Source organism: Sinocyclocheilus grahami, unplaced genomic scaffold (assembly GCF_001515645.1).
Source record: "Sinocyclocheilus grahami isolate Dianchi unplaced genomic scaffold, SAMN03320097.WGS_v1.1 scaffold63.1, whole genome shotgun sequence".
Lineage (NCBI taxonomy): Eukaryota > Metazoa > Chordata > Actinopteri > Cypriniformes > Cyprinidae > Sinocyclocheilus > Sinocyclocheilus grahami.
Window position 1 is genome coordinate 683,110 of NW_015505242.1, and position 109,517 is coordinate 792,626.

The following is a 109,517-nucleotide window of genomic DNA, read 5'->3' on the forward strand; positions in this document are numbered from 1 at the left end:
AAAACGTGGACTCTTATTTGCCTTTGAAAAGCCCAGGATCATTGCCCTGCCTTAGCTTCTTATGTCAGGTGCTGATGTCTGTTGAAAGCATCTCTGCATGGAAATCAATGCAACAAGAGCCATGAGGGACCATGACAATAAAACCTCCGGAGACCATAAACTGTCAGAAGTCCAGGGATTCTGGGTATTTTTATCCGTTTATCCCGGTTCCATGAATAATGGAATGTAGTAAAGTGAACTTTTATATCATGTTCCAGAAGGTAGGCCAGTTCTTAGGTCATAACCAAGCACTCTCCACATTGAGCTCTCTTGATTATTATAATGAGAAAACATGGGGCATCCATAATCAGGTGATTGGTTGTTGTCTGTTGCACTCTTCATGTCTGCTTTATTACCACAATTAATTATTCATGAAGATGCATAGTCATGTATCATATTTAATTACTGCACTCTATATCATATTTGTCTAAACAGCATCTGTTATCAGGGTGCATCAGTAACATGTTTAAAAATCATGGCGGTGTGTAATGAGCATTAGTGGAAATGATTTAGTAATTAAGATAATCACTACGCACAATTAACTGACTGCTCATGTTTGTTAGTTTTGTTTGTTTGCTTTATGTTGCCTGCCATGAATGGAATCAACACCAGGGCTGATAAAACAAACATACTCTTCAACTTCAACTGGGTTGTCAGGGTTTTTCAGGCCAGTGGCTGTATTGTTCTATAGTGCTGACAGCAAGCATGGCCTGTAGTTAATGAAGCTATGAATATTCATATTGTGGAGTTAATGAGGTAAAATGGGATTTGGGTGTCTGAACGCACGAACAGAACATATCTGTTTAACAGACAAACATGAAGAGATATACATGTAGACCGTTCAAAAACACAAGCCTTTGTTACACCATCAAAAGGGAAGGCCTCCAAAACCTCAAATGCAGTGTGACTACGCTCTCATCTAGTTATAGAACTCAAATTCTGTTTGAAGATTTGTTTTTGAAACTGAGTTTTAAAAAATACAAAAAGTAAAAATAAACATGGCATGACAGAAGAAAATTAGGACATCGCTGCACAAATTTTATGTGGATTTGGACCACCTCAGTTGTGAGCTTTTTTTGAGTGTGGCCAACTCTAGGGTTTTGTGTTGAATCAGGGGAAATGGGATCATTTCATTTTGAAATTCTAAACACTTTACTGAGACTTCACTAAAAAGACACTTCAAATTTTTAAATTGTGCTCTGAAAACAAGGAGGTCTATAATAACATGAAAAAAAGACTTTTCATGAATATCAATGGCAGTTGCTTGGCTGGGGCAGGTTTGTGGTTCAAAAACTGGGTCACTGACAAATAAGAATGTCTTCAATGCCAATGTCAGGAATTATTAATTTATAAATATCATTAAGTGTTGGGGGTGTCATGCTACATGACACTGTACACCCTGAACTACCCATGTCTTGTCATAAAAAGGTAAAATTATCTGATATTTTAATCTTATTGACCTTGGGTGTCTATGATATAATCTCTTGTTTTACGTTTTTACATTTACATTTATGCATTTAGCAGACACTTTTAGCCAGAGTGACTTACAAAAGAGGAACAATCATTGTACAGTAGTAGGCTACACAATGCCAGATTTATTAGGTCACATTTACATTTTAGGTCTTCATGCCCAATTGCGATTTGTTGACTATATCCGTTGTTGTTGTATTTATTTTTTTTGATGACCAGCTTGCATTTCCTTTTACGGTAAAAGTGACCTATATCCGATATCTGCATTTACACTATACTGTACACTTGGCAAAACAACCCAAGGAAGACATACTGACCCGGAAACAGGGTTGCCAGGTGTGCAGAACAAAACCAGCCAAATTGCTAATCAAAACAGCCCAAAAAGAGCCCAATCACACGTGAGTCACATGTGATTTTTCCGTGGTTTTCCCCTCTGTCAGGGGTACTCTCCGTCAAAATCGCATTCTGGGGGAGGGAGAGAGATCACTTTAACCCGCGGCAACAGTGTAAGAGTACGACCTGCACTGAGGGGAATATCCGATTTACTTTCATGGCAGACGCAAATGCAGGTATCTGAGTCATATCAAATTTTTTTCCAAATATAAAAGAGGCTTGAAACCTATTGGGGAATATCAGAATCCATGTGCTTCTTTCCTGCTTACACATGGGTCATATCTGATCTATGCCACATGGGAGGAAAAAAACGGAATTGGGTCATTTGAACCATGTAATGTAAATGTGGCCTTAGACAACTTGATTAGGAAACCAGCTAGAGAAGAGATGAAATGCAGAGGAAAATTGTATGTGTGTGTGTGTATGTATATGTTTGTACGCACTGGTTTAAGAGTGCTTGCGGAAGGGGTGTGTCTGTTATGGCCTTAGCAGGTCAGTTGGACCATCATTTCACCATCAGTGAGGAACAGAGAGGGTGAAAGTTCTGGAGAGTGACCTTTTGCCTCATTGTGAGGGAACAACAAGGCATCATTCATTCAGTGACCTGAGCTGGATGGAGCATACATTTGTAGTAGTGAGTTGAGGTAGGGGGGAGCTTTTTCAGTGGTAGTCCTGAAAGCAAGTGTCAAAACTTTAAATTTGATTCCGGCCACAACTGGGAGCCAGTGGAGTGAGATCAGGAGGGGTGTGACGTGTGTTCTCTTTGGCTGATTGAAGACTATACATGCTGCCACGTTCTGGATCATCTGCAAATCTTAGTCGTGCTGATCAGAAGGCCTGCCAGTAGAGCATTGCAGTAGTCCAGTCTTGAAATTAGAATTGCTTGGACGAGTAGCTGTGCTGTGTATTCTGACAAAAAGGGTTTTTCTTAATATCGCAGGGCGCAATCCTGCATGACCAGACCTTTGTTGAGATGTGGATGGATAAGCTCAGCTGGTTGTCAAACACTACACCCAGGTTCCTTATTCCTGAATGTTTATTCCTGAATATTAAATATATTTACAAAACAATAACAAAAATCCCTTCCATTACTATTGTTTTAAGACAACAACAACAACAAAATAATTCAATAAAAAAATCCTGAAATATATAAAAAAGTTTAAAAAAAAATAAAAATAACCTAAAATATTTTTTTTTAAATCTACCATGTTCACATATTTATAATTTCATGTGATTTAATGTGTTTTTAAAACTGCTCTCTGTAAAATAAATACAATACAACTACAAATAATCAGGATTAAATTACATTTTATCAGTACAGGTATTTGTGTTTCCATGGTAACCATCTTTTTGACTTTTGATCATTATAGCTACAGAAATGCTGCTAGTGACGCTGTAAATTAAGAATTATTATTATTTTAAAGAAATTGTATTATTCCTTTTTACTCCTTATTTTATTATTTAATTATATATTTCGTTCTTCTTTTTTAACTAAACTACATGGCAAAGATGCTGATGCTGATTAAGATCTAGATTTTTTTGTGCATGTTCTTCCCTAAATATTTTTCTGCTTAGTCACTCCAAATAGTTACTGCTCAACTGTAGATTCATACATAAACATAAATAAAACAGTAGAAAAAGATAAATGTCAAGTTTTATAAGAGTAAGAGCAGTCATGAGTGAGGCTTAGTGCATACTTTATGAAGGTACACTTGGTGTGAGTCTGTGTTAACATAACCAGTGAGTCAGTTTTTGAGGTTATCCCATAACTGAGGCACAGGGATGCAGATGTCTCATGAGTTGAAAAGAACACATTTTGTGAGAAGCCACACATAGTCGATCTGAGAAGCTGTATTGAGGGTTATGGTTTGATTACAGCTTGTTTGTAACAGCAGCTGAAGCAATTCAATTGTAAAGCTAAAACTGTATCTAGAATTAAATTTTTGATGTCTGGTGGTCATAGATGATTGGTACTAAAAAACACAGCAGACCATGTCCAACACAACCTGCAGTGGATAATCTCTTTTATATGTATTGCATAAGCATAATACAGTATAAACTATTGCTTCTTTTTCATAAGGGCGTCATTTTAAATTACCCTTTTTTTTGAGAAATGATGGATTGTATTGTTGTAGATTTCACATCAGACAATCAGAAAACACCTTTGTGTTCTTCCAATGTGGTTGAAGAATGAAGACAACAGCTGTAAAACTGGTCTTTCCTCACATATTTGTTAACCTTAACAAAACAGTAATTTATACAGCAAATTATCGACAGTATAATTTAAAGTTGTGCTATAGATGTGTGGTGGCACTCAGCTGGGTTAGGACTCATGGGTCAAGAGCTTTCCAAGAATCCTTTAATGACGCATACATACTAGGCTGCTATTGATTTCCATCAAAGAGCTCAAAATTAATAAATAATAATAATAATAATTCCTTACATTTATATAGCGCTTTTCTTTACATAGAAGGGGGGATCTCCTGAACCACCACCAGTGGTTGTAAGAGAGATATCTTCTCAGGTACCCACTTTCTTTGATATTCCTGCAATGCTTTGTTCCATAAATAAACACTTTTTTTAAGTGCATGTTTTCAGTTTATGTAGGCTGCAAATGATGTACTTTGGGAATTTGAGTTTGGGTCTATCCTTCTTTCCCTATTACTGAATATTCTTCAAACGTACAATGTTTTTAGACAGAATATTTTGGTTCTGGATGCTGTTTGTTGGGTTAGGTCCTGTGGGACAGGCTTGAGCTGGTTGCCAGTCCGAGAACCAATGCCATATTCACTGCACAAGACCTAAAGGTCAGAAATGCCATTCATTTCTCACTCTGTTTGAGTACAAGTCCATGTGCAAAGACCAGAGAAGCATTCACAGCTCAAGAGGAATCTTGATGAACTTATAATAAAGCTTAGTGATGGCAATTGGCTACACATCGTCCCTGACTTTGAGTCGCTATCATGATGGCAGCAGCACAACGGTGTAAAGGCTGCAATTAAGGAGCGATTATTCATAATGCAGATTGTGGTTTCAAGGGTAAGGTAATGAATGTCAAAAGTTTAACACTACAAGCTTTCACAGAGTGGCTGTGAACTTGTTCAAACAAAGAGTCTTTGATCGTTCACTCAGACTTTAAATATAAACGGTTGCATTTTACAAAGTCTTGCAGTTCTACCAATTATGCTTGTGCTGCAGACAATAGAGAACCTGCTCTTAGATAATAGCTTATATTTGGTTTTAGGGAGTTTGGTTAATAGCAATGAATACTTTACTCTCTGAATCACTTTCTGCTGTTTTACTCTGAAGCAAAATATAAAGGGATTCTAATTACAAAAAACAGTTATAGGTCAAGTGCTTGAATTAAGTGTTTGCTTTTGCAAGATATGTGTGATGTTTTGCATGTTGTGTGTGTTTTGTGTTTTTTTTGTAGTTTTGAGAAATGGAGCCATAGTTTCAAAAACTGTGTGTAAGCATTTAAAAAACTGTAAATACTACTATTATAAAATATTATTTATTTAATAATAATATTTAGAGATGCACCGATTGCAATTTTCTTGGCCGATTCCGATTCCCGATTTTTTTGTTAGTGTGATCTGCCGATACCAATTTTTGCCGATTCCGATTTTCTTTCTAAGAACTATAATTGACAGCATATACAAACAAAATTCTACTTTTCTTCAACGCAAAGTTTTATTTTCATAAAAAAACAAGTATAAAGTCAATAAATGCAATAAAATAAAGAGAGCTATGAAACAAAGTTTTTCAGGTTAAGTAGGATTTTATTCAGGTAAGAAATACTACATAAATTAAAGTAATCAAATGTAAAATAACACATCCATAATTTCTGTAGTCTTCATTGTAAAAATTAAATACAGATTAATGCTTACCATTAAAGTTATAAAATGTATTCAGTCAAGAGCAGAAAGTGATTTTCTTTGTCTTTTGTTCTTTGATTAACATGACAGACAGCAGCAGGAATATTGGACTGCGGTCCCTTTAAGAGTTTATCCACAGACCCAAATGACTTAACTGACTAATAGCTACGCAAATTACCATAGGAATTAGTCATTTATGTGTAATATATTTTACCATAAGATGCATTTGAGTAATGTATTGTGTGTGTGGTGTTAGGATGGCACACTATATTAAATTAGCAAATTAATATAGATAAAACACAGAATAAAAAAATGCATGCTACAAATCCATAATGCATGTAATTTAAATGAATACCTGTAACTGATTGATAAAACTAATTTGGTAGTCACTTTACAATACAGTATGAAAAGAATGATTACGGAAATGAGCAAGGAAATCATGTACATTTGTCTCATTTGTGGTAAGCTAGCTAGCCAGCAAGAATAAACAACTATTAATTCTATTAATCATGTTTCCCAGTCAAACGCTGAAATTTGAGTAACGCTTGGTGAGTAAAGTTACCTGTTGAGAATTAACTATCATCCCTCCTGAGGAGTCGGCATCTCTTTTCTGGAGGCTTCTCATAACCGAGGAAAAGAGTAGGGTATGGGTTGTCCTCTTTCGGTTTTTTTCCCACAAAGTGAAAAGAGCATATGTAAAGCGTTTTGGGGGGATTCTTTAAGTTCAGGTTTTTGAGCCAGTTTCGCTTAGCTTCATTTTCTATAGGAAGGTGATGAAAACTGTACCTTCTCTAGCAAGTGCATTCCACTCTAACTTTAGGTTTGGGTATATAGCACTGTTCTTTAAGCCACAAATTAAGCTTTGTCTGGTTATAAGTGCATCCATGGACAGCACAGGTTGTTCCAGAGCTTTGTAATGCCATTTTAATACATTCCCGCCTGAAAAACAAACCATTCACCATCGGCGCAACTCAGTCAACGCTGCTACTACTTCCGGCGGAAGTTATACCCATAATCGTTTTTACAGCAGCGCCCCCAGGAAAAAGTTGGATAGTGCCTGTTTACACCTGGTCATTTCATGCGTTTTCGCTGATCGAATATCTATCTGATTTGTTAAAACGTTTCCATTTACACTTGGCCACATAAATGTGTCGTCGCAAAACGGTTATAAACCCGATCTTCAATTCCCGCGCTATATTTAAATTTAACGTCAACGAGTTCACGTCTACGAAATCAAAAGATAAGCGCTGCATTTTATTAATCATCAGCTCATTTCAAGATGAAAGACAGTTTACGCGTCGGCTTGCTGACGAGATACTCAGCTACTCGTCCGCAGCGATGCGTGTTGCATTAGCGCTCGAATGAGTTTCGGAGGGCATTTACACCTGGTTTTTTTTTACGATCGGATAGCTATCCGATCAGAAAAAAACGCATGAAGTGACCAGGTGTAAACAGGCCCATGCTACACAACATGGGTTCTCTTTCTCAAGTATTTAACGTTCCAAAACTGACTGTGTTTAACTGGATACTCGCCAAGACAGGCATTTTGAAATAATTTTGTATGTATTTGAACGTGTTAGTGCAGTTAGCCACTCATTTTGGTATTTGTGGCTCACAAGCTGTTTGAGACTGAGTGCGGCTTGTGTGCGCTCCACTAATATTGATCAGTTCTGGTGCGCGCGCTTTTGGTGTAAGTGCGAAACCTGTGGGAATGACTAAAATAATGCACAATACAAGCATTTAACCGGAGCGAATGAGACTGAGAATGAGAATGTGTGAGAGAGAAGGGGTCGTCGGAGAAAAGAGAGCGAGAATGCGCGGCTGACGTTATTGCCTGTGCTGCTGGTAACAAAACGGATTGGCTCGGAATCGGAAAGAAGTGAGACTTAGCAGATCGATCGGTGCATCTCTAATAATATTTAATAAACAACAACAGCCAACATAAAAGTTGCTAGGCAATTCAGTCAAAAGTACAAAGGCAGCGCTCTGATATACAGCATTAAAGTTATATAAAAAATAATGTTATGAGATTTTGCCCTCAGCCAAAACTATTTGCTCTTGAACAATAATAGTTTAATGAGACCAAAGACTGCCAGTTATATTTACCCAAAACAAATTATATCTCATGTTTCTCACATTTAACCTCTATAGAGACAGTCTCGGTCTCAGACGTCACGCCCACAGACCGTTGACTGAATGTCTGATGCATATGGCACACAAAATTAGAAACACTTCAGGAGTTTCAAAGTCGTCATCTGATTGGTTGAATTATACAGCACATGTGTATCGCGTTCTTTACCGTTCCACCTGGAAACAAAGATGCCTTGTCGCCAAACCCCCTCATGTTAAAAGAAAGCTGTCGTGTTTACAACTGTGACAATGAACGCTTATCAGGATCTACTAAGCCGGATTTTCAAAAGAATGTGAAATATGTAAAGTTTGCGGCATAGTCTCTTTAAAATATGTCCAAAAGTTTTACACACCAGTCTGTTATTGTGGGGACATTTCCACACCCTAAACATGACGCAGCACAAAACGAAACGTGATTGGATGCTTTACCGGTCAGTCATATGGCCTTTTGGGCGGTCCTTGGCCATTCTGATATACAGCATTAAAGTTATATAAAAAATAATGTTATGAGATTTTGCCCTCAGCCAAAACTATTTGCTCTTGAACAATAATAGTTTAATGAGACCAAAGACTGCCAGTTATATTTACCCAAAACAAATTATATCTCATGTTTCTCACATTTAACCTCTATAGAGACAGTCTCGGTCTCAGACGTCACGCCCACAGACCGTTGACTGAATGTCTGATGCATATGGCACACAAAATTAGAAACACTTCAGGAGTTTCAAAGTCGTCATCTGATTGGTTGAATTATACAGCACATGTGTATCGCGTTCTTTACCGTTCCACCTGGAAACAAAGATGCCTTGTCGCCAAACCCCCTCATGTTAAAAGAAAGCTGTCGTGTTTACAACTGTGACAATGAACGCTTATCAGGATCTACTAAGCCGGATTTTCAAAAGAATGTGAAATATGTAAAGTTTGCGGCATAGTCTCTTTAAAATATGTCCAAAAGTTTTACACACCAGTCTGTTATTGTGGGGACATTTCCACACCCTAAACATGACGCAGCACAAAACGAAACGTGATTGGATGCTTTACCGGTCAGTCATATGGCCTTTTGGGCGGTCCTTGGCCATTCAAAGCAGCCAAGGTTCCCAGACCTTCTGCCATCAGTCTGAAGGTCTGGCTACACGAGACTATAGAGACACCAGAGCCAGCGGCAAATTCCAGAAGAACTGGCCAAGGTAAGGCTGCTCTCGCCGGGTTGCACCGAATGGCCACTGACACCCTGGAGCTCATATCTCCAAATATGTCGAAGCAAATTTTCAAATAGGCATAATCTTTATTAACAAAACGCATATTTGAAGTCTAAACTACATTCCGTGACAAAAATCAAGCTTTAGCGTTAGTTCTGGCAGGTCACGTGAGTCAAGCTTGCATCAGCTGATTCTCAGCTGATCACATCTACCTATAGGAATACGACACCTATCGCGGCATTCCTATATAAGCTGTATTCAGTATTATTCAGCAGCTTTTCAGCTTGTTTCGGAGCAAATTAAGCATCGCCGCTCGAGTGTATCGGTAATGTGCTTGATACTTAACTTGTATGTAGATTTTGCTACTAAAGGTGTTATTAAATGCTAACGAAGAGTTATTATATGCTGTTGTTATAGTCTTTTTAATTAGATGCTGAAGCTTTTAGGCAAGGTAGAATGTGATCTCTGATCCGGTATTACTTATAAAATTATAGTGGATTTGTGCATCTGCCATGACACTCGCTGTGAGAAATACTGCAAGAGGAATGACAATATTTCCATTACTTTTCTTGAAAATGGTATACAATATTAAAAAAACTAATGCAACGAATACAACGAGTACATTTTTTAATTTAAACAACAACAACAACAACTTTGTACGTGTTTCAACCTAGATTTTTTTTATCCTTTTCTTTATTGTGGGCATATTGTTTCAACTAAAAGTAAGCTATTTGTAGCTTGATACCCCAACCAAAGGCAGACGGATAGTGTTTGGGAAACCTGTTTGAAAACAGTAATTTTCCTGCAATTATGTTTGGTGATGCTTGTGACACTAAAAAAGCAGACTTCACCTTACCGTAACCAGTACAGGGCAACTGCATGATCCTTTCTCGGGGAGATGGAGAGGGTTATTGGTGAAGTGGATGCAGAAGCACTCGAGTAGCAAATTGTTCAATTAAGAGGGCTTGCTGTCGTGTCAGGACTTTGAACCAGCAACCCAAATAGCAATTGGCAGAAATCTATTCCTGTCTGAAACATCACATCATAGGCAGAATCAGAGGAACATTTGTAGGAAACCAAGTGGGACTTATCAAGCGTATGCTGGAAAGATGAACTCAAAGCCAACTGTGCCTGCTTGCACTCCCTGCTTTGTCTACAAACTCCACAATCAATGAAAAGCACCCACATGCATACACAGAAGCAATTTTACCCTCTCACGGTCACATCCAAGGAGGACACCATGCAAGGAGGTGTTATCGCTAAGCAATGATCTGCCACATTTTGAGTTACGTAAACCTATTGGACACAGTATGTGAGAAATGGATCATCAGTAAATCTTTCTGGATGATTCTTCAGAGACTGGTTCTAGTACATTAATGCATAGACATCCACCACAGTAGCACATTTAAAGCTGACAGCAGGAAATTGCAAAGTTAATATCAGCAAAGGTGTGCAATAAGTGCAAAGGAGACATTTAAATGCTCCTATATCTTTCAAACATTTTAAAATTGAAGAGTATACAGAAGAAATGTCCATACACTTTTTTATTTAACAGTCTTGTGCGCTGCATTGTAATAATAGAAAAGCAATATCTTTGCCATGTTGGCAAGGGAATTTCATGGGCATAAATCTTTCATACTGGTCATGAAATGGGATTAAATTTTTTAGGTCAGCTGGTACAAAATAGCTGTTTAGGTAAATCACTAATGCCCATATAGAAGTATAGAAAATTGGTCACGCAAGCACCACAGGTGTATAGGTACATTCTGTATTTATTAGTGTTCTACTGCTGAAGTCAGGGCAGTCCACTGAACCATTTGTGGAAAAGTTATGGAAACTTGCACAATTGATGGTGTGTAAATATATCTTATAGTGCCAGCAACAGCTCAATTTTGCATAAAGTACCTTCATAAATTATGCACTTAGCCTCACTCATGACTGCTCTTACTCTTATAAAACTTGACATTATATCTTTTTCTACTATTTTATTTATGTTTATGTTTATGCTAAAACTTTATGAACCAAAAGCACAAGAAGCAAAATCTTCTTTCCTCTGACTTCTAGATGGTTCATCCAATCCTCAGCAAGTCATGGCTCAGATCATTGTTAGACTATGCTGGCAAAATGTTATGAAGTTGATAACAAATTCGACAGCGAGTAAGCTGAAGTGGACATAGGGCTGTATTTCCATAATACTTTGTCATATTGAGATAAAACTTCTGGTACATTTCATCACAAACATTAGAAGACTGGAGACCTTCAGTGCAGCGAATCCATACAGCCATTGGTGTATTGTTATGAAAATTTATATTTTTCATCACCACCATACCCTGAAGCAGCTTGAGACATTTGGAGATTATCTAGAGGACAAAACATGTTAATATATGCTTCGTTTGATATAGTTGGCATATCAAACTTGCCATGGATTGCCCTGTGACAAATTCACAATTTTGATTTATTGCGTAAACTGCCAATTGCTTCTAGGCTGTTCGCCCAATTGGAATGAAACCACTGAAAAAAATAACCTGGGTGGCCGACTTCTTCAGTAATGAAGGGAAAATGTCTAAATTTTGGTTCTAAGTGCCAAAGGAACATACAGTAGGAGAAAGCACGGAGTGTTGCTGTCTTTATGTAAATGGAAGCAGATATTTTCACCATTTTTAACATATATCTAATAGATCAATTTGAGGACACAAAAGTAGTGGGGCTTGGCAACCTGCTGGTGCTATACCAGGGAAAAACATGAAATTGTCTCTATCTCTGGATTTCAGTTCACTTCAAAATTGGCATGCAGTGCCTTGTCTGTTATTTGCCATTAATGTACATGAAGACAGTTGTGTTTCTTAAGAAACATGACCACCATTGGCTGATCACAGTTTAGCAGTTATTAGAAAAAGTTAACAAAGGCCAATCAGAACAAAATGTGGTGGATATATTTGACTCTTGGGCTGAAAAAAAAATTAAAAAGCTCAGCAGCCAGGTGACGCTATCATTTTTCATACACATACAGTAAATGGTTTTATATAATCTTTTATATAACATTTTTCACAGAAGCTCAAGGATCTGAGTCTGTAACACTGAAACGCTTTGACGTCTTGAAGATGAAACTTCATATAAAGCCTACAATCATCCAATAATGGTAGGCATATCACATATAAATTTCATCACCAGAATGATATGTTCAACCATTTTTGCTATTAGTGTGCTTGGCCCTGTGATAGCTGCTTGCAGCTATGTAATTAAAATATTTTGTTAAAATATTTTTGAGAATGGAATTTTAATTGAATGGAGTTTTAATATTTGCATATTTCAGACAAACAGCACAGGTGATTGTCATTCAGAGCATCATACATCTGATGAGATGAGACGATGAGATGACCTGTCATAAATTTTCATCTGGGTGATTTTATGTTTAGGAATATTTCACATATGAATCACATCATGGAGTTTAGGTGTAAAAAATATTTTAAGTATCCTATTAAGATAAACTTGTTTATGGAAGTCAATATCTGTCTCAAAACTGACTATTTGTTTATTCGCATTTCTCATAATCACTATTCATCTTTATACTTTCATTTCTTGTAATTTTGACTTTCTCATAAATTTCACTGCTCATAATTGCTACTTTCTTACAGTGTGACTATCTCACAGTGTAACTTTATCTCACAGTTACCTATTTCGTTTTTTTTATGCTGAGGCAGAAATGGACTAGTTCTAGTTCGTGAAATTCTCATATCACGTATATCAGTGAGGGTCGGAAAATTAGTCTTACAATCAGTTTTAATCCATGAATGTTGAGGTTACTTTTAGTTATTGGCCAACTGTTGAGTAACCAAATTTTTTTATTCTCCAAAGCCACTTTTTACTCTCATTTGTTGTGTGGTGAATGATCATTTTGGACTGTGTTTGGAGGTTTTCATAAGTAGCAGGCTATTCATGTAACTACAAGAAATCAATCCCACATGAAACATAAAACAGGTGAAATTGTGGACCAGTGACTCAGGCCTCCTGCTGTTCAGTTTGGATGTTGAATGATGTAGGTTTTTGGTTTTTAAACGGCTGGTGGCTGCGACAGTGCAATGCAATCATATGGTTTATTGTTCGCTTGTGGGTCTGAGAGAGGAATAGGGCAGGAGGATAAATTCACATCACTCAGGTTTCTGCTTCACTGAACTCCCATCTGTTATCACCACAGGGTAAGAAGATGGCAAAACAGACATTTCTTGGGATAGTGGCAAAGAAAAGAGAGAGAAACTGAAGAGCCTGGTTGAGATGATTGAGTGCAAGCCATAACTCTTTCTGCCATAATAATCGCTAAAGTATGTCTGAGTGGCATCTTTGCATTGATTTATTTTCCTGCAAAAGTTTTGGTATAAGATTATGAGTGTTGTTGCTGTTTTATCTCTTAGTGTCTGGCAAGCTTTCAGACCAGGACCAACAAATGTCAGAACAGTTTCTATCTGCAGGTGACCTTTCATAACCACTTCAACAGCCATTAAAGCCATTATTTCATACAATTGTTACATGGCATGACACATATTGTATTACATACTGCCTGTTTTGCATAAAAAATTATCATTGTGACTTTGTATCTCACAATTTAGGCTTTTTTCCTCACAATTCTGAAAAAAATGTCAGAATACTGTTTACTGTTAACTTAAATTTGCAACAAAAAAGCAGATAAATGTGGGGAAATTATATCAGAATTTAAGATAAATAGCGCAAAAAAAAAAAAAGACTGAACTAAAGATGTTAAAGCAAGAAGTGCTAAAATCACTCCCATTGCCTGTTTTTGCTCTTTACCTGCACTTTCTGTCTGTTTCTTCACTCTCTGGAGCCTGCAGATAGTACATCTCATTGCCTGCAATTTGTAATGACTAGAGCTCACAGTGTGTGACATAAGAAACCCAAGAGCAGCATTATGAGAACAAAACAGACAAAAGTAATAAAATAAATGACAATCCCAAAACGGAGAAAACTAGAACTCCCAATTGAGCTGTGTTGAGTTACAAGTTACATTCAACACTTGACATGAGGGGTAATTATATGAAATGACTAAACATGGAACCTGGAAACAATCAGGGAGGAATCATAAACATAAATATGAGAAGACAATACAACTAAACTTAAAAACAAAGGTCCTGATGTAAACAGAATAAGATACATGAAAACATCAAACATCATTACACAATAGTTGCTGACTGTTGTATTGTTGAGGATTTGATAATAAATGTTGATTTGACTAATGAAGCATGAAACACCACTTTTAAATATGTTATGTGTATTTCAGTCTTTGTGTGTGTGTGTGTGTGTGTGTGTGCGCGCGTTTTTGTGACAAATGAGGACATAAATTTGTATAATGACAAAGGTATGACATAGGTATTACAAGGAGAAGGTGACTGTTCAGGGCAGTACCCCATGTCCCCACTTTTCAAAACGCTTATAAATCACACAGAATGGAGTGTATTGAAAATCTGAAAATGCACAAAGTTTCCTGTAAGGGGTAGGTTTAGGGGTAGGGTTGGTGTAGGGCAATAGAATATACGGTCTGTACAGTATAAAAACCATTACGCCTATGGGATGTCCCCACTTTTCACAAAAACAAACCTGCGTGTGTGTGTGTGTGTGTGTGTGTGTGAGAAAGACTGAGAGAGAGAGAGAGAGAGAGAAGAAAATGTAAATATGATTTAAAATTAATGAAAGAGTATTCTGTTGAGCTGCAGAGCTGCAGAAATATAATCTTAATCTGTGACTCCTATAATGCTTAGTGGATAACCGCGTTTTTGTGACAAATGAGGACATAAATTTGTATAATGACAAAGGTATGACATAGGTATTACAAGGAGAAGGTGACTGTTCAGGACAGTACCCCATGTCCCCACTTTTCAAAACGCTTATAAATCACACAGAATGGAGTGTATTGAAAATCTGAAAATGCACAAAGTTTCCTGTAAGGGGTAGGTTTAGGGGTAGGGTTGGTGTAGGGCAATAGAATATACGGTCTGTACAGTATAAAAACCATTACGCCTATGGGATGTCCCCACTTTTCACAAAAACAAACCTGCGTGTGTGTGTGTGTGTGTGTGTGTGTGTGTGAGAAAGACTGAGAGAGAGAGAGAGAGAGAGAGAGAGAGAAGAAAATGTAAATATGATTTAAAATTAATGAAAGAGTATTCTGTTGAGCTGCAGAAAATCTTTAATATAATCTTAATCTGTGACTCCTATAATGCTTAGTGGATAACTTTTCTGATGACACACGTTTTCACATCCTATGCACACATGCAGCCACACACACATACCAGTAGTTCAGTACAGTAAAACACAAACTTTTATTTGATACTGCCCCAATAAAAGCAAACAGTGCAGATTAAACCATAACTCAGTTTACATATTTATATACTGTGACATGATATGGGTGTAACAGACAAAATTATGTTTGTAGAGCAGGTAAATCTTATAGAAAGTTAAGATAAACAACAAAAAGGACTCCAGATCACCAGTACTAGGCACTAGGAAGAGATTAAATTCTTAAAACCTAGATCTATAATCCATTCGATTCACTCAGCACAGCAGCATTATCAGACATTTATAATGAGTTGGGTGTTTTTCAAAACTCATTTAAACGAACTGCACTGGCTAATGATAATGAAATGCTCTAGTAGAGCAGGAGAGAAATGTAGGTGTAATTATTTATGTGTTTTTCGCTTCCTGCTTTCGAAGCATACATTAAGATAAGGGGAAATTAAATGCCAATATTTGAAGTAGGCATTAATTTAAGCACTTGTGAAAGCTAAAATTGTTATCCCACAACTAGGATGCGACGTCCAAGGGATGATGCTTTTAAGCGTTTTGTTTATGATGATGGAATAAATTGGCACAGATATACTCCACACAGACACACGTCAAAGGATCAAACCCCAAATACAAACTAATTCATATGCAAAACAGCTAGCGTTGTGAGTTTAACTTCTTATTTTCCATGTTTCATTCTTTCTTTTGAAAGGGTAACCCCGCCGAGAATAGGTTTCGCTCAGCTATTTATAGAAGACTATGATGAAAACGCTCAGGGCAAAAAATATTTTCTTCTATCTCTATGTTCCACTAATACTGCTCTGATTGCACTAACCGCTGTCTGACGAGAGACGTGATTGTGATCTGCCTTCCTGTGTGGCCCTATAAAGACCAGAGGCTTTGGTGTTTTATCACCCCCTGTCTCGTATCATTTCCCTGAAGCTCCACTCACACTGCCAGAGACAGATACACGAAGGAAACAAGAAGACGAGTGAAGAAACTGGGACTGCAGCTAATGATCTTCCACAGTTTAAATGGCATCATTAGCAATGCAATGTGATGCAATTTTCTGACACCCTGCTGCCCGATTCCTCTGTGGAGAACAAATCGATTTTAACCTGACAGACAGACTGAGGCTTTTTGTACTGCACTAAGAGTTAGATCCATAACAACTCAAGAAATAGACTGGAGTCGAGGTGTAATGTGTGCTGGCTGGATTCAACCAAGCTGCAATGGTGAAGTCAGCTATTCGATGCAGTTATCATTCCAGCTGCCGCAGAGAGATAACTTCACAAAACAGTTGGAAATGCTGTTGCATTCAGTGATACATATTAAAAATTACTCCACCAAAAATTAAATAACATTCTGTCAAACTGATGAATATAGCCAAGGAATGAGTGTTAGCTCACAAGTTTATAATAATTTTGTAATTTAAATGATTAAATATACTATAATTTTACTCGAGCGCAAAATGAATTGCTGTGGACTGTAGGCCAGTGCTAAAATAATAAAACAATATATTGACTTCTAAAGATGCCTTTTCTTTGCAAAAATAATGTATTTGGATTATCCCCATTGAGTATATTAATAATATGATTAACTGATCTGTATTTATTAGTAATTATAGTTTACAGCAACAATAGGCATTATAAGTATTTTATTATTATTATTATTTACTCTTATTTTTATTAATAGTAGCATTATTTATGGCATTTAAAGTTTAATTTATTGGTACACCCGATATATCCCATCCCATCAAATATACTCAAAATACAATTATGAATATGAGTGTGGTAAATAATAATAAGAAGTAGAAGAAGAAGAAGTAGACAACGAACTGTATATCAGTCAACAAAGCTCTACACAAAATATCACAACCTATAAAGTGATTCTGAGGAAAATACATTTATAATGCTGTCTCAGATAAGAAGCATTAAATGAATAAAATGTCCATTATGAGTCATGCATTTATATAGAGATCTGTTGTCTCTCTTTGTTGTAATGATTATCAGTCTGATGTGTTTTTAAATGACAAGCTGAGGCAGAACAATGAGACAGAATCCTATTAGCAGACTGTTTTAATGGACTTCTTGTTTATGAGGCGTCTGATGCAAATGAAGAGAAGCTGTTAAATGAGGTTGCTCTAGGCGGATCTTTAGCAGGATCAGACAGGAGAGAGTCTCATTATAAGACATTCTGTCTGATTTACGGCTGTCTGCCCATCGGCTAACACCAGCTCACCCCGTGCATTGCTGATTATTTACATCTGTGTTATATGTCTGCCCATGTGAATTTATATGCAAGCGTGACTGCTCATATGCACAAGTGCTGCTTGATTGGGTGCTCTTTTTGGACACTATGGGAGGCCATTACAGACATGAGGATGTGATTATAATCATAGAGTCTGTTTTAAATCTTGATATGATGCATTCAGGGCTGCTCAACTTTGGCATGCATGAAAACAAAACTATCAGCTTTGTTTCCCCCCCTGTTAATACTGGACAAAATGCTGAAAGTATGCACATAGTTACATGAGGGACCACTTCTGCTTTCTCTTGATTGATTGGTTACTTAAGCCATGTGATAAATAATAGATGTACTTGACAATGCGTCTGGGAGTGTGGTTTAGCAAAAATACTGAGTACATTTTAAAACTGTAAATCAATGAAATATACTGTCATGAATCCGGTCCATGGACTTCCGTTCAATCGCCACCAGAGGTCACTCTTCCGTTACACTGACTCTCACACTACATAAACTGTTGCATGTCATCCCGGACTACATATCCCATCATCCATTGCACTGATTGCACACAGCTGTAACCAATCTCACACTCACTATATTACACCCACTCAGATCCTTTTCAAACTGCCAGTATTGTTTAGCGTGTTTCACTGCTATAGCTGATAGCTACTTTACGGAGCCGGCTTAGTTTTCCTAGCCTTATCTTAGTCTTGCCTAATCTGTTTTCTCATGTTCTGATCTTTGCCTTGTACCTGGATTATTTCTCTAGTGTCGCCCTGTTGGATTACGTTCGCCATCGATTGACCCTCGCTTGTTTACTGGACTGCTGTTGTTTTGTCTTTTATATACCTGTTTGCCATTGCCTGACCCTCGCCTGTTTTGACCATGCCCTTAATAAAGCTTGCAAATGGATCCGTACGTCTCACATCTGGTTTGCCCCGTAACATATACCTTGTATATTGAAATATACTAAAATATAATTATATTTATAATTATAATATAGTAAATGTTTGCCCCATAACATATACCTTGTATATTGAAATATACTAAAATATAATTATATTTATAATTATAATATAGTAAAAATATAATTTTACTACATGCAATTTAGTCTCAATGGCTGTCCTCCAACAAACAAAACCAATCAAATAATTTCCCAGTCGCCTGTAGAAACTATTAAACTGCTCTTCTTTAGTCACTTATTTGTCATATTAAAGTTTAATGTTTAATTGGTGTGACATTTAAAGCATAGTTCATCCCAATATAAAAATGTTATGTTATAGGATCCTGACAGTATAAATCACAGTCCACTTTTCTTGTATGGATTTTTTCCAATTATTTTTTAATTGATTACTGGATTACTAGGAACTTTAACAGTCAGCTCTGCTAACAGCCAGCCCATATACAGTAATAGTTGATTTAAAACCTACCAACATAATTTGCATGTCTATATTTGTTAAAAGAAAATATTAATTTGTCTTAATATTTTTTCCCCTTAATTTATTTCAGTTGTCTGCTTTTTTGTTTTAGTATTGGCTAGTGGCATATAATTTATTAGACTGTACATCTGCAGCTGAATTGTGCATTACCACAGCTTTGGTCACTATATGCAAGCAAAGTTTGTACAGCACAAAATGTTCCACACATTTTTTTGTCAAGATTCATTTTGACCCCACATCTTAAATCTTTATTCTGTTGAAAATGAGGAATCTTGTGGCAGACATGTATCTGGTAAAGAGGAATTGTTGAGTAGGAGTTCTCATTTTGTTTGTGTGTGATATAACAAGAGGCAATTTGAAGTTTTGCTGATGATTCACTGTGGCTGTGTATAAGTGTAGATCATGTTATAGAGCAGCAATTTTCTCTACGTAGTATCTGCTCTCCATTCCAGTGATATAACAAAAAATATACATCCACAGACTTTCAGCTGGCAAAAAAAAAAAATGGTTCTCATTGACTTCCATTGTATTTCTCATCCATACAGTGGAAGCAAATGGGAACGAAAACTGTTAAGTTACAAATATTCTTCAAAATATCTTCTTTTGTGTTCCACAGAAGAAAGAAAATCATACGTATTTGGAATGACATGAGGGTGAATAAATGATGAAAGAATTTTTATTTTTGGGTGAACTGTCACTTTAACACCAACAAGTAACAAACTCCCAACATTTTTAAAAGTAAACTATTTCACATTTTACTTCCTCTCATGTTGACTTTATTCGCACACCCCACATATCCAAATATTCACCCCTGGATGACAACCAATAAACCTTATTTTTCAATGCAGACATAAGCTATATCATGTAAAAGTGAAAGGCTTACAATTCAATAACAAAGTGCAGTAAATGGAAATATATATATATATATATATATTTGAGCTACAAAGCTATGTGTTTATGATTTCTAAAATACATTAAAATTATATGATAACAACAAATATTAGAATGAAGATATTGTAATATCAGAAGTCAGAAAGAGCTGCACATACAAGGAATTTGTTCTGGTGACAGAAGCTTCCAGTAAACAGAGACAAGAACAACACACAGATCATAAAAAATAAAGATATATGAATAAAATACACATATGTATATATAAATGTACAACAAAATTGTTTGTAGAGGTGTGCTATAGATGGAATAGAATCAGATGTAGGGATGGACTAAGATGTGTGGTGCCAAATAAATATAAGTGGTAATATTGCACATATTTTTATTGCAAAATGGGGAGATCAGGCAGCATAATGGACTATTTTTGTACAGCTAAAATAACTGGAAGTCGCTGCCATAAGAAGCCTTGCACATTCAAGCTAAACATGGCTGTGCTTGCTCTTAAAGGGGTCATATGATGCTGCTAAAAAGAACATTATTTTGTGCATTTGGTGTAATGAAATGTGTTTATGTGGTTTAAGGTTCAAAAAACACATTATTTTCCACATACTGTACATTATTGTTTCTCCTCTATGCCCCGCCTTTCTGAAACGCGTCGATTTTTCTTGTTCTGGTGACAGAAGCTTCCAGTAAACAGAGACAAGAACAACACACAGATCATAAAAAATAAAGATATATGAATAAAATACACATATGTATATATAAATGTACAACAAAATTGTTTGTACAGGTGTGCTATAGATGGAATAGAATCAGATGTAGGGATGGACTAAGATGTGTGGTGCCAAATAAATATAAGTGGTAATATTGCACATATTTTTATTGCAAAATGGGGAGATCAGGTAGCATAATGGACTATTTTTGTACAGCTAAAATAACTGGAAGTCGCTGCCATAAGAAGCCCTGCACATTCAAGCTAAACATGGCTGTGCTTGCTCTTAAAGGGGTCATATGATGCTGCTAAAAAGAACATTATTTTGTGCATTTGGTGTAATGAAATGTGTTTATGTGGTTTAAGGTTCAAAAAACACATTATTTTCCACATACTGTACATTATTGTTTCTCCTCTATGCCCCGCCTTTCTGAAACGCGTCGATTTTTACAAAGCTCATCGGTCTGAAAAAGCGAGGTGTGCTCTGATTGGCCAGCTATCCAGTGTGTTGTGATTGGCCGAATTCCTCAAGCTGTGACGGAAATGTTACTTCCCTTACCATATTGTGATGCCTGCGGCAACCACATGCGACGACCCCGGGCTGGACTCCGCTTCGTCGACGGTGAAAGCCGATCCGGCGATCGACAGCGCGAAGTTGAAGTATTTCCTCAGCGACCAGCACGGATCATCTCCAGGCATGACGAAGCGGATATCGTCCTCTTTTGGAAGGCCAAACAAAGTAGTTTCGCTTTCACAACGAAGCACACAGCGCCTTCACGACATGGCGGCGGCGGCAACAATACTACAGCGAGAATAAAAGTTACACCTTCTTTGCGTGAACATTTGGGCGGCGTTATGCAAATCTTCCCACATCGTGACGTAGATATGTGGGGGCATGTTAGAACGAGCAGTTTTAGGTAGGCGTGGCTGACTCTTAACTTTTATAAAGAATATCTCTTTGGATTTGAGACTTTAGTCTTTGCAACTTTACAGATCTTCTTTATGCACCAAGAGCTTGTAACACTCCAAAGAGAAAGGAAACATTGAAATCGTATCATATGACCCCTTTAAGTTCAAAAACAAGGTGGATAATATACTGCTGATTGTTTTTTGTATATCAGCATACTCCTGTCTAGATAGACATCTTTTACTTTTGCTTCTTACTGCTCACATTATGAGCGCTGCTTTTTTAAGACACTCAAGAAGCCCAATTGGACGGCCCCTGAGCTCTCCTTTTGTTTCACAGAAGAAAGAAACTACAGGAGGTTAGCAAATAATAACAAAATGTCATTTTTGAATGAACAACTTTCAACAGTTGATTTTATATAGTCATTGATGGGTCTTTACGCTGCGCGGTCCCTTTAAGGCAGACAGCACGTCGTACATTCCTATGAAAAAAGCGGCGTTTTAAATGCCCGGTTGACGTCATTAAACTTTTTAAGCGGCTGGAGTGCGCGCGGAGGGGAAGGCAGGCACACACGAGCTCGCTTTTCCAGCCATTCTCTGCAGATGCGACTGGACGGGCTCCGGTTTTCTGGGAATAAATACAAAATCAACATTCCTTGTAAGAGAACTACCGTTTCTTTAAATAGATTATTATTGCGGTAAATACATGGTTTATGTTGTGCCCTTTTATTATAGGCATGTTTCAACGATAACAGAGGCATAAAAATTGTTTGCTTGAGTGTGAATCTGTTGCATGCTGTGTTTACGCGTTACATGTATTCTATAACTATACTGCTGTTTTACTTGTGTTATAGATAACAAAGGGAAACAGTCACAATTAAATGGGCTTTTCCGATGTTTTTTGTTCTAAAACATTTTCATTTACTGTATAAGTAGAATGGCAGGTGTATTAGTGAAACTCGTGCATGCGCGTGCATATTTGATCGCCGTGTTGTAAAGTTAGTTCTGTTGTTCAGTTCATACGGCTTAACTGTTCCGTGGTTTCAGCACTGTTTTGCTGTGCATTAGCCTAATGCATTGACCCAGAGCTCAGCCACGGACCCCAGCAGTCACACTGACAGAATAATGTTCATAATGATATTGCTGACTCCGTGTCCCTCTACGTTTGCTGCCCTTAACAGAGGAAAACGAGAGAACAGGATAATGACATTCTGACATTTTCAGGCAAGCTGCTGGTGTTGTGCTTTAATAACTGAGGCTGCCAGACTCTTTCCACAGACTGTAAATCCATTTGCTTGTGAGAAGGATTTCAATCAAGTGTGAACTTGCTAAATAAATGCACCTTCATGCTCCTCATATAATTTTATTTCGAAATGACATTTCATGATTAAAACAGCTATAAAGAATTGTTCATGCTTTGTTCAAATTAAAGTCTGCAAATTTACAAACCCTATATTACTTAGTTTTTTTCTGTGGAACTCAAAGGAGATGTTTTGAAAAATGTCCAAGGCAAGCAGCTCCTTTCCATAAAACCAAAGCATTCCAGTGCCTCCCAATCTCCGTAAAGCACAATAAAAGCAGTTCATATAGTTCATGTCCAGTATTTCTAGACTTCTGAAGCCATACCATACAGTAACTTTGTATGCAGAACAGATGGGAAGTCCTAATTACCTGACATCTATCCCTGTTACATCTCTCAGATCTCATTCGCACCTCCATATTTTTAAACCTTAAGCATCATGATCAGTCAAGAGACAAATTAATGACGTTAAGCATTTGATATTAACATTCACATTTTATGACGGCTTTCACATTGATCCAGAGAGACATGCTACCACTGAAGTGCCATTTCAAGCACATACAGTACACTCTTTAAACTAAAGGTGCTTCACGATGCCATAGAAGAACCTTTTTGTCTAAATGGTTCCATAAAGAACTTTTAACATCTGAAGAACCTTTCTGTTTCACAAAAGGTTCTTTGGGGTGAAAGAAGGTTCTTCAGATTATAAAAAGGTAAGAAAGAGATGGTTCTTTAAAGAACCTTTGACTGAATGGTTCTTTGTGGAACCAAAAATGGCTCTTCTATGGCATCGCTTGAAGAACCTTTTGAAGCACCTTTATTTTTAAGAGTGTATGTTTATTTTAAATAACGGATTATGCATGATTTAAACTTATTTCAGGTGCCATCAAAACTCCATCTGGGGAACATTGAGAGTATTTAGATCATAAAAAGGTTAAACCGATAGGGTTATGCAATTCCAGGGAGGAATAAAATCATAACTCTATCAATAAAAGGCATAATGGCTTCGGAACAGATGGAATGCAACTACTACTTTTATGGTACTCTTTTGAGCATGATAGCTACACGTCATTTGCAGTTTGTCTTGTTTTTTGTTTCACTGAAAATAGAAAATCATATGGCTTTCAAACACCTTAAGGCTGAATAAATTAAAATATTTCTTTCATTTGCTAAGATCGTTCGCGTTCGTGAGGATGAATATATTTTTGTCATAATTCTTGAAGAGCCATGTGTCATTTACTTAGACAAGACATTTACATAAGGCTTTGAATGCATTTTAATGGAATGATTAACAGGACCAGGGAAAATCATTTCTAAATAACACTGATCTGCAGGTGTTATTCAATCAAACTATTAATAAAATGTCACAAATTGCATAATCTTCAGATTACACCAGTCTCATATTTCTTGAACATGAGATTATTTTATTCTAAGTGAAGTTAGTAAAACGCATGAGCCATGTCAGAATCACATGCTACAAAGTCTATTTCTACCAAAACTGATGCTGTAATGTAATGACAACATGATCCACGCCGGGTAATAGGAGATAAGCATATGTGAAATCCTTCTTTGGAACTTTGCCATGTTCAGCAGGATTTATAATGTACTCAGGATCATTGCTGTCAATAATGGATTAGACTTGCTTTATTTGATGATTTGACACAATAAAATAGGCCTAGTCTTATGCTGGAGTGGTCTGGTTCCAATGAGGGATTGGAATACTTGGGATCTGTTCTTGTCTGGGTCATGTGGAATTGGGTTTTGCCATGGGATTTGGACTCTAGAGGGGTTATAGATTGGAAGACAGGTGTGATGGCCTTCACAGAATGTTTTCCCAGTGGAAACTTTATTGCCTTTGTCTTAGGAGAATTTATATGAACACTGGCTGCTGATTACTTCCTGATGTTACAGGCCAAAAGGAAGCAAAGCACACACATTTTGCATATTCTAGGAGCCTCTTCAGCCTCTTCAGTAAGATTGATTTTATGAGTATGCAGTCAATAAATAAGGTACAGGAATAATTTAAGAAAGATGTCTCTAGTCAAGTCAAGTCACCTTTATTTAAATAGTGCTTTATACAATACAGATTGTGTCAAAGCAGCTTTACAGTATTAAACAGGAAAATAGAGTGTTGATAATGCAAGAGGACAATAGCAAACACTCAATTTTTCAGTTAAAGTCAGTTCATCATTGACTCAGTGATGTCATCGTGCAGCTCAGTCTCTATAAGTCAACCGTTTTATGTTGATTTTCCCTAAAATCACTGTGGTGCTATCTAAACTTTGCAGTGTTTCCTGCACCTTTCTGAATCTTTAGCACAACAGCAAAAAAATAGTTGTGAGTCTGATTTAATGTTATAAATTTAGTGTATTTTACAAAATGAACTGAACTAAACCCTTCAAAGCAGTTACTGAAAACAAACTGACTCACTGAAGTCAGTACCATTACAAGCTACATTTACATGCAACCAAATAATATGTTTATAATAGGCTTTATGGCTCAGTCGGATTGAAAAACAATCATATACGCACCTCAATTAACCATAAAAATATTGCCATCAATGACAGATGAGGCAGGGAGTGTTCATCAAACCTTTTGTATAATCATTATTTTTGCCCATTGTGTTTGGCAATGCTACTGACTCAGAAATTTAGCTTTAATCAGTGATTTAGATGGGAGCTCTTCAACAAAACTTTACTGTGACAGTAAAAATTAGTGATAATAACTAACTAGACGAAAAGTGATTAGACAGCTTTTCACTCTCACACTCATTCAGTTTTAATAAAGTACACCTCAAATGAGACATAATTTGAATAACAAATAAGATGCAATGTTTTTGTCTAGAGAAATCTGATCCTCTATATTTTTCCTAGATTTGGTTTGTTTTACTTTGACATTAGGTACTTAGTGCACAGGGAAGTATTATTCATCGTGTTTGCCAGCAAGTTTTACCCTAAGCAAATTAGCAACGTGTCTTTAGTTGCTCGATAGAAACCTATACCAAGGAATACTAATGTAGTAAAAGTTGAGCGTTATTTCCCTGGGAAGTACAGCTTTTATCACCACACATTTTGCAACTTGCATGCAAATTGAAAGTATGAAAATATTTCAAAAGATGGCACACAAATTCAATCTAAACAGATGTTTCTGACATGATGATCTGCAGAAGCATACAAATTACCGTACACATTATAAACTCTGCTCTTGTTCTCCAGACATTGATTAGTAACTCAGAAAATCTATCTGTCTCTTAGCTGTAATTGCCAACAACACTTTTGCATTCACAAACAGCATTCGACATACACACAATAGAAACGAACATGTACAACACAAAGACTGAATGCTGAGAGGGTCCATACCCCTCTCATTCAAAACATCCAGACAGAAATAATCACTCAACGGCATCTGATGCTTCATTTCCTGCCAGTGAATCAACATCTGACTGCGTGTCTACGTGCTGTCTCTTCCAAATTAGATTAGTTTTTTTTAGCTTTAAATTGTAATTGACTGGAGCAGGTGCTGCATGAGTCTAATGGTTGTCCATTTGAATTCACTGAAGCATAGAAACCAATAAATTCCTGTTTAAACTAACAATGTGAATTTTGAGTAAAGCAACAGTTTTCAAGCCTTTGTATGAGGAACAGGCCCATGCCTGATAATACAGCACACAAATTCTATGATCCTTTACAAATCTGCCCTCAGCGTGGTGCTGTATCGATCTAAAAATAAATGAGTAAACAAGTTATGACCGATTCTTCATTTTTATTTGACTGCTTAATGACATTTTGTTATCAGGAATGTTAGTATTGAGTCATTAGGATAGTGCAATGTGACTCATTTACCCCCACAGTCATTATAATAATACAAGAGATCATGTGTGACTGTCAATATGAATGTAACTATAATTATAAGTGTGAAGTGGGGTGCTGGGCAAAAAAACCTCCAAATGAAATTGCAAAACAGGTTTCCAGAACACTTTCTCATCTGTCATTGGCCGGAAAAGCAAATAGTCTCGGCCCAAACTAGCCAATGTTGCTATGTTGGCCTAGTCAGGATTCTCAAACAAGCAGTGCCTTAGTCTCTTTGTAATTTTTCAAGGAATTTGACCTACGAATGCCCTACTTATAGTTAAACTGGAATGGGATAAAGTATTTTAACAAAGAAAAAAAATACACATTTAAGTTTAAAAGAGAGATCCGTTTCAAATGATTCTGATTTGTTTTCACTTCTTGACTATACTCATAAAATCATCCTTAAACTTTAAGAGGCTAAAGAGGTTTTTTAGAATATGCAAAAGTGTGTACTTTGCAGACAGCATCTTTATTCCCTTTTCGACGTCACTTTTAATCTTTATCAACAGCATCATGGCATCTTCCAGCCCAGCCCAGCCATCTTCCGTGGTATTATGTTGATTTCCTCACCCTGATGTTGTTCCAAATTTTTATGACTACCTTTCTTCAATGGCACACTAAAGGAGAAGTATTGAACAATGTACTAATTACTCTTTTTAATTGTTGAATGGAGGACTGTGGCTGTCAAACTCCTAAATGACAAAAGGCACTACATAGTTGTCTTCAAAGTAGTCCACATGACCTGTGTATTGTATTCTAAGCCTTCTCAAGCTAAACGATAGCTTTGTCTGAGGAATGTCTTGTGTCGCATGGCTGATCATGATGTTGCAAGAGTATCAAATTAACTTTTTTACTCAACAAGCCAATTTGGCTACCATTGTTTGGACTACTAAAGAAAACGTTATAAAGTTACCTGTCATTCAGAACCTAATGTAGCCAAAACAAAATAAATATTTAATGATTTACAATGAATACTGTACAAATAAAAGAGTAGTGCCATAATCCTTCTTATCGCAAAATTCATTGTGACTTTAATTATAAAAGAGCATTTTGTTGCAAACTCCAAATACAGCCAAAATGAATACTAAAAATAAACGTTTGATGGTAAACATGCTTATGCTTACCGCATATGGTGTCAAATCACTCCAATAATGAAAATCATGCATGATAATATCATCTCATGCCCTTTCATTCACTACTGTATACTGTACTGATGGCAAGTGATTCTCATTAAAAAGCAATGTGATTTCCCAGGGTTTGGCCTACAAAAACATCATCCCTGTAGCACTCTACTGGCTGGTGAGTTGGCTAGTGATTTCAGAATACTTCAGTATATAGTGCATAAATCATATTAACTAGTGTTATAGTGCTTTTTTGTTATTTTGAAGCTCGACAGACCTAGTTCACATTTACTTTCCCTATGGAAAAAACTGGCCAGTTCATTAATATTTGTGTTCCAAGTGAGAAAGAGAAAGTCATAAGGGTTTGGAATGATAGTAGTAAATGATTTTAATGTGTAATGAACTAATCCATTTATTGTTTTCCTCATGCATTCATATATTTATTTATTTTCAGAAACAGGCAGAGTCTGTTATGAGAATAATATGAATCATTGTATATTCACTCATCATTTTGGTAATGATTTGGGAGAGCACTACTGTGGTTTTTATGTACATGCTGATTAATTGCCTTGTTATGATTGTTTAGCTGAAGACACAGAGATGCTGTGAGGATTAGTTTAATTGCTTGAATGAAAAAGTCATTTGGATGTGATTCACACATCTGAATGAGGGAAAAGAGACCAATTTCATTACATCCCATTGTGCCTCAAGTGGTCTGAAGGACCTGTCATTTTCCGTCTTTAGTTTTCTGTTTTCTGTGACCGATCCTATGACCGATCACACTGGAGTGAACAGCTGGTATGGGCTGGATGATTTCATGCATTTATTCTTCAGGAGGATGTGTTATGCCCCACCGTGAATTTACAGTTATTTTGAGCGGTAGATTTACAATATTGTGAGTGTGTTCCAGAAATGTCCCCAGTTCTATCATAGGGCTGTCGTTATAGCACTATAATTCTGTCAAAGACTATGTGAAAGTAAGTTCAAAGCTCATGGTCACAACAAAATGTACATGATTTATAAACTGCCTTGTCTTCAGTGCAAATAAAGCATTTTGACACTCATGAACCCTCATGAAATTGTTGTATTGGCCTTCTGATGGCTAAATGTTACCTGAATAAACATGATATATTACACAGTTGTGTTATTTTTGATAATGCTTCTTAACCAAGATCTTGAAGAAAACATTTATTTTATCTGTGTGTATTAAAGGGATAGTTCACCCAAAAATGAAATAGCTCATGGTCACAACAAAATGTACATGATTTATAAACTGCCTTGTCTTCAGTGCAAATAAAGCATTTTGACACTCATTAACCCTCATGAAATTGTTGTATTGGCCTTCTGATGGCTAAATGTTACCTGAATAAACATGATATATTACACAGTTGTGTTATTTTTGATAATGCTTCTTAACCAAGATCTTGAAGAAACATTTATTTTATCTGTGTGTATTAAAGGGATAGTTCACCCAAAAATGAAAGTTCTGTAATTAATTTCACACCCTCTTGTCGTTCCAATCCCGTAAGAGCTTTGTTCAACTTGGGAACACAAATTAATATTTATTTGATGAAATCCGAGAGCTGATTCTGACCCTGCATAGACAGCAACAGAACTACCACTTTTGTGTGCAAAGGAAACAAAAACAACAAGTTTATTCAACAATAATTTTCTTCTGCGTCAGTCTCCGCCACCATTCACGAGAGTACCATGACACATTCCTCTGCTTGAAAACAAGCCGCAGCGTGTTCTATGTCAGAATGCCAGCTCCAGCGTCAGCATGATCACACGCATGCGTCATGGTACTCTCGTGAATGGTGGCGGAGCCGGAGACTTACCGGAAGAGAAGAAATTGTTGAATAAAGTCGATATTTTTGTTTTATTTGAGCACAAAAAGTATTCTCGTAGCTTCATAAAATTACAACCACTGATGTCACATGGACTATTTTAACGATGTCCTTACTATGTTTCTGGGCCCTAAATGTGGTAGTTGCGTTGTTGTCTATGGAGGGTCTGAAGACTCGGATTTCAAAAATATCTTAATTTGTGTTCCGAAGATGAACGAATGTCTTACTGGGTTTGGAACGACATGAGGGTAAGTAATTAATGACAGAATTTTAATTTTTAGGTGAACTATCCCTTTAATTAACAAATTTTCCCCTCAGTAAATTGGCAGAAATCCTTCTTTGAAGCTTTGTTACTATAGCATTGGTATATATTAAGAAGATATCAGTATATAGCAGCTCAAGGCACTGGGAATAAAATGGTCTTTTTTGATGGTGATGGGTTAGTAGACAGATAGTAGATTAGCTTCTAAAAGCATTAGGGACAATGAAAACAAAAGTATAATTTTGACACTATACACAAATCCTTTTTGTTTTTCAAATCTGATGTTTATGTATTCACTGTCTGCACTGTCATTTTGCAAGTGAAATCTGATCCGTTTGTTCAGTCAATATATGGTGTATGTACATGGGTTGCTAATAACAACGACAAGAGATTTTTTCATAAAACAACTGAGAGTCAGTTTGGAAAGAGGAGGAAGTCTGGGAATGTGTCCCTGTAGTCTGATATGACATTTCACTGCATTGCTGAACTCCTGAGCGGCAGTGTTTTACACATATTCATGTTTACTGCACTCTTAAAAATAAAGGTGCTTCAAAAGGTTCTTCAAGCGATGCCATAGAAGAACCATTTTTGGTTCCACAAAGAACCATTCAGTCAAAGGTTCTTTAAAGAACCATCTCTTTCTTACCTTTTTGTAATCTGAAGAACCTTCTTTTGCCACGAAGAACCTTTTGTGAAACAGAAAGGTTCTTCAGATGTTAAAGGTACTTTATGGAACCATTTAGACAAAAAGGTTCTTCTATGGCATCGTGAAGCACCTTTATTTTTAAGAGTGTGTGTTCAAAACTGTTAACTCATTCGCTACTCACTAGGCAGTGAACATCATATAGTTCGCTAAGGAAAGAGTGAGCAAAAATAAGTTAGTGTATTTGGACTAGGGCATGAATAATTGATTAAAAAAACTCTGTTACAATTTATCTACTTCAAGTAATTAAAAAATACTAGACGTTGCACATTTCAGGTCATAAACGGTTACATTATGTGCATTATGTGTATACCATAAGATGTGTTATTTTTATAATATCTAAACATTATTGCCACATGTCTTCTAACAAAGAATTTTTCATTCTTTAAAATGCAAAGCATAAAATGTTGTTGTTCACTTAAGTCTATTTTTAATATTTGTTTATTTTTATTTTTATAAGTATTGCCTGATTATTTGATTAGGCTAATTGACAAAATAATTAACCAGTTTCTTAGTTACCAAAATAGTTGATGGTTCTAATTTGGACACAGCCTTGACAATATTGTGCACTGTTATGTGATGATTTTGCTGTTATTTTTTTATTTATTTGATTACTGTTTATATTACCAAAAACTAAATGGATTTGCATCAAAGTATTCCCAAAAAAAAAAAAAAAATTATATTTTCTGAACAAAGCCTTAAGAGTTCTAAAAATAGTCCATCAAAGGAAGTATGAGAATTTACTGTCAAACTAAATCCAGATCGGTGTAGAAGTGGTATTAAATTAAGTCTGACAAAGAGCTAACATGGTGAGTTTTTTAAAAATTAGAGGTGCTTTGGAGGAACACAAGCTGGGCGAGATGAAAGGCATATGGTATTGTTGCTTGAGAATGTGCGCAGGAAGAGACTGAGGGAGACCTGTGTCCACCCTGAGACTTCCTGGGAGTGTCTCTCTGGGTGTGGTCCAAATAACATTGTACACTTTGCCAGCAAAGTCTATTTTGCTCTTGGAGACGCCCATAACCTCCTTTAGAATGCACTCATTTCCTCTCAAGGAGAAAACAGGAAGCATAACGCTCTGGTTACTAAAGTAACCTTGGTTCCCTGAGATAAGAGAACAAGCGTTGCGTTGACATGCTTTGGGGAAACTGTTCACGTTTGTGTATCTGCACAAACCAATGGAGCTCTAGCCCGCCGAAAGGGGAGGAGCCTACTGCTATATAAGACGGCTCAGAGTGCCATTTCATCAGAATCTTTCGAATGACGTGACAGTCATTGATTCGCGTGCAGCCTTATAGCACAGCAACTTTCGCAACTCATTACCTTATCTCAGGGAGCCAAGGTTACATTACTGTAGTAACCGGAGTGTTTCCTGAGATAAGGGAATGAGTGTTGCGTCTCATTGCGCTATGGGGAACGCATTCAATAGAGCATTGCTATAAGCAAGTGCAGAACGAAGCGCCCTGCGAGCCCAGCCATGAAGCATTCTACTGAGGATTCCTGTAGGCATGAGCCAAAAATTATACCTTAATGAACTTAATGACCTGGTAGTTCTTGCCGACTGACCTGCCAGCCACGAGATAATGATTCACAGCGTTAGCTGCCACATAGATTTTGAGCGTGAAGGGGGTGTGCCCCTTATCCAACAGCTCTTGTAGAAAGGTTAGCATGTGGGACACATTACAAGAGGATGGGTCCAAGCTCCATGCTGTACACCAGTCAGAGAAGACTGACCATTTAAGGGCATAAAGGTGTCTTGTAGATGGGGTATTCACCACACTTGCGGGGAGCTGCAAAGGCTCCCATCGAGGGGCCAAACATGAATGCTCCACAACTCTGGCCGGGGTTGCCAAATCATGCCCTTCGTTTGCGAGAGCAGGTTCTTCCTCAATGTTATTGGCCAAGGGGCTGCCGATAGCAGCTGGATCAACTCAGGGAACCATATCTGATTCCTCTAGAGTGGGGCCCCAGAGGACTGAGCATATGACTTCCCTGACATGTCTGATGACTTGAGGAAGCAGGGCAATCGGGGGTAAGGCGTATAGGCGAGCGCTGGGCCAATTGTGGGCCAGGGCATCTCGCTGTCTCGAGAAATAAATTGGGCAGTGAGAGTTGTCTTCTGAGACAAAGAGGTCTACCTCTACCCTCCAAAAGACAGACCAAATAATTTGAACCATTTGTGGATGTAATCTCCATTCTCCTGGAAATACATTGTCTCTGGACAGCATGTCTGCCCCTTGGTTAAGTCTGCCTGGCACATCAACTGCTCTTAGTGAGAGGAGTTTGCCCTGTGCCCATAACAGGAGGCGTCAAGCCAACCTGTGAAGGGAGCATGACCTAAGACCATCTTGGTGATTGATGTAGGCTACCATCATCACGTTGTCCGAGCGGACCAGCACATGGTGCCCCTTTAAGGCTGGCAGGAAGGTTTTTAGGGCCAGAAAAACCACCATCATCTCGAGGCAGTTGATGTGTAATCACTGCTCCAGGTTTGACCAGAAGCAGAACGCCGGTCTGCCCTTGTACAGAGCTCCCCAATCCAAGTTGGAGGCATCTGTCGTAGCTACCTTCTTTTTGGAGAACCCATTTGAAACAGGTGTGAAGTTTTCCAAGGGGCCACGGCTCTGATGCAGCGGTGGGTTACCCCTGGGTTAGCCCCAGAGAAATCACAGAGGAGGCGGCCGACATGAGGCTGAGCATCCTCTGGAAAGCCCTTAGGGGACATGAAGTCCCTAATTTGAGTGACGCCACTAGCCACTGAATAGTCAGGGAGTGTTCCGATGTAATCCATGCCCGCATTTGGGCGACAATAATTGTCCCCAGAAAGACTACTCGCTGTCTGGAAGACAAAAAACTTTTGACTAGATTGATTTTCAACCCAAGGCGCTCTAGGTGGCTGAGCAGCAGCGACCTGTGAGCAATGAGTTCCCATTCTGATCTGGCTAAAACCAGCCAATCGTTGAGGTAGTTCAGAATTTAGATTCCCATCTGTCTCAGAGGGTAAAGAGCTGCGTCTATGCACTTCATGAAAGTGCGTGGGGCCAGAGACAGTCTGAATGGCATGACTGTGTACTGATAGGCTACTCCCTTGAATGCGAATTTTAAGAACAGTCTGTTATGGGGGCTATCTGGATGTGAAAGTAAGGATCTTTCAGATCCACTGACAAAAACCAGTCCTTGCGAGGATCTGCTTCAAAGTTAACATCTTGAACGGCCATCTCATAAGCGAACGGTTCAGTCTGAGATCAAGAATGGGTCCGCCCTTTTTTTTTGGTAATGAGGCAGTAGCAGCTGTAAAAACCTGACTCACTGTTTCCACGACTCCTTTTGCAAGCAAAGTTTGTACTGCTGTACTTTGCCTGCTGTATCCTCTTTCTTCAGCGCCGTAAAAACAGTGGTGAGAGCGGTAGATGTAGAGCAATTAACACAGGCCGAGTAGGGGGCACGCCACGTTCTGGTGAGCTCTTCGTGAACTGCCGGCAGGAATGGAGCAGGCCGATGGTTGCAGGACTGTTGACGCCATCCCTTCAGGTACCACTCATCAAGGAGGCCATGTGCAGGCTCTTCTGTAGCCGACCAAGCCAGGCCGAAATCCTCCACAGCCTTTGTCAGAACGCAGATCAGCTCTCTGTCCATGCTGGGCTGTGTTGATTGCATCAGGGGAGGGGTTTCAGGCTCTTCAACAGAATACTCCCACTCTTCATCGTCTGACACGTCAATGACATGGAGTCATCAGCCGCGATCTGGCCTTTTGCAGCCGACAAGGGGCGTTGATCCTTCTCCTAGGGGAGAGAGGAAATGGGAGAGCAGAGTAGGGAGGACCGCCTTCATGAAAGAAGGCGATCTGCAAGCGGAGAAGGGCGAGAGCACACAGTCTCAGTGAGCACAGCCTCTGCGTGGCAGGCGACGCAGGAGCCACGCTCGCGGAAATTTGCGTAGATATTTGCTCTTTCAAGCGCCAGATGGCCACAGGGGAAAGCTTCTCGCGTCTTTCTCTGCCAGGGCTCCTTCTATGGTGGCAAGCAGCAGGCTGAGCAGAGCTTCTTCGGCTTCTTGATTGCAGAGTCAGCGAAGTGATGATCTCGTCGCTGAAGGAGAACAATTCTGATGAAATGGTGCTCTGAGCCGACTTATATAGCGGTTGGCTTCTCCCTTTTCTGCGGGTTAGAGCGCCATTGGTTTGTGCAGCTACACAAAACTTGAACAAATCAGGCTTCAGTATCAGAGTAAACAGGAGTTTCCCAATAGCGTGTTAACGCAATGGGGGAGACCGTTCGAAAGGGCACTCTGGGGATAAGGAGAAGTGGAATCTTAGGCTTAGATTAGCAAAACAAAAATCCCTCTCAGCATTTCGGGTATCGTGGCATATATTTTGCATTGCTGTTGTTGAGGCAACTGTCACATGTCTTTACTGGGTCAATTTTTCCTTTGAGTACTGTAGGGTATTACTCATCATGTTCAGGCATAATGCCAGTCAATCTGATTAAATCTAACGATTTTGGAAGTACTTTTTGTGTGATATGTATCAAGATTAGTCCATTAATAGACTGTGGGCTTTTGGTAAGGTCCCTTTAAGGTTAAATCAGACCTTTACTCTTCTGTCTGATTGAAGACTTTAGGTTTGCAGCACAGTACAGTGATTTACAAGCCAGGGTTCAGTCCAAGTGAACCTACCACTATGTTTTGACTGTTGACATTCTGTTCAAGTTCAAGGCAATTCAAATAAGAGTTATGAGCTGCAATGTGTTCAACTTCGGTGTTGAAATCATTAATAATGCATTGTTTAGGATTTGTAATGAAATGTATAGCTGTTTTTTCATACATTTCTAATTTTCAGATGCAGGAGTTTGCCTGTCAGTGTATGAGATTGAGATGTAAATCCTGAACAGTGCAGCAAGTTGCACGTCTTTTGGGGTTTCCCGGTTTCCATTCATATTTCTCTGGTGTAGTTTGTGTTTCCATTATATGAGTAATCAATATTCAGACAGAGTGTTATCTTATGCTTTGAGAGAAAGAAGCAGACAGAGACAGAATGCTATGAGGTGAACAGTAAATGTGAAATGGAAAAGCAGGGAAAAGAAGACCGTCAATGTGATATTATGGGAAAAATGTGGAGATAAAGAGCCAGCTGTGGAGTGAATCCATCATACAATAGACTATTATGAAAATGTAATGGTTGCCTTTAGATAGCAGGTGAAATGATCTGCATAATGTGCACTTTTCAGCTCTGAGTTACGTTATTCTATCTGGATTTTTTATTTCTTGGAATATTTGAAGGCAAACAAGTTTTCCATCCACAATCAAAGATCATATACATATAAAAGAACAGATGCATAGCCTTGCATGGCCCCTCATTCATTACCATTGTTTGATGAAACTAGCTATGTTTTCTATACAACTATGACATTTGTTATTATGACACATGCTGTAGTAACCTAAAGATGTTTAAAAATACAACTGGCAGTCTTACAGGGATATTTAACCCAAAATTATAATTTTGTCATCATTTACTCACACTCCTATAATTCCAAACATGATTTAGTTTCTTCTGCAGAACTTATGAGAGGATATTTTTAGAAATATTTATGTGTCCGTTTTGTTCATACAATGGAAGTCAATGGTAAACAAAACTGTTTGCTTACCAACATCTTTTTTTTTTGCATTCTGGGATCACCCATTTGAGCCTTCAGTTGCCAGATCACATGTTTAACTACTATGCCACATTACCAAAACAATGAAGCACTCTAAACTCTGCAGACTAACTAATAATCCAGGTATATTCGCCCATAGAGAAGCACATTCTAGTCTGCACTGTACATTCCAGTGCTTGCTGCCTTTGTTTATGTAACCACTGGTGTGTTTAGTCAATAATGACTTAGACATATTGTAACTCTCAGGTTTTTTTTCCAACCCTAATCCATTGAACAGCCCACAGGGTGACTTTACAGGTGTTTTGTATTACCTGGGCATGGAAGAGGTGTCTTATCTCTCCTGTACCAGACCTGCTCTAGAGAGAAAGAGCCATAAATATATCTCTACCCTCTGTTTAGCTGGCCCATTCACCATTGTCTATCAAGACTCCCCAGTTAGTTTAATCATGGAGTTTTATTGTCCGTATTCATAATCAAGTCTATGTAGTACTCCGTTTGTTAGGTACATGTGCTTTTGTCACACAGAAGCTTGGTTGTTGTGTTTGGTTTTTGTTGACTGCACAGCTTTCTTTTCTTCCCTCCGGGTCTTCTCTGAATTGGGGCCAAAGAGGATCTGGTCTGGATTCTGGAAGACATTCTAATTTACTGGTGGCATACTTACCCCTCAAACAAATGCTTGCCCTGGGTATATCTGCATTAGGCAGGACTAAAGCAGAGGCTTTATGGCAGTGTCTAAATAAAAGCTGTTGCTTTTGATGTGAGCTGTGAAGCACTTGAGCTGGCTTGGTTCATTGTCATTATGTCCTTTCCCCTGCTTTATATGTGCCAAAATGTTTATGTGTGTGTGCTTGTGCATTAGACAGCCCTTTATGTGGCTGGCAAATGCTCTGGTCTCTATTTGGCATTGACTTCACAGCCTGCCTTTGTTTCTTACCCAGTAATGCAACTTTTATGTGGACAAAAATGCATTGGTTGGACAGAATATCTTGCACACTATTAAGAAATGATGTCTGCTTTGGATTATATGAATTATACAGTAACCCTCATTAAGTGCAAAATCAAACCAGCATCGTTCACGAAAACATGATTAAAAAGCTACATGATGCATTAAGATCATTTATGAACCGGTATCCACATGGCTGTTGGGTTGACATGAATAGGTGTGCTGCACAAACTAAGATGGATGGATATAATTTTAAACCTATTAGTTTCCACTCCCCCTCCCCAAAACCCAACCCCTCCAGAAAATCACAACAACAGTTGGCACTGCTCATTTTAAACCCTTACAGCACATCTCATTTCTGCATGTTGCATATTTGCATGTACAAGCACAGTTGTACACTTTTGTGTCCATATGAAGCATTTTGATTTCATTTTACTGAATCAGTTCATTCAGATGATTCATTTACTACAAAAAAGGATTCACTAATTCATTTGAGAACCTACCGACCACCTTGGAATTTTATTTTAAATAAAATTGAATATTTAATTGAATTTGACTGTTCATAATAGTATAAAAAATACAGTATATAAAGTGTTTATATACAATTCAAAATAGTTGTGAATAATATATTTGTGGATTAAAAAGTTTAAGTTTAATTGGCAGGGTCATCTGCTGAATGTAAAACTAATTTCTGTCGGTCTGTTTTCACTAGAATGACAGCACTTGTTCTTTCCCACTTTTGAACAAGTGATGAAAAGATGAAAGGAGAAAATAATGAATTCTTATTCAGATATGTTTGGCACTTATACTGTGACTGTTACTAATCATTGCTTATAGCAATTTCTTAAAATACTGCATAATTATTACTTGATGAGGCGGCACCATTGTAAGCCATTGATAGCCAGTTTAAAAATGATAAAAGTATCTTGAAATGAGATAAGTACCTTTGAAAGTATTGCATATATGCATAAATATTTTCTTTTTGCCAAGAATTGTTTTTGAGCAACTTTTATCAAGTAAATGTAAAAAAAAATTATCAAGTAGAAGCTCTTTGATATGCTGCAAAAATGTTTTGTTTAGTTTTTTTTTTTTTTTTACACTGGTGGTTTTTTCTAAAAAAAAAAAAAAGGTATCTTAAGTTGTTAAACTTTTTAACATTACAATTAAATTGTAATTTGACAAGCTAGAGTGATGTGACAGACAGGCACGTGCTGTACTTTACCGTTTGTGCTGGTTATAGCTGAGATGTGCCAGGTATTAGCATGGCCTTTCCAGGCCACCTTTTATCTGCTGTCTGGGCTTATTTTTGGAACCCTTTATTATTCAAGATTCTAAATAATAAATGATCGCCATTTGCTTTTTTTTTTATGTAATGATGGCATTGTTGCCAAGTGGATGGCAGCATGTGCAGAGACATTTGTTGCTGTTATTGTTTGTTTCTTGCCCTGAGTCACATTCTAGCATGGCATCTTTTAAGTGCATTCCAGGACTAATGGAAATTCATGATAACGTATATTCACAATTTTTTTCCACAGATACAACATTTTGAATATTACAATGATTTTAATTCACTTTTACTTAGCCATTAAAAAGCATGTTATTAGTCCTGTCTTATCTCGCAAGTATGTTAAGAAAGAGATCTTTTGAAAGTCTTTTTTAAATGCATCAGTAGCAAAAATAAAATTCTCTCATTATTTACCCTCATGTGGTTCTAAACCCTGACTAACCTGAATTCTGAGATTTTCAGTGATTTTTTTTTGTCCATACAGTGAAAGTCAAAGGTAACAAAACTGTTTAGTTACCAACATTCTTCAAAATATCTTCTTTCATGTTCTACAGAAAAAAGAAACACACAAGTTTGGAATGATGCGAGTTAGCAGTACATTTTTAGTAGTAGATTTTTTACAGTTTTATATGTTTATCTTTAGCACACTCATTTACAGGGACAATGTATTTTAAGGGATTATATGCTCTGTTTAGTGTTCTGTTCTAGAAATGCAGTTCTTTGAGCTCTATTTTTTTTAAATGTATATAATATATGCACCTCAATCTAGTTGATTAATCATAAAACAACTGTATCTTGTGGTGAGAGAAATGGTTCAGAATATCAACAGTGCTGAAAATGAGCTTATATGTGCATATAAATGGATTTTCAGAAGACTTCTGTTGCTTGGACATGCGCTGTTATTTATTCCCTCCCTCGGTAAAGAGACAATATTACACTGGTATTAGCACTATTCAGAATGTAATTGTTTCTCAGTGGAACTGTGAAAAAAATATATTTGCATGGCTCCTTCGTGATGAAACTCATGGGGGATGAGGGAGGTTTTTCATACAGGCAATGACAAATAAACACTGCAGCTAAATATGGTTGTAAATCTTCTTGTAAATGTTAATCATATTCTATATAAGAATTGTATAGTGGTTTACAATAGAAAATGCCAGATGGTAATACATCTCCTTTTGTTAATATCCCAAAACATTGCTATGGTTATCAATATGTCAATGATCACAGGTTTGGTACTTCTGTACAATAGAGTTACAATAATGTTAACCTAGGGAAATCATGCCCATATTTAAAGGCGGTTACTCACAAAACTTTGCACTTTTGCATTCATTTCAGTGTCAAATGATTTGACAGCAGCCTTAGGCCAAAATCCTCAATGTAAACTCAGAGATGATGATTCAGTTGGGAACAAATTACCACACAATGCAATGCTGTTCAAATTTCTGATATGCAATAAAATCACAAACTAGCTGAGCAAATTCACATCCCAATGTAAAACATTTACTGCCCAAATAGGGCTGCAGACTCATAAAGGTAAACTTGTATTTTGTATACTTGTATCAGTCCTGTATCTTTGCATCTGTATTCCTGCCCTTCATTTCTATTTAAGCATCCTTTACTTTATTGATAATGTATTGCAAAGAACAATTGTAGAATGTCTACACTAGTCAATGTGAAGTCCGATACACCCCTTATTTACTTGCTGTAAATGTGTCTCCTTTAGAGAACCTCAGTACATCTCGTTATTTGATGTTCCTTTGCTTAATAAAAACCAGCAGTTATTCCTTCGGCTGGCGTGTTTAGCTCAATCAACTTTGACGGGACCACTTGAACATCAGATTCATCAGTTTGCTTTTGCTTTCTCCTGCTGCCTCTTGCTCATTCAAATTTATTTGGCGAAAAAAAAGCCAAATGGCTGAAATTGCTTTAGTCTGTCCTTGAGCTGCTTTACTGCTGCACATAGAGAAGAGGAAAACGGCCCCTCAGAAATCAATGCCTGACAGTAAAATATGGGCATATTTTAAGTGACTGGAGAAGTTGCAGCATTTCACCAGGGGAAGTCCTTATCATGCAGAAACAGCCATGAAGATTAGAGGTAAATTATAAAAAAAAAAGAAGGATTTAACACATGCTCCAAGTCACCAGCTAAGATTTATGAACCTACTTCATTATTCCAGGGTGCTTTGTCTTGTCGAGTGTAGGCACTGCCCATGAGACCTGAGCAACGCTGACGTGCCTCTTGGTGTGTGTTCGATTATACACTTGGACCCTAGAAACGTGCCAGTATGGCTCTGATCAGTTCATTAGGACTACAAGTGTCACTTTCTGAATATAAGTCAAGTTTGCTAAGTATGCTCCTTACCAATCATGTCCTCTCCTTCATATAACAAAGCCTTCATATTCTGCATGCCACGTCCAAAGGCAGATTTCAACCTTGCAAACTACAAGGATGGATTGCACCCTGAAAAGCTTCTGTCTGTACAAAGAGTTTGCATTTCATTAAGACTATTTGAGATTACCTTTTCTGAAGGATTTAACACATGCTCCATGTCACCAGCTAAGATTTATGAACCTACTTCATTATTCCAGGGTGCTTTGTCTTGTCGAGTGTAGGCACTGCCCATGAGACCTGAGCAACGCTGACGTGCCTCTTGGTGTGTGTTCGATTATACACTTGGACCCTAGAAACGTGCCAGTATGACTCTGATCAGTTCATTAGGACTACAAGTGTCACTTTCTGAATATAAGTCAAGTTTGCTAAGTATGCTCCTTACCAATCATGTCCTCTCCTTCATATAACAAAGCCTTCATATTCTGCATGCCACGTCCAAAGGCAGATTTCAACCTTGCAAACTACAAGGATGGATTGCACCCTGAAAAGCTTCTGTCTGTACAAAGAGTTTGCATTTCATTAAGACTATTTGAGATTACCTTTTCTGTGTTTCTGCCAATACAGCAGGACATCTCGCTGCATATTCAACTTATCCAGAATTATCCCGTCTGCTGGGTTACACCCTAATTGGCTTTCTTAACAGTCCTGATAATGAGATTATATGCTTCATGGAGCAGTGCATCCCTTTTGGTCTCCATATCTGCAATGTAAAACTCCTTTTTCGGATTTATTAATAGTTTGGTAGCAACTAAATGTTAGAGCCAAACTATGCATACACACAGATGGCTATTGACTTGTTTTTTCTTTACTAGGCATACAACTCATGGGTTGTGTTTGTCTTTTTCTATTAAATAGGTAATTTAGGACATCTGGTTTAGATGAAGCTATTTAAGCGTATACAGTAACCTAGCTGCAGTGACTACAAACACTTTCCATCCTGGTCTAGGGTGTTTTATATACATTTAAATGCTGGTTGACCAGCACTGCTGCTGTTTACCAAGAAAACGTAGATGGGGAAACTCATTAACTGAAAAAATCCAGAAAAGTCTTGGTTAAGCTTCTTAAGAAAGCCTGGCACAGACTCCAGCAGCATCCAAAATATGGATTCAACATGGATGTGAGAGCCTGCATTGATTTTTGCTTGTCTATCTGCTAGGGGAACATTTTTCTGAGTGATGACCAGACCTTCCTCAAGGTGCTCTGGATGACCCCTCTCTTCTCTTTTTTGTAGTACTGGTTCTCTGGAAGCTTGCAGTGGATCGGTCACTGTAAGAATATATGCGTGACTGATTGATAGCAATCTCCTTTTTTGCTTAATAGAGCTGCAGGTCATGCATTTTTGAGGCGATGCAGAAAAAATAGTTTGTCCTCTGTCTTGAAGGAGAAAACCTGTAGTGATAAATGATAGATTTTTACATTTTAGCTTTATAAGGTTATTAATATACTTATTAATCTGGTCATTTTATAGTCAAAATCTTGTCAAAATTTATTTTTGACTTTGCTCAACATGTACAGTGCTCTGGAAAGTAGCCAATAGGCAGTGGCAATGTTTTATTATTAATAAATAATAAGATACATTTACTTTGTATAGTACTTTTAGGGGGGGGGGGGGAAGTAGAAGAAAAAAAACAATAAAAGAACAAACACATGCTAAAGACTCAGCATAACAATGGAGGCCCAGTCAGAGTGATGGAAAGGATCAGCATGCGTGTGATCCATCAGTCAAGCAAAATGTACAGTGGGGAAAAAAAGTATTTAGTCAGCCACCAATTGTGCAAGTTCTCCCACTTAAAAAGATGAGAGAGGCCTGTAATTTTCATCATAGGTATACCTCAACTATGAGAGACAAAATGAGAAAAAAAAAATCCAGAAAATCACATTGTAGGATTTTAAAGAATTTATTTGCAAATTATGGTGGAAAATAAGTATTTGGTCAATAACAAAATTTCATCTCAATACTTTGTTAAATACCGTTTGTTTGTAATGACAGAGGTCAAACGTTTTCTGTAAGTCTTCACAAGGTTTTCACACACTGTTGCTGGTATTTTGGCCCATTCCTCCATGCAGATCTCCTCTAGAGCAGTAATGTTTTGGGGCTGTCACTGGGCAACACGGATTTTCAACTCCCTCCAAAGATTTTCTATGGGGTTGAGATCTAGAGACTGGCTAGGCCACTCCAGGACCTTGAAATACTTCTTACGAAGCCACTCCTTCGTTGCCCAGGCGGTGTGTTTGGGATCATTGTCATGCTCAAAGACCCAGCCACGTTTCATCTTCAATGCCCTTGCTGATGGAAGGAGGTTTACACTCAAAATCTCACGATACATGGCCCCATTCATTCTTTAATAGACAGAACTGTACTGTATGTCTATTCATCACACACAGGCAGAGTTTGGGGTTTGCCTGGGGTGTTGCAAGTTAATAGTAATTTAGCTTCCGTCATATACAAGCCATCATCCATTTGCAAGCGTACCATCCCTGCAGAGATTACGAATAATCAGCATATAATGTATGAAAAGACTGAACAAGTGCACCCCATTAAAACTCCATGAAGATTCAAGACATCAGGCTCTCCCGGTCAAGATCTGATCCCTGTCAGTTAGTGGCATGTGCATTTATGTGTGCACACCATTTCACTTTGGTCCTTGGAAATCACTACACTTATTTCCAGCCCCATTTAAAATCTGCAGCTAAATGTGATTTGATGTGTATCCTGAAATGGAAGATGATTGGAATGAGATTGCTTCTTGTGCTCCCCGTTACCCATCTCACTGAATCGCAGGCCGTCTCAGTGATCAGCCGTAAAACAGTGATTCTGTCCTAATTCCCTTGCATATCAATGGTGGAGTTCCCTTTAAAATCTTAAATGATTCCCTTTGAGATAAATTATTATTGACTTGTTTACCTTACAGTATCCTGAAATGGAAGATGATTGGAATGAGATTGCTTCTTGTGCTCCCCGTTACCCATCTCTCGTTTCACACCTCAACTTTAAATGACTTTGTCAAGAGTGTTTTTCAGTTTCAGTCCACTGAGCTGTAAGTCTCTGCATAAGGACTATAATTAAAACCATTATTTTTACATTTGTCACATCATTTGTAAATATATAAAATCATCTTAAAGCCTTATCCTTCATTGATAACACATATTTCCAATTTGTCAAAAAGCTAGTGTAACACTTGGCTGAGACACTCGTATAACATCGGATATAAAAGTACATTTTAAAGGGCTTGAATTGAGTGTTAAGGTCTTGTAAAGAAAGCTAATTCTCCTTTGCTGAAGAAATGGATTTCTCCTGAATTATTTTATATATATCTTGTGTAAGTCTGGTACACTTGCTAAAAATACTGTGGTGAATGGACTGAATAATCTTTAATGGTAAGTTCCATTGTTTGTGTGTAGGCTCACGGCTTTTCAAACATTAATCCTAACATTTAAATTAGGCATGAAAGTAAAATTCACCATATTTATTTTTACAAAGTGCATCTTTTTTATTTTATTGTGAACGATTTTAATTTTGTTTTATTTTGTCATCATAATTTTGATTAAAATATCTATTTTCCAGAGAAACAGCATTTGTTTGCTTAAAGTGCCATTTATTTTAAAGAAAATTAATTTTTCTAGATGTCACTTTGTCTTACATCAAATGTTTTTATACAGACTAATTTCTCTCTCATATCTGCTGGTGTTTCACATCTCAACAATGATTTTATCAAGTGTGCCCAGATTTGACAATCAAAAATTAGAGATTTCAGTTTAAACTCTCATCCTCGTCTCCTCACCAGTGCACTGCAGTGTTGTGCCTATTTTTATTTATTTTTTACTAACCTTGCAGGCTTGCTTTTAAAGGGGCTCTGCCTGAAGACCTTGATTAGCTGGTTCAGGTGTGTTAAATTAGGGCTGGAGCTACACCCTCCAGGAACAGGACTGGACACCCCTGACTTAGAGAGAGATATCTTACACATTTATATAAAATGTATGTAAAATATAAAATGAGTTCTGAAGAGTTTTCTCTATAGACATAAAATAAATACGGGGGCTTTCACAGTGGTGCGCACCCAGGTTTGTTTGGTGTCACAGTTCGATTCGTTTGGATAATGTGAAAGGTTAACTGGTTCGGACCAGGCAATCAAACCAAGTGTAAAAGCACCCTAAATAATTAAGGCCATTCATTTTGGAGTTTCTCTTTTTTTAATGTGTTGCCTTTAAACCTCTGAACTTGGAAAGGTTACCATGCTTCACGTCCTCTCTGCCTCGTGTCAAAGTTATGAGATTTTATGTGTCATTTTAAGACATAGGCTGTCATGGTCAGTCAAGGGGCCTTACATCCTTGTGTCTCATTAAACTAATCATTCCTTAAATGCATGAGTGGCCTCTTTAATGTATCACTTCATGCATATTATTAGCATGTTGCTCTTCCCTCTCATTTTTTCTAAGATCACATAATTTTTTCACTTTCACCCTAAATGGAAGACTGTCAGAACTGAAAGATTAAGCATCACTTCAAGCAGAAAACTCAGGCTTAGCCACTTTCCTGAATGCAAGCTGTCAAATTGGCCCTCTCTCTTCCCCACATTCTATTTCCGTTATTTTCTCATTCTTCCATTCCCTTCTCTGAGGATGATTTTTGATTGACGGGCTGAAGTGCTGGCGCAAGATGAAGTATTTTGAGCTAAGGGTCTTTTGCCCTGCAGTTTAGATAGAGAGCATAGCTTTCACTTTGATAAAAGGAACTGATGTGTTTCCCTGTTGTTCAGGGTTTCATAGAAGCCACTTGACTCCTGCTCCTGTCATTGAGCGATCGAGCCAAACATGGCACACACAGTATACTGCACTAATTGGCTAGGAGGGTCTAGTTGTAGCAAACTCTCCCTGCAGTTAAGTGTCTTGCTCTAGGGTGCAAATAAAATTGCAGGTTTATAATCTCAGTAACTCATTAATTGCTGGATCACCTGGGCTTGAATCTACAACCTCCACAGGACATAGTTCTGCCATAGTCACCAAGGGGCACTAAGTTCTTCACTTGTGATTAACTTTTAAATTGGTAATCGTTTGCCTGTATTTGTGTGTACTTACTCACAGTGTAAAGCCGTGATCACAGTAAACTGTTCCCTCTATTAACTTTCATTATGCATGCAAACACTGGAGACATAAACCGCAAGCTTGTGTGGATAAGTGTTGCATTCTGCAATGTAAAAAAAGTTAAAGTTTGTTGAACTCTGACCTGTGAATTTGTATGACGACTAATAATGGATCTGCAGTAAACATCACAGATGGACCTCTTGGGTGAATTCAAAGAACACAAACTTAAAGCTGCAGGTTTGCAGTGTTGCTGGCATATAATTTATTATTGTTTAATTATGATTTATTATTTATTCTAAACAAAAGCTTGACATGTTATCCAGGTTTGTTGCAGTCAAAGTAAAATTTACTAAAATAATAGTGCTACATAACTTTGTTCATGTTCCCCTCTGAATTTTTCATTGTCTGTGCGGATTTAAATTGGGTAACACTTTAGATTAGGGAACACATATTCACTTTTAACTGTTAAGAGTTTTCCCACAATAAACCCTTAATTTGCTTCTTATTGATAGTAATTAAGGTAGTTGTTTAGGTATGGGGTAGGGTTAAGGGACCTATGGTCATGCAGAATAAGGCATTAATATGTGCTTTATAAGTACTAATAAACAGGCAATATGCTAGTAATATGCATGCTAGAAAGCAACTAGTTAATAGTGTTACCTAATCTAAAGTATTACCTTAAAGTGTAATATTTATTGTAAATATAGACTATATGTCTTTTTTTACTTTTGTTACTGACTAAATCAAAAACCATTTGTCAAGAACATTTCATCAGATTAGTACTGCTTTTTCACAATCAATCTATTTCTCTGTGTTTTTTCTTCAGGTGGCTTCTCATTGGAGTCCTTCCTCAGCTTACAAGCGCTTGTCAAACTCTCCAGAATGAACAGGGCATTTAACAGGAGAAAGGGTAAGGGAATAGAGTTGATGGGCATTTAACAGGAGAAAGGGTAAGGGAATAGAGTTGATGTTCCTGCAATGTCAGCTGTCAATATGCCAACAAGCCTGACTGATTGATGAAGACAAATGTTCATTTATGCCAGCTGCTTGTACTACAGAATTCACTGTTACATTAAATTGACCTGAAACCAAAGTCTTTGAAGAACATGTTAGCTAAATGTTTTTCATTTGATAGCTAATTAAGTTTTTGGTAACACTTTACTTGAAGGGGTGTGCATAAGACTGACATGGCACCTTCATAATCATGACATGACACATGTCATGAATATGAAGGAGGTTTTATGCATGTTTATGACAACTGTCATTAAGTGTCATTCGCTCAGTTATGTCATTTTTAATGTAAATATGACATTATTTGACCTAACCCTAACCTAACCCTACCCCTACCCTTACCTCTAACCATAGCCCATAACAAAGACATCTCAAACAATGTCATCTTTGCATTAAAAATTACATAACTGAGTGAATGACACTTAATGACAGTTGTCATAAACATGCATAAAAACCCTTCATATTCATGACATGTGTTATGCCATGATTATGTAGGTGTCATGTCATGATTATGAAGGTGTCATGTCAGTCTTATGCACACCCCTTCAAGTAAAGTGTAACCAAGTTTTTTAGCTGCACCATAAGGGACGCAGTTCCTAGAGGTTTTAGCTCCCTGTAAAAACAATGACTTATTTTGTTTCAATACATTTTCTTCGGGGAAGTAATGACTTCCAGGCCTGAATTAAAGCTTGCTGAAATGGGACACACACTCAAGTTTCACCCCCACACATCAGGTTTTCAATGCTTCATTTCTGGCACTCATTTCTGCACTTCGTTTCCAATTCCAAACCTCCCCTATACACGCATTTTGCCTAATTTGAATAGACCTGCGGACAGACCTGGATTCATAGGTGACACAGGTGAGCCTACTTCACACAGAAAGTGTGCCTTCTAGGCTAATGTTTTATTAATGGCGATGACAGAAGAGCCTCTGGGCTTGCTTGTGTGTTCACAGCCCATATTTGGCGAGTTTATCTCCAGCCACAGACACTGCAGTAGTAGGTTGCTTTGAATATTTCATAGCTCTCAATTGGGATTCACTCTTTGCCTGAAATTATTGTTAAGTCCAAACAGACACTTTTGCACACGATTCTCTTTTTCAGAAGATGATAATGCTGCTTAACAAACTAGAAATTATGTGAGACCTCACATTCATTGACCTTTATAGTCAGCAAGGGACACTTTACTGTGTGTAAACAGTTCTGCTGAATGCACAGTGTTAATCAAAAAAGGTTCAAAAGGAATATTAAAGATTTTAGGCAAAAATAGAAATACTGTATGAGTTCGAATGATTCATGCGTCTGCATTACATACATATTCTGAACCTGTTAAAGAATGTATCCATGGTTACATAAAAAAATTCCTGCAGTTCAGTCGGAAAGCTAAGTTTGGACTCATATTATAGAACAAAACATAAGTTTGAAAATTGCAATTCTAAAAACCATTGTAAAAGTTAACCTAGAATGTGTTTCATTGCATTCTTAGGTGATTATGTGATTGAAAGACTGGTGACATTATAACATGATATATTCTGACATTAATTAATTTAAATCAAATCAGAATTTAACTGAATCGGGAGTTTCTGAATGAGAACTGAATTAGGAAATCTGTGGCTGTTACATAAAGTAATTAAACATTTCCAAAAAAAAAATAAGACTTGCTTTAAATTTTGAAAATGTTTCGTATGTAATTTGATGTAAATTAATTTTTTTATATTGTAACAACAAAAAGCTCATATTATTTTTTTTAAGTCCTTGTAGAAAGCTCTTAGTTGGTTTAAACTGGTTTAAATCTCCCTGACTGAACAAAACCCCCTGAATAAAACTCTCAAATCAGACCTGGCTGTCAGGATCATGAACCTGTTTTGTTATGTTTTGCCCGTTTCTGTTCCTGTATTCCCTTATTTGGTCCTGTCCTCGTTTAGTTAATTAGTCATTCTGTGCACCTGTTTTTGGTAATTGTCCTGTGTTTATAAGTTCTTTTCTGTGCATTTCTCCTTGATCGGGTCTACTTGTTGTGAACGTCAGCCTTGTGCTTTGTATCTCCCCTTTGGATCATTAAAATACTCTCGTTCTGTGAAATCTCCACATCTCCTTGCTTCCTCATGCCCCTGCTCCAGCGTATTGTGACAGAAGACCCGACCGAATACAGTTACCTCCGTGTGTCTACCCTCCGTTTTTTTCACAGTGTTTTTGTTTCCGTTGTGTTTCCCCTTATGGATCCCTTCACCCGCCCGGAATTCCACCTCCTCCTGCTGGAGCAGGGGGACAGATCTCTCGAGGACCATACGAGACTGTTCCGGCTGTTAGCTAGCATCACCAGCTACCCGGAAGACGCGCTCTGCTCATTCTATGACGCAAGCTTGAACACTGCGAGCAGAGTGCCGTCGTCCGAAGATGGTCCTCGAGAGGATTTTGCCGCCTTCGTGGAATGGATTCTGGCGAGAAACAGATCGCCATCCACCACCTGCCCTGATCCGCTCCAGACCCAATATCCAGCCCACCATCTCCCCGCGGTGCGACGCATCAGCCTGAGCCCACCGATGACGGAGAGCCCATTACCGCCGCAATCAACGAGCCAGCGCAATGCCAAGCCCCGGATTTGGAGCCCCACGCGTCAGACCAGGTGCGAGAGCCGGTGACAGTGCCCACCATGAGGGGAGCAAGCCGTGGACGGTGAGAGCACAGAGTGGAGCTCCGCCCACTGCACCGCGGCTGAGGGTGAGCTAATTATACATCTGGGACTGCTGGACTTAGAAGGGGACTTGATAGACTGGGAAACAGATCTAGAGGTCAACTTGCCCCCTCTCCTCTCTCCTTTGTCCCCGCTGGTCCCGTCCAGCCCTGAGGTGGCTCCGGTTTCCAAGTCCAGCCAGGAGTGGGCTCTGATCCCCAAGGGCAGCCCTGAGAGCCCGGAAGCTCACGAATGAACACCCACCCGCCCGCTCCTGCCTCCTCCACCGCTGTTGTCTGGCAGCCCCTCTGCTCGCCCTCACCATCAATACGTTGCAAGCGCCGCGGGTCTGCCATCCTCCATCGTCGCCATGGCTGGAGCATCCCTCACCTCCGCCTCCAGCCTCCGAGGCCCGAACTCCGCCTAGGCCCGTAGACCCAGCAGCTCCACCTCGGCTCCTAGCTGCCTCACCTCCACCATCACCCATCGATACACCAGCTCCACCGGGCTCCCTCGTCCCTCCGGCTCCACCTTGGTCGGGCATCGCTGCACCTCGTCGCTCCGTCCCACCTGCTCCATTGGGCTCCCTCCTCCCGCCAGCACCACCTTGGTCCTCAGTCGCTCCGGCTCCACTGCGGATCTCCGGATGTCTGCCACCGCCTCGGTCGCGAGAGCCCTCGGCTCCACCCTGGCCCCCCGGATCCTCGGCATCCCCCTGGCACGTTGGCTCTCCGTCTCCGCCTCGGGCTCCTCCGCCACCTGCTCTGCCGCCATTGGTCGGCCCCCTGGAGTCGACGGCCATTCCTCCTCCATGGCTCCTCCCTCCGTCGGCTCCACCGTGGGTCGCCTTTATGGCTGTGGCCTGGGTCCTGCTTGGTTCCTCCTGCTTCAAGTTCCTCCTGGTCTCTGTGTGCCGGCCCCCTCCCGGGTGTCCGTCCTCTTCCTGAGCCGCCTCCCAAGTTTGGGGGGTGATATGTCAGGATCATGGACCTGTTTTGTTATGTTTTGCCCCTGTTTCTGTTCCTGTGTTCCCTTATTTGGTCATGTTCCTGTCCTCGTTTAGTTAATTAGTCATTCTGTGCACCTGTGTTTGGTAATTGTCCTGTGTTTATAAGTTCTTGTCTGTGCATTTCTCCTCGGTCGGGTCTATTGTTGTGAATGTCATCCTTGTGCTCTGTATCTCCCTATTGGATCATTAAAAGTGCCTGTGCTCCAGCGTATTGTGACACTGGCTGACAACAAACTAGCTTTGTCAAACAGGCTGTTTTTGCCACTATAAAGATGACCTTTCTTTATGGAAAAACTAGCAAGTTTTGCTATTCTTTAGCAAAAGGTTGAATTTAAACTAATGTTCATAAGATAAATAAGCCTGGCAGGGTAACTTTGGCAACAGGTTGTATTTTAACATTTAATGTGCATTAAGTGATCTCATCCATGCTTTTGCTTTTTTCCAGTTGTTTTGAATGCTTACCCTTTATGATTATTTGTGTTTAAATTGACAGCTAATCGGTGGGAGCATTACAAAATGACCTTTAGACCTGAGCTCTGGACAGAGATGTCCTGCGGTGCAGTAACCTTTTCATAATTCAGCAAGGTACAGGGAAAAGCAAAGGGTAAAGCTAAAAAAGGGTAAAGCTGTCTCCTTTGCCCCACGTTTGTTATTTTTGGTTTGTTAGTTGTGGTTTCACTCATTTTCTTTAGTATTTAAAAATACTGCAATGACCTAGTAGATTGCTGTTATTAATTTTGGAGGTTGCATGCCTCAGCAGTTTTCTTCAAAGTACAGACTCAAATCTTCTGAACTTGGAGAAGTATTCTCTCTATAGTTTTGCAGTACAAGAGCTGAACTGTAGTTTTTTGTTTTGTTTTGTTTTTGCTGTAAAATGTTGTGATTTTATAAGAATGTATGTAATATCATGGAATTATTGAGATGATCATAATCTGCTTAATATGTAAATAACATTGCATTAACCTTCATTTAATTTGTGGTGTTTGCTAAGACAAGCATTACTATTATTCTTGCTGAACAGATTCCTAAAGCCCCATTCAGCTTGAGGAGAGTTTTTATACTGGTTAAAGTCCAATAGTCAGAGTTTCTGACTCTAAGGGGTCCCCGGTTATATCTTTTGTTTTAGAGGGCCCTTGTTGGCACATCATTTTGGGGATCTAAGAACCTTTTTTCTTTTCTTTTTTAAATGCTGGAATTGAATGATTTTCATGAGGTTTGGATCTATTAATGGTTCTTACATGCTACGTGAAGCTACTACCGAGCAGCAATGTACAGCACGACCAGTGTAGTCTGATCACCAAATGAATTATTCTTTTGATCTGTTATTTTTGAGTGAGAACTTTTATTTTTCCGAGATCCGCAGCCCTGCAGAATTTTGCTTCAACCCTAATCAAACATACCTGAACAAGATAATCAAGGTCTGAAGGGTTACTAGAAAGCTACAGGCAGGTGAGTTTTAATTAGGGTTGGAGTTGAACTCTGCAGGGCTGCGGCTCTCCAGGACCAACGTTCGCCACCCCTGGCATAAACAGTCATGGCCAAAAGTTTTGGCAGTGACATAAATTTTGTGTTTTGCAAAGTTTGCTGCTTAAGCTGTTGTGGTGTTCATTCACATTGTTTCTAGATTATTGTGTAGAGTGATCAGATGCATTTTAAATAACTGCTAAAAGCTTCATTGGCCAAAAAAATGTACTTTTCACACAAAAACAACAAAACAAATTTCACTGTTATTTGATCCTGACACAAAATGACCAGCTAACATTAATTGACTAATCATATCAGCAGCACATGTGAAAGTGTGAATCAGTACTAGTCAGGTAAAATAACTATCATACTAATTAGATTGTAAGAGCAGACTGATTGCTATAAAAGGAGGGAAGAAGCGTTTCCAATAATTTTGTTCTTGTTAGCAATGGATACCTACAAAAAAAACACGTGCAGCCATCATCGCTTTACATCAAAATGGCCTCACATGCAAGGAAATTGCTACAAAGAATATTGCTCCTGAAAGAACCATTTACCGGATCATTAAGAACTTCAAGGAGAGAGGTTCGACTGCAGTGAAGAAGTCTTCAGGACGTCCCAGATTGTCCAGCAAGCGCCAGGACCGTCTCCTCTTGAGGAGTCAGCTACGGAATCGTGTCACCGTGTATCCAGAGCTTGCTCAGGAATGGCAGCATGTTGGTGTGAGAGCATCTACATGCACAGTGAGGCCAAGACTTTTGGACAACGGCTTGGTGTCAAGAAGGGCAGCAGAGAAGCCACTTCTCTCCAAGAAAAGCATCAAGGACAGACTGAAATTCTGCAGGAAGTACAAAGATTGGACAGCAGAAGACTGGTGCAAAGTTATTTTCTCTGAAGCTCCCTTCCGACTGTTTGGGACATCTGGAAAATCGATTGTTCAGAGAAGAAAAGGTGAACGCTACCATGAGTCCTGTGACATGCCAACAGTGAAGCATCCTGAGACCATCCATGTGTGGGGTTGCTTTTCAACCAAGGGAGTGGGCTCTCTCATAATTCTGCCCAAAAACACTGCCAGGAATAAAGAATGGTATCAAAACGTCCTGCAAGAGCGACTTCTTCCAACGATCCATGAGCAATTTGGTGATCTGTGCATTTTCCAGCATGATGGAGCACCATGTCACAAAGCAAGAGTGATAAAGTAGTGGCTCGAAGATCATTACATTGAAATTTTGTATCCGTAGCCAGGCAACTTCCCGGATCTCAGTCCCATAGAGAACCTGTGGTCAGTTCTCAGAAGGCGAGTGGACAAGCAGAAGCCCACAAATTGTGATCAACTCCGAGAATTATTAAGGCAAGAATAGATCGCCATCAGTCAGGATTTGGCCCAGAAGATAATATCCAGCATGCCAGAGCGAATTGCAGAGATTATGAAGAACAAAGGTCAACACTAAATATTGACTAATTATATTTCTTTGCCAATAAAAGCCTTTAAAACTTTTATGCTTATCATTGTTTTTCAGTATACCATAGAAAAGTGGAAAAATAATCTACAAATACTGACAGCAAATTTTGCAAAACAAAATTTGTCACTGCCAAAACTTTTGCCCATGACTGTAGTTATGTTTGTCCTGTTCAAATATGTTTATAATCTCATCATTTGGCAGCAGCCTACTGAAGGCAATAAGTATAAAATTAAATATACTTTTTGGATTTTTTTCCCCCCAAATATTTCTCTATTAAAAGTACTACAAGAATTGTTAATGGAACCAATAAAAAATTGGAACTGAAAAGAGCAATTGAAATCAGAACCAGAATTTAAAAATTCCTTTTAATTCCTATTTCCATTATAGGAATTCATAATGGGAAATTTGTCAACTGTGCTAGTAAGTTTTGCACAGGCAAGCACTTTCATCTTGAGAAACTGTTAAAATCTAGTTTTGTTTGAAGACGTTTGTGCCACCCAAACTATAAGCAGTTGAGTTTTTCCAGTGTCCACATGACATTACTGCAGCAGGGAATATCTGAGTGCTCGTCCTCTCTGTGTCGAGCATTAATTGGTTTGCAGTACCGTTGAGCTGATCAGAGTTCAGCTGATTAAAGTGTGAGTGTGTGTGTGTGTGTGTGTGTGTACACACCTGCGTGGCGATGAATGCTGAAGAGCCTGTGTTATAAAGGTGTCAAATAAACTGTGAGAGAGCCGTCTCCTTTTTGGCACAGGATTGGATGGCTTGTCAGCTTCATTATATTATTGTTTTTTTTTGTCTGCATTGCACTTCTTATACTCTAAGGGCCATCTCTCTTACTCGCTGTCTCTCTTGGTCTCCTTCTCCATCCCTTAATCTTTCATTCGGTCTTCCTTCCTTTCTCTCCCACTGTTTTTTTATGTTTCTCAAAAAAATTTTTGAAGTCAGACCCTGCTGAGTCTGGTCTACATCACGGCAGCATGCACTGACCATAGAGGTCTCCTTTTGCCAATTCATAAACCCACAATGGTTTCAAGAGAGAGAGAAAAAAGAACAATGATGAGCTTTTCATCAACATCTACACAGACAATAGAAAATAAAGCACAACATGTCAGTCAACCCGGTAGGAAAAAAAAATTAAAATGCTGCTGTCTTATCAGGGTTATCCCGCCCTAAATTTAATATAGGCATTCGCAAAGGTCCCTGAAGTACAAAGAGAGCCCCTCAAGGAATCGGTAATAAATAAGCGACACACTTGCGAGTGTCACGTCACGCTATTGAGGAAGCACGCAGAAGGCACGAGTAAACGAGAACTGTCTTTAATCAAGGAAACATAGGAGATAATCCACAATAGGCGCTTGAGCCAACACACGTAGAGAACGAGTAGACCTGACAAACAAAAACTGAACAGACTACACTCTTAAAAATAAAGGTGCTTCAAAAGGTTCTTCAAGCGATGCCATAGAACAACCATTTTTGGTTCCACAAAGAACCATTCAGTCAAAGGTTCTTTAAAGAACCATCTCTTTCTTACCTTTTTATAATCTGAAGAATCTTCTTTTGCCACGAAGAACCTTTTGTGAAACAGAAAGGTTCTTCAGATGTTAAAGGTTCTTTATGGAACCATTTAGACAAAAAGGTTCTTCTATGGCATCGTGAAGCACCTTTATTTTTAAGAGTGTAGGGCTGTGTCCGAAATCGCCCCCTATACCCTTAAATAGGGCACTATTTTAGGGAACAGCCATTTTTAGTGGTGTCCGAAACCATAGTGGACGTTCTCGAGTGTACTCATTCAATCCCACAATGCACTGCAAAAATGAGTGTACAACTGGTGCACGCTCAACAGCTAGAGAATGCCCATAATGCACCGTGAGAGTCACGCGCCGAATGAATTCCCGCATCTCGCCAGAAGATGGCGCCCGCAGCTGAATAATCAATCCGTTCATTTTTACAAAGCGCTCATCTATGGCATACAGCATAATGTACAACACGGGTATACATTAATTGTAAATTCATTATTAAATTGTTTGATTAGGGTTTATACATAATTTCCGTTCAAGATAAATCCTTTAATCTTACTACTGGAGCTGCTAGTTTGCTAGTTTCAAATGATTAATAAACCGCCAAGCACAAACTATGCAAAAGCGGCATTCCTTCCGGTGCACTCAGTGTCCGAATTCACTACTCGTTTTCATTCACTCCTTCTAGTGAACTGAATTAGTGACCTAATGTAGGGAATAGTGAATGAGGGTATAGGGGGCGATTTCGGACACAGCCTAGGACTTTTAAACACAGGGCAATCGGGGGAACACAGGTGACATCAATGGAACATAATCAAACTAAACAAAGACAGGAACATGACCAAATAAGGAAACACAGGAAGGACTAAAGGGGGCAAAGCAGGTCCAAAAGTCTGACAGCAAGGACATGTGACAGCAAAACATGACAAAACCATACCAATCTCATATTATTTCATTTTCTGTTCCAATCTAGCTTCCACGATTCACAGTACACTAGGCAAGGCAAGATTATTTATATAGCACATTTCATACACAATCATAATTCAAAGTGCTTTACATAAAATCACCAATAAAAGCTGAGAAAAAGCATTTTTAAATGATTAAAATAGTATTTAAAACATATTAAAACTGTTAAGAATAAATAATGAGGATACATAAAATACAGTGCAATCATTCGGGCATAGCACAGTTCTCATTCAATAAATGCACAGCTAAACAGATGTGTTTTAAGTCTAGATTTAAATGTGGCTACTGTTTAAGCACACCTGATCTCTTCCGGAAGCTGGTTCTAACTACGGGTAGCATAATAGCTAAAAGCGGACACCCTTTGTTTTGAGTGAACCCTTGGTATTTCTCACTGACTTGATGTTAATGATCTGAGTAGTCGGTTACATTTATATTCAGTGAGCATATCTGCAGTGTATTGAGGTCCTGGAAGCCAGTGTAAGGACCTGAGGACTGGTGTGAATATGCTCAGATTTTCTGGTTATAGTCAGAATCCTAGAAGCAGCATTCTGTATGAGCTACAGCTGTCCAATGGTATTTTTGGGAAGGCCAGTGAGGAGTCCATTACAGTAGTCCATCCCAGAGCCATGGAAAGAGAGAGTTGCGTCAACGGAAGTCCAAAACGCTCGATCGTCACGTGATTCACGTAGACCTCAAATAGTTCCAGGAAGTTCATAGCGGGCAATTAAAATACATTGAGTTGGAGAGACAGAACTGTGATTTTTTGGTAATTAGTAGACAATAAAATAATTTATTTACATTATGTATAAAGTAATGTATACATAGTATATATATATATATATATATATAGATGTAGTTATATTAGTGTTGTTTTTAAAATATAAAATCCTCTAATATTTGAGGATTAATGTGGTTAGCTATCCGTACCTGCCTTGTTAACATATTTTAGGCTTTAGTTACCATGGTAAAAGTCCGTGTTTGCTATATAAAAGACATCGTGGTCTTCTGCCAAGGTAACTTCAGCCTCTCTATATAAATATAATGATGTGTGTGTGTTCTTACAACTTGCTTGTTAGTCAAGTTCAATCACAAATATACCTGTTCATTGTCGTTTTTCTAATCTCATGGTAAATGTTAAGTTTGTCTTAGAAAATTCATTCCAAATAAATGAAGATATTTTATTAAGTGAAAACTAATCTTGTTCAATGTTTTTGATTCTTGTGCACCCCTCAGTTATTAATATATAAAAACATATTTGTAGTATATTCCAATTTAAAACAACTTAAAACATTTGCACACATTTAATCATATATTTTATGTATGTTGACTTTTGTTATGCACTTATTTACAGCAATCGATTTATACATTTATAATAAACTATAAAGCATGTTGTCCTTGCACTGCATGGGAGTGCTCCAGTCACTCACAGAAAGGAGTGTGAATGTATGGTTTCCCTACTGATCTGGAGAGGAGAAAAAAAATGCAATTTTGTTCAATTCACATTTATTTGTATATCACTTTTTAATATACACATTGTTTCAAAGCAGCTCTACAGAAAATGAATGTTTCTACATTACAAATAAGAGTTCTGTTAACAGGTGTAACTGTGCCAAAGTAATGGTAGAAATGTTCTAAAATTAGGCTATACAAATCATGCAGTTAAGTAACGTCATGTATTCAGAAACAGTTAAATATATACAGAAACAATGAACAAATTAAAGCAATGGTTACATGATGTGATCATGTTGATTACAATGCAAGGAAAATGTAGCAGTTTTGTATGTCATCTCTTCATCACAGGTGTTGGGTCATCTGAAGTCTTCGTAAGAGGCTGGATATAGTCAGCAGGAGCAATCTATAGATTACACCAACAAAATGTTTTAATACTCTGATGAGAGTTAGTAGACATGTAGGTGCAACATTACTTATTGTCAACAGAATGTTCGAAAGGAACCATCAAAATAAAGTGTTATCCTATTTTTTGTAACCTTTTCTGTGGACCCCCTAGTGCACCCTTGCAGCCGCCGGGGGTCCCTGAATTCCTTGAACAGTTTAAAAACTCCTCAACTAATTAAACAAGATGCACATGGACCTCTACATTTAACACAGACAACCACAAGAACACATTTAATTAAAAGATGAGGTCTGATTAATCACCACATGAAAAGTAATTGAAAGTGACAACAAATGCAACAACAGCTGCATAAATAAAATCAAGAGTAATCAGTTTAATTTATTCATGCCGTGCATTGCTGTGATCTCAAGTACTGCATCACAGTGTATTATCCTCACATTACACACCTTGCTCAAAAATGCCTAGAAAGAAAAACATGGAAAAGCTTTCTTTGTGTTTTTGAATCTTTGGTGTGCTTACTGTTTAATGTTTAAAGCATTTAAATTGGGGGAGGAAAAGACCTATGGTGATGTTGAGAGTTTTTAAGGGGTCTCTGAGGTAAAGCTGCAATGTCGGCTGTGCAGGAGAAGCAATAATCAACTTTAAAGGTTCCAGTGATTGTAATTCCTGTGTAACTAGAGTTCATTTATGGTGCCTGTATGGTGTATTAAAAAGTTTGGGACAACTACAAAAAGCATCTAACAAATGAAAGGTCCAATGACTAAGGCCATCTTTGGACAGCAATGCAGCACAGAAAAGATACACTGTCACGGACTTTTTAATCACATGGAGCAGCATAAACTTAAATGCATGTAAATGATCAACTGATAAAAACTGATAAATGATAACTAATAAATAATGTAAATAAGTATTGTTAAATATTATTTAATATAAATGCAAAGCCTGCATTCAATTGTGACAGGTTCAGGCAATTTTTAAGTCAGTAACTATAATTTTAATTTAGAAACATTCCAAGCTTAGATTTATTTAATGTTTGATTGATGGAAAATGTCAGTCGTCTGCCATTAGACCTAAATTATTTTTCTTTTTCTCTCTTTTTTGACCCAGATAAACCCAGCATGCACACACCTGAAGCCTTGGTGAGAAGTCATGTTGTGTATAATGCAAAGGTAAAGTTTGAGACATATTTCTTATTTGTTCCTTTCCTGTACGTAGTTCTTTCTGCTTCTACTATATTTACTACACAGTGGGGGGACATATACACACACTCAGGCACCCTGTGGGCCATCCTAAACAGCAAGTGCAGAAATGCACACTGCGTACCACTGTGTACACCATTTCTTTGACTTTGGGATGTGAGATGTGTGTGCGTTAAGAGTATGAGAGATAGCCTGCTGTTGCTATGATGGCTGTAGTGATGTTTAAAGTTGTACTAAATGCACTTGTGTGTGTGTGTGTATGCGTGTGTGTGTGTGTGTGTGCGCGTGTGTGTGCGTGTGTGTGTGTGTGTGTGTGTGAGTGAGTGTGGAGTGTTATGAGAGCTCCCAGAATTCCCTTTCTCTGACCTTCATCAGTTTTTATCACCAGCAGCCAGTACAAAATGATACACACACCTATTCTAATCAGCCCAGTCACCAATACATACAAAATACATACATAAAATGTTTTATTTAAGGTTTGTGGTTTGTGTCTACTGTGTGTTCATGTAGTTCCTGGGAATCACAGAAGTGGAGCAGCCCAAAGGGACAGACATGGTCCGTGTGGCCGTCAGGAAGCTGAAGGTATTGTGTTTACAGCACTATTCTGAACATTTATGGGCTATAAAATGTGCTCACGGTTCTTCTCGCCTGTTTATGGGGCAGAAACGGCTGTGATAATTAAATGTAAATATACAGACATTTTAAAAGGCCAAGTTCACTTTCAAAGTTCATATAACAGGCTCAAGCTGCATTTCAATTGTATGTGAGTGCCAGTTAACACAAGGCAAAAGCTGGTAGGTAAAACAATAATTTATATAATTATTAATCTGATAAAAATAAGGAAATGATTAATAATTGAATAGTGATTCTTAATTTATTCATATCTAATTATTATAAATTAATATTCTGTATTTTATTGCTTTATTTTACATGATCATTTGTCTTCAATCATCATTAATACTGTTGCTGATATTAATATTCTAAATACTACACTAACCTGTTTAGAGTTGGTGTACTGTTATTTTTTAAATTACTTGCTTTTCGCCTAGTGAACAATGAAGTTACTTTCAAAAAAATGCCATAGACCTACACTGAACGAGGGACCTGAGACATATTTAGGGCCAAGAATATCATAGAGACTTTTAAGTGGGTCTTTTCAGCTGATGAACCACGTAGCAATGCCCTAGCAAATTCAGAGCAAAACCCTGGCAACCCTAACATTGGCAAACTCCCTCACATTTCCTTTAGAATATGTAAATATCTTTTGGAAACATCTGTGTTTTTATTTAATAACTGAACCAAACAGTCAATACACAGGACTCTGCTTATAACTAAAACTGTTTATGAGACTGAAATAAAGCTGTGACTCATTCACGGTGGGATTTTTAGGGGACAGATTAAGGGCACAATAAAAATGTCCTTTTCCTGGGCAATATTTCTTTCGCCCAATTTATGTCCAGCTTTGGACTTTCTGCAGGTCAGTGCATTGCTCTGGAGACGTGTTTGAGCACCTCATTTCACCTGATGCTCTACTGCTCTCCAGCAACACCTCCAGCTCTCTCTGCTTTTCCCTTGATAGTATGTATTTGAATCACTTTTGCTTCCTTAGTTTCAAAGGCACATCAAGAAGTCAGAGGGGCAAAAAACTCCTAAAGTGGAGCTTCAGATCTCTATATATGGTGTGAAGATATTGGACCCTAAAACAAAGGTAGGTTTTCTTAAATATAAAAATCGTCAGCATGTTCAGTGACAGAAAGTGCTTTATGAATAAATATAAAACTATATTGTTGATGTGATTCCATGCATTGCAACCCTACTTTAGACTTGAAAAGTCACAGTAATTTAGTCATCCCAATGTACTACCCCACTACCATCCTCACACCTGCTCTGACAGAAAAATACAATTTGGCAGAAAATTACATTTGCTATATTATCTTTCAAACATTTACTGTTTAATGTCATGCCAATTAAGTGCCGTTAGCACAACTGACAGAATTATTTCTTTCCAATACTAAAATAATTTAACTAATTCAGCAACTAAAGTAACCAAATAGCAAAATAGCTCTGTCAGGATCTGAAAAGAGAGCCAATGTTTTTGAACAGCAGTTGTTAGAAAAATCATGAATGCCTATTTTCCATTTCAAAAGCAAAAGTGGCAGGTTGTGTAATAGCAGAATCTTCTCACATGAGAAATAGTTTCTGTTGTCATGTGTAACGTGAGGTATTATTGTAGATAAACTCACAGTATCTGCACAAGCACGGGAAATCAGTAATAACCAAGGGCGATCGCTTCTGGGCATTTAATGCTCAGTGGGGAAAGACTAACGCTAAGTGAATTTGCATTTGTGTTTGAAATTTTATTGCGGTATCCCTCATTAGACTTCAGCGAGTTTGTTGTGCTGTAACGCTTGTCAGTTTGAATGAGTGAAAAGATCACATCAGCAGTAAAACAAACACTTTTCCATCAATATACTGTATCAATCATCATTTACAATTCATAAACCTATAAACTTGTCCCTTTCAAATGCACACTGTGTGATCCCCATCAGATCTTGAAACTTCTCAATTCAGCATCTACACTTGTCAAACAGGGGTTTCATTTTGTGCATAAAATGGGTAGCAGTCTTGGAATGTGTTATTTTGAATGTTTTGATGAAAGCTTGTTGAGGCTGTTATCATGTTCTTGTGCACAGAAATACATACAGACAAATGCTCCAGTCTATTGCTTTTCATTTCAGTGAAATCACAAAGTATTTTGATATACATACACTGACAAGCATCTGCAATTATGCATTATTAAAAGAATAGTTCACTCAAAAATGTCAGTTTGCTGAAAAATGTACTCATCTTCAGGCCATTCAAAATGTGGGTGAGTTTGTTTCTTCATTGGAACAGATTTGGAGTAATTTAGCATTAAATGACTTGCTCACTAATGAATCCTCTGCAGTGAATGGGTGCCGTCAGAATGAGAGTCCAAACAGCTGATAAGACTGCAACAATCCACAAGTAATCCACACAACTCCAGTCCATCAAATATCTTATAAAGTGAATTATTGTGATGTTTTTATCAGCTGTTTGGACTCTAATTCTGACAGCACCCATTCACTGCAGAAGTTCCATTGGTGAGAAAATTGTGAATTGTGTAAATTTATCCAAATCTGTTATGATGAAGGAACAAACTCATCTACATCTTGGACAGCCTGTGGGTGAGTATATTTTCAGCAAATTTTTATTTTTGGGTGAACCGTTCCTTTAAAACAGTGGTTGCCAACCCGTCGATCGCGATGTTTCCTGGAAACGGTGTGCAACGGTGTGCAACGGGGTTTGAGATGCGTTTTCTCTTGTTTGGTGGGTGTGTCAAACATGGCAGCCCAATCAGCAGCAACATGTATATAAACCACATGGTATTAAAGAGACAGCTCGCACAATGTAATTAACATCCAAATAAATTCACAAGAGCAAGTATATTGTTTGCACATGTTTATTTACATTAAAGGCAAAATAACTAAAATAATAAGAGCACAAGTATAGATCTAGAACTTCTTTAAGTCTGTCTAAATATCATTTAGTAATTGCAATGTCTTCTGGTCCATATCCTTTCCTTAGGTCAATAAATAGTTTTCATCAAACAAGATTCAATATTGCATACTACAAACTTTGATAATGTCAATCTGTGAATCCGCACGGCATTAGTGAATACTGAAAATATAAAAAGCACAGCTTACATGTGCAACAGGCCCATATCAACAATTATTACTATAAATATTCTACAAACTTTGCTTTGCTTAGCTTTTAATCTTTTTGACGGCTGTGCAGAAGAATCAGATATTTAGCTCTCCCCAGTGATTTAGCTGATTCCAGTGTAAATACATTTACTGTATGTCACATTACAATGTCTGCATAAATGTTCCTTTTCATTATTTATACTGTATGGTGTTTAAAATGCTGCTTCCTTTGAAATGTAAATACGAGTATAGATGTAACCAGAATTTCACTGGCTCATAATCTCGTGAGCAGGCTGCGGGGGCGTCCTGTATCCCAAAAACTTATGCAAAATGTTTTCACGTGATTGACAAATGAAAATGGGAATCTTTTTGTGCAATGTGCTTATGTTAATTGAAGATTCAGGATTTGGAGATGGAAAACTCAAAACTGAAGAAGAAGCTTAAGGAGCTGGAGGATCAGCTGATGGATTCTCGCTGCTCGCCAGAACGTTCAGTAGGAAATGAGACTTGCTTATCATTCCAGTCAAATGCTGCTGTTTCCTGCCAATCTCAATGACTCTGCTCTCTTTCAGTTCATCAAAATGTGTTTGTTTTTCTCTTTTATCTACTCCGCCATTTGTTTTTCCTCTTTTCTCCATTCCAATCTTTCTCTCTCACTCCCCAACCCCCAGTGCCCTTTTTCAGCACCTGCATGTTAATGTCTCTAATGAGCCGTGCATTTTGCAGAAGCCGTCTGCCTTGTCCTGGAGTGGTGATGATGTCACATCACTGTCCAGCCTAGAGATCTCCTCTGTCACTCTAACACCTGTCAGCTCACCCGATTCCAGCCAATCAGCAAGCTTGCTCACCCAGCCTCCTGCTAAGCCCACCCACTCACAGCCCACAAGTGGTTGCATCGTGCCACAACCTCGTGTAAATGTCCCGTACATAAAAAAACAACACAGAGCACTTTGCATGTGATTCAATTACAATTTTTCATACTTAAAGGGATAGTTCACCCCAAAAAAATTCTGTTGTCATTAACTCACCCTGATGTGTTTCCCAACCTGAATGGCCTTTTCTTCCATGAAACAAAAAAGTTTTTCATAGTACACTTTTCTGTACTATGACAGTAAATGAGAAAAAAAAGCACTGTAAAAAGTGCTCTATATGATTCATGCAATATATAATTTAGTCTTCTGAAACTATATGATATCTCTGATCAGAACAAACCATGTGTGAACTATTGTCTAGCTAGTGGTTCTCAAATTTTTTTGGTGACACCTCCTTTTGAAAGTTGAAAACTTTGGCAGCCCCATCCTATATTCAAAATTGTAAAAAAGAAAATACAATTGTTAATTTAACATTAAAATGACATATTAAGTAAATGAATAAGTAATACTGCTTTGCAGGAGCAATATGAAAGGAATAGTTGGACTAAAATAATAATTGCAATAAATCTAGACATTTACTCACTTTTATATTTCTCCAACCCCGTATTAAGTTTTCATTTGTCAAACACAATAAACACAAAATTTGTGAAACACAAAAGTACAATAAAAGTAGTCCATAAGTGTGCATTATTCCAAGTCTTCATTTCAAGTTAATTCAATAACAGATCGTAATTGAAGTCAAAATTATTTCTTTACCCATTTAATTCTGGCAACTCAGTGAACGCCATACTTATAGGAATAATTCACCCCAAAAATGAAAATTCTGTAATTTACTCAACTTCCACTTGTTCCAAACCTGTGCGAGTTTCTTTCTTCTTTTGAGCACAAAAGATATTCTGAAGAATGTAGTAATCAAACAGCTGACGAAAGCCATTGATATCCATGGTATTTTTTACCATACTATGGAAGTCAATGGTTACGTCAACTGTTTGGCTTAAATGATAGCAGGTGAGCTAAGAGAAGTAGAAGAAGAAACTCACACAAATAGCATTGGTTCTCACATCAGTGCTGTAAATCTGAAAGGTGAAGGGTAACAAGATTTAATAGCTAGGCAAGTCTCCACACTTTTTGAGAACCACTGCTTCAACCTTGTTCTTACTAAAAGCAAAAAAACGAAAAAAAAAAACGTTGATAAAATGAATGCATTTAATTGAATTTACAGTTGAATGCTTATCATACAGTTGGGCTAGTTTTGATGCCTTTAACACACATATTACTCTTATATCCATGTTATTAGGCTGGAAGCATACAAGCTAGAGTGCCCTCTACTGACATATTTGATATGGTTCCATTCACCCCCGAATCTCCAATAACAAGACTCTAGGCATTGATAAAGCCTTTGAATTTGTTTTGGTATCCATCTCCTGACTTGTGCCTGTGCACAACTTTATCCCAGAGAGCTTTTGACAGTGCCTTGCCACCCATAGTTGATTGTTTACTTCAGTTGCAATTCCTAGGACTGAAATGCTCCAGGAAAGCTCTTTTCACGCTGAGCTGATCAAAATGACCACAGCTGATCACAGTTGAAAGTCAAATGGCTTTGTGTACCATTGAGAAGGTGATTAGCTACACCTGATAGAGTTTACAAGTCATTTTTAGGAGGGAGGTGATCCTTTTTCCAACTCAGTGATTCTGTTTTTCAATTTTTTTCAGACATGTTGGTGTTATATCTTTCACATGGATGTTATAAGATGCACTCAGTAAATACAGCTGGAAAGCTACAAAATGTGATTATTTTAAAGGGGGTGATTCTTTTCTATACCCACTGTATCTCCAAATTTGAATGCTAAAAATGTTTGTGTAAATAATTTTGAACCGGTTGCTCACATGCTTTGAAGTAGGATTATGACAGAATTCTTGATATAGGAAAGACAAATGCTCTCAGTAATGTGTCATAAACATAGAAAAAGCAGAAGCAGCCGACATGATTGGCAGACAATATTATTAGATCAAAGGATGCAGTATTTGGCTGGCAGCATTCACCCCACTGTATTAGACTGTTTTTAATTCTGATTTCATTAATCCAGAGGATTATGGAAGTTTCCGTTTCTGAGGACATCATACCTGTTATGAGATTATTAGACTCAATAAATGTCATTTGCACTTCTGTGTCTGTAAACCCTGTAATCCTGAATAATTCAATTATCTTCATCTCTCCTTTCACCTTGAATGCCACCCCCAACCTCTCAGAGGCAGAGATGGTTTGTACATGTTCTTTTGAGATTGATCCTCACAATGTATCCTCTAGTGTTTTGATATGGTCTTACAAGATATACGTTTCGATTTACAAGCATGACACGTGTCGTCTATTTTTTTATTTTTTATTGTATGTCTTTATATATTAGGCCAACTTTTTTTTTTTTTTTTTACTTTTTCTGCACCTTTCTTTGTGAAAAAGTATAATCATCAGAGTCAAAGGCCATTGAAGAACTAAGAAATGACAGGTGTTTAGATTATGTGTGGTGCTGGTTATTTTATGCATGCTGTCTCAGTGTTTTTTCAGACTAAAAAACTTGTTTTACACACACATATTACCAGTACTGTGCAGCTGCATGTAGTTTCATCCCTAAGCCTATTTTTGCAATGTGCATGCAGAAAAAAAATAAAACATTGAAATGCACTATCCAGTTAAAATGAGCACTCATAGAGTCTCATTCTTATTGGCTGCATGTATTGCGACTGCATTCACGAAAGTCAACATTTCAGAACCACAGATGCAGAAGAACAGCTTTCTTAGGCTATCAAGTCTGAAACGAAATAAAAAATGCTGCTGGAGTTACACTGCAGTGCTGATGTAAAACAGACTTTACTGTGGTTTTAAAAAAAAAAAAATTAAAGAAATTCTTTAAAATTTTAAAGAAAATCTTAAATGTAAATAAACTGCTGATCTGTTATGCATTATGATAATGTTTGCTGTAATGTTAATAATGAAAGTTATTATATAGTGTTATCTAAAGCTCAATTTAGCTTTGTCATTGACCTTGTTGTGTGTCTATATTTCGCTTAGGAGGGGTTCCAAATGGGACTGACTCTAGAGGGGACGGTGTTTTCTCTGGATCAGGTGGACAGCCGATGCTGATTTTGAAAATACATTTTTGTATATGCCTTTTGTATATGTATATGAATTTGTATATATTCTTGACCACAAAACCCTCACATATTAAATGTTTGATTTTGAAATGAATTTGAAAGAAATGTCGCAGGAGCCTCAAAAATGTCTATAGAGGTCATTTCTATTTTTATAAGATAAAATCAGCATTTCAGATTGTAAATACTATTTATGATTTGTGTATTTTAACATCTTAATCTTATAACAGAAACTGTTGAAAAAGTGAGAGAAACAAAATGTGCTCTAGCCCTTTCTAGAAATTTTCTAGAGTTTTGACCAAATTTAGACCGTTTAAATTCAAAGACGCATTCATTCATGGCCAAAAGTTTAGAATAGTTTATACCGAGCAAGATCACTGCTGAGGTTCAGATCCTTTTTACTTCCATTGATGGCTGTTTTAATATTTGTTAAATGCGTCTCACTTGCTCTTTGATGGTGAATAAATGAAAACTGATAGCACACTATATTAGCCTTGTGCTCATTTTTTTAACAACCACAAACAGTAATTCTACCAATAGAAAACGGTTCTTGTTTTCAGACATTTATTCATGGCAAAAATCAATGGAGGTCTGTTGAAAAGGAACATTACAAACAATTGACCCCCTCTGGATAAAGAGTTTCTTTGTCATGTATTATGGGCTAATCAGCCTTTTAATGAGACCAGCATTGGTTTATGTGAGAGTTCTCATTAATAGTAAAGTATAAATAAATCATCTGTCTAACAGTTTGCTATCAACAAACAACAGTCGTTATCAGGCTTGGGAAGAGAACTGCTGGGGAATTGAATGCAGATGTGCTGTCCTGAATAATTATTCCACTTTAATACAATACAAACAAACTCATCTCTCTACTCTCTCTACTTGACCTTCAGAATCCACTTGAAATTATTGTATGTAGTTTTGTAGATGTTGTTCACCCTTAAATCGCAGATTAGACCGGCAAGGCACAGTCAAATTTGTAAAACATGACTTTTTGAATTAATTGAAATGAATGTTTTCACACATTTTTAATAACGCCTGGCGTATAACATATACATTAAAGGGTCCATAGTCTCTAATGCACTCATATACACTGTAGGATATCAGACCGAATCAGACAATCTAAGATTTGGTCAAAACATGGCTGAAACCTGAGGAGCCCGAATTCCACAGAGGCCCAAGACAACAGGATGTTCATAAATCAGATCCTGGCCCCCAAGCCTGAACCAACTAGCAGCTTTGAGTAGCTCACAGCATTTAAACAAAAGAACACTTATTGACAATTCCAAGGAGATTGTCAATTTTGGGGGCAAGTTATCAAGAATAATGGTCAAAAGAGATGCACAGCGTGACCGTCACATGGAAACATGTGATAGTGATCACAAGCTCTTCGAATTGACATCCCCCACCTAGGAGACAAAGAACAGACTTTCAGAGATTCCTAGCCTTTTGTCTCTCTCTTGGCTCGCTTCTTCAACCCCCTTCTTTGCTCGCTCTTTGTTTTTACTCTCCTCTTTTTAGTCATAGCTTTGAGCTATGCTTTTTAATCATGCTTCTTTAGCTTTTGAGCGTGCTCTGGCTTACACGCCAGCTCCTCCAAAACCATGAGGAGAAACGCCACCTGGTCTCATCAAACTTCTATTTCTTTACTTTAGTTTATTTTATTTTCCGTTGAGAGTTTCGTGTTTTGAGTTAAGTTTGCCTAACGCCGCATCTTCGAAAGAGTGCTGTCTAAAACTTCAACTGCAGACCACAGCTCCGCATCGCCAGCCAACGCCCAACCACTGGCTTCCCAAGACTGAACCTCCAGCCAATCAGCAACCTCGGGAAACCCCTTTCGGCAACCAGACAAGGAGGGGAACCCCACATCACAGGAAAGCAAGTACCTCCAGATTCTAGCTGAACTGGTGCATTTAATATAAATTTGAACCTCATTGAAGGACTCAATGCGAGGGTTAATTAAGTGATTGGTTGTTGTTCAGATCTATGCAATTGCACATATTGCTGTAAACTTGGGATTTCACATTTCACTATATTAGCCTTGTGCTCATTTTTTTAACAACCACAAACAGTAATTCTACCAATAGAAAACGGTTCTTGTTTTCAGACATTTATTCATGGCAAAAATCAATGGAGGTCTGTTGAAAAGGAACATTACAAACAATTGACCCCCTCTGGATAAAGAGTTTCTTTGTCATGTATTATGGGCTAATCAGCCTTTTAATGAGACCAGCATTGGTTTATGTGAGAGTTCTCATTAATAGTAAAGTATAAATAAATCATCTGTCTAACAGTTTGCTATCAACAAACAACAGTCGTTATCAGGCTTGGGAAGAGAACTGCTGGGGAATTGAATGCAGATGTGCTGTCCTGAATAATTATTCCACTTTAATACAATACAAACAAACTCATCTCTCTACTCTCTCTACTTGACCTTCAGAATCCACTTGAAATGATTGTATGTAGTTTTGTAGATGTTGTTCACCCTTAAATCGCAGATTAGACCGGCAAGGCACAGTCAAATTTGTAAAACATGACTTTTTGAATTAATTGAAATTAATGTTTTCACACATTTTTAATAACGCCTGGCGTATAACATATACATTAAAGGGTCCATAGTCTCTAATGCACTCATATACACTGTAGGATATCAGACCGAATCAGACAATCTAAGATTTGGTCAAAACATGGCTGAAACCTGAGGAGCCCGAATTCCACAGAGGCCCAAGACAACAGGATGTTCATAAATCAGATCCTGGCCCCCAAGCCTGAACCAACTAGCAGCTTTGAGTAGCTCACAGCATTTAAACAAAAGAACACTTTTTGACAATTCCAAGGAGATTGTCAATTTTGGGGGCAAGTTATCAAGAATAATGGTCAAAAGAGATGCACAGCGTGACCGTCACATGGAAACATGTGATAGTGATCACAAGCTCTTCGAATTGACATCCCCCACCTAGGAGACAAAGAACAGACTTTCAGAGATTCCTACAGACCTCTTAATCTCTGGTCTTCATGCATTCACAGAATGGCACGGAAACTGCCTTTTCATGCACCTAAATGACACTAAAAGGACTCAGCAACTAATCATTGCTGCTATATATAACCCCATATCATGTATGTAACCCACATGTGACTTATCAGGTCTTAATCATTTATTGTGTTACAGACGGTGTTCACAATAAATACTGTATTGGCTGAATGCTCAAGTCCAAATGATGATGCTTTTATCCTTGGCTTCATGAGAAGCACACATGGCCGATATCAATGCCAAACTCCTGACCTTTCCCACCTACATCCACTGGAGCCAAGTCCACAATGGGCAACCGTGAAAGTGTTTGTGTGTGGTACTCACAGACGGTCCTGTCCCATTCACCGTTGGGTTTCTGGGGGGAAGAACAAAGAGGAAGAATACTAAGGTAATTTTTCATTGGTAGCATTTTTGCATAAGTGAAAACACTTACAGATTGTTATTCTTGACATTGTCATCAGCGTTGGGGACTAACTAACTCGAGGACCGTTCACACTGATTCAAATGATGCAATTTGAAGAAGCAAAATGACCACAAGTCATTCAATGAGATAAAAATGTAGACCGTGATCTGATGTGATACAATTTGATACTTGAGTCATGTAGGAACACCTACTAGCACCGAACAGCACAAATTTAATTGTTTTCAGTGTGAACGTAAATAGTAGATGCAATAATAACCTTTACAGGAACAGCTACAGTACATTGTTCATTTAAATTGGTTGTATTAATTTAGTAATGTACAATACCAGTCAAAAGTTTGGAATAATTATTTTTTACTTTTATTTTTTTGAAAGCAGTGTCTTATTTCTTATAGAAATCTTTTGCAACATACTTGTCTTTACTGTCACTTTTGATCATTTTAATGTGTCGGCTGGATAAAAGTATATGTTTTCCTTTAAAAAAATAAATATCTAACTTACCACAAACGTTTAAAAGAAATCAGGATATTAAAATGATTTCTGAAGGATCATATGACACTGAATGGCTCTCGAATGGCAAATTCATCTTTGCCATCACAGGAATAAATGACATTTTAAAATCAAACAAAATCGAAAAGATATTTTAAATGGTATTTTATTTTTATGGATGTATGTATTTTTTTATTTATTTATCAATTGTACTACTTTTACTGTATTTTTGATCAAGCACATACCTCCTTGGTGGGCAAAAAAGGTTTTTAAATGGTGTTCTAAGGACTCCCAGGGGGCCACAAAGTGGTTTGCAGAAAATCTGAGAAAAATTATTGTTAATAACTAAAATGTTTATTACCATAAGGTTTTCTCATGTTATTCCAAACCCATCTGATCTTTTTCCTTTTGTGTAACACAGAAGTAGGCTCTTTTTCTTATAATACAAGTGTTTTGGGAACAGGGGCTCTAAAAATGGTTAAAAAAAAGCCACCATAAAGTTATACAACTTTTCCAGTCAAATATCTAAACATCCATAGAACAAAATTAATTTGCTTGAGATGGAAAATTGCATATCGTATTAAAAGTTTTCAGGGAATGTATTTTGAAATAAACTGTATTTTGTCTTTTTTACACCTGATTTTTTTTTTTCATTTAAATTTAGGCTTACACGTAAAACCAGTTAAACAAATCTGCCAGTGCAGATTCTCTAAACAGAACACTTGATATCTTATGCAGTTTTTCATTGCTTATCAGGTAGAATTATCTTATTTTAAGAATGTTTGGGCTACTGCAAAACATGACGAATAACTTATTTTTGCATTTTGTTATATTACAAGCATTCTGAAGCCATACAAGAGCTTGGAACAGACCGAAATTTAAATCATTAATCTCCATAGCTCATTGAAATACAGCATGCCAAGACGCATCATGTCAGGTTTTACTTTTTTTTTTACAAAATTAAGTCATTTGGGTTTGGAATGGCAAGAAGGTGAGTAAATGATTATAGAACTTAGCTTTTTTTGTGTGAATTATTCCTATAGAGATCACAAATGAAAACCAAGATATTCATGCTGTACCTGATCAGGGTCAGTAAAACTAAAGCATTCTGAGCTACTTCTAAACTGCGTGTCGGTTTATCTCACTCACCGCTCTTCTTCAGAGGATAGCACTGCTTCAGGTCCTGACACGTGCGGGCAGGATAATGGCAAGTGCCATCAGGACTGCGCATGCTGTCCAGCTGACTTCCCAAGCTCTTCAGAGACAAGTGAATTTCACTGTCGACCCGAACCGCATCAGATCCGTTATTGGGCCTTGCCTCATCCTCGTTGAACTCTGGTGTGGGAGGTGGAGGTTCCTCTGGCTCGGATTCGACATCAAGGTCGAAGTTTGTTCCAAAAAGGTTATCCACAGCAGCTGTAGGGGGGCCAGGAGAACCTAGGGGTCCAGGTGGGCCGGGTTCTCCAGGTGGTCCCTACAGACAGATGGGCGAATACTGTTTATGCTGAACATTAATGTTTAAACATCTAATCACATTAGCAGCATCTGGTAGTTAATCATGATTATGAGTCATAAAGTATAAAGTGTATCTGATGAGTCATTAAAGATGGAAAATTGGCATTTGGAAAAAGAGACACAAAAAACACTTTATAAATTGTAGATTTTCTGTTGCATCTGAGACGGTGATTGAATGCACAGCCCAGCTGAAAAACAACGTAAACCAGTGGTTTGAGATTTTAGTTGGTTTAAACGAGTTTAGCTTGTTTCCCAGCATGGACAAACAACTGTTCAGCTAGTTACATGTGAAAAATGCCCAAAACCTCTCGATTCCAACTAAGACCGGCAAACTTCGTTAGACTGGTTTAAGCCGTTTCAGCAAGGAGATCCCATCTAATAATATACATAAAATGCATTGTAGACATAATCTCATGCCTCACCTCAGGTCCAATATCTCCAGGGGCTGATTCTGATTATCAGAAGATAGTTACTGTATTGTGTTACAGGTGACATATTGTCAATTATATGTATTGATGTTCCAGGAAGCCCATGGAGTCCAGTGATGCAACGATGGCCCTTCTGACCTCTCTCACCCGCATCTCATTTGTCACCTTTGTCTCCCATTGGTCCTTGTGGCCCCTAAGGTTGTTTAGAAGACATTTTCACTTGGTTGATAAACACAGGTTGTAGGTTCCCCTTGTGTTATTTCCACAAACTGACTCTTCTTTTTTCAAATATCTCAATTGAGTTCATTTAATTTAAGTCTCATTTGCTATCATTAAATTGTATTTTATATTTGAAAATGATCATGTAAAGTTAGCTGTATCAGTATGTAAATATGCAGACTTAGTTTTTTCCCTCTGGTTCCTGCTGGACCATCAGAACCAGGTGGACCTCTTGCACCCTGTCAGCAAAATAGAATAAAAATACAGCATAGCTATTTAAAATCGGACTATTAAAGAAGCGCTTTTGTTACATTACATTATGCAAAAAAAAAAAAAAAAAAGTCAGTCTAAACGCTTTTAAAAATATATTTATGAAACAGTCTTCAGTTAAGTATCAGCAATGGATACAGGAAACAAACCTGATCTCCTCTCTGTCCTGGGCCTCCAGGAGTTCCGACAGGTCCTGGGGTTCCTGGTGCTCCCTGACCACTTGCAAGACCCTCTGGTCCTGGGTCTCCTCTGTCACTCTGAAAGCAAGTTAACACATCATTTGAACTTGGTTTTATTTGATTAAACAATTTTTCAATAAGACTGTGTCAAATGTTGAATGGGTTCGTACTCTGGGTCCAATGATACCATCAGCTCCTTGAATTCCATCAGCTCCAGCCAAACCCTAGTTTAAAAAGGAATTTATCAAGGTAATGTTTTGTATATATGTTATCAATCAATCTTGACGGTGTATTTTTCATGCTGACATCTCATACTTCTGGGCCAGCATCTCCTCTGGGTCCAGCTGCTCCTGGCAAACCAACTGGCCCAGCACCACCTTTGGTTCCTTGAGAACCTGGGGTGCCACCTTTTCCTGGTGGACCCTTGAAAAACCAAACAGATAGTAGATGAAGTGTCAAAGAAGTTGACTTTTGGCATCAATGAAATCATCAACCAACTAGAGGCTGAGAAATGTAATTCCAGAAAAATTTCAAAATATTTGCTTGAATGACAAGAAGGTAGAAGTGGTGCCCTACCGCAGGTCCAGGAAGGCCAGCCATACCACGCTCTCCTCTCATTCCAGGAAGACCCACAAGTCCCCTCTGCCCTGGAGTTCCAGCAGTCCTGGGGGTCCATCTGGGCCCTAAGAAAGTTAAAGAAATATATGAGTTTTGGATGGAGTATTAATGTGATTTCATTATAATTCTGTAGTATTAAACAAAAAATAGTTTAATAATAATTTATTTTTCATGATTTATATATGAATGACATAAGTCAAAAACTGTCCTGTAAAAACTCAAATTTGAGTATTAAGGTATCACATACTGGCAGTCCATCCTCTCCTGGTTCACCTTTGTCTCCAGGGCTACCAACAGGTCCAGGGTTATCACGCTCACCCTGCCGGCCAGGACCTCCAGGTTCTCCAGGAATCCCAGATGGGCCCTCTTTACCTGGGGCTCCAATAGGACCAGGCTCGCCAACTGGACCCTGAAAATAATATCAGTGTAAGAGTCCACAAATGTTTTATTGGTCGAAACGAATCTAACACATTGCAAATACTATCCGAAGGACTAGCTGTTAAGCACTGCTTTGTGGGTTAAATCCGTATTATGGAATCACTCACAGCAGAGCCTGCTGGGCCGACACCTCCTGGGGATCCTGGGAAACCACTGGGACCCTTTTAGCAAAAGAAGAAAACCAAAGAGGATTCCACAAAAGTGAGGAACAAAAGAAGTAAGAGGATTCAGCAAGTAACTGAGCATTTCTGAGTATGTCTAAGTTGATAAACAATGCTTTTGATACTTTGATTTTTGTAACTTACAGCTGCTCCTTGAGTTCCTCTGCCACATTTGAGGCCTGTAATTCCAACCACTCCCTAAAAAAGCATTATGTTTATACATGTTTTTTGTTTCCTAAGGTACCAATATGGTCTATACATATACACACTACTGATATACAGTGTGTATATATATATATATATATATATATATGTATATATATATATATATATATATATATATATGATTCTTTGATGAATAGAGATCAAAAGAACATTATTTATTTGAAATATATTTTTGTACCACACTTTACCGTACTTTTATCATGTATCAATCATTTTGCTCACCTGTGGTCCAGGTTTTCCTGCCATTCCCTGAGGCCCTGGAGACCCAGCCTCTCCCTTTGCACCTTCCTCTCCAAGTTCACTTTTAACTACAGGCTGACCATCAGGACCCTACCACAAAAACATGACAATATTTACAACTTATATAATATATTATATTAAAAATGTTTTTATGGGTGAATGAATGGATGGATGGACTTACAGGAGGTCCAGCAAACCCAACAGGACCAGTAGGACCTGGCTCACCAGGTGAACCCTAAAACACAATACATCAATGGAATTGTGAACCACATGAGAAAAGATCATCAGCAAACATAAGAGGTTGGGTTTTCTCCTGGTAAACTGCTCTACTCACAGCCATTGCTCTGGAGCCTGGAGATCCAGAAGGGCCTCTTGGGCCTTGTTCTCCCTGTAATTGAACAATCAGTTCTGAGTACATCTAAGTAGCAACAGCTGTAAAATTAACTTTTTAATCAGTTCTTTTAAGAAACTAAGTCTTAGTATTGCAGACAAAAACACAATGAGGCAGAACAGACAGGATCAATTTACCACTTAGCTAAATCTTTTTTTTTTAAGTAAAAAAAACAAAATAAAACCTTCTCCCCGGGTGGGCCAGCTGGTCCAACAGGACCAGGTAATCCCTACAGACATCAATGACATTTTATTCAGTTTCTTTGTAACCCCTGCTGTATTAAGAAATGGATAATACAATTTGAATGTGTATATTTCTGAATTCTAAATGATTGACTGGTAGGGTAAATTTTTCCAGTAAATTATGGCTCTGTGTCACTCACTCGAGCCCCATCATTGCCAGCCGCACCTTCTGTCCCTCTGTCACCCACTGCACCCTGAGAAAACAGATAAAGAGTATTAAAACACAAGGTTTTGTGCAAATTGATAAGAAAAATGAGTGCTGTTTGATGTGTTACAGATATGGTTTCCTTCTCTACTTCAGAGCGCCACACAGATAACGTTTCACAGATGATATTAGAGAATATTAACTTCCTGCCTGAGGATATTAGCGAGTGATCCAGTATATGTCAACCACCATGCCTCACAGAGCTTTACCCACCAAGGCATTTAATATATGCAATATTGTTGCACTGATTGCAAAGAATGAAACTAAAATCTATACTGTATTTGTTATGCATGTGCAAATGTTTAACATGTGCCAAAGCCTTTGATAAAGCAGACCTGTTTTCTCTTATCTCTCAGAGCCACACTCACACTTTCTCCATTAGGCCCGGCTAGTCCAGTTATCCCTCTCTCTCCTGGCATGCCCTGTAGGCCTGGTGGTCCTGCTTATCCAACAATTCCAGCGGGACCTGGTTTACCCTGCACAGTCATTAACGTGTGTCAAGATTATTATATTGTTGTCCACAAAACTACAATGGTGAAAGCATTCAGTTAATCTATTCCTTTTATTCGTCACAGTTATGCAAGTGGTGTTATTCTGTCATCTTTTAGGAACCAAATGCATGCATAGAGGCTTCAATCTGGATTATTAAAAATCTGTCTCTAACCTTGGGACCATCAGGTCCAGGAGTTCCTGGGCTTCCTTTGAGTCCTAGTAAACCATTAGATCCAGGTTCACCTCTCTCTCCTGGGGTTCCACGTTCACCCTACAAAAACGACAGATAAAAACAATGTGAGATTGCTTATGTGAACTTCTAAATGCTGTGCACTGATACACTGCAGAGTAAGTACAATAGGCTTACCCTTGGACCAGTCTGCCCTGCACCACCAGCCTCTCCATGGATACCCTGAGGGGAAAAATAAAAATTCAGATTCTTTAATAATTTCCAATCTCAGACAATTTGTGTTCTTCCTCACCAGCAGAAATTACATGCAGTAAAGACCAGAATACAGCGATTAGGTAAAAGAGCCCAAAGAAATTATGAACTCACCTCATCAGCTGGTTTTCCTGACTCTCCTGGTGGGCCTTCCCGGAATAACTCTTCCAGGAATAAATCATATCAAATTTACTTAAAGATATGTGAAATATTTAAGAATTATATGTTTTTATTATTTTATTTTTGCCCATGTGTACTGTTAGTCAAATCCATACCAAAAAATGATTTCGTGCAGAGCAGCAGGTGCTACACACAACCAGGAGCAATACAATGTTTGATGGATTTTCCCACTTTTTATGTGTTCTATGACCTTGCCTGCCCAGACAAATAAATAAGTGTCATTGTTAATGTGGGCAAAAATCCTAGGATATCACATTGAACTGGTTTTACTTGATTTTGTCTTTTTAGACTAGGGAGGAAGCTTTGAGGCCAAAAACGTGCAATTTTTTATCTTAGTGCATCAAACTCATTTATATGACAATATCAAAGAAAATGTCTTACGATACACTCTTAACAAAAATGGTGCTAGATAGCACTAAAATTGGTTAATTTACTTGAAATCAAAGGAGAACCACTATAAGTGCTATATAGCACTTATCTTTAAAGGTGCTATACAGCACCTTTGTCAAATGGTGATATGTAGAACTATAAGAGGAACCCCATTCTCCTCCTTAGATTTTAGATATATTACACCACTCTTAAATGTTTGCTATGAATGGGAATTTACTACAAATGGCAAAAGCTGTTTTTAATCAGTTTTATGATTTTCTGTGGTCAAAAAGTCTCGTGTGGGGGCCCTGGAATGCTTCCTTATGGGGGGCCTTGGGGGCAAAAAGGTTGAGAATCATGTTATCTTCAGTGTGTGGACAGTGAGGGTCATGTTTAAAAGTCATCTCTGACTGGAACCATAGCCGAAGAAATAAGAACATACTTGGAAGCCAGTTAGTCCAGGAGGTCCCTGTTCTCCTCTCTTTTCTGCTACTCCCTGAAAAGAAATACAATAAACCCAACCGTGTATTGTAGTAAGCTCCTCCTCTTAACAATGTACCACTCAGATGTATTACTTGAGATAGCTGAGAAATCAACCAACCAAAAATATACAGAAAATATAAATAGCCATAAATGTGCGTTAAATGATTGGAAGACTCACAGGAGGTCCTGGAGTTCCAGCTGGACCTTCTTCTCCATCTTTTCCATTAGGTCCCTGCAGGAATAATAGCCATCATATCAAACCATAATGATTGTCTTGACTTTTAAATCACTTCGCTATACAATACCAGCACTGACAGGCCATCTGAAATACTACAACAGAAGCATTTACACAAAAAGAGAATGACATTTAAAATAGCTTGTTGTGAAATGTTACAGTATGTTTTAAGGTTGCCACAACAATGTTGCACCATGATTGCAAGCCAGGACTCACTCTTTGTCCTGGAGCTCCTGGTGATCCTGTCTCTCCTGCTTTCCCTGGATCACCCTGCATATTCAGAATTGTTTTTTTATCGCATAATAGGAACAAGATAAAGAGTAAAATCATCACATGAAACTTTATAACTGACCATAAAAATGTCATTACACAATCTATTATCATAGACTCTCTTTGTCTTATGCATTCTTTTCAGTAAACATTTTAACATGTATGCTGCAATATTATTGGGTTTTATCCATTACAGGCACTGGAATTTGTCAACTGAAATGTCTTCAAATAATACTTCATCTATATTAAAACATTTATAACATCCTGAAATAAAGATCTGGTCAGTGGCTTTCATCAGCCTTCAAGGGGCTTTCAATATAATGTCTAATACCATGAGTTTTGACACTATGTGTGATGGAAATTATATTTCTCACTTTAGAGAAAAGGCTGAATAACCTTGGACTTACAATACAAACCCAATGAGTTTTCTAGCAACCAATTAACTTTAATGCAAAAAAATATATAAAAAATTAGAGCAAAAAATCTTAAAAGATTTTCCCTGATTTTAACAAATAGGGGAAGCTAAAATGTCAGAATAGCAGGCAAGCCCAAAATAGTGTCATTCTGGTAAATGTAACATTTCAACACTGTTAAAAATTAAGAAAACACAATTAAAGTGATAAAAATTTAAGTTGTTATAATATATCCTTTGAAATTAGACAGATAGTTATATAACTTTATATATATATATATCAATCATTCTAGGGGACAGAAAGTCCCCTTAATAGAAAAATCACACTGATATACTCTTTGCTTTGAAAGTATTATGAGATATACAATATGACACATGTCAATAATATTTAGAATATCATATTATTACTTTTTTATAAATATACAGTACATATAATAGGGAATTACACTGAAGCCTTTAGGTCCGGGCAGACCCATGGGTCCTGCTGCACCTCTGGTTCCCGTAGGCCCAGCTGAACCTGGATTCCCATCATCTCCTGGTGCTCCTTAAGGGAAAAAAACACCACCCTCATCAGAAACTGAGGTGGCAGAACTCAAAGAGTGTTATTTTAAATATAGTGACAAAGTGATTTGGAGCTGTTCAGCCATAACAATTGGCCAATCTAGAAGGCTAATTCCAGAAGGATGTGAGTTGACATGTTTAGTTCATCTAATTTTCCCAAGAAAGTTCCCAGAGGAACCACTGAGGAGTTTAAAGACCTCTTTTAGGAAGGTATACAATAGGAAGGAATAACAGGATTACATTAGGTGGAAATGTTACCTGTGGGCCTAGCTTCCCCTCTGCACCTTGCATTCCCAAAATGCCAGTCAAGCCCTAAAGAGACATGGCATATAATATGTGAACACCTTAAATAATGTGGACTCAATACCATCTGTGCAAATTAAAAGTACCAGCAATATCACGCATTCCTGTCAAAGCAAAGTCACAAAGTCTACGTAACCCCAGAACAGAATTATGACATATTTTATAACAGCATGGTACTATATATACAGTGGGGTGTGGTGCAAAACATAATTTCTAAAACCAAATATAGAAAATATACAGAATACAAATATACAGAACATCAATTTTACTAACCCTTGCCCCCGTAATTCCTGTTTCCCCAGGTCGGCCAGGGTCTCCAGTTGCACCTTTAGGCCCAGATGAACCTGGGACACCACGTTCACCCTGTGCACCCTGGAGACACCCTATTTAGTATCTAAATAGTTTCAAAATGTCTAACCTTTTGACCTGGCAAACCATCAGCTCCTGGGTACAGCACAAACATGGGAAGTCGTGGCCTAATGGTTAGAGAGTTGGACTCATAACTCAAAGGTTGCGGGTTCGAGTCTCGTACCGGCAGGGATTGTGGGTGGGGGGAGTTAATTGTACAGCGCTCTCTCCCACCTTCAATACCACGATTGAGGTGCCCTTGAGCAAGGCACTGAACCCCCAACTACTCCCTGGGCGCCGCAGCATAAATGGTTGCCCAATGCTCCGGCTGTCAATACTTACAAGTTCTCCTTTAAACCCAGGGGAACCTAAGTCACCCTAGGACATACATGAAATATATGAATGAGCACAGTATATGATCAATGTATCATCAAGTGTTCCACCTCAAATATACATACAGAAGAAAAAGTGATTTCCACTATGGTTATAATTACATTTTGCACTGTGTCATTACCACTAGGCCCTTGGCTCCTGGAAGTCCAGATGATCCTTGAAGTCCAAGTGGGCCAGGCTGTCCAATCAGTCCAACAGGGCCCTGGACACCTGGAATGCCCTACAATGAACAGATTAAAAAGTAGGGGTTTCTTCAAATCCATAACTCAAAGAATGAGCAACAATAGCAATGTTGCTTTCGAAATGTTTTTCTGAATTTTAATAAGCAAAACATTTTATGAATAAGTAATGTGAAATAAACAGTATGTTAAGTTGCATCATTCTGAGTGTTGTAGGAACTTACTGATGGTCCTTTAAGTCCAGGAGTGCCATCTGTGCCTGGTGGTCCCTAAAAATGGCATCAACAAATGCAGCATTTTTCTAAAGGGCAGGACAGGTGAGACTGCACCTGGTTGCCCTGTGGTCCTTGTGAGCCTTGCCGGCCTGGTTCTCCCCTTGGGCCTTGGGGTCCACTAGTACCTCGTGGGCCTGTGGCTCCTGCTTCACCCTGCACAATGTTTAAAAAGTAAAGTAAAGTAAATTTCATTCCTCATTTTTTTGTACATGCCATAAATCCTTTCTAAATAAAAACTATAATAATGTATCAAAAAGTCTGAAGATGCAAAATTTTGCAGCACATGATTCTTGCAGTAACCAGGATTCAGGCATACCTTCATCCCTGGACCACCATCCTGGGGTTCCAGGAATTCCCATCGGGCCCTGCAAATTATATAAGTGTCAGGTTAGATAACATATCACTCTTTATTAAAAGAACATATTCCACATCTTTGAAGATAATGGCAGATATGCACTACCCTTCAAAGGTTTGGGGTCAGTAAGATTTTTTATTTATTTATTTTTTTTAATTAATACTTTATTCAGCCAGGATGCATCAAATTGATCAAAAGTGTTATTAAAGGCATGTTATGTTTACTTTAAAAAAAATAAACATATCCGGATTTGTAATAGTATTCATTATACATTTAGTAAAGAGGAACAGGTTTTACAATTCAAATCACTGATTAGGGATGTAACAAATACAGGACAACAAAACCTTGAAAGATTATATTACTCACCCCAGGCAGTGAAGTGTCTGCAGGACCGCGCTCACCTGGCATGCCTGGGACACCTGGCTCTCCGTCAAAACCAGGCGGACCTGGGACACCCTTTGCGAAAAATATTGTATGACACGATTTAACAATTTAGCTGTCATTTACTACATTATGACTCTCCAGTCACTCAAAGTAACATTGATGAGCCATAATTTGCAGTTCATTCCATGCATCAAAAAGAAAGAAAGCCACTATTTGTACATAACTTTAAAGGGGTCATATGATGCGATTTCAGTTTTTCCTTTCTCTTTGGAGTGTTACAAGCTCTTGGTGCATAAAGAAGATCTGTAAAGTTGCAAAGACTAAAGTCTCAAATCCAAAGAGATATTCTTTATAAAAGTTAAGAGTCAACCACGCCTACCTAGATGTACAATGCGTGGAAAATAATGTGTTTTTTGAACCTTAAACCTCATAAACACATTTCATTACACCAAATAATGTTCTTTTTAGCAACATCATATGACCCCTTTAATGTGTTTCTGAGATAAAAAGGTCACATAACAGAATATAAATTACTAACGAGGCTATTGGTTTATGGCACATACTCGTCTTCCTTTGCTTCCTGGATATCCAGGTCGGCCATCTGCTCCTGGGGGACCCTGTTTGATGTGACACACAAGATAATGGACTTCAATTTGATTGACAGTTCAAAGAATGGGGATTCTGGGAAAAAAATAAAAGATTAGAGGTATATGTGTGTGTGTGCGTGCATTATTTTTTCACCATTGGTCCTGGGCATCCAGGTATTCCCACAATCTAAAAAAAAGGAATAGGCCTATAATATAATTAAAAGTTTAAACAAATAGTATGCATTTGTATATAACATGATTAACACTAATGACATATGTCATGTATGGCACAATATATTGCAAATACGATGGACAGAAGCATAATAAGGAATGCCACTCACATAAGGAATGTCACCAGGTTCACCTTTTTGGCCCTGAAAAAAAAACATGCAGGATTAATCAACTTCACTCATATTAATTTGTGGGGTGAAAATCATGTATTACAAAAAAAAAAATGTTAATCTGTATGCCTAATTTTTAAAAGCATTCACGTACCTTAAATGCAATTGTTTCTGAAAAAGAAACACAAAATAGAATTTAAATGGATTCAGGCTAAATTATTATAAATGTGTAAAATAATAAATAAGCTATGACTTATACTCATCTAAATTAATTGCCTTTCTGAATATTACATTCACATTTATAACATTAAAAAAATTTGAAAAATAAAGACAAAAACAGTTTTTGTGTGTGTGTGAGGTAACTCAGGTTAGACTGGTTTGTCAGATATATTTTTATAAGATAATTACAGTGGAAACAGAAAATCACTGTCTGTACAAATGTAATCCACCATCAGAGGTCAGTCTAGCATCATTAATTATTTGTTCCAAAAGCAAAGGAGCTAGTGAAGATGTTTATATTTTCATTCTAAAATGCCACTCTGATCTTCATACTTTCTGCCAAGATAATGCTTCATATCTTAATGTGTGCTTAAGTGTAACAGTACTCACAAAAACTTACCAAGCTAACCATTATTCCCACCAACATACTACAGTTGCTACAGATATTGTTTTTACAACTAACTGTCACAACGTGGTACCATACACTATTAACTGTATTTTAATTTAGCCAAATTCTCAATAAAACGGTTTTCATTTATATAATTTACTGTTTCTGTTGTCAGTCAATGGGATAAGTATGAAATAGTGACTGAAATGTGGCCCTTTAAGACTACAACCAGCTCTCCCTTCCAAGATGTTAATCTGCACAAAAATCCTGATTTATAATCGAGCCGTCGTCTGATGAAATCAAATACACATAACATAAGTAAAGACAAAGACAATCCGTGTGCCGTGTTTTCGGCTATATTTGCATGTAAAATTAGAGAAGCAACATCATATCTATTTTAACTGAAAGTGCTGCTCCTCTCTGGTCATGAGGTCATGAAGGTCATGATCATAGAACAATAGTGTAACTGTAAAATAAAATGATACACTAACATTCAAGAGTTTGTAGTCAGAAATATTTGGCTTTTTTAAAGAATTTAATACTTATATTCAGCAAAGATGCATTTAATTGATCAAAATAAAGACATTTATAATGTTACAAAAGATTTGTTTCAAATAAATGCTTTTTATTTATTCATAGAATTCAAAGGAAGATTTAAGGAATCCTGACAAATTTTAAGCATCACAGCTGTTTTCAGCATTTATAACACAAATAAATGTTTCTTGAGCTCCAAATCAGTAAATTAGAATGATTTCTGAAGGACCATGTGATACTGACTGAAGACTAGAATAATGACTGCCTAAAATTCAGCTTTGCCTGACTAAAATGCATTTTAAAAAGAATTAAAATAGAAAAACTTATTTTCAATTGTAATAATATTTCACTGTTTTGACTGCATTTTTTATCAAACAAATGCTGACAAATATTTTGTGTTCCAAAGAAGAAAGAAAGTCCTACAGATTTGGAAGCAAAGCTGAATTTCAGGCAGTCATTATTCTAGTCTTCAGTCAGTATCACATGGTCCTTCAGAAATCATTCTAATTTACTGATTTGGAGCTCAAGAAACATTTATTTGTGTTATAAATGCTGAAAACAGCTGTGATGCTTAAAATTTGTCAGGATTCCTTAAATCTTCCTTTGAATTCTATGAATAAATAAAAAGCATTTATTTGAAACAAATCTTTTGTAACATTATAAATGTCTTTATTTTGATCAATTAAATGCATCTTTGCTGAATATAAGTATTAAATTCTTTAAAAAAGCCAAATATTTCTGACTACAAACTCTTGAATGTTAGTGTATCATTTTAAAATTTGCAAGGATGTTCTTGGCTGCCATCACAATGTATTACTGTACAGACCGTGTTCTAGAAATTATAAACAACTCTTTACAAAAGCTCTTTTTCTCCATTAATGTTTTACCAGTGTGCCCTCAGCAGTAACGGACCTCAGTTCTCTCCACCCATCAGTGGACATAAAGAGGAGCCACATGAGGTCACGAATGAGTTGTTCCGTAAATACATTTTATTTTTTTTTAAAAACCTTATACGCTGCAGAATAAACTATTCTAACAAATTGCTTTATGCAGACTCACAGGTTCACTTCCACAGTAGAAAGTATCAACATGCTTCGTTAGTGTAGGCAAAGCGATCCTGGTTCACTTATAAGGTGAGAAACATCTTTTAACCACAGTTTATTTCACAATTTATGTGAATCACTGCAACATCAGACCTTAACTTCACACAATCTTCACAGATTGTAGATTTGCCGGTCCATCTTAAATATAGCATGCCACAAAATAGTTTAAACTCAAAGCAGAAGTTGTTATTCTTCAGATGCTATTCTGGTAAAACATGACATATGAATTATCTTTTATAAATGTTGTTTCTTTTCTACTTAAATATGTTTATTATTTCTCTGGCTGAAGTTGACCTGGTCAGTATGTAACAAGAAATACCTGAAAACTAAAACAAAATAAAGCAAAGCAAAACTAAACTAAACTAAACAACTAAAAAATTAAATAGTAACACTCTATAAAAAAGTGCATTAATGCATTAAGGTATTTATCCATCTTTGTTAACATTTGTTAATAAAAATACAATTGTTCTTTGTAAGTTCATGTTAACTCATGCCCATTAAATAATGTTTTGATTTTTAGTACATATTTAAAAAACAACTATTTTTAGTTCGTATTGTTAGTTCATATTAACTATAATGCAGTTAACAAATGGAATCTTATTGCAACGTGTTACCAATAAAATAAAATGTCCATCATACAATTAACCACAAATATTATTAATGTAAACTAGCTTGATCTAATGATCTTATTATGCTATACAAAAAAGGTAATCAGATCTGCAGCGCTGTATGCATTAAAAACCTCATGTAAACTAGGTAATTACAGAACAATCAAGCTAATTACATTATATTTACAAACTAAAATGAAACAATACTGAACAAGCATTAACGGTAATTATGCTCACTATAAACTCAAATATGTTGAAGTGAGTTACTTATAACAAATGTGATGGTGTCTGGCCTATTTATTTGAACCCGATAAGACACTACACATATGGCAGAGAACACCCTGATCAACTTACAGCCACTTTATTATTGATGATCTGGTTAGACAAACCCAAGCAGCACCTCCCATTCTAATTTAGACAGTAATTTAGGCAGCGATGTCGCCACAGTCAGTACCAACTCAAATTCAAACTACTCTGAATGAACATAGACAGTAACAATACGCTCAGGCTTCAGTGAACTACAGTAATGTTTGCAGCAGCAACTAAGAATTTTGTGAAGCAGGTAGGGGACACTGGACGCCTCATCCCTGTGCCCAGTCTAAGTGAGGCGGACCGATATCAACCACTCAGCCTGGTGACGAGGAAGAGGAGACGACATTTCTGGAAGAAGACCAAATATGCCACAACCCCCTTATCACTGAAAGACATACTCGTCGGAGAGAAAGAGATCACAGCAGGTGAGTTAGAAATATTTAATCATTTGAAATAAAAGATAAGTATAGATGAACAAACACTTGGTTCTCATGTCTTCAATCAAACATCCTTGTAGAATTGTACGTGCATGTTCAATTTTTACTTAAAAATGCATGAAAACAGCTATATACACTGATTTTTTTATATTTTATGCAAACAGTAGTCTGTTTTTATTATGAATGAAGTACATACAGGTGCATCTCAATAAATTAGAATGTCATGGAAAAGTTTGGTATCAGCGGAGTGTGTCTGTATTTTCCTCTGGTTGACAGGGGTCTCTTCATATCAGCTGCTAAACTATGAAGACAAGTCCGATGTTGCCCTAAATGGGCGTTTGGGCAACCATCTGATCCACGAGGTGGGAGTAAACGTGAGTGGTTCAGACTCTGTGGCGGTAAAGGCCTCATTTGGAATTGTGACCAAGCATGAGGTGGAGGTTCCTACACTACTGAGGGAACTCAATGCAAGGTAAAGAACACTGCGTACACATTTTTATATAACAGTTAGTTTCAGTCCTCAAAATTGGCTGAGAGCTGGAATTTTGTCCAGCAGCACTTGGACTTTTCACTGTTTGTTTCACTCTACTTTTTGCATGTTACAGACAGGTTGCATTGTTAGACCAGTAGGTGGCAACAATTGACTGTATTTTAGAGATCGCTAGACTCATTCACTCAACCAATTTGGTCAAGAAAAAATACATTTGTTTGCAAAACATTTACATTGCTTCAAGAAATTTTGCATACATTCACAAAACTTGTGCATTCTGTCACAAAATGTTTGTGCTCCACCAAGAAACTGCATTTACTCAACAACTTTGGGGTTGCTTTGCTAAACTTTTTGCATTCCTTTGACTCCCAAGAAATTTAGCATTCACTCACAAAAATTTGGGGTTCAATGCAAAACTTTCATGTTACCTCGATTCCTAAGAATTTTACAAAACCATTGCATTCCCCCCAAAAACTTGCAAAAGCATTCAAATATAATTTTTTCTTCCATATTTTTTCCATTTAAGTTACTGATAACTCCAGCTTTGTATAATGGTTATGGTTATGATGATGCAAGTATTCAGAACAGCAGCACTCTTGCTTGTGTACTTGATGAAATGAATCACTGAATTGAATTCTCTCATTCTTTTTCTCACAAATCTTTCCGTCTATTCTCCTCTCACTTCTTTTTCTATCAGGAAAGTTGACCTGGATCACTGTTTGATCCGTCAGTCCAAAGAGAGCGGGCGGACTGTCCTGTGTGTTGTCATGGAGAGCATCCGCACCACACGACAGTGTTCCCTCACCGTCCACGCTGGAGTGCGAGGAACTACCATGAGGGTAAACAAATGCAAGTGTGTATATACTGTATATATATATATATATATAAAATTGTATATTTGGCTGTGAAATTTGCTGTTCTCTGATACTCTCTATCATCAGTTCCAGATAGATGATGGTCGAAACCCTAAAGGTCGAGATAAAGCCATTGTAATTCCAGCTCACACGACCATAGCATTCAGTGTGCTAGAGCTTTATGTGCGTTTTGATGGACGTCTGGGTAAGCCTCCAATAATACAGCAGTATTCTGTCTTGGGCTCAGTAAGATATATATTTAAATAAATTACAAGGATGCAATAAATTGATCAAAAGTGACAGTAAAGACCTTTATAATGTTACAAAAAAGTACTATTTCAAAAATAAATGCTGTTCTTTTGAACTTTCCATTCATCGAAGAATACTAAAAAATGCGTATCACCGTTTCAACAAACATATTAAGGGTTTTTAGCATTGATAATGTTTCTTGAGCTCCAAATCAACATATTTAAGTGATTTCTGAAGGATCATGTGACACTGAAGACAGGAGTAATGGCTGCTGAAAATTATGAATAATAATAATCATATTAATAATTTCACATTACTTTTTTTATCAAATAAATGCAGCCTAGGAGAGCATAAGAGCCTTTTTTAAAACATAAAAAAATTATTAACTCCACACTTCGAACAGTAGTAGCCTATATATCTATATCTTTGGTGTTATATATGAAGCCTATCCATATTTACATTTAGATATTTAGCAGATGATTTTATCCAAGGCGACTTACAAATGAGGGCAATGGAAGCAATCAAAATCAACAAAAGAGCATTGATATGCAAGTGCTAGTGTCTCAGTTAGCTTAATGCAGTACACGATCCATATATATATATTTTTTTTTTTTTAAATGTTTATTGCTTTATCTAATGACCTTTGGTTGAACTTTGGTCAGACATATGTGTGGCACCAGAGTCAGTAGGAGGGTTTGAGAGGGAACAGATCCGTGAGCAGCTTGGGGGATTCATTGGACGCTTTTCCTTTGGAAGACTCAGGAGATTCCTGTCGGGAATCATCTATGGAAATCCTTTCAGAGCAGGTGATTTAAATTCTGTTGTCATCGCTGTATCTGCAATATTTAAAATGATCTTGAAGAAATATTCCAAATGTCACTCTTGCTGTAGATGACAGGACGTTTGAAGAGCTCCCTCACTCTGATATGTACATGGACGATGTTGTGACGGACTACTATGAGAAGGCTGCCAGCATGACTGACCTGTCCACGGCCTACCTGCGGGATGAAAAGCACACACGTGTAAATCTGCTCAACCATAACATACCGAAAGGACCGTGTGCCTTGTGTGGCATGGGCCACCAGAGGCGTGAGACTGTCTACGGCTGCCTGGAATGCTCTTCGGGGGAAAACAAATATGTCCGTCTCCACGCTGTTCCATGTTTTGACCTCTGGCATAAAACTATGAGGTGAGGAATGGCCTGGAGGAACTCTCAGGGTGATTTTCGTGCAAATGTTGTGCAATATGACCACAAGATTTAAAACCCTCCCCTTTAATTTTGGCAAAAACACATTTTATGAAAGCAAGAATCTTCTCTGTTCATTGTGAGTGTTACTGACATCGTAAAACCGATGATTTCAACAAATTCTAAAACATTGGACCTCAGTCTGATTATTTGTGACCCCGGACCACAAAACCAGTCTTAAGTGCACATGAGCAACATGATCTTTACGTAATATCCTAATGATTTTTGGCATTAAAGAAAAATCTATAATTTTTACCCATACAATGTATTTTTGGCATTTTTGCTACAAATATACCCCAGCAACTTAAGACTGGTTTTGTGGTCTAGGGTCACATTTATTAATTCGTTTAATGATTGATATATTTCTTCCTTGTTTTATTGCACTAAAACTATGTTTGCTTGAGAGTATATTATTATACTCCTATCTTAGTTGTCAAATAACAATTATTATCTATTATCTACACTGCTGCCCAAAAGTTTGGAATAATTACGATTTTTTAAAAAGTCTCTTCTGCTCACCAAGGCTGCATTTATTTGATCAAAAATACAGTAAAAACAAAAAAGTAATATTGTGAAATTTTATTAATGTACAATTTAAAATAACTGTTTTCTATTTTAATGTATCTAAAAGGGCATTTAGAATGAATTCTGAAGGACCATGTGACACTGAAGACTGGGGTAATGGAAAATTGTTCATTTAAATAGTAATAATATTTTTATAGTATTATTGTTTTATTGTACTTTTGACAAAATAAATGCAGCCTTGGTGAGCAGAAGAGACTTCATTCAAAAACATAAAAAAAATTATTCCCAACTTTTATCTGGTATACACATTGAGACTCATAATTGGAAAACAGTAAAATACACGTAATACAGTATAATAATAAAAATAATAAATACTTAAAAGACTGATCTCAGACACAATACTTGGTGCTAATTGTGTATTGCATTGTTTACATAGTTGTCCATAACATTCATTTATATCAGTTTTAAGATGGTGTTTCTTACCCATCCAGATACAAATGGACAAAATAACAGATACATTAGGGCAAAAAGCTAGGGCAGATATTTATTTCATCATGTGAAGACCAGCTGATATGTTTTCGAACACACTGTGCTGTCTGAATAATTCAGGCCTATCAATAAATTAGCCTGTAGATCACATGATGGCAGAGCAGGAAGTGCTTTGCTGACAGATGTCTCCTGTGAACAGTACACCATGGAAATGTTTCCAGAGAATGTGTGAACCGAAGGCCAGGACAGTGCAAGGTTACATTTGTGTGCTTATTTGACACCTGTTGGCCCCAGTGTGTTCAGAATAGTGTAATGAATGGAAAAATGTATCTTAAACTGTTGATTGTGTAGCATGGAATGTCAAGAACAACAATTAAAAGATTTGCCTCCACAAATTCATGTACTGACTTAAATATTTTCCATGTTTGTTATCCAGATTTATAAATTAAAAATAATTGTAAAGTTTTGAATATTACAGTAAGTATTAAAAATTTGGGGCCAGTATGATTTTTTTAAAATGTTTTTGTCACTTATGCTTATCTGTATTTATTTGATCAGTAAAAACAGTAATATTGTGAAATTTTATATATATAACCAAATTGTCCATTTATAATTTATTTATTTGCTGCATATGATTTCACAACTTCTTGTCACAAGAATTTGATCTTAGTTACTGTGTTAGTGGGTGACTGACTTTCTCACTGGAAGACAGAAGACATGTTTCTTATTCACATCTTTATTACTTATAAAAAATAATGACCAACATTCTGCATTAATGACAAAAACAGCTCATATGCAGTGGGCCTTTTCATTTTCTGTATTAAAGCTTGCATCAGAACTCACCCACTGTCAATCCAAACACACTCCATTCTCACAAAAATACCACTCCAGGATATGCACTCAAGCTCAAACTCAATCAGAAGAGCCACGTAGGAACAAATAAATATAGACCTTTTTTCTTCAAGTCAGAATTAAAGCACTTTTTGATCCTGCATTTCTGGATGAGAGAGGAATATTGCCGAAATTAGCCACTGAAAAGTCAGTTTGGCACAACTTCACTGTTCCACATTTCCAGTTCAGTATGAATGTCTAATACAGCCATTGAGATTATGAATATAGCATTTAGAACCTAAAAAAACAAGACCAATGCATTCCCCTCCCCGTCACACAACTCTGGTTTTACTTTAAGCTCTTTTGCTTTCCTACACACAGACAACTATAAAACAAGCATGTCAGATGCTCCAGAAACAGGTGTGAAGCCGTAATATTCAACATATTTTAATGGCTTTAAAATATGAGATGCTCTCGGAACAAGGCACTTGGAGGCCAGGACTGTTTAGAGACACCGAAGAAACGAGATCCACTGAATACTGTTGATTTCAGTGCAAGTACCATCATTGCCATGCACATCAAACCTCGCTATTGATGCTCTGAGACTAATGGGTAACATTGTAGGTTTTAAAACACACAAGCCGACTGCATCACTGCATCTCATTCAAACTAAATAAATATATGTTTATTACTCATTAATGCAAATATGATGTAAAAAGAGATACGTAACTGCTAAAACATACCCACTCTTACTGAAAATAAGGTCCATCTTGTAACTTTAGTCCCCCATAGTAACTAAACATGGGAACATCAACTGCTACTTCTGTGAGTTGGGAAAGGCTCACATTATAACCAGTAGGGGGCAATAAGACTACATTCTTGGAATGAGAACGATTCCAGCCTCACAACAAATGTTAATGAGGCTTCCACCTGCTCAAATCTATTCACACCCCAGTCCAGTGTTCTGCTCATATTTGAGCTTTTAGTGTTTGGGATTGGTTATTTGTGCAAACAAACCCAGCCTGGAACCAGCAATCCACTGTCTGTTAGACAAATTGGGTGGAATTTCGCAACAGGCCAATATAAAGCCAAATGTCTCTAGAAAAATGTCATACAGGAAGAGGTCTACAGCCTTAGTCCACCGCCGTACTGCAGCATGTCCACCGATATGCAACTTGGGAAAAAGGAAGGTACTGAAACAGTAGACCTTCCTGTCCCCTACTTCCTGCTCACTGCGGGACATCACTAGATTCATGTAGAGGTTGATCACCTAAAAGCGACGGTTACATAATCAAAGGCAATGCGAATACTCGTGCATATTTTTTGTCTGAAAGAACAAAAAAAATGGAGGAAAATGCTAATTATTGGATTAGAGAAGTCACACCTGACATGACATCTGATTTAAGACTTTGAAAGACAAAAAGAAAGGAAACAACAATAATTCTATGTTATAGCCAATAACTGATAAATAGTTGATTAAAAATCTTACTTTTTTTGCCTAAATAAATAAAAAATAATGTCTCTTGTCGTCTCTGAGAGGATATGCGCCATTAATGCAGCGTGTTCAGCAGAGGTTGAAAGCGCCGTCAGTTTGCACTTTTTTTACTTTCACTGTGTATAATTGGCTAAGGTTAAAACATTCACCAGCATAACTCTTGCACAAAGTTTGCATGTTGCTTAATATCAGCCTTCATGGTTTAAAACAGAAATATTTCCAATATTAAATTAAATTAAAATTGGTCACACCTGCAGGAAAAATGGTTGCAAAATGCGACTATTTGGCCGCAGTCTGAAGCCCTGACTATAAAATAATAATATATACGTTGAAATTCGCTAAAATCACATTTACCATAGATATAATCAAATTATTACTTTAAGTGAGCATTAGATGGCAAAAGTATTGTAAAAAAATTAAAAAATAAAAAAAGTAGAAAAGTGATTATACAACTAAATACCCAATATCAGCCAATACCGAGGAGAAAAAAAAATAACAAGTTATCCAATATGGTACCAATATATTGCGCATTCTTAGCCTTTTAAAATGATGCTACCTCATCGTTGAGCCAGCTGCCCTCTTGCAGGGTTGCCAGATCCCTCTGTGTGATACGCAGTTTGAAAGCACTGCACAGAACCAGGTTTGGATCAGTTTGAGCAAGAGCAGCACTCACTTCCTGCTGCATCTCCTGTTACATGATACAAAGACAACACTGTTACTCAAACCACAAGGAAAGGAACCAATGTGACAGTGAACTGTAAGTGGAAATAAATAGGCAGGTTTACATACACATCATTGATCATACTCTGATCAAGACTTTATTCCAAAAAAGAGGTTTACACACTCCACAGATATTGGAATATCCCCGTTTACATGGTATTCACTAATATCCAAGCAAACAAGACATGTATTTCCTCCCCACCTTCTCTCATTGGAGATGTTCAATTTAGGAAATAGAATTTGTTGCAATGAGGTTAACGTGTTTGTGACATTTATAATCAGAATATTCCAAATTAATACAGAAATATTCCTGTGCATGTAACAACCAGACAGAGTGTGGTATAATAACAATTAAGATTTGAAATTTTTTTTTTGAGACACTGACCTTGGTCAGTCTGGGAAACTCTTCCTCACTGCACCTCACTGTATCTGTAATCAGTTCAGATCTGGATGGTAGCGAGGATCCTGCAGCTGTGTCTTTCTCCTTAAGATTCAACCTTGCTTCAACCTCAGCTGACAGATCCACATCTAAAGGCTGGACAGAGTGTGAGGAAGAAAAGAGAACAGAACTTACAAAACATAATAATTAAAAAAATTAATTACATTAAGCATGTTTTTTTTTTTTTTTAACATTTCAATCTTGAATTTTAAAAAAACTAAACTTAATAAATATCCAGATTAAAGGAATAGTTCAACCAAAAATTAAAATGACCCCATAATTTACTCAGTAATTTTACTGGAGTAATTTTCATTTTTGGGCGAACTATCCCTTTAATATTTTAATACTCTTTCATCTGTAGACATCAACACTTGCATGACATGAAAAAGACAATAAGCACTTACGATTTTTCTTACAGTTTGATTATCCAAGGCTCCTTCCTTGACATAACTTGCTAGTGTGCTTCGATTAACATCTATAGTTCTATAGCAGATTTTAAAATTAATAAATATATTAAATAATAATAATAATAAATGCAGATAATTATTTATTAATAAGCAATGCTTATGAATCATGCTGAAGTGTACCTGTCTTTAGTCTGCATCAGTGGATCCCGCCACACAGACATACTGGCTAGAGGCAAAAACAGAACATTTGATTTGAATGTTAAAAGGTATCACGGAAGCCATTCATCAAAAGTTTAAAATAATTTCAGATAGTTAAAGGAAAACAAAAGCAGTGGGTGCAGCTGGATGTAATTAAGCTCACCTCTGACTGGAGCAGGTCTGCTTATGTCAGTAGTGCGACTGATGGAGGCGTGCCCATTTGCCTTGTGTCCATCCAGCAAGAAAGTTGTGCTAAAAAATTAATAAACACAGCATTAACTTCCTCCAGCCATGCTACACTGATTTCAAAAGTGTTCTAAGGACTCATGCACTTACATTGGAGGCTTCATCCGTCCAAACGGCAATGGTTTGCTCTTTGAGTATTTCTCTGATGCCATCTCTACTAGCTTCCTGTAATGCTCTCGATCGCTCTCTCTCAGTGCCTAGTCAAAAGAGAGATGGTCAGGAAATCACAGACATAAAGGTATCAAGTTTCCAGTACGTTAAAATTCAGTTTTCCTACCTCCTCTACGGTCAGGCAAGGTTTGTGTGTGCGGATTGGATGCTCCATCTCAGCTGGTCTTGCACTTAGCCCGTGGGTGGTGCAAGACGGCACTAGCTTCAGTGATCTGCGCATCTCCCTGCCCTTGTCCTGGCTTCCCTTGTACAGCATTGCACCACTGCTCAAGGAGATAAATACACAGACTGTTATACAATGTCTAAAGAACAAATCATTTTATTATCAGCAACCACTCAGAACATGGTTTACAGTTACAAAACAGAAGTACATATCTCTGGTTCTGGTATCAAAGTAAGACTTGAGCTACTGTACAGTATATTCTGTTTGATACTTCATTTAATAGGTAAGTTTCATTTGCCTATTAATGTCAGAAATAAATGTTTCTAGATTATTTATTTGTAAAGATGCATTTATAAAATGAATTTCAGTTATCATTAAAAACAAAATAAGATTTAGAGGCAGTTCAATTTTTGCTCATTGGCACCAATGCACAGAATAGTAAATAAGTAAACAAAGAAAGATGCTGCTGTTAGTAATTTGTGACCAGTTTGTTTCCTTCAACAAACTGATAAGAGAAAAAAATGGGGAAGAAAAACATCACCTTGTTTTACACTAAATGTTGTGAAGGTTTCATGAACACTTCTTATTGTTAGCATAAAGCATGATTATTCATAATTGCTGAGTGTTTCTTGCTTGGCTGAAGTTATGTCCATATTCTGTGCATCATGGGATGTGGGAATTTTGAGGATCATGTGTTGCTCTTTTTAAAAGAACAGAAATTTACAATCTCTCCTTTAATCACATAAAAATTTAAAGTCATTTCAACTTTATAATCATTCCATCAGAGAATGTAACCATTAAAAATATAACAAATGACAAAAGCCTTGAGAAGAGAAAATTTGAGAAAACTAAAAAAACAGCTCAAAACAGTGAAAAATGTCTAAATGATACTTACTCTGATTTCCATAAAGCCTGGGGGTTGTGGTGGACATTGGCTGCTGTTCTTTCTTTATTTTTAACTCCCAGTTCAATCTGTTTATCTGAAGAGAGATAATTGTAAACCATTACTAAACTGACAGGCTGTAGATAGGTATAAAATAAGCTTTACGTACAGTGCACTACCATTCAAAAGTTTAGGGCTGGTACATTTTTTAAAATGTTTTTAAAATTCTCTTATGCTCACCTAGGCTGTATTTATTTGATCAAAAATACAATAAAAATAGTAATATTGTGAATTATTATTATTATAATTTAAAATAAATGTTTTTGATTTTAATGCATTTCAAAATGTAATTTAATCTTTTGATGGCAATCTGTATTTTTAGCAGCCTTTACTCCAGAATCACATGATCTTTTGGAAATCATAGTAATATGCTGATTTGGTGCTTGAGAAACATTTCTAATTATTACAAATGTTGAAAACAGATGCTTAATATTTTTATGGAAACTGAGATTAGGCCTGGGCGATAAAACGGTATCAATATTTATCGACGGTACACCTTTTTCGATATCGATAGAAAAAAAATGTTCGATATAGTGCACGATATAGGCACGTGCTATGAGTGACGCAGACAGCACACACAAACATGAACACATGCTGAAATGAGTGCTGTGCCTGCCTGTGATGAGGAGATTGTGAATAAATAATGAATATTAGTCAAATTTAAAATAAACATTTGCATTTGAATGTTAGGTGTGCGTCAGGGAGCGTCATCAGTGGCGCGTGAGATGCGGGGATGTAAGTGACGTTATTGCATTTTAATGTTTTGTTAGTCTAGCCCACGAGATGCGCCGCTGCTGTGTTATGCATTCAAAATATTAGAGAAATATAGAAGCTCAATGAGGAGATGATCTTGAATGGGTTAAAACCGAAACCAAGCCATTCATACAGAATGCATATTCAGCGCATTTTTAGATGGACAAATATGACTGCTGCACTCGTGTCTCACAGAAGAGATGTATAGAAAGCCATGCAAAGTTAAAACAGTTTAAACATTTAGAAAACACGTCACGAATTTGTGGAGGTTTATTCCTTTTCACAGCATCTTATATGTTTTAAATGCAGTCTGTGTGAATGGCGCTTCGACTCTTTGGATTAAACAATGCATAAATACATGATGCTGTTTTGTTCCTAATTGTTTTTGCAATTTATGTTAATTTAGACGTAATGCACATTTTTATAGAGTTACTTGCTAAACACGCTGCATTATTTTGCTCATTGCACCCTCATGTGGCCTCGGGAGACAATTAGACCTATACAATAAAGACATATTTAATCTGCATATAAAACATTAGAAATTAGATATGTTTATTTTTTATTGTGTTTGATTGTTAAAACAAAAAATATTTGTTGTTTGTCTCAATAAATTGTGTTAATTATAAATACAGTGGTTAAATAAAAAATAAAAAATAAACAATTCTATTGCTTTTTGTTTTAAAAAAGGTTATAAAAATGTTGATAATTATAGATACCGAACGATATGAAACATTATATCGTTGATAATTTTTTTTTGCTATATCGCCTAGCCCTAACTGAGATATAGTTTTTGTTCAGGATCCTTCGATGAATATAAAGTTCCAAAGAACAAAAAAATTTGTACTGACCCCAAAGTTTTGAGCGGTAACGCATGTCTGTCAAATTTTTTGCCAGATCACAGAGACACGTGGGGACAGTTAAATAACACTCACCCATTCCGTCACTCTCAATCCATGAACTCAGGCTGTTGCTGTGTATGTCATCAATACCCATAAAAGCAACCCTGCCAACCTGAGCCACCAGTGTGCAAAACAAGAAACAAGACAATGTACACAATGCATGAAACCAAGGCTGCACAAGCAATGCATGTATTTGCAATCACTTAGTGGTGATTATATGAACATACCTCCGAAAAGGCTTTCTGCTTTTCATGTTCTGCCTTTCTGTGGTATCTTGATCGGAACAGCCCTGCAATCCCTGCAAAAGTCTTCTTGACAACCCTAATGATCACATCTGTAGAAAGATGACAGATATATGAATAAAAGCCTTGATGGTAGGTGACTGAGAATGTCAACACGGCACTGTTGTTTACGTGGAAGAGCTCATCTAAATATTTACCATGTCTTGCTCTTTTGACCTCTGGATATTCTGTCACACAATCAGCGGAGTACACACTGCAACCCAAGAGAAAATGAAACGCTTCAGGTCAGTGCAACAGATGCATCAAAGGACTAGTTCACTCAAAAATGAAGAACATTTTCTTACTCACCCTCAGGCCATCCAAGATGTAGTTTGTTCATCTAAACAAATTTGGAGAAATTTAGCATTACATCACTTGCTCACCAATGGATCCTTTGCAGTGAATGGGTGCCGTCAGAATGAGAGTCAAAACAGTTCATAAAAATATCACAATAATCCACAAGTAATCCACACCACTCCAGTCCATCAATTAATTTCTTGTTAAGTGAAAAGCTGCGTGTTCGTAAGAAACAAATGCATCAAAACACAACTTCAAACTATTGCTTCAACACAAGCCCTCTATCCATAATACTGCTTTCTCCAGTGAAAACGTCATCTTGCCTGAATCAGGAGAGAAATATGCACAGATCAAGCATGTCAGTGAGAGGACAACAGGGGATGGATTTTTTTTCCACTGGAGGAAGCATTATTATTAGGGATGTAACGATTAACCGCGAGCCGGTTGAAAATCGATTCAAATCGGTTGAGATGCTAAACAAATCGCGATTCATTTAGGGGCAGGAGTTTATATGAATGTATGTCTGAGGGGACCTTTACTGTCTTTAGAAAAGTTTAGATAGTATTTTTTCTTTTCATCTTGTCTCTGTATAACGCATATTAAAGTTCATAAGTGCAGCGCCACTTTAAGCGCCACCTGCTGGCAGAGAGTGAATCTGCGTCTCATTCAGCTCCGCTGTTTTACGCAGATATTTTTATATACAGTTTCATAAAACTAAAGTCAAACCATTCTGTTTTTGCTTCAAATTTCAAAATTATACAGTCTAATTTAGGTGCTAATTTGGTCCATTTTTTGATCTACACACCTATCACTTTTTAAGACTAAAACAAAAAAGATGGATTCATTGTTATCCTTAATTAAAAAGCATAACAATAAATCAGTAAGATACAATGACAAACTAGCTTATAAAAGGTGTATTAACAAAAACGAATAATACGAGACATGGCATACACCACATGCTGTATTATATACCGACTAATGAATTACAGAACGTTTAGCAAACACTGAGGAATCAAATAAATCAATAAAAGAGAGCCTCCATAGCATAACGTGAGGTAAACAGCAAAGATAACAAGCTTTTCAAAATGAAAACAAAAAGAAAAGTAAAACTAAACTTGCTGTCGGTGACAGTGCTTGCATGTTTTTGTCCCACAAGAATACCAACACGTTCACCTTTGGTTTAAGAAGCGGTCTTTTACTTTACTTTAGCATGAAACCCATCCATCGTTTCCTCAATATTCGTGTCTTCGCGCTCCTGACGCGGCGAGTATAAACCAGGCTCTACACTCGAAGAGCTGCACCGCTCAAACGAGTAGCGCGGTTTCGTTATGCTTTTAGTTTCGTTTGCCATTTCTCACATGCAACAGAAATGCAGCGCTTATGAGTTAAACAATGCGGTGTTCGCGCCAGAGCGACCGCACACAAAATTTAGTCGCACCCGCAGAAATTTTTTCCGGAAAATGCGCCCATTTGGTCACACACTGGAGCCATGCGCAGTACAGTATTTATTTATCCTCAGTTGTTCAAATCGCGGTAATCGAATACGGTTATAGTGATAATTAAAATATGAAACGGTAATACTAACCGTGGGGTATTTTATCACGATTTATCGTCAAACGGGTAATCGTTACATTCCTAGTATATTATTATAGTGTTATATTTCAATTTCACAAAGAAATGTGCAGCATTTTGTCCAAACAATAATAAAAGGACACATTTAATTTATAATTTGTCTTAAATCTCATTTAGTAAAAAAATTAAATAAAATAAAAAAGTCGCGAATCGAATCATGAATCGAATCGAATCGTGAGTTGAGTGAATCGTTACATCCCTAATTATTATCGACTCATTTTCCGGCCAGAAGCAACAGTTTAAAGTGAAAACGTCTTAATGAAGAATTTGTTTCTTACAAACACAGCTTTTCACTTCACAAGACATTAAGATGAACACAAGATGAACAAGTGATGTAACCCTAAATTTCTTCCAATGAAGAAACAAACTCATCTACATATTGGATGGTCTGAAGGGGAGTACATTTTCAGCCATTTTTTTTTTATTTTTAACTAAACTATACCTTTAATACAAAAAAATAAATCTTTCAAATAAAAAGCAATAAAATGAAAATCACTAAACCAGTAGACTCTGAGGCAAACAGAAAACACCACGTCTTTCTTAAAGAACATTCATATTTATACAGCTTTGCAATATTGTGCAGGCACTAACAGAAAAGGACGTTCTCTATACTCTCCATGTAACGACATCAGATCTGTAATAATTCTAAATCACAACAAACATTTCATAAATTAATTTTATGTTCGACAGTATCCTATTAATTTAATGACAAAGACGGTGACTGAATGCTGGACGAATTGTTTACATTGGACTGATTCCTGCCCCTGAAGACAAATGTAATGTACTACTGCCTATTGTTTATGTAAATGAACAAGAAACAAACTGACACCAGACAAAACAAGGCACTGTGTGTCAATTAAAACAGAAACCAATAGTAACTAGGTTTATTCAGAACCGAGGAATACAGAGTAATACCACACCTTTGATAGTTGCGTTTGGCGGGCCTGCTGTTCTCCAGCCGCTGCGTGTCTGTGCCCGCGGCTCGAGCTACACCGTTACAGTGCTCACTAGGCCAGGCTGCGGATTTCTCACCAGAAAAAGGCACGAAGAGCGACGATAATCCGTCAACTATCCATTCATACATCACAAACCACCACGATGAATAAGACTCCGCTTGGTTTGTTAGTGCCAGGTCTATATCGCAGGTTTTGAAACCGAAAATGTGACCCACTAGTGTTTCAAAAGCCTTCCGTGGCCGTACGTTTCACTGATTTGTCAACTGCGACACCGCACCACTGCTCGTCGGTTAGGCCCTCCCACTCTCCGCTGCTGCCCAATTACCCAAGAGTGTCTGTCTGAGATTGACGTTCCTTCACACCGCCAGTTAAGGCGCTGCAGTGCAGAGCAGCAAACAGAAAGTACTTGGTAATGTTCTGGGTTCAGTGAAAGAAACAGTTTATAAAATGGAACAGACGAAATAATGTTTTATTACAAACTGCACACCGCTTAATTACTTACATTTGTATCCGTATATTACGTGTATGCTGATTTTGAATTTTTGGTAGGCTATGTGAGTACAGCGATTAGATCTACTCATCATGCAACCAATCAGATGAGCAACTGACCATCACGTGTCTCAAAGCGGAAGAAATATCGAGTGGGTGTGCTTGTTTTACTTGATCAGTGTTCCTACATTTAGCAACTTTTCAGACTACCCTAGCAACTTTTTCTTCCAAAAGCACCTAGCAACAAATTTAGCAATTTAAAAAATTTATTTGGCAACTTTTAGCAACTTTTGATAAGGACTCGGACAATAAAAAGGCACACATTTTCCATCCAAATGACACAAAAAGAGGAAACCACAGATGCCTAGCAGTACACACATCACGAGAATTGAGTTAGCTGCTATTTGCAATTGTTCAATTTAATAATAATAATAGAATATTTGTTCATTTATGATACACTTTGTTAGTAGCTTGTACCTGCAATTGTTGATCAGTTAGTACACTAAGAAAAATGGAAAATCTTTCAGGACATTATCCATTATCCATTTGTCAGTAATTAACAACCGGTCCCTCTGTAATCTCTTTGCCACCTCGAAAATTCTCAGTCCCTTAAAGTGTATACGGCCGGGAAGCAAGAAAACACACATCAAACTGTATTCTCAATACTTCAACTTTATTCATAGATACAAAGATATTATATAGGCATATGTCGAGGGGAGTTTCAACCCTTTAACCAATGAGGATATAGATGACATACGTATAGGATTTTGGCCAAGAATATGTGTTATATAAAATGGCCACATGTACAGGAAAATATGGACATATTAGGAATAAACTTGGCGAAGGATGCTGAACTATCTCCATAGTTCAGTACAAACCCCATTACCTTGGAGTCCTAGCTAGCGTGTCCTCGTTTGAACATTTGAACTCAGAAAAGCTAATGCATATATGTGCGCATGCGTACCTCGAATATGAGTAAGAGATATTAAAACATAATACAAGAGAGAGATCAGATGGAGGAGGGGGGAATCAGAGAGAAAACAACATTGCTCTGTACAGGGAGGGCGAGCAGAGAGGGAGAGAGAAGAAAAGGAGGGTGAAAACATCTGGAACCAATACAGACAGAGAGTGTTTTCTAACACCATTGTAACCATGTAACCCGAAAACACAACGCGTAATTTAAAATGCAGGTAAAAAGACCATTACAGAAAATTATTTCATATTAACATAGTAGATTGTGCCTTATTTTTACAGACTTTTCTTAGAGTGTAGCATACTAACTAACTACTAATACACTGCTTAAAGCATAATTGTTGAGAATGTGTAGACTTACTAGTTTACTAGCTACTAAAAAAACTACACAAAAATGTGTAAGTTTTCAATAATTCAGTGTATTTAAAAATACAGTTATTTATAGTTTAATATTATATCATGCATAATATTTTACAAACAAATCTAAATGAACACATATAAAATATATGTTTTGCTGAGATTTGATGATGTGACAATTTTGCGTTGTTATTACGCAATGACGTCATTGAGCAATGGCATCACAACGTCATTTAGCAACTTTTAGCAACAAATCGACCTTCCTTTAGCAACTTTCTCTGAAAATTAGTTGGCAACACTGTACTTGATGAATCTTCTATGTCTGTTAATGTGTCTATGTCCACGGCATTCCCTCAGTTTTAGCTTCAGCTTAGGTTTATGTTGCGCATGACAGCGTTACACAATGTACTGCCTATTTAAAGTATGACAAGTAACCTTATGAAAACACTGCAAAGACATGAACTGTACATTTTAAAAGGGTCTGTTGTATGGCAAAACAGCCACAACTACACCTGCATACCAGGTGACTTTTTTAAAACATTTATATTAATTAAACCGAGCACTTATTTTGCTATTTAATATTATAATATTTAATTAATCCTTCAGTAAATACAACAAAATTTAAAAATCACAACAAATCCCTATGAATAACAAAATGATGTAACTGTATTGAAAATTGTAAATTGATGTCAGACCTCCATGTCGATGTATCATCTGTCTTTGAAGATAAAGAGGGATCCGTCTGCCCTTGGCAAAAAGGTAGGCCTATTAGGAGCACTGACTTCTAATATCTTAGAAAAATATATAATAGTAGTGAACAAGATAATAAAATGACCCTATGTTTACCTCAGAGTCCAAGTGGAGTCCTGGAGTTCACAGCATTAATTCCCATTTTTCAAGGCAAAACAAGTTAACATGAGAATATTATGATTATATGATTCACAATGACTGACCAGTGAATGTTTTAAACATTGAAACGCAGCACAAGATACCCATAACTAATTATGGATTAAGAGAATTATGTATTGATTTTCTATTTTTATGACAAAAACATTAGTACTGTACAGAATGTGTAAGACCTCACTGTAAAATCTCATGTATGTATGAACAACACATGTAAACAGCACTAGGTTTCATAAATGTTAAAGTTCAGTTGAGGTCCTGTTGTAAACTAGAGACAAAACTTACCTAATCAACTGGAAAGGATTTCTGATTTTTATGATTTTAAAGGTATTTTTTATTTCATTTTATTATTATTTATTGGTATTGTTACATTGATGACTCATACGTGTTTGGGGGGGGGGGAGATTTACAGGACCAATCACATGCTGCACTGTTGGCTGATGAGTCCCGAAATGTCCTGCTGGCATCAAAGAGGGCAAAAAAGAGTAGCTGGAGGAAGAGGTGGTAAATGGGAGCCGTAGTGATGGTGATGATGGACAGCCCCTCCTCTCACTGTTGAATGAAGGTCCTAAACAACATCAAATTAGCATTCTAACTTATTACTACATAATGTAAAATGTACAAATATCAACTTGGTTTAAGCTGAACACAGCATCTCTTGATGGTTACCTGCCCTGAATGTGAGGCTATAGAGGTGTGATTTGACTGATGCTTCCTCCTGGGTACACAGCCATTGGCGGAAGAGCCTTCAGCATCATATTGTGCATGATGATCTGATGATCTGTGCATTCTGCATGAGCATCAACTCCACCATGTCTGTCATCAGAATAATAAAGTAGAGAACTTTTGTCCAAGCTTAAATCTTGAAGTGTCGTTAAAACTTTATTCCATGTAGTACTTTATTCTTATTGGCTATATTTCAGGCATGCAACTTGAATCACTAGCTATACTACACTCTTAAAAATAAAGGTGCTTCAAAAGGTTCTTCAAGCCATGCCATAGAAGAACCATTTTTGGTTCCACAAAGAACCATTCCATCAAAGGTTCTTTAAAGAACCATCTCTTTCTTACCTTTTTATAATCTGAAGAACCTTCTTTCGCCCCAAAGAACCTTTTGTGAAACAGAAAGGTTCTTCAGATGTTAAAGGTTCTTTATGGAACCATTTAGACAAAAAGGTTATTCTATGGCATCGTGAAGCACCTTTATTTTTAAGAGTGTACTGTTTAAAAGTTTGGGGTCAGTAAAATTTTCAGTAAAAAAAAAAAGAAAAGATTTTTATGTTCACTTAGGCTACATTTATAAAAAAATTTTTTATTATTTATTCTAAAAATGCAGTCAAAACAGTAATATTGTAAAATATAATTTTATATAAAAATGATGTAAAATAGGAATATATTTGAATCATAAATAAAAATGATAATTTATTATCAATAAAAAATATAAAAAATATGTTTTTATTACAATCATTTGCTAAATAATTTGTCCTTGGTAAATGAAAAAAACTAAATCTTTCTGACCCCAAAACTTTGAACAGTAGTGTATTAAAAAATATATATATAAAAATAAAATAAAATCTTATGGTCTTGTAATTACTCTTTTGTTGGAAAGTACGTGTAGGCAAGTTTAAATGTCCTAATATCACTATTACTAATTGCTTTTTTTTGGGCTTAGTATACAGTACAATAACAGTTTTTTTTATTTCTGTATTTGATATATACTGTATATACCTTCTTTAATACTTCCTGATCTGTAGGGAAAGGTTTGTGGGGGTGGATTTTGTGCTATGAGAGGCTGTCGATGTGGTAACAGCTGGATAATGGTGGCTGGTTGTTGAGGAACCTTGTGGAAGGAGAAATATAAGTTATCAGAAGAGGGCCAGCAACGTATCATTGTAACACACAATGCACACACAAATTGTCCATGTACTTGTATATTTTAGAACAGCTATAAAGCCATTAATTGAACTGGAATAGTAAATGTAGATGTTCTGTGTATGATCAAACCAGTATAACTAAAGGTGTGAACTTTTCATACAGTGTGTTGAATGATTTGAGGGTGCTGAGGGGCAGGAGGAGGGAGAGGAGCAGGTGGAGGTGCAGGTGCAGGTGGTGCACTTTGGTGGATATGGATAGGAGGAACAGGCTGGAGTGGCCCGAGAAGAGGTTGATAATGATATTGAGATCCAGCCCATGTGTGTGGCCTTCCCAGATCCTCCATCATATGCTGTTCCTGTTGCACACACATAAACATACTCAAATGCACACAAATATTTGTGATTAACATACTAAAATGTTTTACTATTTACATGACACTTCAAGATTGCCTTTGTTTTAATCATCCTAATAAGTTAAACATACTCTTCTTAGAGAGTGAAGAATAATAATTTTAATATAATCTCTGTGAAACACTACCCTCGGTCTCTGTTTCTCTTCCGTCTCAGAGCGTTGCGTAATGCATCTGCCTGCCCATCATAACTTCTGTGGAATCACAATATAAGGAATTAGTCATATATGCTGTATTCTGTATTTTCAGTATCCTCGTCTGCTTTTGTTTTTATTTCATGATAGGTTTTATTTAGGCTTGGAATAATCCGTTGAGCGTATTACTAAAACAGGCGTTCTGTCTGGCAACCTTTTTTTTCAGGACAGAATTTTAGTCAGAGAGACAAAACACACATAATTTCAATCATGTAATATTGTACCTAAACTACTCTCAAAATTCTAAAAATACAACAGTGGAGTACACAAAAAAATCACTACTGTCTGTGTACTTGTGCAAAACGCTGACCCTTCTCGTTCAATGTTGTCATTTCTCTCATTCTCCAGTAGCTAAAAAGGAGCAAACAGATGATATAATAAGTATTTTAATTGACAAGTTTGGTCTCATGATAGAATGTTGTCAACAAGGAAGAAAGAATATCATGTTAGTTATGTATAACCGATAGATATTTTAAATAAATAAGCACTTTGTAGATACGTTTAATTAATTATTGTCCATGTTTGCTGTAGAAGGGTTGTCAGAATATATCTGTGTTGCAGAGTTCTTTGCCCAACACTCAAGTTGGTAAGTTACAGTAGAAATACAGACCGGGGCTCTTTAGTTTATGGTGGACCCATAGTAAAGTACTCTAAAATTAAATAAATAAATGGAAGAACGTATTGCAGCTTCCAACGAAATATTTAGAATTTGTATTTTAGGAAAACCTCAAAATGTAATCATAGAAAGGTTATGGAAACTTTATTATTATTATTATTTACAAAACCAATTATGTGTTATTTGAGCATTTATAAATATGGAATAATAATAACATAATAATTACTTATGTAGAATTGACATTTCTAAATATTGTTATATATTTTTATACCTTTATACTCCAAATAAAAGGTAATGATTATATGTATCATCTTTGTTTATTATTCAGTACGTATAATATTATATTCTCAAAGTGTGTTATATTAAACTGGCGTAACATTTACAATTTATGAGACTGCGCCTTATATTATTAGTGAAGAAAACAACTTTTGTTACGTCGATTCAGCTGTCGTTACTGGTTAATCTTATTCACCCGGGCTTTTACCCGCGTCTCTCATTTGTCAATCACATCCACTATAAGACTACCACAACAAATACACAGCCTACGGAGGATGTCATTTCTCACTATCCTGCACAGCAATAGGCTCTAGACGTTGTCAATCAAAGGGTCACGCTTGCACTCGCTTTCTAATTGGTCATTCAGGCCCAATGCATTTAAAGGAGGACGTTTTAAAAAGAGCAGGTGTATTTCTGCAACAAGAAATATCATTGGCTGACAAGTTCACATTCTTTGTTCTAATAGGTTCTCGCTGGCTGTCAATCTGATAAGGGCGGGGATAAACACACTTCGCGGCCATGTTGAAAACTACACTGACAGTTACTCCTTAGGAAAATCTCTGAACTCACAAAACATTACAAAAAATTCGTTTAAGGACTTTTAGAGAAACGCAGTTTCAGTCTGATTGGCGTCCCCTTGAGTGTTTCCTTCATTCCCATGAAATTCCTTGATCCAGGAAATGGATCAGGATGAAAGGCAGAGAAAATTAGAGGCCGGACGAGCAAAGGTAACGTTAAGCGCTAACATTAGCAGAGTAACTTTACATGGCCATGTTGAAAACTACTCTGACAGTTACTCCTCAGGAAAATCTCTGAACTCACAAAACATTACAAAAAATTCGTTTAAGGAGTTTTAGAGAAACGCAGTTTCAGTCTGATTGGCGTCCCCTTGAGTGTTTCCTTCATTCCCATGAAATTTCTTGATCCAGGAAATGGATCAGGATGAAAGGCAGAGAAAATTAGAGGCCGGACGAGCAAAGGTAAGCGCTAACATTAGCAGAGTAACTTTACATAGGCTAGTTGTGAATTTGAATATTCTTTTGTTGTTCTTTTTGTCTGTAATTATATCAACTACCACATTTATTTATATGTTCTTTCTTGCTTTTATTTGAGATCCTCTTGTATTTCGGACAGCCACAGATGTCACAGTCACTCCCATTGTTCTTGGTGCACAATGTCTTATTATAAAACTTGTAGGAACTACTCAGCCCGACTCAATTTATCAGTGTATCTGTGCCCAACTTATTCATAATTCACTGTAGTGAGTATTTGATTAATATCATGCCATATTCATAATGGACACAATGAAGCTTGAACTCCAAATTTCTACTGCGTGCATGTCGTTTATTTGCACTGGTTCACGAAATCAGAGCAACCTTCCTCAGCTGGAAGTTTAGCGCTTTTTTTTGTTGTTTTTGGTAATGTGTAACTTTTTGGGTATTTGTTTAGTTTGAGTTTAAATTTGGGGTAAATGTTTGTAGGCGTTGCAGCAAAAGCTTTACACAATGTCTTATTATAAAACTTGTAGGAACTACTCAGCCGGACTCAATTTATCAGTGTATCTGTGCCCAACTTATTCATAATTCACTGTAGTGAGTATTTGATTAATATCATGCCATATTCATAATGGACAAAATGAAGCTTGAACTCCAAATTTCTACTGCGTGCATGTCGTTTATTTGCACGGGTTCACGAAATCAGAGCAACCTTCCTCAGCTGGAAGTTTAGCGCTTTTTTTTGTTGTTTTTGGTAATGTGTAACTTTTTGGGTATTTGTTTAATTTGAGTTTAAATTTGGGGTAAATGTTTGTAGGCGTTGCAGCAAAAGCTTTCTTTTATGCTTATGAGGCTGTCTTATGTTGCAAATAAAGTTCTATTTGCTGAGAGGAATCTGACACAGCTCTGTCTCCGGGCAGGATCAGTGCAGCTCACAGGTATCTACAGTATATATTTAGCGCAAGAACTGCACGGGAACTGCACTTTATCCGCAATGAGAGGACAACAAAAATGAAGTGGCATCTTCTCGTTTTGAAGGACAAACGCTTCAAATGATGTAAACAACACGATATTGGCTACATTCATTAAAGGGGTCATATGATGCGATTTCAAGTTTTCCTTTCTCTTTGGAGTGTTACAAGCTGATTGTGCATAGATAAGATCCCTGAAGTTGCAAAGACTAAAGTCTCAAAACCAAAGAGATATTCTTTATCAAAGTTAAGACTCTGCCACGCCCCCCTAAAACTGCTCGTTCTAACACGCCCCCACATATCTACCTCACTATGTGGAAATATTTGCATAATGCGCCCATAAATACTTTCTCATCGTTGGATGATAATATTCAGTCCACAGAAGAATACTGACTGTTATTTATAAAGAGACCTGTAGGAGGCACCACACGATTAAAGTCTCAACATTGCAAGGATGCAATTCAGTTCTCATTAAATTAAAGTTGTAATAGGTTTAAAAAATACATTTTTTGTTATGCTGGTTGAAAGTCTCTTCACATCCCGATAGCAATCATTAAGTTTAGTGGTCTAAATGTATTCATCTGTATTTATATATTCTGTGGAAGGTGTAGGATCAAGAAATGTCTGTCCAATCAAAACGCTCGGTCCGAGCGTTTTAGTAAGCTTTCCTACCTGCCTGTCAACTTGTGTATCTGCATACCTCTGCGCACCCGGTTCACGCAGACAGGACACGTCATCAGCAGGTTCACGCACGCTTTGCAGACAGAGCGAGGATGGCAGACAAACATCAACAACCCGATCTTCCTTCCTGGTATTGTAGTACTTTTAAAGTTTTCTCACCGGTGAATGACACATGATGTAGCCCAGCGATTAATCCAGTCCTCGCTCCCCCCGCTCTGCATATTTTGAATGTCTCGCTTGGTTAACACACCCGATTCAGATAACCAGCTCATTAGAAGTG

General features: G+C 37.4%; 4 protein-coding genes and 2 pseudogenes across 4 annotated transcripts in view; 3 read left to right on the top strand and 3 right to left on the bottom strand.

The window, feature by feature from the left end:
* The first annotated feature begins 22,136 nt into the window (after window positions 1-22,136).
* LOC107584819 (PTB domain-containing engulfment adapter protein 1-like) lies at window positions 22,137-65,170 on the top strand. Its single transcript, XM_016271587.1, has 8 exons — window positions 22,137-22,247; window positions 46,856-46,939; window positions 59,098-59,159; window positions 59,700-59,771; window positions 60,799-60,897; window positions 63,312-63,407; window positions 63,641-63,826; window positions 65,084-65,170. Exons 1-8 carry the CDS (start codon window positions 22,193-22,195, stop codon window positions 65,168-65,170), a joined length of 741 nt encoding a protein of 246 aa, XP_016127073.1. The 5' UTR covers window positions 22,137-22,192.
* A 6,845-nt stretch (window positions 65,171-72,015) lies between these two features.
* On the bottom strand, window positions 72,016-83,245 carry LOC107584820 (collagen alpha-2(V) chain-like; annotated as a pseudogene).
* A 2,747-nt stretch (window positions 83,246-85,992) lies between these two features.
* On the top strand, window positions 85,993-89,001 carry LOC107584822 (pejvakin-like). The gene is made up of 6 exons (XM_016271588.1): window positions 85,993-86,203; window positions 86,492-86,687; window positions 87,403-87,544; window positions 87,647-87,764; window positions 88,489-88,614; window positions 88,700-89,001. Exons 1-6 carry the CDS (start codon window positions 85,993-85,995, stop codon window positions 88,999-89,001), a joined length of 1,095 nt encoding a protein of 364 aa, XP_016127074.1.
* Window positions 89,002-91,881: 2,880 nt separating this feature from the next.
* On the bottom strand, window positions 91,882-100,791 carry LOC107584823 (sentrin-specific protease 2-like). Its single transcript, XM_016271589.1, has 13 exons — window positions 100,464-100,791; window positions 97,773-97,828; window positions 97,561-97,667; window positions 97,367-97,445; window positions 95,634-95,718; window positions 94,682-94,838; window positions 94,495-94,601; window positions 94,322-94,410; window positions 94,141-94,186; window positions 93,970-94,036; window positions 93,500-93,649; window positions 92,951-93,082; window positions 91,882-92,169 (listed from the first exon to the last, which is right to left on the bottom strand). Exons 1-13 carry the CDS (start codon window positions 100,625-100,627, stop codon window positions 91,882-91,884), a joined length of 1,527 nt encoding a protein of 508 aa, XP_016127075.1. The 5' UTR covers window positions 100,628-100,791.
* Window positions 100,792-103,505: 2,714 nt separating this feature from the next.
* Window positions 103,506-107,363, bottom strand: LOC107584824 (uncharacterized protein C21orf58-like; annotated as a pseudogene).
* A 17-nt stretch (window positions 107,364-107,380) lies between these two features.
* The window catches only part of LOC107584825 (pericentrin-like), a 53,586-nt gene continuing 51,449 nt past the window's right edge, over window positions 107,381-109,517 (top strand). The window contains exon 1 of the mRNA XM_016271591.1: window positions 107,381-107,570. Within this exon, the coding sequence (XP_016127077.1) occupies window positions 107,523-107,570 (48 nt within the window). The 5' untranslated portion in view covers window positions 107,381-107,522. The remainder of the gene's footprint in view (window positions 107,571-109,517) is intronic.

What these genes read in the sequence shown, in the direction of transcription:
- LOC107584822 (XM_016271588.1), top strand. Translation starts at nt 85,993, where the DNA reads ATGTTTGCAGCAGCAACTAAGAATTTTGTGAAGCAGGTAGGGGACACT. An exon ending in TGCGAGGAACTACCATGAGG is followed by an intron (nt 87,545 to 87,646) that starts GTAAACAAATGC and finishes CTCTATCATCAG; the next exon opens with TTCCAGATAGATGATGGTCG. An exon ending in GCGTTTTGATGGACGTCTGG is followed by an intron (nt 87,765 to 88,488) that starts GTAAGCCTCCAA and finishes GTGTGGCACCAG; the next exon opens with AGTCAGTAGGAGGGTTTGAG.
- LOC107584823 (XM_016271589.1), bottom strand. Translation starts at nt 100,627, where the DNA reads ATGTATGAATGGATAGTTGACGGATTATCGTCGCTCTTCGTGCCTTTT. An exon ending in GATTGAGAGTGACGGAATGG is followed by an intron (nt 95,719 to 97,366) that starts GTGAGTGTTATT and finishes ATCTCTCTTCAG; the next exon opens with ATAAACAGATTGAACTGGGA. An exon ending in GAGCCTTGGATAATCAAACT is followed by an intron (nt 93,650 to 93,969) that starts GTAAGAAAAATC and finishes CACTCTGTCCAG; the next exon opens with CCTTTAGATGTGGATCTGTC.
- LOC107584819 (XM_016271587.1), top strand. Translation starts at nt 22,193, where the DNA reads ATGCGACTGGACGGGCTCCGGTTTTCTGGGAATAAATACAAAATCAAC. An exon ending in ATGTTGTGTATAATGCAAAG is followed by an intron (nt 59,160 to 59,699) that starts GTAAAGTTTGAG and finishes GTGTTCATGTAG; the next exon opens with TTCCTGGGAATCACAGAAGT. An exon ending in TGGCCGTCAGGAAGCTGAAG is followed by an intron (nt 59,772 to 60,798) that starts GTATTGTGTTTA and finishes TTGCTTCCTTAG; the next exon opens with TTTCAAAGGCACATCAAGAA.